The sequence below is a fragment of the Neolamprologus brichardi genome, chromosome 9 (genome assembly GCF_056152115.1).
Source record: "Neolamprologus brichardi isolate AB-2024 chromosome 9, ASM5615211v1, whole genome shotgun sequence".
Taxonomy (NCBI): Eukaryota; Metazoa; Chordata; class Actinopteri; order Cichliformes; family Cichlidae; genus Neolamprologus; species Neolamprologus brichardi.
The window spans coordinates 114,044-258,222 of NC_142112.1; the positions used below are offsets into that span (position 1 = coordinate 114,044).

Genomic DNA, 144,179 nt, shown 5'->3' on the forward strand with positions numbered 1-144,179 from the left:
AAGTAACTCAGTTACTTCAAGTTACTTGTTACACTCAAAGTAACTAGTTACTAGGGAAAGTAACTTTGGTTTTACTCAGACTTCTCTTGTTAATGTGTTGCTTCCGTAACTCGATACCCAGCAAGATTGCCAGTCTTCTAGATTGCTTACTTGCCACAAGTGCACTGTGCCACCTACCAATAGAAAGGAAAAGATAATGTGCATATTTCCACGAGGGAAATCCCACGCCTGGACCGTCGTTGACCGCCGCCATGATTCTAGCCTACGTCACAGCGTCATGTGCGCTTTTTACATCCAACACAAAAACTGCAGTCGTGATGCTTTGATTGTACTCAGAACTCTGAAATTCTGCCTTCTGAGTAGGAAGATGTAGGCAACACCAGACTGCAGATGAGCTGCATACAGGGCTGGACTGGGACAAAAAAATCGGCCCGGGCATTTTGACTAGAGACCGGCCCACCATTATAGGAAAAATCATAAAGCCTTTGAATGAAAACAAACACTGTTCTGACAGTGATGTACACTGTCTTGATGGTATATATGTATCAATCTATCAATCGTTTGTGGTAAGACTCAGATAATTATTTTTTAAAAGCTAGACATTTTAAATGAGAATAAGAAAGAAAAGTACTTCTCTGTGCCCCCCTCTCCCTGTTAATGCCCTACCTGCCCCCCTGGCAACACTTTGCTAGACCTGCCCCTGCACAGTTACCAGCTATCAGCTTCATAGAAAAGGATCCTAGTGTTATTTGTCTCTCAGAAACAGTTGATAACTTCCCTTCAACTCATTAATGTCCCCTAAAAGGTAAACCTGTTTCTCCATCACAGCTCTGATGATTCAGTAAGGACATCTCCTGGTTTCATCTTCATGTTTCCCTCTCAACAGATAACCACACCGATATCATGACCAGCAGCTTTTACAGCTGTGGCTCCAGCAATCATCAGCTGATACTAGAAAGTAATATTAAATAAATTCTAACAACAGCTGATCAAACATGCTGCTGTTGTTTAATTCAATTCAATTCCATTCAGTTTTATTTATATAGCGCCAAATCACAACAAAAGTCGCCTCAAGGCGCTTCATAGATACAGAGAAACACCCAACAATCATATGACCCCCTATGAGCAAGCACTTTGGCGACAGTGGGAAGGAAAAACTCCCTTTTTCCTTCCCACTGGGGGAGGGGGAGGGGGAGAGAATGAGAGGAGAAGAGGCAGCTGTGCAGCAAAAACACAGAATAACTCCAGCTTTGTGTCTTTTTCATTGTAGCTGAAGTCCGGGACAAACTGTGTTCCTTTTCACCTCAATAAGAAACGCGTAATATTTTCTCTGAATATGAGACGATTCCGTTCTTTAGGGGATGGTTAGGGTAATTGAAACTCCTCCCTGCACGAGGAAGGCAGGAGTAGGTGCACGCTCCGCACCATGACCCTTCCCGAGACCCGTCACGTTGTCGCCATCCCATCTACCGTATCCGGCAATCCCCAGGTCCGAATTGAGGTAAGTACCGTCCTTTTCTTTTTCAGGTTCAGTTAAGTACCAAATTATGTTTAATTTTACCGAATTTGTGTTTTATTTGTCCTGTTTTTTTAGGTTTCCAACTTTTTTAATAAAATTTGTCTTTGCTTAATGAATTTAGTCTCTGTGTCGTTTTTAATTCCAATTTTTAGGCTTTTAATCTGTTTTTATCCATAAATTATCCAATTTTTAGGTTGTAAATTTATGATATTCCAATTTTTAGGTTTGAATTTTTAGGCCAGTAAATCAATATGTAAATGAAAAAAACATCAAAAGAAATCCCCCCCGAAAATAACAAACTAAAATAACAAACTAAAACAACAAACAAAAACACTTTTTAGTGCTGACGCATGGCTGTAGCTACGTTTCGGCTGGATTGTGCCTTCTTCAGGCTGTGCACATGCGTCGCTGGTAGTGATGGGTCGTTCGTGAACGAAATGGCTCTTAGAGCTGGCTCTTTGAAGTGAACGATGCGAGCCGGCTCCTTATTGGGAGCCGTGAGGTTTTTTTTTTCCTTTCTCTCACCCTCTCTCTCACCCTTTTTTCCACTAAACTCCGCATGCGCGGCCTGTACTTTGCGCTGGGCAGAGGGGGGAGGGGCGTTAGTTACACTTGCAGTAGCACAGGAACAGAGCCAGAGAGAAAGAGAGCGAGGGACAAGTAATCATCCACTATTTTCAGTTGCAGATGATAAAGGATTCAGAAATCATGCAGGCCCATATGACAGAGAATGTGCATCTTCTTTTTGTTTTAATATTTTAATCTATATTTAATTGTGTTGTGGTTTGCAGTGTTTTGTGTTGTTTCACGTTAAATTTGTTTAAAAGGAAAAAGCTAAAAATTTAAATAGTTAAAAGTTTAAAATGTAAATAGTTGATTTTTGTATTATATGATTTATTTATTACATTTTATGTGGAGTGAATAAATAAAGTATATTTACGGTGGCCCTTAGAGACAAAGCACGTACAAACTCCAAATCACGTACAAACTCCAAAACGCGTAAAAACTCAGACGCACTTACAAACCCCGAAGCATGTGCAAACTCCAAAACACGTAAAAACTCAGAATCAAGTACAAAAGACAACAGAAGTGCTCCAGGATGCTAGGGCGCAGTGTTGAGCTTTTGTTACCTAGTGGCTACACAAGCCAGGAAGTATCAACAACCGGATTTGGTGTGTGGTAGTAACAGGTAAATGAACTTTTTTTTAAATTATTTGAATAAATATGAGTGCTTGTCTATAAATACACAAACAATACACACATGCTTTCAATTGTGTAATTTAAGTGATCTAGTAGCTCTGTTTTGGAAGTTCAGTTAACGCTAGAAATGTGTTTTGGAGTTTGTATATCCTTTAGAGTTTGTACGTGCTTTGTCTCTAGGGGCCATATATAAACATATATAAATACATTAGTAATTCCTTTTCTGCATAATTTTATATTATTGTTAATGATTAAATAATTAAAGCAACAAAACAACCTGAAGAGCCGGTTCGGAGCCAAAAGAGCCAGCTCTTTCTAGTGATCCGAGCCGAAAGATTCGGATCTCTAAAAAGAGCCGGAAATCCCATCACTAGTCGCTGGCCAAATTAAAATGAAGAGACTCTTCTCTGCCCCTCCTTTTATATGTGCTGTGGCTCCTCCCTACAGCAGCTGAAAGTACCGAATGCACGTCACTTTGCTTTTTTTCTCTTTTTTTTGTGTTTTTCTCTTTTTGTTTTTCTGGCTTTTCCTTTTTCTTTTTTTCATTTTTTCTTGCTGCTTCCTTTTACTTAATCATTTGCTTCCCTTCTTTCCTTCTCTCCTTTCCTACCTTTTCTTTGCCTTCTTCTTTTTGTCTCCTAATCCCTGCACCCCCTCCTTTTGCCTTAAAGTCCCTCCTTACTCTTCTCCCCTCCATTGACTTTCCTTTGACAGTCCCTGTTTTCTGGCCTATATTTGTCTTTACTTTGGCTTTATTTCTTTGTCTTTGTGGCCCATCTATAATTTTCCCTCTCTTGGGTTTCTATTTTCCCTCTCTTGGGGTATCATCATCCGCAACTGCGGATGGAATTGGGGTCCCTGTACAAAGGGGTCAGCATTGGGGTTGGGGTTAAGGTCAGGGCTTAGGCTGGGGATGGGACTAGAGATAGGGCATTTGTCATGTGGCTATGGTTAGGGTTGAAGAAAAAGAACCTGTCCCTCCCAAAGGAGGAACAGAGCGTGCACGGGCCATCAACCCCGATGGTCCACAGCCTCACATCCCTCTACCTCCATAAGTGTTTTTGATTTTCAAGGTAAGTATTTCTTTTACAGGTTTTTCTTTTCCGGTAAGTATGGTTTTTGTTTTAAATTTTGAAAGGTAAGTATTTGTTTTTTGCAGGTTCTCATTTTTCGTGTCCGTTACTTTGGCTTGTTTCCAATAAAGTGTTTTCAATCCCAATTTGTTTTCTGTGTGGTTTTTTCATTTAGTTTTGATGTATCTCTGATTTGAGTTTTTAAGGAAAATCAATAAAACATGAATTAAAAGATGAAATAAAATCCCCCAAAATAACAAACTAAAATAACAAACTAACATAAAGTTGAAAAAATTAAATGAGTATGCCCTTGTCGCGACGTTTCGAAGGTGTTTCTTCTTCTTCAGGCGAGGGCATACTGAAGAGCACTGAGTTTGAGGCTCCTATTTATACTCTCCCCTCTGATCCCGCCTCCTTGGCTTTCTTTGGCTTTTCTGAATTATGTCTTTTTCAAGCTTTTTGCTTTTTCTTCTCATATCCAATTCCAATTCTTCCAAACTTTTTGGCTCAAATTTTTCCTTTTCTTCTTTCTGTCTTTTTTTCTAGTCTTTTCCTCTTTTCCCTTTCTCTTTTCCCTTTTCATCATCCTTTTCTTTCCCTCTCCTGTCCTCTCAAGTTGGGTGAGTGGGTTTTTGCACGTCATTTGACGCCACCTTTCAGTCCCATTCTCAAATGATATAAGTTTATATATGCGCTATTTGGTTTGAATGAAAGCGAAAAGTTTGTTTTTGTTTTGAAATAAATACACAAACACAAGTGGGGCTCAGTTTGGCTTATTGAAGACGAGTCACAGCTCAAAACCAACTCAGCCGGCAGCAGCTTTATTTGTGGATGGAAGTCGCAATATGGCGTTATTTTTGTGCCACTATTCTGAGCGCACGTAAAAAAAAATTGAGCGTATGTAAAAAAAAATTTGCAGGTGCAAGTGTTGCATTTTGAGGAGAAATTTATTTTGAGCGAAGAAAAGCTAAATTTGAGTGAAGAAAATTCACTCAAATGCAGTCTGAAAATGTATTTCAGTGTTTGCTATTATCCACACACACACACACACACACACTCACAATAGCAGACCCTCTTGCTCAGTTTTTGCATTTGCGCTCGCTCGCAATATGTTGCTTGCGTTCTCAACATTTCTGCCCGTGTGCGCTCAACTCTTTCTCTACACCGTTATATTTGTGCCATAAAACCAGCCAATCACAGACTTGGATGCAAAAAAACCTGATTGGCTGTTCTGGTCTCCAATCAGCTCGAAATGACAAAATGCAATATCCCAGAATGCATTTCGTCCAAAGCTCAAACGAGGCAGTGGCGGAGGAACACAGAGTAGCGGAGTTTGAAATATTACTCTTTCTGGGTCACAAAATAAACTTTTAAGATATTTTCATGCGAGAATGGTGCTGTGTAAACTTCAAATATCTGCTCGATTCATCAAGACATCACATATTTGCATAAGTGCTCTAACGTTTTCGGAGATGCCTGTTATATCGCAACACAGAGGGGATCAGTAGCTCAGCGCAGACAGGACGCAGTGAGATGTTGGATGGTACAGATACGCTGTCAGGGCTAAAAGCTGACAGCTCACAGATTCTGATGTGTCAGTGGGTCTGCGCTCTGTGTTTATGTCTTTTTTTTTTTTTTTGATGCTGCAGGTTTCATCACTCTCCAACCAAAACACACTGAACCAGCAGCAAAAGAAGATCAAAACCACGCTTCACATTTGATAAACATCGTCATGAATTCACTCAGTGCTGATAAATGATCAGAATTATGATATTTTTGAGTCTCTGAGTCAAAATTGAATCGAATCGGGACTTTGTGAATCAAATGAATGGATTACAGAAATCAGTGATGATACCCAGCCCTAGTGAGCAGCCTAGGCCCGACAGAAGTGGATGTAGCTGTGGGGAATAAGAAAAGATGAAAAGAACTATTTATAACTTTTTTCTTAAGTTAAGACCTGATCCGTCTGAAATTCATGGCCAGTGCTGTGACACGGAGCCATCAATCTGTGAACGCTGAAAAAGCACAGTGTATCTAGAAAACACATTATATGCAGTGATAAATGCCCAAGTGTCCCCTCTCCCCACTGCCTTTCAGTGGCAGGCAGCAGCAAACAGGTCGTCAGAGGAGGCCAAGATGATGATTAAGTTTAACATTGTCTATAATATTACCAAAGAGTGCCAAAGCACAAAGTAAAAATATCATTACAAGTGACAATAGCCCCAAGTGTAAAATTATACCAGCGAGCTGCACAAGCGGCGAAGGGTCTGCCAGAGGTTTCTTCCTGTTAAAAGGGAGTTTTTCCTTCCCATTGCCAACTGAACTGATTTGGGTAACATTTGAATCAATAAACCAAAGTTGCAGGTCATGCATAGCACTGATTCCCAGCTGTGCTAAGATCCTAATTGTTTGCAGTGCGTGCCCACAGCTGAATTGATTGAAGTGTCTCTAAACTGGGTGTTATGGTTTGCAGTGTAGCGCTATTTGTTCACACCTTTGGTTTGTTAGGTCTCATGTGCAGCTATTAGCAAAATTTGTTCCAAGTCCTATCTTGGAATCAATGGGAAAATTTATGTTTTATTGATGGGATAAATATATTATTAATCTATTTCTTTCAAATGCTATTCTATACTCTAATGCTCAGTTACATGTACTTTGAGAATTAAAGGCACACTGCTTGCTTGATCAGCAGCTCATTCTCTAAACTCGATTTATAACTCAAACATATTCAGATAAGTTAAAAACTGAACTAGGTTGATGGACTGAATCAGTGCTTTTTCCACAAATCCTACAGATGCTAATATGAAAACATGTTCAGCAGCTCTGTTTTCTCTGATATAGAGAACACACTTCAAGATCTAACTTGTGTTAAATCTGATTTAAGCTTTCAGATAAAAACCAACAGATGTGATCTGTTTATGGATCTTGGAGATGAGACTCACATGTTTCTGGGATTTAAGCACAACAAAGCAAAACTGTGTTGGAAGATGAGGAATCACATGGAAACATTATACAGAAGGACTAAGACCATAAAGATAGCTGCTGGGAACCCAAGAAAGTAGAACAGAAAGAAGAACACAAGAAGCTCATATTTTTGAGAAACAAAGCTGCCTTAAATGATGTTTGGAGTTTTCAGCAAAGGAAGGAGTCCAAACTAGAAAAAACTAGTACCTGCACGCAGCATAGCTTTAGTTTGCAGCACCCCCCCCTGAGAGGGGCCAACGTGTGAGAGTTTGTGGATGTTCTTTGTCTGTATCTCTGTATATAAGATGTAAGGGCGGTGCCACAGAGATGGTCCTGGTGTTTCACTGGGATGCTCTCTCCACATTGCAATGTGTTTATTAAACCCACTTCAAATCAAGCTCACTGGGTGTGTTGCAGAGTATATAGTTAGTGTAGTTGTTGTTTTGTGTGTCAGTTCTAGTACTAAGTGTCACAGTTGCTGCAAAAAAGCCACCAAAAGCAGGCTGAAGTGTAAACGCTGTGAGAAAACAGGAGGAGTGATAAACCTCCTGTTTTCCCACAAAACAGCACAACCAAGGACTCAGAAGCTCAATATAAAATACAAGAAGTTAAAATGCTGGGTCACAAAGACCCGTGACAGACTCGCCTTTAACTGTTATGTGACATTAGTGATGTTTGTACTAACTTGGTTTTAAAGCTTTTTCTTTAACATATACGCTGTTCAATAGTTGTAGTTGATGATTTTATGGATAATTAAAGTCATATATGATTCATGTTAGTGACGTGTGTATCGTCCACACTGCTTTGAGGATTTTTGCTTCGGTTTTCTCATATTTTTTTCTCAGTCTCATGTTTTGTCATTTCAACTCCATGTGTGGCAAATTCCAACCTCAGCCAAGCTTTCCAAGTCCATTAGCACAAAGTGCTTGTGCACAGATGTTTTCAGTACTCCACTAAGAGATTTTGCAGCTTCCCAGTTTGTGATTACGGGGACATCTCTCCATCCATGCTTTGAATGTATTTTCCAACAGACCATTTGAATAATACATTTCTGTGTCATGTTCCTGTTCCACACAGGTGCAGACTGTGGAAATCTCTGTGGCCATGTAGTGGTGAGGTTGCTACCCAGTGTGGTTATGGGGTTTAAATAGAGCGGCTATTGGACGAATTTCACCAGTGTCACCAATTTTCTAAAGAAATATATTTCAGAAGGTGCTGTTGACATGAAAATCTCACCAGATGTGGCAACAACCCATCAAATCCACACATGCAAAGTAATCAAACCACATGTTTCCATAGATTATGTGTAATAAAGAGAAATAAGACAGGGAAAAGTCTTGAACACACTTGCTGCAGTTGGTTTAATACTTTGTACAAAAGCCTTTGTGTGTGATGACAGCATCAAGATGCCTCCTGTGTGGACAAATTAGTCGTACGCATGTATTCTGTGCTCTGTGGGCGTGGCTCTACACAAAGTGACAGTCTCCGAGGTAACCACCATGAGATGCTCAAATGCTCTTAACTTGCACATCACATGTGCTCAGATGTTTCTCCACATCAACAGGGCCCCTTCTATAAACTGTGAGGATTCAGGTCAATGGAAGAAGAAATGACATAAAAGTTTATATTAAATAAACTGAAAATAACAAACCCAAAGCAACAAATGAGTTTTGCATCAATCATTGGTTTTTAATTTGAGATCTACGTAAGAATGCTAATCACAAACTGCTAATGAACTTCTACCATGGAGATCCTTCTGCTGCACACTGCGGTTCAGCTGCTGTGGAGGACAAGAGGAAACTGCAGCGGGTGGTGAGGGCAGCAGAGCGGCCCTGGGCCCTACACTAACCTCCCTCAGAGACATTTATATACTGGCAATGTCGTCCTCAAGGACCCCCTGGACACTCACTCCACCCCCCACCCCTTCCCTCTGGTAGGTGCTACAGGTCGATCAGGTCAATGACAAACAGACTCAATAAAAGGTTTTACCCACATGAACTTACAATGGCCCACTGTGTGTGTGTAGAACAAAGATGTGAAGCAGCATAAGACTCACATGTGATGCTGTCCTACATGCATAGAACTAAGTGACAAAGTGATCATGAAATAAAGAAATGTCCCATCACAGATGTTTTGCCTGACAGCTGTGTTCACAGAATAAAGAGTTTGAGTCCCTCACTGACTCAAACTCCTTCAGTGACACTTCCAGCCTTGCACATTAGTTTGCTGATCCTGATGCTTCTCTGGAGCTGATGCTGTCCCCCAGCAGACAACAACAACATAGATGCACTCACTAGTCCACTTTACCCTCTAATCACATCTCTGACATCTGCAGGTTGCTCCAGTATTCAATTCAATTCAATTCAATTTTATTTATATAGCGCCAAATCACAACAAATGTCGCCTCAAGGCGCTTCATAGATACAGAGAAAAGCCCAACAATCATATGACCCCCTATGAGCAAGCACTTTGGCGACAGTGGGAAGGAAAAACTCCAGTAGAGACTCTTGTGCAATGCCAGGTGTTTGTGTTTGTATTTGTCTGTAGGTACACATTAGATATGACCATAGACGCACACACACAAGTGAACACAGGAGCACAGATGGTTTCCATCTCCACCTGCTTCCCTCTTTCTTCACACAACTGTGAGGATGATGAAGAGGTTTCAGGACGAGTTGGTCAGCAAGCACAGGATAAAGCAGGGCCATGAAACTCTCTCGTGCAGCAGATGTTTAATAAGACTCAGCTTTAGGGATCTTTTTCCACCTGGCAGCAAAGTAACAGCTTCACTAATGTGAACAGTCACAATGTTAAACGTTTCTATATTTTCATATATTTTTATACGTCATCTGTTGATGCTGCAGAATAAAGTCTGTTAACGGAGTCCAGGATGTGTAGAGCAGGTCCAGCTCTCCCTTTACTGTGTCCACTTTCATCAGCCCCTGTGAAGTGACACAGAGTGCATGTGTGTCTGTTAGCTGTTGTTTATTGTGCAGAAGACAGATGGAACAAATGAACACACACTTTTAGAGAAATCTGAAAAAGAAACACGTGCTTGGGCTCCTTCTGTGCTCGTCTTTATTAATGCTGATCTTTCTTTCCTGTTTGTTCTTTGGCACAAGCTTCAGTCTTTTCTCCCAGGGCTCCTTCACACTTATAAATACACCTACATTCATGTATACACAAACATCATGAAACAAAGGGGCTGGCTTTGTAAAAGAGGACATAAGATCCTCTCTGAACAGCACATTAATATCAAATACAGGACTAAACAGGATATACTAAGTCTGTGGTGTTTTCATTATTACTTGCTAAGTATTTTTCCAGTGGTTTGAAATGTGACTCAAGTCTGATTCTTCTACTGTGTGTGAACTCTAAGCAGCTGCATTAAACACCTGCTTTTCAAACGAGGCTCAATTCTATAACTCTGTGAATGTAAACTTTTGTCACCTGCATAAATAACAATACTTGATCTAGTAAGGACTGCAGTGCTCCTATGATCCCAGCTTATAGATGGAGGCTAGCATAAGAGGCTCAACAGCTAAAGCAGCACACCTGGGTCTCCCAGCCTATTAAAACCAGCCCTTTGGTTCACCTGCTTCACTAAACATCATTATTATTATTATTTAAGCAGAGTGGTGTGATTTATGTAGGCATTGCTGTGTGACAGGATGACTTTTCTTGCACACCCACCAAATGAGGGCGCACATGCTTCCACGCCCACTGGTGACTGCACACATCCTTTCAAGGAAGCATTTCATTCATCCCTAACAAATGGAACAAAACACTGTGCAGCGTGTTCAGGTTTGAACGTGGCCCTGGCCTCTCTCTGCCATCCACCTGCATCGGCACATACGACACACATCCCCTCCCTGCTGAACTGCTTATATTTGATGTGTTTTAGTAAAGTTTGAATAAATTCCACTTTATTTATAGGAACATTTCATCTGTGAACTCCTGCTTCCTACTCTCCTTGAGCCAATTTGTGACGGGAACATGACATAAGAAAACTAATTTATCCCTTTTTGATTCTGTGTATCTGGCGCTCATCCAGTGAGTTTACACTTGGCAAAAACAGACTGAATTTGTCTGGAGAACTTTGGCTTCAGCCAAGTTAGATAAACACACTGTGTCTCTTTCAAAACAGCAGTGTAGTAACTTGTTCATTTTATACTTAGTTTCCCATTTTGTGAGCTGTGGATGTGGAAAATGTCTCAGTGACACATCCACATGAAAACGGCGTTACCTTCTTTCATTTGCTCGTCAAATGAACGAGCTGTTTGGACTTTAACGTCACAGCTGATGCTTCGATTCTTGAACTCAAGAGTTCAGCTTCCACTCAAAGGTACAAGTACACACAGCAAAGATAAACGTGTACACAAGGTGGAAACCACAAGTGCACAGCTCCAACCAGAGATGGGAGTAATCCGATTACTTTTTTCAAGTAACGAGTAAAGTAAGGGATTACTATTGCAAAAAAGGTAATTAGATTACTGTTACTTTCCCGTAAGCATGCTGCGTTACTGCGTTACTAAAACCGCAGCTGTGTGCAGATGAACAATGGATAATCTATTGAGTGTGGAGAGAGTATGAGTGTGCAGCGTTTAACGCATGGAAGTACTGACCTTACTTTGAGTTTGATTGTGTAAAAAGTGACAAAAACATTAGCGTCCACTGTTCACTGCGTGGGAAGAAAACATGCTCACTCACTATGTGTTAATAAGCATGCTTATTTATAACTTTGATAAAATGTCATAAAAATAATTCCATGCCAGCTCACCATTGGTGATCAGTGTCATGGTCCTGAGACTGCCGACTCAGTGTTTTGTGTTTCCTCATGCTTTTGTTCATTCCGAGTATGTATTCTGTTGTGATTTACCATTTGTTAGGTTTCTGTTCTTTGCCTGCCTGCTCCCACTTCTCTGTGTTCCCTCCGTCTGTCCTTGGTGTCACACTGTCTGCTTGTGAATCTGTCTGTTTAGTTCTGTGTCTTGTCTGGTTCTGTGTCTGTGAGTTTCCTGTTTTATTGTGAAGGTCTCCATCTGATGTGAGTGTGTTCAGGTTACGTTTCCCCTGTCCCGTCAGCTCTGATTTCTCCCAGCTGTGTTGCCCTCCTGTCTCTCATCCCCTGATTACTGGTGTGTGTATTTAAGCCCTGTGTGTTCTCCTGCCTGTTACCAGTTCGTCTGTGTTACTCCGTGTCAGTCTGCATCACTCTGTGTTCCACGGTGTCCTTTTCCTCATCTGTGTCTCTGCCTTTCATTCCCTTTTGGTGTCTTCTCAGGTTTGTTATTTAGTTTTCCCAGTTTAGGTTTCTTTAGTTTATTGTCCTCCCTCATTGCCTGTTTTGCCCCCACTCCACTTTGTAAATAAACATCACTAGCATTATCATCCACTGCTTGCATCTTGGGTCCTCCTTCCTCCACACCACACGGCTCGCCTCCTCAGCCGTGACAATCAGGTAGATTCTGCTCCAGTTATAGTCCCATAAATCATGAAGCTTGCTCACAGAAAAGCTTCAAATCTCCTTTTAAAGCTATTTGTGGTCTTGATTGTGGGAGCTGCCACTGCAGCTGCCACACAGTGGTCACTGATATCATTTGCAAAAACCCCAGTGTGACAATATTTATCAGTGAAACAGAATCAGTAAGTGACGACTTTTCTTTTAACATTTGCTAAGGCTAAACTGTGCTTTATACCACAGTTGGGAATTTCCTGAGTTACAACAAATTATATTTTAGACTTTTCACATTTTTGTTCATATGTATCTTTTTCTCCTTTTATTCTTACTTTTGTTTAGATTTTGTTTACAAAAGTAATGTAACCGTTGTGGTGGGTGTGGTTTGTGGCACGGCTGCACGAGAGGCCGACACACTGCAGCTCCATCAGTAATCAAGCGTCCCCTGCATAAAAAGACTGAACTGGGTCCTGAGTGTTGTTGTGTGTGTGTGTCTGATTAGAGGAACATTATTGTGTAAACGAACCAACAGAGTTTGATTCTACCATGAAGCTGCTGATGAAACTTATCACAGTAGATGTGATGAAGTGACTGAAACAACCTCCACCTTAGTTAAAGTGGGTGAACGGTCACAGATAGAGACAGGGTGGGGCTGTCAGTGATGTGGGTGGAGACGGTGGAGAAAAAGTGAGCAGACCAGAGGCGTCCTCGCTGAGTCTCCTGTGAGACGAGCAGTTAAAGGACTCCAGATGTTCACCACAGCAGAGACAGTGAGGGGACGGAGGCCTCCTGTGGACTCACAGTCAGCTCCATGTGTGTCTGTGTGTTATTATCCTGTCAGGAGGGCTTAGAAGTTATTATTACATATGTGAGGAGAATATAACTGACACCTTAGTGAAGGGGGGGTCTGTCTAAAATATCTGTCAAAGTCCTGTTACTGAGACAATGTGACAGTGTACATCAAAGGCAACACAATTCTTCTAACATACACCTTTACAGACTAGTGTCTAAAACAAGTCTTTGTATGAGGCGTCTCCACAGTGTCAGGATCAAAGATAAAGTCATTGTATAAATTCACACTGAAATATCACTGTGAAATGCACTATACACAGGCACACACACGCCCAGGTCTTTGTCTTCAGATGCCAAGTTTATTTATTGTTGTTTGTTATGACCGACCACAGTCTGACAGCTGTCGGTCTCAGCTGATCTCCAGCACCTCCTCCGCTTCTCTCCCGTCTCACTATAAAGGGGAAGGAAACCACCATCAGTCCAAAACGCCATCAGCTGTTCTCACCTGCGTCTCCAGCACCGCCCCGTTGAGCTCACCGCACCACTCCTCCCCTGCAGCCGCGCCCGGGACCACACCTCCGCCACTTTATAAAACTCGCCCCACTATGAGGAGACGGGTCTGAGTGGTATGTGCACGGACGGAGGGATCAGGTCTGGAAGGGGTGGGAGGAGGGTGCCCCTGCATGCATGAAGGTGGTGTGGACGTGGAGAAGACAGGACCCACTCACAGGCTGACTGAGGATGTGGGCGGGGTTTATGGTGATGACAGGATGAAGTGATGCACAGACGGCTGACACAATCAAACAGGAAACACTCGGTCAGCAACCCAGGAACCCTGACATCATTCAGTGAAAATGACGTGCAGCCCTGAACTACTCATGTATTAACGCAGCGGTTCCCAACCCCCGGGTCACGGACTGGTCCGTGAGTTGTTTGGTACCGGGCCGTGAGAGTCGAGGCTCGGTGTGAAATTTATGGTTGATAGGTTTGTAGCATAAACCTATTCGCTGGAACGTTCAAGACAATTCAGCTACACAGCAAAGCAAGACACGGGTAGTTCTTTATGTTTCTCGTGCAACTGGACAAACACCGTTCCTTCGCTTGACCACAGTTGCTCTCGTCCATTCCCCTGTAACACTGCTCTTTATTGAGGTTACATGAATATACATAGGTTCATTAACATACACGTGAACAAAGGTACCAGTCTGTATGTTATGTAGGTGTGTGTGTGTGGAGTCAGAATGTGACCCCATAAACGACATCCCTAAACCTGCTGGTCTGGAAGTTCAGCAGTTCATCTAAACACTTAGACTAAAACAGATATCCTACCACAAAACTGGAGATCACACTGGTTTCACTTCATTTAATTACAATCACAATACTTCGATCCCCAGGGGAAATTATTTAGGTTACAGTGCTGAAGTACAAACAGCAACAAAGACACACAATACACTAAGTAAGAAATAACACAATATAGACAATATATACATGCATATATATATACATATGAGTCACTTATAAATAATATGTGAGTTCTGGGGTCTATGACAGCAGGCAGGTCTGTATTTACAGGCTGACATGAACAGCCAGTAGTTCAGGGTTCAAAGATACAGGAAAGTGTGTGACCTTCCACACTGACAGAAGATGCTAAACCTGACTTTAAACTGTTGTTTGTTAAAGCCTCACAGATCTGAGAGCAGGGCTCAGTGGGTACATGAGCCTTTATACATGAAGGGTTTCTGTTTCCAGGAGAGGAAACATGTGATCCAGCTATGTTTGGTCACATGGACCTGACTCTGTATTAAACATGTTGTTATTATTGTTCTTACAGTCTTAAATCAGTACATCAGATGAGTCACATGACACCCGAGGGTGACAGCAGCCTCTTTCTTCTTTGCAAAGCTGCTCTCTGTCCCAGGAGCTGTTGTCACAGTAACAGCAGGAACAGGAAGTCACATGCTCTCTGCTCTGTGATTGGCTGCTTCTTATCTCAGCTTCATGCAGAGGGTGGAGGTCTGCTGATAATGCACACCAACAGAAGTGTGACTTTCACTTCCTGTTTACTGTTGTTGTTCTTAAAGCTCTCAGGTGATGCTGCAGCGCCCCCTGCTGACACAAACTCCACCCTCTGTGTCAGAGGTCAGAGGTCAGCCTGCTGCTGAGTGTCTGCCTGTTCATGGACTTCCTGTCACAGAGACGGGTCTCAGCGTTAACACTGGTTTCTGATTGGACGGTGTGGAAACCCAGCTTCCTCGAGCCAAGTGATGTGTGGATCAGTGTAAGTCTGTGTGTGGGTCAGCTGCAGGACTTGTTTGACCTTTGACCCTGGCAGACAGAGCTGGTTACTGCTGTGTGACTCCTGCCGTCGCTCCACTTTAAACTTCACTTAAAATAAGTCCTGACATGGCCCCGCCCCCTCTGACCTGCTGCTCCTGGATGTGCCGAGGACACATTGGAGGCTCAGAGGGGGGCGGGGCGGTAACCAAACTGCATTAGGTTGCTGCACTGCCAGTGTTTAACCACACCTCTTCTGACTGACCTTTGACCTCTGACATGTTCATTTGATCCTTAATTAATGACGTCTTTTATCTAGTGATTTAATTCTGTGTATTTATATGTGATGGTGTTCCTGAGTTCAGCCTCAGCTGATATCCACAGACGCTCCTATTGGCTGGTTTTAAAAACACAACAAAGTCGCTCAGGTCTCAATGAGGCTCGTTCCCAACGGCTTAATGTGACATTTTTCCATTTAAGCGACTCTTTTAAAAACATGTCTGCCTGAAATTCACATTTCATTTATTTTGGGGGATTTTAACAGAGAGATAGAACTTTATTAATGCCTCATATTTATCCTCCAGGAAATCCCGTTTGTAGTAGCAGAACACAGACAAATTTTTATATAGCACAGAATTAGGATATAAAATAAAGGGGAATAAGAGAATATCAATATAAGCATAAATATATACATATATACACAGACCTTCAGTTTTCAGGAGACAGACACTATCTCTACTTTCAAGATTAGGCTTCAAACTTTCCTTTTTGCTAAAGCATATAGTTAGGGCTGGACCAGGTGACCCTGAATCCTCCCTTAGTTATGCTGCAATAGACGTAGGCTGCCGGGGATTCCCATGATGCATTGAGTTTTTCCTTTCCAGTCACCTTTCTCACTCACTATGTGGCTGTATCCCAATTCAGGGTCTGCAGCATTAAAGTACGCAGCCTCAACGACCCTCAAGGGCCGCGTACTTAAAGACCGCTAAGGCCGGAAGTGCGAGGCTTGTGAAATGGGACGGTCTAGCCTCCGTTGCGCTGCCCAGGTTGCATAGCAACCATGATACTAACAGCTGGAAACGTTTCATACAGCATTGTTTGACAGAAATGAAGGAGAAAATCTTTTGTTCATTTGTTTGTTTGTTTCTACATGAGCTTTGATCATTCTCTGATTAAGCTCAGCTATTGAACGGCGTATATTTTAAAGTAAAGGCTTTAAAACCAAGTTTGTACAAACGTCACTAATGTCACACAACTTTGCCGACATGTGGCCAACAGTAATGTTTTCATGTTCTTCATTATTAAACATTTGCACATAAATAAGTGACATAATATTCAGTACTTAAAGTTTACTCTTCGGGCGCCCCTCATCCACCGTTTTTTTCCGGCAAAATTATCCACACCCACCGCCGCGCTATGCATTCTGGGATATGTTGGGCCACGAAGTCTACACCGCCACGTCCTTAAAATTCAGGGAAATGAAGGACGCATTTGAGGGCCGCATTTCGAGCAGCCTTCGAATTGGGACAGCCTTCGTCGCGTCGCGGTGACGAAATCGGCCTTAAAATGCGGCCTTTAAGGCTGCAGACCCTGAATTGGGATACAGCCAGTGTCTTTATCCTGTCTTCCTTCTCTCACCCCAACCAATCACAGCAGATGGCCCCGCCCCTCCCTGAGCCTGGTTCTGCTGGAGGTTTCTTCCTGTTAAAAGGGAGTTTTTCCTTCCCACTGTCGCCAAAGTGCTGCTCATAGGGGGTCATATGATTGTTGGGTTTCTCTCTGTATCTACTGTACCATATAAAGTGCCTTGAGGCGACTGTTGTTGTGATTTGGTGCTGTGTAAGTAAAATTGAATTAAATTAAGGAGCTCAGAAATAAAAGTGTCAGGACTTTTTTAAGTTTCTTGAAGACATTTCATCTGAGAAGCTTCTTCAGTTTTACACTGTGTGCACAATTACTATGCCAGAACTATTTTTGAGGATTAATGTCATTATGGACCAAGGACAGTACTCTCGGGCTCCTGCAGAACAACTCGAGCTGTAATAATTCAATTCAATTCAATTCAATTTTATTTATATAGCGCCAAATCACAACAAATGTTGCCTCAAGGCGCTTCATAGATACAGAGAAAAGCCCAACAATCATATGACCCCCTATGAGCAAGCACTTTGGCGACAGTGGGAAGGAAAAACTCCCTTTTAACAGGAAGAAACCTCCGGCAGAACCAGGCTCAGGGAGGGGCGGCCATCTGCTGCGACCGGTTGGGGTGAGAGAAGGAAGACAGGATAAAAGACATGCTGTGGAAGAGAGACAGAGGTTAATAACAGATACGATTCAATACAGAGAGGTCTGTTAACACATAGTGAGTGAGAAAGGTGACTGGAAAGGAAAAACTCAATGCATCATGGGAATCCCCCGGCAGCCTACATCTATTGCAGCAAAACTAAGGGAGGATTCAGGGTCACCTGGTCCAGCCCTAACTATATGCTTTAGCAAAAAGGAAAGTTTTAAGCCTAATCTTAAAAGTAGAGATAGTGTCTGTCTCCCGAATCCAAACTGGAAGCTGGTTCCACAGAAGAGGGGCCTGAAAACTGAAGGCTCTGCCTCCCATTCTACTTTTAAATACTCTAGGAACAACAAGTAGGCCTGCAGAGCGGGAGCGAAGTGCTCTAATAGGGTGATATGGTACTACAAGGTCATTAAGATAAGATGGGGCCTGATTATTTAAGACCTTGTATGTGAGGAGCAGGATTTTGAATTCAATTCTGGATTTAACAGGAAGCCAATGAAGGGAAGCCAAAACAGGAGAAATATGCTCTCTCTTTCTAGTCCCTGTCAGTACTCTTGCTGCAGCATTTTGGATTAGCTGAAGGCTTTTCAGTGAGTTTTTTGGACATCCTGATAATAATGAATTGCAGTAGTCCAGCCTGGAAGTAATAAATGCATGAACTAGTTTTTCAGCGTCACTCTGAGACAGGATATTTCTAATTTTAGAGATGTTGCGCAAATGGAAGAACGCAGTCTTACATATTTGTTTAATATGTGCGTTGAAGGACATATCCTGGTCAAAAATGACTCCAAGGTTCCTCACAGTGTTACTGGAGGCCAAGGTAATGCCATCCAGAGTAAGAATCTGGTTAGATACCATATTTCTAAGCTTTTCAGCGCCGAGTACAATGACCTCAGTTTTATCTGAGTTAAGAAGCAGAAAGTTAGTGGCCATCCAGGTCTTTATGTCTTTAAGACATTCCTGCAGTTTAACTAATTGGTGTGTGTTATCTGGCTTCATGGACAGATAGAGCTGGGTGTCATCTGCATAGCAGTGAAAATGTATGCTATGTCTTCTAATGATGCTGCCTAGGGGAAGCATGTATAATGTAAACAGAATTGGTCCTAGCACTGAACCCTGTGGAACTCCATAATTAACCTCAGTGTGTGAAGAGGACTCTCCATTTACATGCACAAATTGGAGTCTATTAGATAGATATGATACAAACCACTGCAGTGCAATACCTGTAATACCTACAGCATGTTCTAATCGCTCTAATAGGATATTATGGTCAACAGTATCGAATGAAGGAGGAAGAAAGGAGGCCATGAACAACAATGAGGCAAAGAATGGGATCTAGGGGGTGCTGTTTGCAATATGAACAGGGGAATTTAAACCTGCAAGTATGAGGAAACAACCACTGAGGACGGAGATGGAAGGAAAAAAAAGAAAAAAAAAAAGACTGAATCTAGACTGGTGCACTTGCATTGAGCAAATGCAAAGGTTTACCATATTGTTCCTCTGGAACAAAGAAAGCTGTGTACTACAAAGGATTTATTTATTTATTTATTTTTTTAAGTTTGTTTAAAGAAACCAACATCTATATACTGTGTCACTAGTTTTGAAATCATACAGAAAAAGATATCCAGTAATTAACTATTTACGTAATGTAGTCACCAGCCTTATCTAGTGTCATTGTGGAAATATACAGTATGTTACTGTACAAACAGTAATCTTTTTTCACTTATTTTATTTTTGTAGACATGCACTGTAATTTCTGATGGTTAACTGAATGAAGACCCTCTGCTGGTTTAAAGAAGGAGGCTCGAGGCAGAGGTGAGGTGCAGACCAACCAGCTTTTATTCAGCAACATTAACAGAAAGATCAGAAAAATAAAACTATACAGCGCAGTGATGCTGACTGAAGCCACAGCATTAAACTAAACAAACATCTGATCATCTTTAACAACATCTAATAAATACTCTACAAATAATCACAACTATTTAATCCTGTATTTCCTACTCGGCCTACAGTCTACAATAAACCCTGTTCAGATATTTGTTGCCGATGGAAATGTTAAAAGGCTCCCAGGAACCAAAGGACAAAAACAGAGGCAACTGCAAAGGATCCCTTAACACATAAACTGGTTCTAAGATAATTTCTAGCAGCTGAACTCCTCTGCAGAGGAGCTTGATTGCACGGATAGTAAAAAGTGGATTCACTGTCACTTGGTGTTCGCTCGCTCTGTGGTATAGTATCACTTCCTGTTCCTGCTCAAACACAGTGGTGTTTCTGAGTAGCTTATTTGCTTAGCAGTTTAATTAAACAACTTCTAAATACATTCTTTTTTCACAGTATAATCTTCACGTGCTTCATCCGAAGCACACTTTCTGTGTACTCACTACCTAATTTATAGCCAAAGTATTCACTCACTGTCTCTGTACTGTTTCGCTAGCTTAGCTCGTAGCCGACCCGTTAGCACCATGGCTACTTCACCTGTCCCTTCTGCACTTTCTTGCTCATTGTGTCAGATGTTTAGTTACTCCTCGGCCTCCTTTAGCGGTAATGATATCTGTAACAAATGTAGCATATTTGCAGCTCTGGAGGCCAGGATTACTGATCTGGAGACTCGGCTTCGCACCTTGCACTCACCCTTAGCTAGCCAGGCCCCTGTAGCTGGTGCAGCCGAAGATAGCGTAGGCCCCGCTAGCTGTTCCCCGGCAGACCCCAAGCAGCTGGGGAAAGGCTGGGTAACGGTGAGGAGGAAGCGTAGTCCTAAACAGAAGCCCCAGGTACACCACCAACCCATTCATGTGTCTAACCGTTTTTCCCCACTCGGTGACACACCCGCTGGGGGTCAAACTCTGGTAATTGGTGATTCTGTTCTCAGACATGTGAAGCTAGAGACACCGGCAACCATAGTCAATTGTCTTCCAGGGGCCAGAGCAGGCGACATTGAAGGAAATTTAAAACTGCTGGCTAAGGGTAAACGTAAATTCAATAAAATCATAATTCACGTCGGCAGTAATGACACCCGGTTACGCCAATCGGAGGTCACTAAAATCAATATTGAATCGGTGTGCAACTTTGCCAAAACAATGTCGGACTCTGTAGTTTTCTCTGGTCCCCTCCCCAATCAGACCAGGAGTGACATGTTTAGCCGCATGTTCTCCTTAAATTGCTGGCTGTCTGAGTGGTGTCCCAGAAACGATGTGGGCTTCATAGACAAACCTTCTGGAGGAAACCTGGTCTTGTTAGGAGAGATGGCATCCATCCCACTTTGGATGGAGCAGCTCTCATTTCTAGAAATATGGACAAATTTATTAAACCCCTCAAAACATGACTATCCAGAGTTGGGACCAGGAAGCAGAGTTGCAGTCTTACACGCCTCTCTGCAGCTTCTCTCCTCCTGCTACCCCCCCAAAAACCCATCTCCATAGAGACTGTGTCTGCTTCCAAAAAGACAAAAAACAAACTAAAAACCAGCAACAAACAACTTAAACATTTACAAAGAAAGAACAATACAGTATCCACATCTGAACCAAAGAGTAAAACAGTGAAATGTGGATTATTAAATATTAGGTCTCTCTCTTCCAAGTCTCTGTTAGTACATGACTTAATAAATGATCAACAAATTGATTTACTCTGCCTTACAGAAACCTGGTTGCAGCAGGATGATTATGTTAGCTTAAATGAATCAACACCCCCGAGTCATTCTAACTACCAGAAATCTCGAAGCACAGGTCGAGGGGGCGGTGTGGCAGCAATTTTTCACACCAGTCTATTAATTAATGAAAGACCAAGACAGACTTTTAATTCATTTGAAAGCCTGATGCTTAACATTATCCACCCCAGCTGTGTAACTCAGAAACCAGTCTTACTTGTTATCATCTATCGTCCACCTGGGCCTTACACAGAGTTTCTGTCTGATTTCTCAGACTTTATATCTGATTTAGTTCTGAGCTCAGATAAAATAATTATTGTGGGTGATTTTAACATCCATGTAGATGCTAAAAATGACAGCCTTAACATGGCATTCAATCTGTTGTTAGACTCAATTGGTTTCTCTCAAAATGTAAAAGAACCCACCCACCACTTTAATCACACTCTAGATCTGGTTTTAACATATGGCATAGAAACTGAACATTTAACAGTGTTTCCTGAAAACCCTCTCCTGTCTGATCATTTCTTGATAACATTTACATTTACAATAATTGATTACGCAGCAGTGGAGAGTGGACTTTATCAAAGTAGATGTCTTTCTGAAAGCGCTGTAACTAAGTTTAAGAATATAATCCAGCCACTGTTATCATCGTCAATGCCCTGTACCAACACAGAGCAGAGCAGCTATCTGAACGCTACCCCAACAGAGGTCGATTATCTTGTTAATAATTTCACCTCCTCACTACGTACGACTCTGGATACTGTAGCTCCAGTGAAAACTAAGGTCTCTAATCAGAAGTACATGACCCCGTGGTATAATTCTCAAACACGTACCCTCAAGCAGACGACTCGTAATCTGGAGAGGAAATGGCGTGTCACAAATTTAGAGGATCATCATTTAGCCTGGAGAAATAGTTTGTTGCTTTATAAGAAAGCCCTCCGCAAAGCCAGAACAGCTTACTATTCGTCACTGATTGAAGAAAATAAGAACAACCCCAGGTTTCTCTTCAGCACTGTAGCCAGGCTGACAAAAAGCCAGAGCTCTTTTGAGCCAACCATCCCTTTAACGTTAACTAGTGATGACTTCATGAACTTCTTCACAAATAAAATTTTTATCATTAGAGAAAAAATTACCAATAATCATCCCACAGATGTAATATTATCTACAGCTACTTGTAGTTCCATTGATGTTAAGTTAGACTCTTTTTTTCCAATCGATCTTTCTGAGTTAACGTCAATAATTACTTCCTCCAAACCATCAACGTGTCTTTTAGACCCCATTCCTACAAAACTGCTCAAAGAAGTCCTGCCATTGATTAATTCTTCGATCTTATATATGATCAACCTATCTCTAATAATCGGCTATGTACCACAGGCCTTCAAGGTGGCTGCAGTTAAACCTTTACTCAAAAAGCCATCTCTAGACCCAGCAGTCTTAGCTAATTATAGGCCAATCTCCAACCTTCCTTTCATATCAAAAATCCTTGAAAGAGTAGTTGTCAAACAGCTAACAGATCATCTGCAGAGGAATGGTTTATTTGAAGAGTTTCAGTCAGGTTTCAGAGCTCATCACAGCACAGAAACAGCTTTAGTGAAGGTTACAAATGATCTTCTTATGGCCTCTGACAGTGGACTCATCTCTGTGCTTGTCCTTCTTGACCTTAGTGCAGCATTCGATACTGTTGACCATAATATTCTATTAGAGCGATTAGAACATGCTGTAGGTATTACAGGTATTGCACTGCAGTGGTTTGTATCATATCTATCTAATAGACTCCAATTTGTGCATGTAAATGGAGAGTCCTCTTCACACACTGAGGTTAATTATGGAGTTCCACAGGGTTCAGTGCTAGGACCAATTCTGTTTACATTATACATGCTTCCCCTAGGCAGCATCATTAGAAGACATAGCATACATTTTCACTGCTATGCAGATGACACCCAGCTCTATCTGTCCATGAAGCCAGATAACACACACCAATTAGTTAAACTGCAGGAATGTCTTAAAGACATAAAAACTTGGATGGCCACTAACTTTCTGCTTCTCAACTCAGATAAAACTGAGTTCATTGTACTCGGCGCTGAAAAGCTTAGAAATATGGTATCTAACCAGATTCTTACTCTGGATGGCATTACCTTGGCCTCCAGTAACACTGTGAGGAACCTTGGAGTCATTTTTGACCAGGATATGTCCTTCAACGCACATATTAAACAAATATGTAAGACTGCGTTCTTCCATTTGCGCAACATCTCTAAAATTAGAAATATCCTGTCTCAGAGTGACGCTGAAAAACTAGTTCATGCATTTATTACTTCCAGGCTGGACTACTGCAATTCATTATTATCAGGATGTCCAAAAAACTCACTGAAAAGCCTTCAGTTAATCCAAAATGCTGCAGCAAGAGTACTGACAGGGACTAGAAAGAGAGAGCATATTTCTCCTGTTTTGGCTTCCCTTCATTGGCTTCCTGTTAAATCCAGAATTGAATTCAAAATCCTGCTCCTCACATACAAGGTCTTAAATAATCAGGCCCCATCTTATCTTAATGACCTTGTAGTACCATATCACCCTATTAGAGCACTTCGCTCTCGCTCTGCAGGCCTACTTGTTGTTCCTAGAGTATTTAAAAGTAGAATGGGAGGGAGAGCCTTCAGTTTTCAGGCCCCTCTTCTGTGGAACCAGCTTCCAGTTTGGATTCGGGAGACAGACACTATCTCTACTTTTAAGATTAGGCTTAAAACTTTCCTTTTTGCTAAAGCATATAGTTAGGGCTGGACCAGGTGACCCTGAATCCTCCCTTAGTTATGCTGCAATAGATGTAGGCTGCCGGGGGATTCCCATGATGCATTGAGTTTTTCCTTTCCAGTCACCTTTCTCACTCACTATGTATTAACAGACCTCTCTGTATTGAATCGTATCTGTTATTAATCTCTGTCTCTCTTCCACAGCATGTCTTTATCCTGTCTTCCTTCTCTCACCCCAACCGGTCGCAGCAGATGGCCGCCCCTCCCTGAGCCTGGTTCTGCCGGAGGTTTCTTCCTGTTAAAAGGGAGTTTTTCCTTCCCACTGTCGCCAAAGTGCTTGCTCATAGGGGGTCATATGATTGTTGGGTTTTTCTCTGTATCTATGAAGCGCCTTGATGGAACTTTTGTTGTGATTTGGCGCTATATAAATAAAATTGAATTGAATTGAATTGAATAACTTTGTTTGCAAAACTTGGGCATATGATTTTAAAATTCACAATTCATATTTGCATTTAAAGTTATGAAATATGATTCATTAAACATGTTTGTGGTTGTTACAGTAAAAATATAGCTTTTTCTACTCTGATTTTATGTTTTTTGTCTGATTTTAGATCAATTGTGTTAAAACAGTCTGTGAAAATGAAAACATAACCGTAAATACAGACACGTGAGGTTGTGCTGAAAAGGATGAGACCAAACAAGGCAAATAAATAGTTTTTAAAGGTGAAATTTGGAGGGAAAATCAAAAGTAGTTAAAAATGTCCAATTATACCCTGGACCCCACAGGGTTAAACATTTTTTTAAAGTAACGCAATAGTTACTTTTCAAGCAATTAATGACTTTCAGAATATTGTAACTCAGTTACTTTTTTGAAGAAGTAACTAGTAACTATAATTAATTAAAAAAAAGTAACTTGCCCAACACTGCCCATAAACCAACAGACTGAAGTGCTTGATGTTGTCACACTCGTCTTTTATTTGAAGGATTCCAGTTACAAACGGCTCCTGCAAATCTCGACTCTGGTCCGAGCTCTCTGTGAATGATTCACATATTTATCCCTGTTATATGTATTAATACATGTCTCTCGCTCACATTCTGCTGTCGCTGCTGTGGAAACTGAATCTCCTGGAGGAACCCACCTGAGGGATAAATAAAGTTTCACCTAATATAATCGAAATCTAATCTCAGAGACCATGTGTTTGGTCTCTGAGCTGTAACCAGCTTCATCTGCAGCCTTCTCTTCCACTGACCCAGAGGAATTCCTTTATCCCAGTGGTTCCCCAACTTTTTTCCCCCTTTGTTTTACAAGAAAAATGTTCGCACCCCCCCCCCCCCCCCCCGGCGCACGCACACGCACGCACACATCCTCCAACCACACACACCCATATTTTGCTCCATTGCGGTTTATTTCACACCTCAAACATTTAGTAAACAATTACGCAAATACAAGTAATCTGCAATAAATTACAGGTAGTAATAAAATAAACTACTAACTCTTCTACACTACGTCCGCACCTACACGGGTGATTTTGAAAACGCAGCTGTTTCGTCCACGTAAACGGCGTTTCGAATCACTGAAAACTGAGATTTTTTAAAACTCCTTTTTTGCGTTTATGTGTGGACGAGGAATACAGAGTTCATCACGCAACGTCAAAGGTATGTGCCTTTTTTCACGTCACGCTGTGGCCACGTTATTGTTTACATGAGATGAATTGCAGAATGGCAGATAGTCAGATTAAATGCCTCTCTGTGCAAAAAACATCCCACAACACAGCTGTGGGATCCTGTTTGTCTGGATTTGAACCGGGGGAACAAATCGTGGCAGGATCAGCCTGATATTATTTGTATCCCGCTGTAACTTTACTGTATAAAGAGCTAACATCTCCAAAATGTCAGGAGTAGTTAGTCATTACAACAAGTGTTTGTGAACTAAAAATCAAGAATGTGGGATACTGTTTGTCCGTGATTTGAAGAGCCCAGCGCTGTTCTTGACAAAGGGAAAACCAAAGGGAAGATTTGCTCCACCATATTTTCTAGTCTTTGGCTCAGAATGAAGTTGGTTTGGAAACATATTCAGCGATGCTTCATCTCCTGCTTTGCGTTTGTGTGGGAGCCCGTGCTAGCAGTGTCCAAGCGTTGTTTTTTGTTTTTTTCCCTTTTCATACAGTGCCCCCCTGCAATGGCTCTGCGCCCCCGCTAGGGGGCGGGCCCCACACCTTGGGAAGGTCTGCTTTATCCTATAAAACATGTGCAACATTTAGGACCATCAATATTCCTGCACACTGTAAATGACTGGACTAGTTTGGAGTTTCCTTCTCCTCATGCTCAGCCTGCAAACCAGTTTTTCTTTGGGATGATATTTGAAATCTTCATCAGCTTCTATGGCTGCAGCAAATGAAAAGCACATTTTTCTAACAGGATCTGTGGAAGACCTGCTGGACCAGGTCTGCAGATGGTCCCATTCATTTTAAAGTCCAGCCTGTGTCTGCTGCAGAGCGCTGAGCTGTTAGTAACATGAACTCTTTAACTGCTTGATGTTGTTGGATAGAACCTGCAAACACGTTGTTCCCTCAATCCCATTTAAACTGTCTCTTTAAAACAAGCCTTTGGTTTGGAAACAGCTGAAAATCCACTTCAGCAAACAGGAAGTGAAACATGTCAAAACATTTGATTCTAACATGAATTAAAGCAGAAACCGACTGAAATCCAACAAACAAAGTAACCAACTCAGAATAGAAACAAAGTGTTGCTTTGTATAGAAACAGCAGTAAATTAAAATCATTAAATCAGGCGTGTGTCGTCCTGCAGAGGTAATGTGTGTGTAAATGTTGTTGTGTGTTTGTGAATAAACCCTCCATCATGTTTAATGTCAGCTCAGCTCTGTTTCACACACATGTTCATATGTGAAGCGCTGTGTGTGTTTTGGAGTGTTTCCACAAACACAGCAGTCAGAGTGGAAAGAGTGGATGTTGTAGGAGGTGTTTGTGTAGTGAAGAGTGTCTGTAGGACTCCAGCTGCTCCAGCAGCCTTTGTGCTTCAAACACAGGCTGCATTTGAACCTCGTGTCTTCTATCAGTAACCTCTTCATTGAATCTTCATTCAGCACATGTTGTAACCCTGCTGATCTCTGCAGGTCATTCAAAGAAGAGCAGCCTGTGAAATATCAGCTTTGAGTTTGAAAGAAACATTTAGTGTCAGATTTACTGTAGCAGCACAAAGACTTCTTTAGATAGTAAAAAGCTTCTGGATTTACTGCCGCGGCTCTTTCTCAATATTCAATTACACCAGTCGGTACTTCATAAGTTCACACAAACAAATGGTCACATGTGTAACCAGTTTGTGCTTCACCCGACTGTAACAGGCCCAAATAAACTCCTCAGCTCTGCGTTGTGTTGTATTTTTTAAAGAACACAAGGAATCTGTGCAGATGTGGGGTCAGTACAAATGGCTTCTCCACTCCGCATAGCACACTCTGGTGTAGCTTCAGCAGACTGACAGTAATTTCTGCAGCCAGCCTCGACTAACCGGCCACACCAACAGGGGGCGCTGTTTCCCTCATTGCACTGACATTTGTGGCAATAATAGCATAGAAACCCTGTTACACATGTATGCCTGAATAAAAACAAACAGGTGAGATGTTAGAAGGCTTTTATTTTTATTGGAGTGGACAATCAAACTGACAATAGACAGCAGGGGTTTGGAAGAGAACAAATATTGAACATCTAATCTGATCATTTTTAGAGCAGCATTCAGGATCTCCACGTATTAACACACTGTTTCTGCTCCCGCTGAAAAGGTTTCCTCTTAAATGCAAATATTTTGATTGTTAGATTTAATTTAGAGTGTTAAATATCAACACTTCACCGATTTCTTTTGATTCTTCATCCGATGGAAGACAAAACACTGCTCAGTCGACCATTTCACACTTTATTCTCTCACAAAATTATTTCTAGAAGGGAGATGCGTCCTGCATGACACGGTGCTGCTGATCTCAAAATGGTGACGCGCGTTTTTATTACCAGCTCTCTCATTCTAGTCTAAACAACAGTGTCTCAGTAACTTTGTACTAGAAGATGGTCCCCTGTTATCTACTTTCTCCCAGGCAAGCGTGAGTCTACAGCCTTCTACCCCCCAAGGACACGTAGTCTAATGCCTTTATTTTCAGGGCCGTGTCCACTTAATACTACAATATATGGTTATGTGGCTTTTTAGTTCATATAAAGCATAGAATTGAGGCACTTTAAATAATTTCATCTCAACAAGAGCTGTTTAAACAACAACAGATCATGAAAGGACCGGACAGGGTTCAGGATTCACGCTGAAGTCATGTGCTGACCAGCTGGTGGGGGTGTTCACCAACATCTTAAATCTGTCTCTGCAGCAGGCTGCAGTCCCAACATGCCTCACATCAACTACCATTATTCCTGTGCCCAAAAGACAGTCAGTAAAATGTCTGAATGACTATCACCCGGTCGCTCTGACACCAATGATCATGAAGTGTTTTGAGTTCTTTCACACATCAAGGCCAACATCCCTGCTGACCTGGACAGCCTACAGTTTGCTTACTACAGGAACAGCTCAACAGAGGATGCTGTCTCAATCACACTTCACACCAGCCTTACTCATCTGGAGCATCCCAATACATATGTTAGGATGCTATTTGTAGACTGCAGCTGGGCATTTAACACCATTGTGCCATACAAACTTGTAAACAAGCTGAATGACCTGGGACTAACCACCACACTTTGTTCATGGATCTTGGATTTCCTCACAAACAGGCCACAGAAGGTCAGGGTGGGCAACCTTACATCATCTGCTATCACCATTAACACAGGAGTACCGCAGGGCTGCGTTCTCAGTGTAGCTCTTTTCACTCTATTCACACACGACTGCAAACCCATCCACTCCTCTTCTAACACCATAGTGAAGTTTGCTGATGACACTACAATAGTGGGAAGGATATCAGACAACAATGAGTCTCACTACAGAGAGGACATCCAACATCTAATCAGATGGTGTGGAAACAACTAGTTACTAGGGAAAGTAACTTTGGTTTTACTCAGAATTCTCTTGTTAATGTGTTGCTTCCGTAACTGGATACCCAGCAAGTTTGCCAGTCTTCTAGATTGCTTACTTGCCACAAGTGCACTGTGCCACCTACCAATAGAAAGGAATAAATAATGTGCATATTTCCATGAGAGAAATCCCACGCTTGGACCGTCGTTGACCGCCGCCATGATTCTAGCCTACGTCACATGCGCTTTTTACATCCAACACGAAAACTGCAGTCGTGGTCCTTTGACTGTACTCAGCATGAGGGGTCTAGCCAGGACCCTTAATGGGCATTGGTTGGGAATCAAACTTGTGACTCGCGCTCCAAAGGTGTGTAGTCTTACCACTACATTATCCAGCTGTCAGCTACGTAAAAAAGGCTCCTGGTGTTATTTGTCTCTCAGAAACAGTTCATAACTTCAACTCATTCATGTCACCTAAAAGGTAAACCTGTTTCTTCATCACCTGTTCAGCTCTGATGATTCAGTAAGGACATCTCCTGGTTTCATCTTCATGTTTCCCTCTCACCACATATCCAAACCGACATCATGACCAGCAGCTTTACAGCTGTGGCTCCAGCAAACATCAGCTGATACTAGAAATTAATATTAAATAAATTCTAACAACAGCTGATCAAGCTTAAACGTGCTGCTGTTGTTTAGCGCGACATCCGCTGGTTTCCTCTTTCTGGCACAAAGTGGGCGATAAACAAACAAGAGAGAAAAGCCGATCAGCTGATCATTGATCAGTTTCATGATTGAAGTAGCAACAGGTGAGGGAGGGGGAGAATGAGAGAAGAAGAGGCAGCTGCAGCGTAATGACAGAATAACTCCAGCTTTGTGTCTTTTTCATTGTAATTGACGTACGGGACAAACTGTGTTCCTTTTCAAATATTTTCTCTGAATACGAGACAATTACGTTTTTTAGGTGACGGCTGGCAACTCTAATAATAAACCTTATGAAGAAAATAAAGTTCAACATCATTAACTTCATAGCACCCACCCAGCTGTATAGAAACTCCGTCATGCTAGCTAGTACGCAGTACGGAAAAAGTCAGCACAGCTAAAATAAACTCCACCTAAACTTGGTTTATATCTGACCCAGATAGACTGCAGATCATAACTTCTTACCTGAAGTTCAGTGTCTTCCCCAAGGACACAATGACCGAGATTGTCGGAACCGGCAACCTTCCGATTACAAGCCGAACTGCCAACTCTTGAGCCACGATCACCCGGCAGTGACCTCAGGCAGTGAGGTCAGAAAGAAACTTAACACAGATCTAACATTTATAACAAAGGCTCAGTGATGTGAAACTTCAGGAAGGTTGTTTGATGGCTGATGAGGTGTAAGGTTGGTGCTGTGATGGTTCACTGTTAAACCTGCTCATCAGCTCATTGTCTCCGTCCAGGCTGCCCTCCTCCTCCTCCTCCTCCTGCTGATGCAAATATTTTGATTGTTAGATTTAATTTAGAGTGTTAAATATCAACACTTCACGGAGTTCGTTTGATTCTTCATCCGATGGAAGACAAAACACTGCTCAGTCGACTATTTCACACTTTATTCTCTCACAAAATTACTTCTAGAAGGGAGATATGACGGGTGAAACTCAAAATATAGTGACAGCTCTCCAAGTAAGATGTCAGTACTAAATAAAACGTTTCAGTTATGAAGCTGAACAAACCGATTTACTCCTGAACAAATAAAACACTCAAATAAACCAAACAGTAACATTTTAAGTTATCTTAGTGACTTATATGTCATGTTTAACCTGAGTAGCCAAAGAACGCGGGGGTTTCAAAATGATGTGCCGGGAGTTTGCTGTTCCCACTGGCTCTAGTGAGGCTTGAACCCCGGCTAGCTATCGAACTGGTGGATAACAGACGTCTCCGAAAACAATGGAGCACTTTTGGTAATATGTGATGTCCTGATATATCGAGCTGATATTTGAAGTTTACACAGCTACATTCTCGCCTGAAAATATCTTAAAGGTTTATTTTGTGACCCAGAAAGAGTAATATTTAAAATATATTAATATATAAAAGTTTTTAGCTGCGCTTCTCCGCCATTGACCCGTTTTGGACAAAATGCATTCTGGTATATTTAGCTGTACCAAGTCCACACAAACCACTGATGCATGCTCGATAAAAAAGGAGGAGCGAGACCACATCCGGGAATTTTGAGCGTACTTGGCTTGATGGGTACTTGGAACAGTACTTGGTCTGTAACTGATGATGTATCACAAGTCCACGAGAACACAAGTACACATACTGAGAAACATCCTCAGAGTCAGTTTGTGCCAGTATTCATTTTGTTGTGGTTGTCAGTGAATTATCAACTAGTAAAAAGCTGCCGCACCAGACAAACCAGTGTTCCATGTTAACTGGTTTTTATGTGAACTGGTTACATTTGTTCATGTTTTTCATTCTCTGTGTTCCAGATGTTGGCTCTGCAGATTCCTCATTTTTATTGAACGTTCGTCTCTGTTTGTCAGTGTTTCTGATATTTGATTAAAGAGCTTGGCAAAAAAAGCTTTCCAGTTTGTGCCAATGCAAATGCATGCACACATCATTATGTTCTTCAGACAACAATCATTTTAATTAACTCAGATTAACTGGTAATGGTTGCAGACAGTTGATGGATATTGTGAAAAATAAATCATCTTAAATAATCAATCTCAGGTGTTCTGGGCAATATGAAACGTCACCACTGTGTGTTTGTAATGTTTTATTATACCTTAAAATAATAAATTAGTTCAGGGTGCTGAGAATTTAATTCTGACAATGAGTCATTAACAATTCACTACAGACACCTCAAACAATAAATATACTTCTCATCTTTACCTTCATTTTAGGACAATGATTGTGTCAAAGAAACGTACTAGTACACATCTTACACTGATAAATAAAGCACTTAGCATTAGATGAGTCAGATTGGATACAAGTTTAAGGAACCTGGATGAAGTAATGTGTTTCTTGTAGGCTGATCTGCTGCTCAGTGTCCATCACTCCTCATTTTAAATCCTGTTTATCGTCTTCCACTCGGGTCAGTCACTCGGAGGGAAAAACAAGTTCCAGCAGCTCTAAGCTCAGGAAACAAACTACATTTACTTATTGTGTGCACAATATTGTGATGATGTTATATTGAACAGCAGCTGCCCACATTAAACTATCACCAGGTAACCTGTGTGTTTCCCCAGTCAGCAGAAGGTGTTAACCAGCTGACAGGTGAGCAGAATGTATGCAGGTAAAATGAGGGTCTGTTGAGCTGATCATTGGTGTCAGGAGGAAAATGTCAGCTTGTTACCAAGTTCTGAATGATGTTACAGAAACACAGAGACACAAGACCAGGCAGAATTTCAATGAAAACAATTTCTTGAAAAGGAGCTTTAGACACAGACATACTGAAACACTGAGGACAAGACAGACCATGTAATATACTAGAACAGACTCATAACTAAGAATACAGAGAATAACGTAAACTAGACTTAAAGTCAAACTGTTAATAATACTAAAACTTAACACCCTTTAAATATACATAAGAAATCACAAATACAACAATAAACTCAAAATGCTGGGTCACATGACCCAGGACCATGACAAAACAGATGGAGCCACATGTCGTATTTGGTACAGATTTGATGTCAGATGCATAAAACTGCTGTTCCTGACACAAACACTGAGGCACTGGAACTTCTCCTTAGCATGAAAACATTTTGAAACTGACTTCTCTCTGAGTAGAGATGTCAGTGCTGATCAGTAATCAATAAGTAATTAGTGTTTTTTAATAGTAATGTGCCATCTGTTAGCAAAAACAAGCAAACATGTGGTGTACATCTGAACATGTAGTATAGAGTATCGGGGCTGCCTGATGCTTCTTTACTTGTTTGACAGCAGGGGAAGGATCTCCCAATGTTTCTGATAGCTGATGGAATTTGTTGAAGCTCGTGCCAACATGTGCTTTGGCTCCTTCATCCACTCACCTTTTCATCTCCTCCAGTTTCTTGACCTTCTCCGTGTCTCCTTTCTGCTTCATAATCTCAATCTGGAAGTTCAAATAGACAGTAGTGGACGATGAATCAGCTTTCAGAGCGATCTGCTCCAGTCTGACAACATGTTAGTAGGACTCATCCAGGAACTGTGACTTCTCTGCTGTCAGCTGTTTCATTTCATTTTCAAGATTTTCTGAAAGACTCAATATTTTCTTAATATCCATTTTATTTCCTGCCTGCTTTTGGGCTTCTTTCATGTTTCTGATTTCTCTCTGTTTCACTTCAGTCAGCTTGATTACCTCTTTCAGGTTTTGGATGGAGGCTTTCAGTCTGATTCATTTAACACTTCAACTGTTGTCATCAGTTTTTGAGGATTAGATTTTCCCAAGAAGTCTGTCAATTGATCCATGTTTGGCTGTGTAAGTTCCCATAAATTTCTAAAAACTGCATTTTTCTCTCTTCGGTCTTCATGCTGGCAGTTATCAAACAGGAAGTAAACTGGCTGATTCTGCTTATTTTTGGCACATTTAATTTTGCATCTTCAAGAGCTTGAAGAGGATTATTAGGTCTTCTTCCATCTTAGTCTGTGATCAGAGCTATAATTTTTTTCTCCAGGTTTTTCCAAACAGAGACATCACTGAATCAAAGACATACAGCAGTCGGTCACCCAGTCGATTATCACTCGCCTTCATGATCAAACCCACTGCATGAACTTCATGGACTCCATCATCTGATCCAAACAAGTCCAACAATCTGTGACTGATGATGTCATCATGTTTGATCCCTCTGGTGTCTCTATAACCAGGAGTATCGATAATGGTCAGAGAGTACGGCAGAGTTTCATCTTCAAAACCAAAGATCTCGTACACGATCACGTGATGTCTGACTTTTCTTCTTCTCCTCTACAATTGTAAACCAGACTTCATCCTCCCACTTCACTCCCATAGTGTAGTTGAGCAGAGTGTTGATCAGTGTAGATTTTCCTGCTCCTGTTTCTCCCACCAGTAAGATGGTTCTGTTTGTCTTGTTTGGATTTTTTTCTCCAACAGTGATTCTTGTCAGAGATCCAAACTTCTGTTTCTTTGGTCTCAGCTGATAGACAGCAGGAGGTCCATCAGATCTCTGATCACTCTTGGAGATGATGCGCTCAAATTTCCTGCAGAGAAATTTTACACTTATTTTACACAAGTGTTTTCTGTTCTGTCAGAATTTTTCTGCTGAAGGTTCAGACTTTATTGGCTTTGAAACTTTGTTCTGAAATATGGAGAATGATTTTTCATCCTTTTCCTCATAACATCAGTTAAAGCCTCAGCTGCTGTTCAGTTTACTCCTGCGTTAATGTGTCTATGTATGAACTCTCACTGTAGTGTACGCTACCAATAAATGAAATCAAGAATTCTCTCACTGTAAATGTTCCACCGATATGAATGCATTATTATTTCTACACTTAATACACAGTTATCATGTCTGACAGTGTCAGCAGCAGAAACAAGCAAACAGCTGGAGACATTCACAGATACTAAAGGTTATAAACCTACAGCAGTGAGTCAGAGTCTGGAGTAATCACAGTGATAGATTCTGGGGACAGGAGTAGCTGTCCAAAGGGTTTGAATAGGGTTTGGTGGGATTGAGCTGGACATGGGTGGGACCTGGTATTTGCTTCGTCCTTTTTGAACAGGAAATGGTCAATATTTAGTTTTTTTTTTCTTTGTGAATAAGCTTTCACTGATTTTGTTGTGTTTTTTTATTTAGTTAAAACCACTTGTTACTTATATGTTCAAACTAAATATTTGAATGACTGATTATTTGTGTAATAGTCCTATTATTTACTGCTGCTGAGCCCATATGTGATTATATGAAACTTCTAAAGAAATGCATGGCCGCATGCAAAAGAAAAGGAAAGAAAACAACCTTTTTTTATTCAAAAAAATAAAAAATTCCCCAAACATTTACACCTAATAATTATGTAACACATTCATCTGTGCCCCATTTTGTTTAGAGTATAGAGCTCATGATTAGTTCACTTGTTTTAATTACTTATGTTGGTGCTACTCACTGTGTTGCCATGACAATGAGGATCAAACATATGTGATGGCACCTGGAAAAAAATGCAAGAGAAAATCAATCTAAGCAAATGTTAGGTTTTGTATTGTTGATTGTCATTTATGCTTAGAAATATCTACTTATATATGCTTAGAGTTTTATAATTAGTTGTAGATTGGTAGAGGTTTGATTCTTGATAGTCTGCAAACTTTGTGTGCATTAGAGAGCACTCTGGGAGCACGGGAGAGGTCGTACCTTGTCTTATTGTTTTATGGATAAACGTATCTATATCTGTTTTAGGCTAAGTGCCTTTTGTTTAGATGAACTGCTGGACTTCCAGACCAGCAGGTTTAGGGAAGTCACCCCCCCCCCCCACACACACACACACACACACACACACTCACACAAAGGCAAGGTACTCTTTGTTTGTATGTAGACGTCGTATGTTAATGAACATATGCATATTCATGTAACCTCAATAAAAGAGCAGTGTTACGGGGGAGCGGACGAGAGCGACTGGGGTCAAGCAAAGGAACGGCGTTTGTCCGGTTCTCTCCCGTGCACGAGAAACATGAAGAACTTTGCCTACTTCGTGTCTTGCTTGCTGTGTAATTATATTGTCTTCAACGTTCCAGCGAATAGGTTTAAGCTACAAACCTATCAGCAAACATCCTAGAAAAAAAATCAATTTGGGTTTATTAATATATCACCAAATCATCTACTGTGTGTTATACTGTAAAGACCCTACAGTGTTCCGGAGAAAGTCTCGGCAATCAGACAACCCCTATGAATAAGTACTTGCTGACAGTGGGAAGGAAAAACTCCCTTTTAACAGAGAAACCTTCATCAGAATCATGCACAGGGAGGGGCGGGGCCATCTGTCACCACTTTTTAATGTTGGTGGTGGGCAGACTGATCCAAATATTGATTGTACTCGGTATCGGATCGATACTAGCCTGGTGAGTTCTGCTCTTTTTTGCAATGCTGTGGTTTCGACAAACACGAAACAGCCAAGTCACCAGACTTGCCGCTCCTGTGTCAGCAGACCAGGCACACTTTTCTCCCCCTCCCCCCTCTTGTGTTTAGATGTTGCACTGTCACATGGCGTGACTTAGAGGCTTTGGGGGTTGCTGTTTTGAATTTTATTTGTATTGTCTGTATTATAGTTTCTCAGCAGTACTTGTTTTTATTTTTTTACTGTTTGTGTGCACTTTTTATTTAAGATTTTTCCAGAAAAAATTAAAAAATAATAGATAACTAAACCACCACGGCAGACCCGATGGCGTTTTCATGCTTCGCAGCATGATTTATTCTTACAGTAGTCACACGGTTGCTGTAACAGTGCATTCAACTGCTGCAGGTCTCCCACTGCCAGCCGTACACATCACCACCACCAACAAAACAAGCAGGACACAGGTTTAGCCGACGAGGTGTGCTCTGCGATGCTGCTACAGGTGGTATCACAGAACACGCCCCGCCCCCTTTGCCCAGGGAGCCATCCGCCGAACCTACTCCACCCTCCACAAGTGAAGCAATCGGCCCAGGCCATCTGCGTCCCATGCCCCCGCCCAGCCACTGGGGAAGTGTCCACTCTGGCCTGCACATCCAGCAGCGCCGGTGACGAGGTGTTACCAGGGGCTGCCCACGCCTCCAGTGGCATCCCCGGAGCTGGGCCAGTGGCCACCCATTTTGCAAGCAGCGGGGGCGCAGCAGGCGTGGAAGTGAGCCGGGGCTCACAGGCAGGTGGGCAGGCGGCAGGCACGTAGGACCACACAGCGTGCTGGCCACTGCTGGAAGAGAGGCCAGACTGGACAGCACACCATCCTCGGGCGTGGCAGGACCCCCGCGCACCTCCATTTCCTCTGGCAAAATGGTGGACAGATGACAGATGCAAAGTGAACATGCTGCCAACAAGCCATGTATCCCAGGCTGCAGACTGAAGTGTAGTGCCCCCACCAGACAATAGATCAACTGGTTGCGGGCACTGGGAGTCTCCCCACAACCAAGAAGTGAACCTTCGGTACCTTCTCAGTCTCATCTGGACACCAGCCCTGGTTCCTCTTTTCCTTTTCTTTGGATTGATTCCCACCGGTATGTACAGTAGCATTCACTCAGGTGAGGAACACACAAATGGAGGAGAAGTTTTCCAGTAACTGTCCCAGCTCCAGTGGCGGTCCTAGCCTGTTTGGCGCCCCGGGCGAACACTCCCCCCCCCCCCCCCCCCCCCCCCCCCACACACACACACACACACACACACACACATAAAATGTATCAAGGATTATACATAAATATAAAACTGTTGTCGGAACCATACTGAATTTTGCCAGAGAAACACACACACACACACACATATGAAGAGAGAGAGAGTATGCATAGTATGCAAACAGCTACCAAACAGCCATCATAATTGCTCATACAATGAGAACAGGACAAATCAACAACTGACAATGACTAATTAATATTAAAATCTGTAACATAATGTATTGTTTGGAGTTTAGTCTTTTACTGTTACTATTTTTACCATTTCTTTTTGGAGCAACTGTAACCCACATCATTTCTTTAGGGATTAATAAAGTATTCTGATTCTGATTGTTTCAGGATGACCTGCCATTATCCAATCACACATCTGCTTACCTGTATCTGTTGCTCGTTTCTCCTCCTCTTCTTTTCTATTTTTTCTAAACTGAGCACCTGATGACTTTGAACTCTTCTTGTCCATCTTCCATTGGTTTTAATTTTGCACTCCAGTATGAACACAAATTCCCCAACTCGAGGATCGCCACAACATAACCTAATAGACTTGCACTTAGTTCACAGATTCACTTTGTCTAAGGTGTATTTCTGGGATTTCACACAACCCAGGATTCAAATCATGTTGTAAATGGGCTTGGATTTACAACATTATGAATGAAATGTGCTCTATTTGGAAGCAGCCGGCCCCCTCCCCTTTTGACGGGTTGTGTGTGAGACTCTAAATCAGCAAACTGTAAATTATAACATTTAAATTGTTATTGATCCCTTTACCCCGAGTCCTAAAGTGTATATTTATTTTCTTACTCTTCTTATATTTATTGTTTGTTTACTTGCACTGCTGTAACTGGAGCCTTGTCGTCTCGTCTCTCTATATACTGGACTGTATGTAGCGGAGATGACAATAAATATTACTTTGACTTCAGCAGTGAGCAGGCGCGCCGAGGGCTCTCGCGCTCACTTTTCGCGTATAGAATTTTGAAAAAACGTCAGTGCAAATTATAAGTCTGTATCATGATGTCTGGTGTTTTCGTGTTTGTTGGTTTGTTTTTATTTTGTTTTATTTTGCGAGTTGGTTATTAGATGCTGCTCCAGCCACCAGTGAATCCCCTGCCACCCCGCCCCCTCCTCCCTGTGCTGCAAGCAGCAGGCGCACCTCGCAAATGGAGGGTGCCCTTACTCCCAGCAAATGGGCGATAGAAAACCGATCGGTGCCTATGCCATTCCCAATATGCGCTGGCTGATGTCGGGGCAGCATGAGTACGAGCAATTTTTTTTTTTTTTTGCCCCCCACCAGCCCGTGTCGCCTGTATCAAAAACCGCTACTGCCCAGCTGTCAAAGTAGCTGTCCATTGAATCTCTAATGTGCAACTATGTGCCCCTGTCGTAAATTCTAGCAGCAGAAACAAAGTCAAGACACAAAAAAGTAAAAATATCATTACAAGTGACAATAGCCCAAAGTGTAAAATTATACCAGCGAGCTGCACAAGCGGTGAAGGTTTCTGCCAGAGGTTTCTTCCTGTTAAAAGGGAGTTTTTCCTTCCCACTGTCGCCAGAGTGCTAGCTTATAGTGGGGTCATATGATTGTTGGGTTTTTCTCTGTATGTATAATTGTAGGGTCTAACTTACCAGTCTCCTGGAGAGGGGCTGGGCTCTGTCTCAGTCTGGAGTTGCCCCTGGTGAGAGGCGACGGGCTGGGGTGGGTATTCTAATACTATACTAATACTAATAATAGGTGCTCCACCTGGAGACTCTGTTGTCCTGCTGGGAGACTTCAATGCTCACGTGGGTAACGACAGCGAGACCTGGAGGGGCGTGATTTGGAGGAACGGCGTCTCTGATCTGAACCCAAGCAGTGTTTTGTTATTGGACTTCTGTGCAAATCACAGTTTGGCCATAACGAACACCTTTTTCGAACATAAGAGTGTCCATAAGTGCACGTGGCACCAGGACACTCTAGGCCGCAGGTCGATGATCGATTTTGTAATCGTATCACCAGACCTGCAACCATATGTTCTGGACACTCGGGTAAAGAGAGGGGCTGAGCTGTCAACTGATCACCACCTGGTGGTGAGTTGGATCAGGTGGCAGGGGAGGACGCTGGACAGACCCGGTGCACCTAAACGTGTAGTGAGGGTGTGCTGGGAACGTCTAGCAGAGGCCCCAGTCCGCGAGATCTTCAATGCACACCTCCGACAGAGCTTCAACAGCATACCGAGGGAGACTGGGGACATTGAGTCCGAATGGACCATATTCAGCCTCTCCATTGCCGAAGCTGCTGCATTGAGCTGCGGCCGCAAGGTGGTTGGTGCCTGCCGTGGTGTTAATCCCCAAACCAAATGGTGGACACCAGAGGTGAAGGGAGCCACCAGGCTGAAGAAGGAGTCCTATCGGGCTTGGTTAGCCTGTGGGACTCCGGAGGCAGCTGACAGGTATCGACAGGCCAAGCGGACGTCGGGCAGTGGCTGAAGCAAAAACTCGGGTGTGGGAGGAGTTTGGAGAGGCCATGGAAAAAGACTTTCGGACTGCCTCGAAGAGATTCTGGCAAACCGTCAGGCATCTCAGGAGGGGAAAGCGGTGCTCTACCTGCACTGTGTATAGTGCTGGCGGAGCGCTGCTGACTTCGACTGAGGAAATTGTCGGGCGGTGAAAGGAATACTTCAAGGACCTCCTTAATCCCACTAACACGTCTTCCGAGGAGGAAGCAGAGTCTGGGGATGAGGGGAACGACTCGCCAATTTCCGGAGGCGAGGTCACTGAGGCAGTTAAACAACTCCTTGGTGGCAGAGCCCCTGGTGTTGATGAGGTCCGCCCTGAGTTCCTGAAGGCTCTGGACGTTGTAGGGCTGTCCTGGTTGACACGCCTCCACAATGTTGCGTGGAGATCAGGGGCAGTACCCGTGGACTGGCAGACCGGGGTGGTGGTCCCCATTTTTAAGAAGGGGGACTGGAGGGTGTGTTCCAACTACAGGGGGATCACACTCCTCAGCCTCCCTGGGAAAGTCTATGCCAGGGTGCTGGAAAGGAGAGTTCGTCCGCTATTCGAACCTCGGATACAGGAGGAACAATGCGGTTTTCGTCCTGGTCGTGGAACACTGGACCAGCTCTTTATGCTCTCAAGGATACTTGAGGGTGCATGGGAGTTTGCCCAACCAGTCTACATGTGTTTTGTGAACTTGGAGAAGGCATTCGACCGTGTCCCTCGGGGTGTCCTGTGGGAGGTGCTGCGGGAGTATGGGGTGTCTGGCCCATTGCTACGGGCCATTCGATCCCTATACAACCCTTGCAAGAGATTGGTTCGCAGGGGTGGCTGTATCTCAGGAGGTAGAGCAGGTCACCTACTGATCGGAAGGTTGGTGGTTCGATCCTTGGCTCCTCCAGTCTGCATGTCAAGTATCCTTGGGCAAGATACTAACCCCAAGTTGCTCTCCGATGCATCCATCGGAGTGTGAATGTAGTTAAATAGCACTAAGTATAGATAAAGTGCTTGTGAGAATGGGTGTGACTGGGTGAATGTGGCATGTTGTATAGAGCGCTTTGAGTGCTCCGAGAGAGTAAATGGTAAATGGTAAATGGACTGATTCTTATATAGCGCTTTTCTACTGTAGAAAAGTAGAAAAGCGCTATATAAGAATCAGTCCATTTACCATTTACCATTGCCGGCAATAAGTCGGACTCTTACCCGGTGGGTGATGGGCTCCGCCAGGGCTGCCCTTTGTCACCGATTCTGTTCATAATTTTTATGGATGGGATTTCTAGGCGCAGCCAAGTGGCGGAGGGCTTTCACTTCGGTGGCCTCAGAATCTCATCTCTGCTTTTCGCGGATGATGTGCTTCTGTTGGCTTCATCGGGTGATGGCTTCCAGCTTGCACTGGAACGGTTTGCAGCCAAGTGTGAAGCAGCAGGAATGAGGATCAGCACGTCCAAATCTGAGGCCATGGTTCTCAGCTGGAAAAGGGTGGAGTGCCCACTCCGGGTCGGGGATGAGTCCCTGCCCCAAGTGGAGGAGTTCAAGTATCTCGGGATTTAAGCACAACAAAGCAAAACTGTGTTGGAAGATGAGGAATCACATGCAAATATTAGATACAGAAGGACTGAGACCATAAAGATAGCTGCTGGGAACCCAAGAAAGTAGAACACAAAGAAGAACACAAGAAGCTCATATTTTTGAGAAACAAAGCTGCCTTAAATGATGTTTGGTGTTTTCAGCAAAGGAAGGATTCTTTAAGGAAGTTCAAACTAGAAAAACTAGTACTTGCACGCAGCATAGCTTTAGTTTGCCACACACATGATCTTTGTGAAGCATCAACAGTAACAACTTGTCACGGTTCTGGGTCAGTTTCGACCCAGTTTTTTGAGTTCCTCATGTTTTGGTTTATTTTGCATGTTGGAGTGTTTTGGGTTTGTCTGGTGTTTTGATTATTTGTGATATATTATATTACTGTGATTCTGGTTTAGGGTTTTTGTTCGCAGGTTTTCTGTTCTCATTTTTGTGTGAGTTTAGTTCTGTGTCCTGTCTGCGTCCTCGTGTAGTGATCTCTTGTTTCCTGTTTTATTGTGAAGGTCTGCGTCTCATGTGAGTGTGTTCAGTTTTACCTCTGTCTCGTCTTGTTGATTACTCCCAGCTGTATCCCCACCTGTGTGTAATCTCCCTGTGTTTCTCTGTGTGTATTTAAGTCGCGTCTTCTGTCTTAGTAGTTGCTGGTCCGTCTGTGTATCCACCCTGCTTCATCTGTGTGTTTCCCTGCTGTCAACCGTCATCTGCTTCTGCTCGCTCTCATTCATGTTCGTGTTCGTGTTCAGTAGTTTAGTTGTCCCAGTATAGTTAGTTTATCTTCGTTTGCCTTTTTCTCCCCGTGCTTGGTTTTCAATAAATCACATTCACACCTTTATGACTGCCAGCTATTGGATCTTCCTTCATCACTCCACTCGCCGTGACACAACTTGTTATTTAATACAGCTGTAAAACAATATAACATGTTGGGAGTTTGTTTCATTACACTCAAATTCAGATCATACATCTGATTTGTTTAATGTTACGTAAATAAAAATGTCTCACTTCACATTCTGGTGCTAAAGTTCCTAAAGACAAACTGTTAAAGGAGGAAACAAAGCAAACTTACAGTTTCTCCACACAGAGACACCAACAACAAGCTCCACTCCACACCTGGACACTAAACACGGACACACAGGTGAGCTGCTTCCTGGAAGGAGGCGGGACTCCACCTGAAAGTCAGCACAGGTGGGAGGGGGGAGGAAGCAGATTTTCACATTACGAGCACTTTGTTTTTGAATGAATGTGATTTCACACTGTTGATTTCTGTGTAATTTTGTCAGAAACCATCAGAAACTTAACATTTCACCATTTCTCTTTCTGAGCAGATTCAGGTATCATTAAAACAATAAAGTGATCCTTTTTTTTTATCAGCGATAATTATCAACAGAATTATTAAGGTGTTTATCATTTGTACTGTGATGGAGTAGAAATAAAGTTTTTACAGCTGAAAGAAACATTTAGAGGATTTTAAAAGAATCAAATTCAGTTCAGTTCATATATTTTTAGACAGTGAAGACTTTTTTAGCTGTTTTCTCCTCCCACCTATCACAGCTGTTTCACTGATACATGTAGGACACTCTTCTTTATATAAAGGAAGTTCATAAAGAGGTGTGGAGATGATTTAAAGCAGTGGTCCTCAACCTTTTTTGCGGTTTATGTTCGATAATATTTTCACATACCGGCATTTAAGGTGTTTGAAGCTTTTACTGTCCTTCCTTTATTGTTCATTGGTCAGACTGTGGTCTCTTGTGTTTCTCCATTGAAGTCTTTTGGGTTTTTTGTTAAACACTGAACTTTGTTACTTTTGAACTGTTTTCAGTCTGAATGAAGGCTCACTTCATCTTATTATTGTTTGTCCTGGATTTGGCTCCAAATCTCTGCCAGCTAATCCCATTTAATCTTGTATTAAATACATATATATAGTGCATAAAGATAAATTAGGCACTCTACATGGTTTTTATAATTCTGTTTGTTGTAATGAAGTATTCTTAGTGAGTACTTGACTGTAATGTCAGAGTAAAGTCTCATAGCCTTAAACACATTTCTACCTCTCCCTCCATGACTAAACCGTGCTCTAATCGCTCTAATTTTCTACTCTGTAGGTATTACAGGTCCAGCACTGCAGTGTTTGCATCATATCTATCTAATAGACTCCAATTTGTTCATGTAAATGGAGAGTCCTCTTCATACACTGAGCTTAATTATGGAGTTCCACAGGGTTCAGTGCTAGGATTATTTCTGTTTACATTATACATGCTTCCCTTAGCAGGGCTCTAGAGTGTCACATTTGTGACCAAATTTCTCAATGGTGCAACTAAAAAAAAATCCTTGGTCGCACCGGTGCAACCAGCCCGTGTGGTCAACAATAGGCTCACATTATGCCCATATCGTGGTCTAAACCAATCGGAGATAGTCAGGGGAGGCACCTCTCTGATTGGCCGTGGTCCAGATATTCCTAGTCCTTTGCGTATGTATGTTTGAAAATGCAGGCAGAAAGAGATGAGTAGCTTAAATAAAGCAATATCGATTCATTAAATCCTGAATCGACTTTTAAATACTAATGTATTTTAGCAGAAACGAATCTCAGGTTAAAGCTGGTTAAATCAAACAGCTAAAACTGTCACGGACCCAGTTCCGGGGACTCGGGGTCCGTGAGCAGTGTCGACTATGATTATTATTATAGGGTGATCATGGCTCAAGAGTTGGGAGTTTGTCTTGTAATCGGAAGGTTGCTGGTTCGAGCCCCGGCTCCGACAGTCTCGGTCGTTGTGTCCTTGGGCAAGACACTTCACCCGTTGCCTACTGGTGGTGGTCAGAGGGCCCGGTGGCGCCAGTGTCCAGCAGCCTCGCCTCTGTCAGTGTGCCCCAGGGTGGCTGTGGCTACAATGTAGCTGCCATCACCAGTGTGTGAATGGGTGGATGATTGTGTATAGTGTAAAGCACTTTGGGGTCCTTAGGATCAAGTAAAGCGCTATACAAATACAGACCATTTATTATTATTATTTGATGTGCGTTTCTTCTGCACTATGCTGTCATGTCTGTGTTCCACATTTTGTATGTACAGGCAGGGTGTGTGTGTATATGTGTGTGTCTGCGGGTGTGGCTGTAGGATGGATGACAGGCACCTGCAGGTCTGATGTGTGTGGCCCTGCTGGAGGACTGGCCACACCTGAGGCCCATGCCACGCACCTGTTGCTGATTCGGCTCATCGGGGAAGCTATTTAGGAGAGTGATGGAGCTCCCACCGGCGTGGGATCGTTGAGTGTAGTGTCAGGTATGCCTGTGGGAGTTGTGCTTGATGGCTGCCTCTGTTGTTTCCCTGTAGGAGGAGTGTGGAGCAGAAAAGGACAGCATGCACGGGTTGTGCAGAAACGCGGGAGCGGAGAGCACGAGCACGAGCACGGATGTTTGAGTGAGACACGACACGGGAGTCAAGGGAGCTGCGGGGATTTATTGTGTACTGGTTCTTTACTTCACTGTAAATAAACGCACTTCACATCTTCATTAAAGAGTCCAGCATTTGGATCCTCCTCCCTCACATCCCCACGGTTGGCCAGCGTCAACCGTGACAAAAAAAGTAAATGAGAGGAGGTAAAGACGTAAACACAGAGCGCCGACAGGACGCAGTGAGATGTCAGCTTTCTCACCCAATGGTACGGATACACTGTCAGGGCTAAAAGCTGACAGCTCACAGATTCTGATGTGTCAGTGGGTCTGCGCTCTGTGTTTGTCTTTTTGTTTTTGCGCTAGATCCTGATGCTGCAGGTTTCATCTCTCTCCAACCAAAACGCACTGAACCAGCAGCAAAAGAAGATCAAAACTACGCTTCACATTGGATAAACATCGTCATGAATTCAATCTTACTTTTGCTGTTTTGCTTCCTCCACGACGTACTTCAAGAACACTTTTCCATCTTAAATTTCTGTTTTCTGCATTATTTGTTCGTTTATTACGCACAAGTCATGTACAGAGCTATCGGCCGCTGCTGCTGTGATGCTCACACCTCTGATGAAGTCTCACAGTGTCAGTACTGATAAATGATCAGAATTATAATATTTTTGAGTCTCTGAGTCAAAATTGAATCAAATCAAATGGATTACAGAAATCAGTGATGATACCCAGACCTAGTGAGCAGCCTAGGCCCGACAGAAGTGGATGTAGCTGTGGGTAATAAGAAAAGATGAAAAGAACTATTGATAACTCGTTAAGTTATGGCCTGATCCGTCTGAAATTCACAGCCAGTGCTCTGACACAGAGCCATCAACCTCTGAAAAAGCACAGTGTATCCAGAAACACATTGTATGCTGCGATAAATGCCCAAGTGTCCCCTCTCCCCACTGCCTTTCAGCAGCAAGCAGCAGCAAACAGGTCGTCAGAGGAGCCGAGATGATGATTAAGTTTAACATTGTCTACAATATTACCAAAAAGTGCCAACGCACTTTAAGCACAAGCACTTTTTCAGTAACTAGTAGCCTTATTGTTGGGTTTTTCTCTGTATGGTTTATTGTAGGGTCTACTGTACAATATAAAGCCCCTTGAGTCGACTGTTGTTGTGATTTGGTGCTGTGTAAATAAAACTGAATTGAAAGCTGTGCTTGTGTCTTTGGGTTAACCTTAACCTCCACTCTGTTCTCAGCGCTTCTGTATCTACTGTCTGTGTTTGCTTCATCATCTTGAAACACTTCTCACAAGATTATCAAACAACATCAAAGACACAAAAATCCCAAATCTGCTGCAGATGTTGAAGTGTGTTCTCCATATTAGAGACATCTGCTGAACATTTTGTCATGTTAGAGGCTGTAACAAACACGGAAGAAGCACTGATTCAGTTCACTAACCAGGCTCAGCAAGGTCGGCTTCAGGGGAGAGGACTTTCTTCAACCAGTAATTGATGAAGATAATGCATTACTTTTAAGAACAGTATGAAAGTAACTGTGTGATACATTACTTTGTTTGAGTGACAACCCTGACATTGTATGTCAGCACGTGAACTTTACTCTGACTCAGATTCAGTCTGAGAGTCAGACAACTTTTCTGTTTTTGGAGTCAATGCAAGAAGGTGTGACCTGAAGAAGCTGAATTTAAATCCAGTCTGAAGTGAGACAGACATCAGTTTGTACACAGACAGAAAGAAATCTGCAATTAGATGAAGGAAAAGTTTTTGGTTGAGCTTTTCATTCATGTGCTTTCAGAGTTGTGTCAGTGTGACACGTGTCAGCTCCATGGCAGTAAACACAGGACTGATCTGTTCATCATTTGAATCCAGAGGGATCAAAACAACAGAACAACATGGTAAAGATCAGCACATCACTATATTGAACTAAACATGACTGGATTCATGAACAGACTTCAGACACACACATGCTTCTACACACAGTCCACACACCTCCTGCCTTTGTCTCATTTCTAACATCAGGAGACCTTTATGATCTCTGTCATGGTGTCTGTTTAACAACAACAGTCACTACATGAGTGAGACACAAACTCCATCTGCCTCTTCATACATACAGTCTACATATTTACAGAAGTCAGAGCTCATCAAACACAAACAAACAGAAACCTTCAGCTTCTGCAGGGCACTGTCCAGAGCACCAACGCATGGAAATCACATGAAATCTCCTTTTTTCACCTTCTTCCTCTAACAAGATCCTCAGTCTGCTGCTGTTTGTTTTGTGGAGGAAAATCCATTCTGTGTTTCCTTCAAAGCATCATTTCCACTTCCAAGCTGTGAAAATGTGTCAGATGAAGTTCCCTCTTTACAAAGTGATGATGAAACTGTGGCACTTGGCCACAACAAGAATTTCTCAGACTAGTGACTGAACTGTGATCCAAACTGAGCTTTAGTTTGAGAAGAATGCCACATTTCTCTGTGATGTGTTTATCTGATGCACCCCCATCCCTTGGAAATGAAAGAAATAGCTCCATGGGGTGAAATCCCGATGAGGTATTTTATAGTGTGTGTACCCTTATAATGAGAGTATGTTTGTGCACGTGCCTTTAAATTAGATGGTCTTTCTGTTCGAATCTCAAAACAGTCAACAATGATGGCTACTCATTTTCCAAAAGTTTCACTATACTGAGGAGGCACTGTGGCTTGCAGACAGTGCCTCTCAGGCCAGTGCACCAGTGCTCCCATACCAAACATCAATGGTATCGGCGAAGATAGAAGACAGTGTTTCGTGGGACACATCGAATAGATGACAAAGATGCTGGACTGGAAGATCAAGTCTCAGACGCATTAGTGTGAGTAAGAGCATTTGGAAACCTGACAGTTTCTTCGAGACTTGCAGGAAATCTTTTACAGTGTTGAAGAGGGACATTAAGACAGCATAACAATGTAGTCCAATGTAATATCTTACTTTTTCGGTATCATCCTTTAAGAAATGTTCATTCAGCTCTGTCTTTTGCAACTGTGATCGAAGCAGTCTGTTCTCCTCCAGCAGCCGGTTTATTTCTGCTCTGCCCTGTTCATTGCACACACAATGCCCTTTAGCTTTTGTGACGCTGTCTGTCCGATCACCACTGTCCACATTTGCAGCTGGTACCTCAACCTCCACTTGTCCAAAACAACTGCTGTCCACTGCCTCCATGACATGGTGATTTTGTTGTTGGTCTTCTGTCAGATCTTCATCGATCACTTCTGTACGGGGCACACCTTCAGACTCTGCAGCTGCATAACGAAAGCCTGTAAGATAAAATTAGTATATACACATAAGGCAAATGAACACCACTATTCCAATTACAGGTACGTGATTTATCTGAAAGTTATGTGCAGATTAGCGTACAATGAGAGCAACTTTGGATGTTGGGGGGGGTTGGTGTTTACCTCCGATGGGTGCTCTTTTTCGCTTTTGCGTTCGTTGGTTTGATCCTTAGTAGTCTGTAAAGACTTTGTGTGCATTCCAGAGTGTTCTGGCATACACACTCACAACCTAGGGTCATGAGAGAGGTCGTGTCTTCTCTTGCTGATATATAGTATGGCAAACACGCGTATATCTGTTTTTAGTATAAGTGCCTTTTGTTTTTGTTTCACACACACACACACACACACATACCTACACACACACACAGACGGTACTCTTTGTTCACATGTGTACCTGTGTTAATGAACCTATGCATATTCATGTAACCTCAATAAAAGAGCAGTGTTACGAGGGAGCAGACGAGAGCATGCTACTGTTTTTAGAGAGCATGGTGTCGCTGTGATCAGCTCTGCTGTCTCACAGCAAGAAGGTCCTTGCTGTGAGGCAGCAGTCCTGAGCAAGAACTTTGTGCTGAACATTGGGGGGGTCGACATCTCTGTCTAAATAAATAAATACATTTGTTTTAAACAGCAGAGGACCACGGGCACTTTTACTGTCAGCTCTCCACTGCTATACTGCCAGATGGCAACAACACCACATGGTGACTCTGCTTATTTATGGATATATTCAGTCATTTACATCACTGTACTGACACCAGCAACAATATATTACATGATTGTGTTGCACATATTAACAACATTATTGACATTGTTAAATAAACATGGATGAATATATCGTTGCATTCTCAGCTGCTCATTAGTCTGACTGTTGTGAACCAAACACAGATCAGTTCAGTGTTCTGACAGTGTGTGTTTGCACGCACAATTATTGTGTTGTTTTTACCTGCTCATCCATGTGCAGCCTTTCTCTCTGTGCTCATCTGACCCACTGTCACCTCCTCCGTTCTCCTGCCCAAGCTCTACACCTCCTCTGTCACCTTCACTCTCCTCTGCACCTCCTCTGTCACCACCTTCACTCTCCTCTGCACCTCCTCTGTCACCACCTTCACACACATCTACACCTCCTCTGTCACCACCTTCACTCTCCTCTACACCTCCTCTGTCACCAGCTTCACTCTCCTCTACACCTCCTCTGTCACCACCTTCACTCTCCTCTGCACCTCCTCTGTCACCACCTTCACTCTCCTCTACACCTCCTCTGTCACCTCCTTCACTCTCCTCTACACCTCCTCTTTCACCTCCTTCACTCTCCTCTGCACCTCCTCTGTCACCACCTTCACTCTCCTCTACACCTCCTCTGTCACCTCCTTCACTCTCCTCTGCACCTCCTCCTTCACTCTCCTCTGCACCTCTTCTGTCTCCTCCTTCACTCTCCTCTACACCTCCTCCTTCACTCTCCTCTGCACCTCTTCTGTCACCACCTTCACTCTCCTCTACACCTCCTCTGTCACCAGCTTCACTCTCCTCTACACCTCCTCTGTCACCACCTTCACTCTCCTCTGCACCTCCTCTGTCACCACCTTCACTCTCCTCTACACCTCCTCTGTCACCTCCTTCACTCTCCTCTACACCTCTTCTGTCACCTCCTTCACTCTCCTCTGCACCTCCTCTGTCACCTCCTTCACTCTCCTCTGCACCTCCTCCTTCACTCTCCTCTGCACCTCCTCTGTCACCACCTTCACTCTCCTCTACACCTCCTCTGTCACCTCCTTCACTCTCCTCTGCACCTGCTCCTTCACTCTCCTCTGCACCTCCTCTGTCACCACCTTCACTCTCCTCTACACCTCCTCTGTCACCTCCTTCACTCTCCTCTACACCTCCTCTGTCACCACCTTCAATCTCCTCTACACCTCCTCTGTCACCTCCTTCACTCTCCTCTACACCTCCTCCTTCACTCTCCTCTACACCTCCTCTGTCACCTCCTCTGTCACCTCCTTCACTCTCCTCTGCACCTCCTCCTTCACTCTCCTCTGCACCTCCTCCTTCACTCTCCTCTGCACCTCTTCTGTCACCACCTTCACTCTCCTCTGCACATCCTCTGTCACCAGCTTCACTCTCGTCTGCACCTCTTCTGTCACCTCCTTCACTCTCCTCTGCACCTCTTCTGTCACCTCCTTCACTCTCCTCTGCACATCCTCTGTCACCAGCTTCACTCTCCTTTGCACCTCTTCTGTCACCTCCTTCACCCTCCTCTGCACCTCCTCTGTCACACCACCTTCACCCTCCTATGCCCCTCCTCTCTCACTCTCCTCTGCACCTCTTCTGTCACCACCTTCACTCTCCTCTGAACCTCCTCTTTTGCCTCCTCTCTCCTCCTTTCTCTGCTTCCTTTTGTCCCTCTTCGATCACCTGCTCTGCAAACCTCTTGTACCTGATATAAAAGCTCAGTTAATGTTTAAATGGTTTGACAGAGGTGGGATATTCACATGGTTTTGGAGAATGCATGTTTCCTCACCAAGAAGCTGGAGAGCATTTGAAACACCTTTTGCCTTTCCCGGGTATAATCACCAGTTTCCTTGTTATAACACCTTGAAATGTTTCTACCTTTGTGTCAAGACAGGAGTTTTCTCAGTGGCCACTATCATGCTGTGATTGTAGCTAATCAACAAGCTAAATGTAGGACATGCTAGTTAACATCAAAGTTTGCAGTGATTTATGGTGGCAGACGTCAACAAACAGGGCAAATATTTCCTTTTTTCCTTACATTGTAATTATTTTACATTCAGTATTTCAGATTTTTTGCAGGTAAGGTAAAGAAAAGCTAACCCGATGTGTCTGTTATTCCTCAACTCAGCATTTCGGTCATAGACTCCATCTTTGTGTAACTAACAAGCCTACAAATATGCACCGTCATTCACCGTAGGTCTGTATTGAACCCAGTTCTTTTATTCTTTTACTGGACAGAGAAGACTCAGAGTGGTCAAAGTTTTTATAATCATTTTATTCAATCATCTTCCGGAAGAGAGATGTGCACAGCACTAAGCCACTTGCAGATCTGAAGCATTCAAAGCCAATAACCTATATGATAATCAGGTTCCTCCTTTTTTATTTTGGTACTCACACGTCACACACAGTTTTGGTCAAAACAACTTCTTTACCTCTGCCCTTACTTGAACGGTGTGTGTGTTGCTTAGTTCCGCTTTTCTGTCTGCATCTGTTTCCTGTTCTTAATATACTGCCTCTGCATCTCTACACAAGACTTCCGACTGAGGTCCTTTAACATCTGCCAGAAAATGCTCAGGATTTTCTATGAGTCTGTTGTGGCCAGTGCGATCCTCTATGCTGTTGTATGCTGGGGGAGCAGGCTGAGGGTAGCAGATGCCAACAGACTTGATAAACTGATTCGTAAGGCCAGTAATATTGTGGGGATGGAGCTGGACTCCCTCAAGGTGGTTGGATGTTGAATGTTGGATAACACCTCCCACTCACTCCATGACATGCTGGTCAGTCACAGGAGCACGTTCAGTGAGAGACTGAGATTACCGAAAAGCACCACTGAACGACACAGGAAATCTTTCCTGCCTGTGGCCATCTCCCTGTACAGCTCATCCACTTAACACACTGTTTACTGCAACAGCTACACCCTTCTTGCACATGTTCTTTTTCAGCTATTTATTAATAAGTGACTTTATGTATATATACAGTGGGGCAAAAAAGTATTTAGTCAGCCACCGATTGTGCAAGTTCCCCCACTTAAAATGATGACAGAGGTCAGTAATTTGCACCAGAGGTACACTTCAACTGTGAGAGACAGAATGTGAAAAAAAAATCCATGAATTCACATGGTAGGATTTGTAAAGAATTTATTCGTAAATCAGGGTGGAAAATAAGTATTTGGTCACCTCAAACAAGGAAAATCCCTGGCTCTCACAGACCTGTAACGTCTTCTGTAAGAAGCTTTTCTGTCCCCCACTCGTTACCTGTATGAATGGCACCTGTTTGACCTCATCATCTGTATAAAAGACACCTGTCCACAGCCTCAACCAGTCAGACTCCAAACTCCGCCATGGCCAAGACCAAAGAGCTTTCGAAGGACACCAGGAAAAGAATTGTAGACCTGCACCAGACTGGGAAGAGTGAATCTACAATAGGCAAGCAGCTTGGTGTGAAAAAATCAACTGTGGGAGCAATCATCAGAAAATGGAAGACATACAAGACCACTGATAATCTCCCTCGATCTGGGGCTCCACGCAAGATCTCATCCCGTGGGGTCAAAATGATCATGAGAACGGTGAGCAAAGATCCCAGAACCACACGGGGGGACCTGGTGAATGACCTGCAGAGAGCTGGGACCAAAGTAACAAAGGTCACCATCAGTAACACACTACAACGGCAGGGAATCAAATCCCGCAGTGCCAGACGTGTTCCGCTGCTGAAGCCAGTGCATGTCCAGGCCCGTCTGAAGTTTGCCAGAGAGCACATGGATGATACAGCAGAGGATTGGGAGAATGTCATGTGGTCAGATGAAACCAAAGTAGAACTTTTTGGTATAAACTCAACTCGTCGTGTTTGGAGGAAGAAGAATACTGAGTTGCATCCCAAGAACACCATACCTACTGTGAAGCATGGGGGTGGAAACATCATGCTATGGGGCTGTTTTTCTGCCAAGGGGACAGGACGACTGATCCGTGTTAAGGACAGAATGAATGGGGCCAAGTATCGTGAGATTTTGAGCCAAAACCTCCTTCCATCAGTGAGAACTTTGAAGATGAAACGAGGCTGGGTCTTCCAACATGACAATGATCCAAAACACACCGCCCGGGCAACAAAGGAGTGGCTCCGTAAGAAGCATTTGAAAGTCCTGGAGTGGCCTAGCCAGTCTCCAGACCTCAACCCCATAGAAAATCTGTGGCGGGAGTTGAAAGTCCGTGTTGCTCGGTGACAGCCCCAAAACATCACTGCTCTTGAGAAGATCTGCATGGAGGAATGGGCCAAAATACCAGCTACTGTGTGTGCAAACCTGGTAAAGACCTATAGTAAACGTTTGACCTCTGTTATTGCCAACAAAGGTTATGTTACAAAGTATTGAGTTGTGTTTTTGTTATTGACCAAATACTTATTTTCCACCCTGATTTACGAATAAATTCTTTACAAATCCTACCATGTGAATTCATGGATTTTTTTTTCACATTCTGTCTCTCACAGTTGAAGTGTACCTCTGGTGCAAATTACTGACCTCTGTCATCATTTTAAGTGGGGGAACTTGCACAATCGGTGGCTGACTAAATACTTTTTTGCCCCACTGTATGCCTGTATATATTGTGCTATTCTTAGTGTATTGTCTGTCTTTGTTAATGTTTGTTTAAAATGGAGTACTGTAATGAAAAATAATTTCCCCCAGGGATCAATAAAGTATTCTGATTCTGATTATGTATAAAAGCATGAAGAAGTCCACCTGTCAGCACATTCAGCATGTGCTGAATAATTTTTACCTGATCGATTACTCTATAGAAATGAAAAAGGTGGGATGAGTATTAATCTTCTGTAAATACATGAAAAACCAAGTGAAGAGTGAAAACGTAGTGTTTCTAGGAAGATATTCAATTTAATTCAATTCAATTTTATTTATATAGAGCCAAGGCGCTTCATATTGTACAGGAGATCCTACAATAATAGATACAGAGAAAAACCCAACAATCATATGACCCCCTATGAGCAAGCACTTTGGCGACAGTGGGAAGGAAAAACTCCCTTTTAACAGAAGAAACCTCCGGCAGAACCAGGCTCAGGGAGGGGCAGCCATCTGCTGTGATTGGTTGGGGTGAGAGAAGGAAGACAGGATAAAGACATGCTGTGGAAGAGAGACAGAGATTAATAACAGATACGATTCAATGCAGAGAGGTCTGTTAACACATAGTGAGTGAGAAAGGTGACTGGAAACGAAAAACTCAATGCATCATGGCAGCCTACGTCTATTGCAGCATAACTAAGGGAGGATTCAGGGTCACCTGATTCAGCCCTAAGTATATGCTTTAGCAAAAAGGAAAGTTTTAAGCCTAATCTTGAAAATAGAGATAGTGTCTGTCTCCCGAATCCAAACTGGAAGCTGGTTCCACAGAAGAGGGGCCTGAAAACTGAAGGCTCTCCCTCCCATTCTACTTTTAAATACTCAAGGAACAACAAGTAGGCCTGCAGAGCGAGAGCAAAGTGCTCTAATAGGGTGATATGGTACTACAAGGTCATTAAGATAAGATGGGGCCTGATTATTTAAGACCTTGTATGTGAGGAGCAGGATTTTGAATTCAATTCTGGATTTAACAGGAAGCCAATGAAGGGAAGCCAAAACAGGAGAAATATGCTCTCTCTTTCTAGTCCCTGTCAGTACTCTTGCTGCAGCATTTTGGATTAACAGAAGGCTTTTCAGCGAGTTTTTAGGACATCCTGATAATAATGAAATTAACCTCATAGCTGCTCACAGACTGTATTTACAAGAGACAAACTGCAATATCTAACTCTACAGTACATCTACAGTATATATCAAATATATTCTGTATTCAAATCTATTCAGAAGTGTTTCTGTTCCAGGTGAGTTTGATCCAGGAGGGTCTGAAGCCAGTGTCAGACAGAGACTGTGCAGAAACTGTAGAAGGACAGAGCAGCAGCAGAGCAGTCCAGATACACTGATGATCCTCTGTCAGATCCAGAGGGACACACAGGGATGATGCTGGACTCTACATTGTGTCTGACAGTGGAGCTGTTCTCAGAGCAGTTCACTCTGCAGCACTGACAGTCATCTGCACTTCTTCTCATTCCTCTGTCAGTCACTGCTGGATGAAGCTCTCCTCTCCACCTCCTAGTAACATGGCCCAGTCAGAGCGTCTCTACACACAAGCTGCTGCTGCTTCAACCTCTCTGGATCATCAGGACACAGCTGCTCCTCTCTCAGCACACACACCGTCCTGTTTACCATCATCACCTCCACCTGCAGAGAGAAGAAGGAAGAGCAGAGGAGATAAACGAGTGTTTCCAGAGACTCTTCATCAGCTGTCAGTCAGTGATGCAGCACATCCAGTATAAAGAGCAGCAGGGACTGCACTGCTGGGACTGTACTAGGACTCATTATTGGTTCACTTTTTCTAATCTTTGGATTTTTATTGAAGCTGATGAAAATGTTTTTCCCTCCTAGTTTGAGTTTGGACTTTCATTCATTAGAAGAACCTTGGTGTGTCCACTCTGAGCTCTGTAGGAACCCCAACAACAAGCCCAACAATCCAGATGGACGGTTCCAGCTGTTAACTGGAGGAATTCCATCCAAACATCTGCTCTCACTAAATTCTTCCTCACCTACAGACTGTGTTCTTCACTGCTTTAAACTTGGAAATGAATGCAGTCATTGGTCTGCGTGCTGCTTTGTTCAGAGAGCTGATTGGCTGTTGACAGTGTTTGTTTCCAATCCTGAAGCCTGTCACCATTCTCCTCTCACAGCTTCACTGAGAAGCTGCAGCTTTACAGGAAACACTGGATCTTTGTTTCATACTGACTGTGTTTAGTACAATACTGCTGACAGCACCACCCACTCACTCCATCACTCTACTTACAGCAGAGTCTCCAGTCTCCAGTCTGGACTCTCCTTAAGATCAGACAGCTGCGTCACATGTGGATCTTGCAGGTTGTTCCACTTCAGGTCCACCTCTCTCAGATGGGAGGGGTTGGACTTCAGTGCTGCTGCCAGATAATCACAGCTGATATCTGACAAACCACAGAGCCTCAATCTGTATAAAGAATGAAAGATGTATATTAATTAGACAAAGTGTGAGCTTGAAATCATTTAGATCTGTTCAGAGCTGAAGAAGGTTCAGAATGTAGAAGTTTAGAAAATGGAAACCCCAAACAGCTGAAGCCAACAGGAAGCAGCTTCAAACCGGATACTGTGCAGAGTTTCAGACTATATGCCCCGATGCAGCCAGTTGGATTTTGGAGATTTGAATCTCTGTTCTGTGACTAAGTCCTTGAATCATTTCTTCCAGTTTGTCCAACAAGACAGACTAAGTATTGGACATGTGTTGTGGCTCCACTAGGGAAGCTTCTAAATGTGATGTGATGGCCCCTCTGGGTCTGTCAGATCACAGGTCAGATCACTGGTTTGAGCGGGTAGTCAAGGGGCCATTTACATGAAAAGGGAAAGACCATCTCTGAATTGAGGAGGGGGCCAAAGGGTACATCTGTCACCATCTTACAATGCTGTGATTGCAGCCATTCCCCAACTCTGTGTGAATGGTACTCATGGTTTTTGATCAGTGGTCTTTGATCAATGGTCATGAGAATTTGCATATTAATGATCAAAGAACTCACCTTCCAGTCCATTGTTTCCTTAGTGTTGCTGGTTTCAGTCATTATGCAAAAGTACTATTTATAAGGTTGGGGAAACCTGCAGTCAGCTGAGACTCAAGAAGTCACTTGGATGAACTTTTTTCCCCACTGAAAACATTACATCCAGGTGAACAGAATCAACTTTTGGGGGCAACAAATGTATACAAATGTTAAGTGTCCTATGGCACTCAGTGATGATGGTGCTGTGGCCCCACCACCTCCACCTCGTTTTAAAGGAACAAACTGTAATCTGAAGGTTCAAATGGAATTAAGACTTCCTCCACTAAATGGCAGTGTCTCACAAGAAAGTGTTAGTGTAGTTGGCCTGTAGTCAGAAACAGGAAAACGCAGGATTTGGGCTGGAACTGGGAAAAATGGTTAGCACTAGTGCCTTAAAGGAAGAAGGTTGTAGGTTGAGGCTTGTTGGTCAGCTGGGCCTTTCTGTGGAGGTTGGATGTTCTCCCACAGTCCAATGAAATGCTGCTTAGGTTCATTGGTGCTTCTAAATTGGCTGTAGGTGTTAATGTGAGAGAGTACTTCTCTGTCTCGCTCTGTTGGCCCTGTGATGGACTGCTCACCTGTGCAGGTGGACCCCGCCTCTTGCCCTATGACAGCTATTGGTCAGCATCTTGTTAGCCTTCTGTTAGTTTCATTACACAGAAAACTGATAGAAACTAACCGAGTTCATAAAGAATAATTTGATCGATTTAAAGCCTTTGAAGTGCTTCAGATGATCTCTGTCCACTTCTGTCCACTCATTCATTCATGTAAGCTTTCTAATGCAGCTTTGATCTTCACAGTCTGCTTTATGAAACTCATTCTAACCCTGAATGTCAGAGTGTTCCTCCTTCTCTTTCCCATCATTCCTGCTGGCAGTGGAGGAGATTTGGATGTTGGACTGTGTTTTGGATGATGTGTGTACGTTTGTGTTGGACTGCTGTCTGTAAAGCAAACGGACATTTTGCTTTGGATTTCAGTGTCAGACAGACTTTAAGGTGGAATGAAGAGTTTGAGAGTTTCACAGTGAATTATCCAGTGGAGGATTTTTCTTCTTCTTTGAAGGTTTGAAATGTGAACATTGTTCTGCTACAGTCTATGGGCTAAACCAGAGTAAAAGAAAACAGACTTTACCATGAAGATCCTCAGTGTGGATCAGTATAATATCAGCCTGATGTCTGCAGTTTAGTGTCAGCACAACTTTCACATCATATTCATCTCAGCACAACTAAAACATGCTGACTGACCCCAGAGTTTCAAGTCCACATCCTGGACTCTCCAGGAAACCACACAGATGCTTCACTCCTGAATCCTGCAGGTTGTTCTTAGTCGAGAACCAGGAGTCATTACTCAGGTCCAGCTCTCTCAGATGGGAGGGGTTGGACTTCAGCGCTGCTGCCAGATAATCACAGCTGATCTCTGACAAACCACAGTCCTTCAATCTGTATAAAGAATGAAAGATGTAAGTTTATTAGACAAAGTGTGTGCTTGAAATCATTCAGTGTTTCATCATCTGTTCAGAGCTTAAAAAGGTTCAGAATGTAGAAGTTTAGAAAATGGAAACTCCAAACAGCTGAAGCCAACAGGAAGCAGCTTCAAACAGGAAACTGTGCAGAGTTTCAGACTATATGCCCTGATGTAGCCAGTTGGATTTTGGAGATTTGAATCCCTGTTCCGTGACTAAGTCCTTGAATCATTTCTTCCAGTTTGTCCAACAAGACAGACTAAGTATTGGACATGTGTTGTGGCTCCATTAGGGGAGCTTCTGAATGTGATGTGATGGGCCCTCTGGGTCTGTCAGGTCACAGGACTGAAGAAAGCTCAAACTGGGCACACAGTTGTTCCAGTCTGGACCAAAAACTATATTGGAACTGAGGGACTGCTTTGTCTGCACCCACTGGGACCTTTTAACGGCTCATGTTGTCACTTAGATCATCGATTTCTACTTACATTTCTTTCTGGGAAAATGGGGATTACTTTGACAACAGGAACTGTTTTCCCCAATAAGCAGCCCTGGATTAGTAAATCACTCCAACATGTTCTCAGTCAGAAGAAGCTATCTTGTTATGAGGGAGAGAAGAAAAAGATCGAGGCACAGAAACTTGTTCAAAGAGAAATAAAGCAGCTAAAATCAGATCAGGTCTAAAAGTAAAGCAGAGGATGAGCTGAATAAAGAACACTCAAGGCTGGCTTGGAAAGATATGAAGTCCATGGTGGGGATGCAGAACAAGGAGCAAAGATGAATGTGATGCTGAATCAGCAGAAGACTTGGACTCATTTGATTCCAGCTTTGATATCATTGATTTCAATGAAGAGTATGCTGTGCTAGCCCTGAGTTTCTTAGTTTTACCAGCTAGACAGCGAGATAACGATGCTCCAATAACCAGACTTATTTTCCTTTTTGCGCTGATTTATTGAAGAATGGCCTCTGACCATTGCCTTCTCTTTGACCATCATAAAACTGAAAGTACAAAATACTGTATTAGCTAACTAACATTGTAAACTAGCTTGTTACACTGTTGCTGCAAGCTAACAAGATGAAACTTTGTACAAATTATCGTACCATTTGTACACAAAACAAAAGATAATAATTATTTTATCATCACTCATACTTACAGACATATCTTGTCCAAGGCAAGAACATTTTAAGGTCCGTATCAGCTTACAACGATAACATTTCGGCATCACTTTCCGCCATCTTTGATTTCTTCTTCACGTTCTCATTTTTTCCCTTCCCAAAGTAACCGAACCCATATTACAAAGCAGCCACTAGAGGGAGCTCTAGGGCAGTTTACAACTATAATATCCAGTTTAAGTTATAAAAGGCAGAACACTCCCCGCCTGGTACAATATAATTGTGCCACTATAACAAACTTTTTTGATAAACATTTAGAACAGTTTACGGCTATTGCAAACACACTTATTTAACACTTGATAAAAGCAAAACCATATCAGCGATGGGTCTCAAAAACACTTTTTCATTTCCATCCTTCACAGTCTTTACTTCTGCTTTTCGAACCTTATTGTCCTTGCTCTCAAATGTTCTTACAACTTTTCCCATGGACCAGTCATTTCTGTGTGCGAGAGCATCTTTCAATAACACAACACCACCAACTCTTATGTTTGTTTTATCATCAGTCCATTTTCTCCTTTGCTGCAGTGTTGAAAGATATTCACTTTTCCACTGTTTCCAAAAAGAGTCTGCCAAACACACACCATCTAGGATGCGCCTTGCAACTCCAATAAGCCTCTCCCACGATCCACCCATGTGTGGCGAGTGTGGGGGATTAAACAGCCGTGTGTATCCTTTCTCTTGCAGGTAGGAGTTTAGTTCTGTGTCCTGGTGATCAATTTGCAACTCATTGCATGCTCCACCAAAATTTGTTCCTCTATCTGACCGGAGTATTTGAGTAGGTCCATGAATGCAGAAAAATCTCCTTAGCGCATTGATGAAGCTGGATGTTGACATTGTTTCAATGAGCTCAATGTGCACAGCTCTCATGGACATGCAGGTGAAAAGCACAGCCCAGCGTTTACTGTCTGCACTCCCTCCTCTGGTGCGACGTGTGGTGACCGTCCAGGGTCCAAAGACATCCAGTCCTACACTAGTGAATGGTGGCAATGGTGTCAGCCTGTCCACGGGTAAATCTGCCATCTTTTGGGTCTGAAGTCATCCTCAAAGCTATCGACAGAGAACACATTTGTAAATAACAGAAGAGACAAGCCATTTACTGCCAATAATCCAAAATCCAGCACCCATGAGCGCTCCTTCAGTTAGGTGATGCCCCTGATGTGCTACCTTCTCATGATAGTATCTAATAAGAAGGATGGCTATACGATGAGCATTTGGGATAATGAGTGGATGTTTCTCATCGTTTGTTAGGTTAGCAGGTGCCAATTGACCTCCTAGTCTGAGGAGCCCATCTTCATCAATAACTGGATTTAACCTTTGAAGACAGCTTTGTTTTGGAAGTGGCTGATTTTCTTTTATGCATCTGTACTCTTCCTTGAACGTTTCACTTTGAACTGTGTGAATGATGAACTTTGCTGCTTTAGACACTTCATCTGCGGTGTTAGTTTCCCTGCAACACTTCCAGCCTTTACCTTCTGTGTTTGTTTTCTTGAATGACGCTGCCACATGTTTTAGTGATGCAATAGCGCGACACAATCTCATCCAATGAGAGAATCTTTCAAAACGGCATGGCTCTAGCTGTGTTACTGAGGCTTTGGTAACAAAACTCGTTATATCAGGTCTGATCTCTGCATCTGTGTCAGGATCGATCAGTGTGAAACTATCACAGTGAGACTTCTCTATGTCATATCGTGTCAAAAAGGAAGGACCACTAAACCAGTTCCTGGAAGCCAATGCAGAAGCTGCAATCGGTCTAGTGGCTGTGTCTGCTGGATTGTCACTAGTGGCTATGTAAAACCACTGTGCTGGATGTGTAGTCTTTCTGATTCTAATCACTCGGTTAGCCACGTAAGTGTAGAACCTCTTTGTGTTGTTGTGTATGCAACCAAGAACTAATTTACTGTCTGTGAAAAATCTGACAGTGTCTACTTCAATGTCAATCTCATCTCTAATGAGTTCGTACATCTCTATAGCTAACACTGCTGCACATAACTCCAATCTAGGAACAGTGTGGGCGGGTCTTGGGGCTACTTTGGACTTGCCCATGATGAAACCTGTGTGCCACTGACCTTCACCATCAAGAGCTCTCAGATATGCCACTGCTCCTATAGCCATGGTGGAGGCATCTGAAAATATGCACAGTTCTTTTTTCACAGCAATGGCCTAGGAGAACGGGAGGTAGCACCTCAGTATCTGTAGCCGCTCAAGATCCTTCAATGAGCTTCTCCATTTGCTCCATTCATCTTCTCTTTCTGCAGGAAGTGATTCATCCCAGTCCTTTTGCTCTGAGGTCAATTCACAGAGAAGAGCTTTTCCCTGCATTGTGATGGGTGACATGAAACCCAGCGGGTCATACAGACTGTTAACAGTGGCCAAGACACCTCTCCTGGTGAACGGCTTTTGTTCAGTGGTGACATGAAAGGTAAAACAGTCATTTTTAAGATTCCGCAGTACCCCCAAGCTCCTTTGCAGGGGTATGTCGTCCAGCTCTAAATCCAAGTCTGTTAGATCCTTGGCTCTCTTGGCAGCAGGAAACGCTTACACTACTTTGTGGTCATTAGAGGCTATTTTATGTAGCCTTAAGTTTGACTGTGCCAGCATCTTTTGAGCGCTCATGAGTGTCTCAACAGCTTCTTCCACTGTTGCTGTGGATGCGAGACCATCATCAGCATAAAAATGTCTCATTACAAACTGCTTTGCATCATGTCCGTGCTCTTCTCCTCCCTCGACTGCAGCACGCGTCATACAATAAATAGCCACAGCTGGGGAAGGGCTATTCCCAAATACATGAACCCTCATTCTATAGTCACAAATACCTTGGTCGGGATCATTGTCTTCATACCAAAGGAATCTCAGATAATCCCTATGATCCTCTTTCATTTCAAAACAATAAAACATTTGTTGCACATCAGCTGAAAATGCTACAGGCTCTTTCCTAAAACGCATAAGGACACCCAGTAGTGTGTTATTTAGGTTGGGTCCACTTAATAAGACTTTGTTAAGGGACTGTCCTTCAAATTCTGCACTTGAGTCAAAGACTACTCTCAGCTGATTAGGTTTTTGTGGGTGATACACACCAAAGGATGGCAAGTACCAGTGTTCTTGGTTTGAGTCTAAAGGTGGAGCGACTTCTGCATGGTCATTGTCCAGCATGTTTTGAATGAATTCGATATATTGTCTTTTCATTTCAGGGTTCCGGTCCAGTGTCTTTCTGAGAGATTGGAGGCGCTTGAATGCTTGCTCTCTGTTACTCGGAAGCTCTGGTCTTGGAGAGGCGCCAGCCAGCTGTTACATTTGTTTTGATACACCTCCTTCTCCATGATGTCAATGAAGTCTTTGTCCTCTACTGACAGTGCTGGTTTGTCATCATCTTTTGTCCTGTCAAAAACAGTTCCTCCCAGTTGATTGGTGTTTGTGTTTCCCCTGTCCTTTTTGGGGTTAGGTGTGGTGTTTAACTGGTCTTTGATTTGAAACGTGTTAGGACATGGGCAGAGGTAAGAAGCACGGCCATTCTGAAGAATATGTGTTTTGAGAACACTCACATTAGGGGGCTTATGCGTCTTCCCCATGCAGGCTTCCCCAACTATAACTCAGCCTAAATCCAAACACTGCGCATAAGGTGTATTGTGTGGCCCATTGATTCTCTCTCTGACTTTGTGTACCTGTATAATGTCTCTTCCCAAAAGCAACAGAATAGGTACTTCTTCTTCTATAGGAGGTACTTTTTCAGCTATCTTCTGTAAGCGTGGGAACTTCATGGCAACTTGTGGAGAGGGAATCTCTCTCCTGTCCTCCGGAATCATGTCACATTCAATCAGGTTTGGGAGTGGGAGCTTTACTTTACCATCCATTGACTCGATCAAGAAGTTTATTGCTGTTCTGCCGACATTATCTGACAGTCTGCTGTGGATGCGAGACCATCATCAACATAAAAAAAAAAACGGTATGACCAGATCCTTTTACTTGGTGATTTTAATATGCACGTCTGCTCCCGGGAAAGCCCCTGGCTAAGGACTTTCTGGACTTAGTGAACTCTTTTAACTTTGTTCAGTCTGTTAAAGGTGCCACTCAAGAACGTGGTCACACACTGGACTTTTATTACATGGTTTATCTGTCCATAACGTACTCGTCGAGGATGCGGTGTTCTCTGACCATATGCCTATTTTATGTGATATTGTTCTTTTTAATCCTGTTCTTAAGCGTGCTGTACCTGCTCGATGTTATCGTGCTTTTGGCTCAGATACCGCCGAGCGGTTTTCCATATTGTTTGACCAATTTTTTCCTTATCCTCCTGAGTTGTCCACCTCAGATGGATTAGTTTCTTGTTTGGATTCTGCTTGTAAATCTGTCCTCGACGCTTTCGCTCCTTTTATATTAAGACAATGCAAGCCAAAGGCTAGTCCTTGGCTAACTGATTTTACCAGAGCCGCTAGAAAAGAATGTAGAAGATGTGAAAGACGGTGGAAAAAAGATAGGCTGTGTGTCTCTATGGAAGCTCTTAAGACTAGCTGGAAAGTCTATCAGAGAGCAGTAAAGGCTGCCAAGCACTCCTATTTTTTTCAACTTATTGCTGCCAGCTCGCATAACCCTCGTGCTCTATATAACTCTATAAATTCTGTACTTAATCCAGAAGGCTATATTCTTTTACACTCTTCTGCGGTTATGTGCAATAAGTTTCTGAATTATTTTGTGGACAAGGTTGCTAGTTTGAGACCTCCGACTCTACCTATTGCTGACCCTGCCATGCATGGTGCTTGCTCAAGTTTGTTCTCTGCTTTTCTACCAATTGTTTTATCTGATTTAGAGAAACCTGTGTTGAATGCTAAACCGTGTGGCTCTCCAAATGACGTTGTTCCTCCCCATTTTCTTAAAAAGGTATTTCCTATCATTGGACCACACATTCTGGACATTATTAATACTAGTCTTTTGTCTGGTCAAGTACCTAGGGAATTTAAGCATGCAGTCATACATCCTTTACTTAAGAAACCGGGCTTAGACAGTTCCCTTTCTTAGTAAGATTCTGGAAAGGATTGTTTATACTCAGTTGATGGACTACTTGAATGACTCTAAATTGTCAGAAATCTTTCAGCTTTAAGCCATTCCACAGTACGGAGACCGCACTCGTAAAAGTTATGAATGACATCCTGATAGCGACAGACCATGGTAAATATGCAGTGCTGGTCTTGTTGGACATGACCGCTGCATTTGACACAGTGGATCACGATTTGCTGATCTCCCGCTTACAGCACTGTGTGGGAATTTCTGGTTCGGCACTTTTGTGGTTAAAGTCCTGTCTCTTAAATAGGACCTTTTGTGTTAAGTTGGGGTCGGCCTCATCCTCTGTGGCCCCTCTGCTTTGGGGTGTGCAACAGGGATCTATTCTTGGGCCGTTATTGTTTTCACTGTACCTTTTGCCTCTTGGCGGGATTTTCCGGAAACATAAAGTGCCATTCCATCTATACGCAGATGACTGCCAGCTCTACTTACCTTTTAGTCATTCTGATAGTCTCCCAACTCGACCTCTGCTTGACTGCCTTACTGATGTCAAAGCATGGATGGCAAAAAACTTTTTAAATTTTAATGATCGGAAGACAGAAGCGATTTTATTTGGCCCAAATTGTTTTTCTCACAATCCAGATGTTGATTTTACAGCTTTGACTTCCCAGCTAAAGAGTTCAATCACAAATCTCGGAGTTAAAATTTATTCTGCACTTACCTTTGATGACCATGTAAACGGGATGGTAAAATCAGCATTTTATCACCTCAGATGTTTATCAAAGGTTAAGCCCTTTCTTTCCAAGCATAACTGGGAAAGTGTTATTCATGCCTTTATTACCTCACGTTTAGATTATTGCAATTATCTTTTAATAGGCGTTGGGCAGGGCACTTTGTCACGCTTGCAATTAGTGCAAAATGCTGCGGCACGATTTTTAACTGGCAGAAGAAAATTTGATCACATCACTCCGATTTTGGCCTCTTTACACTGGCTTCCAATTGAATTCAGGATCCGTTTTAAAGTCCTTTTATTGGTTTTTAAATCTCTAAATGGTCTGGCACCTGTTTATTTGTCTGACTTGTTGAAGCCCCACGTCCCCACTTGTTCCCTTCTGTCCTCTAAGTTGCTGCTTTCGGTCCCAAAGTCACGGCTGAAACTTAGAGGAGACCGAGCGTTCTCTGTTGCTGCACCGATGCTTTGGAATAACCTTCCTCTCCATATTAGACAGGCTACATCAGTGCCAGTTTTTAAGTCTTTATTAAAAACCTATTTTTATTCCCTGGCTTTTAACTCTGTGGGTAACTGATTTTTTTATTTTTTATTTTATTGCTATGCCTGGTTTTATTACTATGTGCATATTAGCATTGTACAACACTTTGGTCTACCAGGTGTGTTTTTAAAGTGCTATATAAATTGTATCAATTGTCTTCCAGGGGCCAGAGCAGGCGACATTGAAGGAAATTTAAAACTGCTGGCTAAGGGTAAACGTAAATTCAATAAAATCATAATTCACGTCGGCAGTAATGACACCCGGTTACGCCAATCGGAGGTCACTAAAATCAATATTGAATCGGTGTGCAACTTTGCCAAAACAATGTCGGACTCTGTAGTTTTCTCTGGTCCTCTCCCCAATCAGACCAGGAGTGACATGTTTAGCCGCATGTTCTCCTTAAATTGCTGGCTGTCTGAGTGGTGTCCCAGAAACGATGTGGGCTTCATAGATAATTGGCAAACCTTCTGGAGGAAACCTGGTCTTGTTAGGAGAGATGGCATCCATCCCACTTTGGATGGAGCAGCTCTCATTTCTAGAAATATGGACAAATTTATTAAACCCCTCAAAACATGACTATCCAGAGTAGGGACCAGGAAGCAGAGTTGCAGTCTTACACGCCTCTCTGCAGCTTCTCTCCTCCTGCTACCCCCCCAAAAACCCATCTCCATAGAGACTGTGTCTGCTTCCAAAAAGACAAAAAACAAACTAAAAACCAGCAACAAACAACTTAAACATTTACAAAGAAAGAACAATACAGTATCCACATCTGAACCAAAGAGTAAAACAGTGAAATGTGGATTATTAAATATTAGGTCTCTCTCTTCCAAGTCTCTGTTAGTACATGACTTAATAAATGATCAACAAATTGATTTACTCTGCCTTACAGAAACCTGGTTGCAGCAGGATGATTATGTTAGCTTAAATGAATCAACACCCCCGAGTCATTCTAACTACCAGAAATCTCGAAGCACAGGTCGAGGGGGCGGTGTGGCAGCAATTTTTCACACCAGTCTATTAATTAACGAAAGACCAAGACAGACTTTTAATTCATTTGAAAGCCTGATGCTTAACATTATCCACCCCAGCTGTGTAACTCAGAAACCAGTCTTACTTGTTATCATCTATCGTCCACCTGGGCCTTACACAGAGTTTCTGTCTGATTTCTCAGACTTTATATCTGATTTAGTTCTGAGCTCAGATAAAATAATTATTGTGGGTGATTTTAACATCCATGTAGATGCTAAAAATGACAGCCTCAACATGGCATTCAATCTGTTGTTAGACTCAATTGGTTTCTCTCAAAATGTAAAAGAACCCACCCACCACTTTAATCACACTCTAGATCTGGTTTTAACATATGGCATAGAAACTGAACATTTAACAGTGTTTCCTGAAAACCCTCTCCTGTCTGATCATTTCTTGATAACATTTACATTTACAATAATTGATTACGCAGCAGTGGAGAGTGGACTTTATCAAAGTAGATGTCTTTCTGAAAGCGCTGTAACTAAGTTTAAGAATATAATCCAGCCACTGTTATCATCGTCAATGCCCTGTACCAACACAGAGCAGAGCAGCTATCTGAACGCTACCCCAACAGAGGTCGATTATCTTGTTAATAATTTCACCTCCTCACTACGTACGACTCTGGATACTGTAGCTCCAGTGAAAACTAAGGTCTCTAATCAGAAGTACATGACCCCGTGGTATAATTCTCAAACACGTACCCTCAAGCAGACGACTCGTAATCTGGAGAGGAAATGGCGTGTCACAAATTTAGAGGATCATCATTTAGCCTGGAGAAATAGTTTGTTGCTTTATAAGAAAGCCCTCCGCAAAGCCAGAACAGCTTACTATTCGTCACTGATTGAAGAAAATAAGAACAACCCCAGGTTTCTCTTCAGCACTGTAGCCAGGCTGACAAAAAGCCAGAGCTCTTTTGAGCCAACCATCCCTTTAACGTTAACTAGTGATGACTTCATGAACTTCTTCACAAATAAAATTTTTATCATTAGAGAAAAAATTACCAATAATCATCCCACAGATGTAATACTATCTACAGCTACTTGTAGTTCCATTGATGTTAAGTTAGACTCTTTTTTTCCAATCGATCTTTCTGAGTTAACGTCAATAATTACTTCCTCCAAACCATCAACGTGTCTCTTAGACCCCATTCCTACAAAACTGCTCAAAGAAGTTCTGCCATTGATTAATTCTTCGATCTTATATATGATTAACCTATCTCTAATAATCGGCTATGTACCACAGGCCTTCAAGGTGGCTGCAGTTAAACCTTTACTCAAAAAGCCATCTCTAGACCCAGCAGTCTTAGCTAATTATAGGCCAATCTCCAACCTTCCTTTCATATCAAAAATCCTTGAAAGAGTAGTTGTCAAACAGCTAACAGATCATCTGCAGAGGAATGGTTTATTTGAAGAGTTTCAGTCAGGTTTCAGAGCTCATCACAGCACAGAAACAGCTTTAGTGAAGGTTACAAATGATCTTCTTATGGCCTCTGACAGTGGACTCATCTCTGTGCTTGTCCTTCTTGACCTTAGTGCAGCATTCGATACTGTTGACCATAATATTCTATTAGAGCGATTAGAACATGCTGTAGGTATTACAGGTATTGCACTGCAGTGGTTTGTATCATATCTATCTAATAGACTCCAATTTGTGCATGTAAATGGAGAGTCCTCTTCACACACTGAGGTTAATTATGGAGTTCCACAGGGTTCAGTGCTAGGACCAATTCTGTTTACATTATACATGCTTCCCCTAGGCAGCATCATTAGAAGACATAGCATACATTTTCACTGCTATGCAGATGACACCCAGCTCTATCTGTCCATGAAGCCAGATAACACACACCAATTAGTTAAACTGCAGGAATGTCTTAAAGACATAAAAACTTGGATGGCCACTAACTTTCTGCTTCTCAACTCAGATAAAACTGAGGTCATTGTACTCGGCGCTGAAAAGCTTAGAAATTTGGTATCTAACCAGATTCTTACTCTGGATGGCATTACCTTGGCCTCCAGTAACACTGTGAGGAACCTTGGAGTCATTTTTGACCAGGATATGTCCTTCAACGCACATATTAAACAAATATGTAAGACTGCGTTCTTCCATTTGCGCAACATCTCTAAAATTAGAAATATCCTGTCTCAGAGTGACGCTGAAAAACTAGTTCATGCATTTATTACTTCCAGGCTGGACTACTGCAATTCATTATTATCAGGATGTCCAAAAAACTCACTGAAAAGCCTTCAGTTAATCCAAAATGCTGCAGCAAGAGTACTGACAGGGACTAGAAAGAGAGAGCATATTTCTCCTGTTTTGGCTTCCCTTCATTGGCTTCCTGTTAAATCCAGAATTGAGTATTTAAAAGTAGAATGGGAGGGAGAGCCTTCAGTTTTCAGGCCCCTCTTCTGTGGAACCAGCTTCCAGTTTGGATTCGGGAGACAGACACTATCTCTACTTTTAAGATTAGGCTTAAAACTTTCCTTTTTGCTAAAGCATATAGTTAGGGCTGGACCAGGTGACCCTGAATCCTCCCTTAGTTATGCTGCAATAGATGTAGGCTGCCGGGGGATTCCCATGATGCATTGAGTTTTTCCTTTCCAGTCACCTTTCTCACTCACTATGTATTAACAGACCTCTCTGTATTGAATCGTATCTGTTATTAATCTCTGTCTCTCTTCCACAGCATGTCTTTATCCTGTCTTCCTTCTCTCACCCCAACCGGTCGCAGCAGATGGCCGCCCCTCCCTGAGCCTGGTTCTGCCGGAGGTTTCGTCCTGTTAAAAGGGAGTTTTTCCTTCCCACTGTCGCCAAAGTGCTTGCTCTTAGGGGGTCATATGATTGTTGGGCTTTTCTCTGTATCTATGAAGCGCCTTGAGGCGACATTTGTTGTGATTTGGCGCTATATAAATAAAATTGAATTGAATTGAATTGAATTAAATAAATAAATTATGATGATGATGATGATAAAAATGTCTCATTACAAACTGCTTTGCATCATGTCCGTGCTCTTCTTCTCCCTCGACTGCAGCATGTTCTGAGCTTGTGAGTCTCTGAGCATGTCTTAATATTAAAGAGCTCAAAAAACTGACACTTAGCTAGTGACTTGTTACTTTGTTCATCAAGCACTGCATACATCTAGCCCATTCTTTTTCGCCTTCTGGATAAACTAACACAGGACTTATTTTTGAGCATGAATGTGGGCTATCTTCATCACCACAGACTTCTGTGCATTTGGAAACAACTGAGGCATTTGCACTATCCTGTGTCTCCCCGCCATCATCTTTATCAGCTTCAGAGCTCTCAGCTGGAGCAGGGGGTGGACCTGGATGTAGAACTGCTAAATGCCTGTCACTACCACAGTCCATGCATTTTATTTGAGCCCTGTAGTCCCTTGCTAGATTTTGAGTAGAGCCACAGCATTTAAAACAGATTCTGTTCGCTTTTAAAAATGACTTGCGCTCATCTATGGGCTTTGCTCTAAAACTCTTACACTTTTTAAGAGGGTGAGGCTTCTTATATATTGGGCATACCTTGTCAGGGCTTTCTATTGGCTTGCTGTAACTATTTTGAGGTGAACTAGTGTCTGTAGGAATGTCCGTTTTGTGTACACTAATCACTTGCCTGTTACTGCCTCTGAAGCTTTTCTCCTTCTTGAAGCTTGTGTCGGCAGGAGGTGTGATGTGAAAGCTTGGGTCATTTCTTATTTTGGCTTGTTGTCTTACAAACTTTGAAAAGACACTGAAAGGGGGGAAAGCAACTTTATGTTCTTCTTTGTACTTTGCTCCTGTTGCAATCCATTTTTCCTGCAGTCCATAGGGTAACTTTTCCACAATGGGGTTGACTCCACGAGCTGTGTCCAAATATGAGAGGCCTGGTAGGTATCCTCAGTCTTTTGCACATTCAATTTCCTGCAGAACATCACCCAGCTCTCTTAACTTTGTGTTGTCCCTGTTGTTTAGTTTAGGACACTGTTCAATCTTTTTTAACAGTGCATTTTCTACCACTTCTGGAGATCCATAACATTCCTCGAGTCTTTACCACACAAGGTTGAGAGCTGCAGCTGGATTAAAGACATGGACTGATCGGATTCTTTTGGCCTTCTGACCAGACTCAACTCCAAGCCATTTGACCAATAAATCTAACTCCTCTTGAGCTGTAACATGCAAGTCTTTAATAGCACTTTGAAATGATACCTTCCACACCCAGTAGTTTTCTGGGTGGTCATCAAACTGCAAAAGTCCAGTACTTAACATTTCCCTCCGTGTCAGGTACCTTGTAATATCCTGGACACCCTGGGTCTCTTTTGATGTTTGAAGAGTGTTATACGGATAAGGTTTGGGGGAATCCAGTCTCTCTCTCTGTTGTGTTTGGAGTTCCAATTTAACATTAGCCTTTTGAGCACTGTGTGAGCCGTCATTGTCTATATCTATAGCCATTTCGCATTGTTCACGTGCAGCTTTGTGACAGGCAAGTGGATCTACTTTTAATTTGAATCCTTCAAGGCAAATATCTGACTGTTTTTGTACATACTCTGCTGTGCGTTGTTTTGGACTGGCGGGTGGTCCCACCAATGGATAGGGCAGTTCACTTTTTGAGAGTCCCTCCTCCTCTTCTTCATTAACTGCAACCTCTGCTTCTGCAACTGCAACAGCCTTTTGACAACTCAAAACATGTAAATTAGCCTCAAGTTCAGTTTTTTGTTTCATTATAGCTGCTTCTCTTTCTGAATACGCCAGCTGTGCACGTGCAATCTGTGCTTTTGCTCGTGCTTTAAGAGCTGCAGAACTTGTGGATGAACGCTTGGATGTCAGGAAACTGACAGACCTGGGCATCAGTTCCCTCATCTGCAAATGGTTACTGGACTTCCTGACCAACCACCCCCAACATGTCCGGCTGGATAACCGCTGCTCATCTACAATCACGATGAACACCGGTGTACCACAAGGCTGTGTGATGAGTCCTTTCGTCTACTCCCTCTTCACCCACGACTGCAGACCTGCTGATGGTTCCAACACCATCATTAAGTTTGCAGATGACACCACGGTGATTGGCCTCATCAGTGACAACAATGAGGCCGCCTACAGGGAGGAGGTGGATCGTCTGGCTGAGTGGTGCGACAGAAACAACCTGCTGCTTAACACCAAGAAGACTAAGGAGCTCATCGTGGACTACAGGAGGAATGCTGACCCACATCCACCCATCCACATTAAGGGGACGGCTGTGGAGCGTGTGAGCAGCTTCAAGTTCCTGGGAGTCCACATCTCCGAGGATCTCATCTGGACGACCAACTGCTCCAAGCTGGTCAAGAAGGCTCACCAGCGCCTCTTCTTCTTGAGGACTCTGAGGAAGAACCACCTGTCCTCAGACATCCCGGTGAACTTCTATTGCTGCACCATCGAGAGCATCCTGACCAACTGTATAACAGTCTGGTACGGGAACTGCTCTGCCATCTTTGATTTCTTCTTCACGTTCTCATTTTTTCCCTTTCCAAAGTAACCAAACCCATATTACAAAGCAGCCACTAGAGGGAGCTCTAGGGCAGTTAACAACTATAATATCCCGTTTAAGTTATAAAAGGCAGAACAAAGAGCTTTGTGATTTTGTGTGGAAATCTCTTAGTGGGATCAAAGAGAGAAAAAGGCCTAGTCCTGATGCTTTGGAAGGGAAATAATTGAAGTGTGCTGTGAGGAACTGACTGGGAGATTTTGACACATTTTCCAGTCCTCCTTGGAACAACAGGAAGTTCCCAGCATATGACACAAACAGAGTAACATAGTGTACGTTCTTAAGTGCCAGGAGGATTACCAGGATTTATACACTGGGGAAACCAAACAACCTCTGGCGAAGCGGATGGCACAACACAGAAGAGCGACCTCGTCAGGCCAGGACTCAGCAGTCTATTTACACCTACAAGCCAGTGGACACTCTTTCAGTGATGAGGATGTACACATCCTGGACAGGGAGGAGCGCTGGTTTGAGTGGGGAGTCAAGGAGGCTATTTACATGAAAAGGGAAAGACCATCTCTGAATTGAGGAGGGGGCCAAAGGGTACATCTGTTACCATCTTACAATGCTGTGATTGCAGCCATTCCCCAACTCTGTGTGAATGGTACTCATGGTTTTTGATCAGTGGTCTTTGATCAATGGTCATGAGAATTTGCATATTAATGATCAAAGAACTCACCTTCCAGTCCATTGTTCCCTTAGTGTTGCTGGTTTCAGTCATTATGCAAAAGTACTATTTGTAAGGTTGGGGAAACCTGCAGTCAGCTGAGACTCAAGAAGTCACTTGGATGAGTGATGAAACTTTTTTCCCACTGAAAACGTTACATCCAGGTGAACAGAATCAACTTTTGGGGACAACAAATGTAAACAAATGTCCTATGGCACTCAGTGATGATGGTGCTGTGGCCCCACCACCTCCACCTCGTTTTAAAGGAACAAACTGTAATCTGAAGGTTCAAATGGAATTAAGACTTCCTCCACTAAATGGCAGTGTCTCACGAGAAAGTGTTAGTGTAGTTGGCCTGTAGTCAGAAACAGGAAAATGCAGGATTTGGGCTGGAACTGGGAAAAATGGTTAGCACTAGAGCCTTAAAGGAAGAAGGTTGTAGGTTGAAGCTTGTTGGTCAGCTGGGCCTTTCTGTGGAGGTTGGATGTTCTCCCACAGTCCAATGAAATGCTGCTTAGGTTCATTGGTGCTTCTAAATTGGCTGTAGGTGTTAATGTGAGAGAGTCTTGCTCTGTTGGCCCTGTGATGGACTGCTCACCTGTGCAGGTGGACCCCGCCTCTTGCCCTATGACAGCTAGGGCACAGGCTCCAGCCCTGTGAGCCTAAGCTGAATAAACAGTGTTGGAGTCAAATTGTTAAATGTTGGCATTATTTTACTTAAATTTGTAAGTCTGCGAATCGCAGACCCAACAAACAGTTTTCAAAAATGATTGATAGATGGCGTGAAATTTCCCAGTTAGCAGTTTGGTAGATAGCTATGATATGCTAATCACATCCAGCAGCTGTATTCTACCTGTAAGCTGATCCCTTCTGAGCCAAAGGACTTTTTCATGTCAGCTATCTAATGCAGCTTTGATCTTCACAGTCTGCTTTATGAAACTCATTCTAACCCTGAATGTCAGAGTGTTCCTCCTTCTCTTTCGCCATCATTCATGCTGGCAGTGGCAGTGGAGGAGATTTGGATGTTGGACTTTGTGTTGTATGATGTATGACGGCCATTTTGGTTTGGATTTCATTGTCAGACAGACTTTAAGGTGGAATGAAGAGTTTTAGAGTTTCAGTGAATTATCCAGTGGAGACTTTTTTTTCTTCTTTGAAGGTTTGAAATGTGAACATTGTTCTGCTACAGTCTATGGACTAAACCAGAGAAGAAGAAAACAGACTTTACCATGAAAATCCTCAGTGTGGATCAGTATAATATCAGCCTGATGTCTGCAGTTTAGTGTCAGCACAACTTTCACATCATATTCATCTCAGCACAACTAAAACATGGTGACTGACCTCAGAGTTTCAAGTCCACATCTTGGACTCTCCAGGAAACCACACAGATGCTTCACTCCTGAATCCTGCAGGTTGTTCTTACTCAGGTCTAGCACTCTCAGATGGGAGGGGTTGGACTTCAGCGCAACTGCCAGATAATAACAGCTGATTTCTGATAAACCACAGCCAAACAATCTGTATGAAGAATGAAATTTTATTAGACAAAGTGTGAGCTTGAAATCATTCAGAGTTTCATAATCTGTTCAGGGCAGAAGAAGGTTCAGAAAATGAGTTTAGAAAATGGAAACTCCAAACAGCTGAAGCCAACAGGAAGCAGCTTCAAAGAAACACAACAAGAAAAAAAAACTCTGAATTCTTCACATTAAAGTCAAAACATTTCTAACAAGAGTATTTTAAAGACAGCGTCTCTGATGATCATCTTCATCTCCGTAAAACTTTCGTTTTCTACTTGTGAGTTTTAATGATGCGCATCACGAGCCAGAGCAGACATCTCTTATTGTCCAACACTGTCTCCCAAAAGAGAGCGCATGTCACAGATTTTACACTGGATTCAATATCCCAGCGTTTCCGGTCTTGTTGGAGTTGTACTACAGCAGCCTGCCAGCAGATGTTTCATCCTCATCAGTGATTGGATGTGTTTTTAATGTAGCATGCGATGAACCACAGCCCTGACAGGAAGTCTGCTGACTCAAACAAGACTGTTCATTGCATCACATTTATTTTTAGTCAAAGGGATTTTTAGCAGGTGCTGAGATCAGAGGCTCCTAAACCAGCGACCATGTGACTTTTCTGCATTAAAGATCTTTGTGTTGGCTCCCTGTTTGTCCCACAGATCAGTTTGGACCTCAGTTTATTGAGTCATGATGGATTTTTGTGGAGGTGCAAACATCTGATAAGAAAATAATCTGGACACAGTGTGGCTTTCAACAATGTTCACACCAGCTTCATGATCAGGGTTTTTGTTTTCCATTTCCAGACTTCTTCTTTCCCTTCACCTTCTATCTTGGACCATTTTGACTCACAACAGTCTTTCCTGCTGATCCAGAGACCCAAAACTTTCATATCAATATCATCTTTACTGAGATCAGAGCAGATCCACACTCCCTCTGTGCTGCTTTCATTTGGCCCTGATGGAATATGTCTGATGTGTTACTGCTGTCAGTGATCTCTCTTTGCACAGTCTGTCTCACATCTAGATACTCCTCATTGCACATGTTGCTCCATAATTCAGTCTAGTAGAATATAATCATTGAAATCACAGTTATCTCCATATTAATATCAGAAGCACACAAGTCCACGGTGACAGGAGTGGCACAGAACAGCGTCCTTCAAATCTTGATTACAAACTGAGGTTAAAGGTTGATGTTGTCATCCAGGCACAGTTTTTAACAGTCAGCTGGCAGCCGTCAGGGCTTGAAGATTCATCACTGTTTAGCTAATGATGCTGTGATGACCTCATCTCTCCTGGTTGGAGCTCAAAGTGATCAATGATTTGTAAAAGGAGCTGATGGCATCACCATCTCAGGGCAGACTGCTGAACATGAGCGAGCAGCTCTCTGATGGGACCTTTAATGTACCGCACTGAATTACTGCCACGCCTCGTCTGATTGCTGGAGCCAACATTCCCACTGACATCACTTCCTGTGAGTTTCATTCAGTAAGTGCCTGTATCCCAATTCAGGGTCTGCAGCCTTAAAGGCCGCATTTTATGGCCGATTACGTCACAGCAACGCGATGAAGGCTGTCCCAATTCAAAGGCTGCTCTAAATGCGGCCCTCAAATGCATCCTTCATTTCCCTGAATTTTAAGGATGTGGCGGTGTAGACTTCGTGGCCCAACATATCCCAGAATACATTGCGCGGTGGGTGTGGATAATTTTGCCGAAAAAAAACGGCGGAAGAGGGGCGCCCGAAGAGTAAACTTTTAAAAGTAAGTACGGAATATTATGTCTCTTATTTATGTGCAAATGTTTAATAATGACGATCATTAAAACATTACTGTTGGCCACATGTCGGCAAAGTTATGTGACATTAGTGATGTTTGTACTAACTTGGTTTTAAAGTCTTTAAAATATATGCCGTTTAATAGTTGACCTTAACCTTACAGAGAATGTGATGATTTCATGGATATTCGAAGTAAGCACTGAGAGAAATTTAGTAATGCCAACATATTAAAAGAACAATATTTGTCTCTTATATATAATACATTTATATATACAGTGTCAAAGATACTTGTCTTTGAGTGAAGATTTAAGGTGACAGGAAATATAAATAAATGCAGCTTGAATCTTTACTGAAGCTCAGTATTTGAAACAGAGTTCATTCATTGCTGTAATAACTAATAATGATTGAAATTATAACTTTAATATTGGCCAGATTATATTTACATTACCACAGTGAGATGACTTTAGTCTCATGAACAACATGAGCTAATTGTTATTTACTAGCTAATCTTAAAATGACTGTTCAGTACAGAAATGAAGCCCAACAATCATGATTTCACAGTCCTGTGGTCTCAGCCTCAGATACTTATCAAATCAAAGCTCATGTAGAAACAAACAAACAAATGAACAAAATATTTTTCCTTCATTTCTGTCAAATAAAGCTGTATGAAACATTTCCAGCTGTTAGTATCATGGTTGCTAGGCAACCTGGGCAGCGCAACGGAGGCTAGACCGTCCCATTTCACAAGCCTTGCACTTCCGGCCTTAGCGGTCTTCGAGTACGCAGCCCTTGTGGACCGTTAAGACTGCGTACACATGGGATACAGCCCATATGTTTTACTTTGTAGGTTTCCTTCTTCCTGTGTTCTTCAGCTCTTTCTATCTGTTAACGTCCTCATTAGACTTTATTTTTATTGATTTCATTCACCAGTTTTGAATTGACTCTTCTGGTCGCTTTTAACTGATTCCCACACTTCACCTTCGGATTTCAGCCAAAGTTTTAACCGTAGCATGTTTTTAATGTCACTGTTGAATCCATTCAGCAGATCCAGATCACTGAGACATGTGATCTTTCATGTCCAATCAGCTTTGAGGTGGCTGGAGCCACACAAGACAGAGGCTTTCAGCAGCATGTGATTAAAGTAATCAGTGGTTCCATGGTTACTGTGCTCCAATGACAAGGACTTCCTGTTCACTGTGATCGTGGCTTTGTCAGTTGTACCAACCCTGAGTGAAGATGCAGAATTCTTCTGCTCTGCTCAGGGTTTTACTTCCTGTTTGATACGATGCTGCACACTGAAAACTGCTTCATGAACAAACACACAGTTACTCGCACAGCTTCAGATTTTAGATTCCAGCTGAGCCTAATGTGTAAGTTCAATAACAAACATCTGTAATCACTTATCTGTCGGCTTCCTGGGTGTTTGGTGGATAATCTAAGCTTACATCACTTCTTCTTTGTCATATTGCTGACATCACTGGTGTAGTCCAACCATCCAAGTCTCAATCTTCATCTCCATAACCAGCATTTAGACTTTGTGGGTCCTGCCCAAACCCTCTCACCGCTTGGAATCCATTCAGCCATCATTGACCATCAGAGTCCAATCACCAAACAGCTCGACTGAATTCTGTTCATCAATGAATCCTGTTCAGTTCATCAAAATGATCTATCCTTATTTGTTAGGCTGGATGGGATGGTTTGATAGCCCCTTTAAGCACAGGGACTCCGCTCAGAGAGTTAGTTCCAGATCTACTTTAATGAGTCTTAATCGAGTGAACCAGAGGTAAGTATCATGGCAAATAACACACCAACTGAAGGTAGTCGACAGTGATCACACAATTACCCCGAGACACACTGAACGATCTGCTGAAGTTTGATCTGCGGATGTAAAACAAACTGGGATCCAATGATAACTTTATTTATTTCACAGAGCAGTGGTGGCTGCTGCCTCAACACACTGAGGAGGACAGAAGAAAAATCCACTCAGACACAGATTTCACATTATTTGGCTCCTTTTCTCCACTTTCTAATGATCAACACAAACTTCAGCAGAGACATAAACACTGACTGTGGCACAGTGATGCAGTGGTTAGCACTGTGGCCTCACAGCAGAGGGTCCTGGGGTTGAATCAGGCTGACTGACGCTCTGAGTCATTTCCTCATTCATAAAGTCAAAGTTCAGAGCAGAGACTTCATCTGCAGACGTTTACATTTATACAAAAACCCGCGTGTGGGCCGCGGGCCATACGTTGAGTATCACTGTTTGAAATGTGAACATTGTTCTGCTACAGTCAATGGACTACAGAAACAGACTTTACCATGAAGATCCTCAGTGTGGATTAGTATAATATCAGCCTAATGTCTGCAGTTTAGTGTCAGCACAACTTTCACATCATATTCATCTCAGCACAACTAAAACATGGTGACTGACCTCAGAGTTTCAAATCGACATCCTGGACTCTCCAGAAAACCACACAGCTGCTTCAGTCCTGGATCCTGCAGGTTCTTGTTGTAGCTCAGGTCCAGCTCTCTCAGATGGGAGGGGTTGGACTTCAGTGCTGCTGCCAGATAATCACAGCTGATCTCTGACAAACCACAGTTAAACAATCTGTATAAAGAAAGAAAGATGTAAGTTTATTAGACAAAGTGTGTGCTTGAACTCATTCAGTGTTTCATCATCTGTTCAGAGCTGAAGAAGATTGTCATGGTCCCCGTGCCTGCCCAGCCGGCCTCACAAGGCTACGCTTGTGTTTTTGCTTTCTCTCTCTCTCTCCCCTACCTCTCTGCCTGGGTGGAGCTCACTGCTGGCTCCCACCATTGGCTCACACACCTGTTGGCGATCAGCTGATTTCCCGACTACTATTTGAGGCTGGGCCACAGATCTTCTCATCGCTGGATGATTGTGCTACTAACGTTAGTCTCTCTCCCCAGCTCCTGTGGTCTTGTACCTTTACACCCTACCTTTGTGACTTGTGAGTGATTTTTCCCTTTCTTGTCCCAGTTTACCTTCCTGGATCTGTGACCTCCCAGCTGTACGAACGTGTGTGAGTTGGATGTGAGGACGTGAGTGAGCGTGAGAGAGAGAGCCTTCCCCTAATCCCTTGGAACCCTGGATTTTTCCCCGTCACAGTATATATTATCGCACTGGTGTGTAAATAAACGGTGCTCTGAGACGTCAACCTGTTCTGCGCTTGAGTCCCTGCTTTCAGATTGTGACAAAGGTTCAGAATGTAGAAGTTTAGAAAATGGAAACTCCAAACAGCTGAAGCCAACAGGAAGCAGCTTCAAACAAACACAACAAGAGAAAAAACTCTGAATGTTTCACATTAAAGTTGTACATTTATCATAAAAACAGGAAAAAGTCTTGAAAAAGTCATGTTTTTCCTTCCAGGAACCACATGGCTTCACTTTTAAAGGTGAAGTGTGAAAGAAATGGACATATTTGAAGTCCAACATCTTTCTCCAGTCACATTATTAAAGCAGACAAACTACAAGCTCATTTTCATTCCAACAAGTCATCTTCTGACCTGGACTAACAACACTGGTCTCTATGTGCAGCTGGCTGTGAGACCAGTGCTCAGGGAGCATTTACAAAGTGCAACACTGAAAGAACATCACACACTCATTTGCTTCCAGCACTTTCACAAAAACATCTACTCTCATTATTATCACCAAACTCTGTGGATCCTTTATTGCAAATTCAAATGGGATTCAAATGGTCAGACAAAAGAGGGTTATGAGGAAATATGATGAAATGTTGTGTATTAGCAGGAAGTTATTGAATCATTTTCCTCAGAAACCAAACAATTGACAAACATGTTTTTACAAACTCAGTGTTGGACTTGGATCAGCAGGATAACCCTGATGTTTAAAGGCATTTTAGTCTCGCTGTATGAGAGTCAAGTTATTACTCAATATTTATGGATGATGTTCAACATCTGTGTGCCTGTTATCACATATGTAAATATATTTGTAAGTGTGCAGAGATACTATTGCTTGAAAAGTCAAAGTTTTGTTCGAAGCACTGAAAATATACACAGTTATCAGTTACAAGTTAATCAGCCTTTTCGTTAGTTGCCTTTTTACGCATGGCCTTTACTACACTTCTGTTTAAATCCACACATGCACTGAAAATACAGACACTGATTTCAAACAGATTAAATACACACATGTGAATAGAGACACACCCACACTACAATAACAGCCCATAGTTGTTCACTAGCTGATAAACAGCCTAAAGAAGAAACAGAACCAGAGTGACGGTGGAGTCAGAAAAACCTCACAGATCAAAGGGCACAGAGAAGAAGCTCAGACGGTGACTGCTCTGGATATTTGTCACAGTTTTTAACATTAGATTTCTCTTCACTACAAAGAAGCTCTTCATAGATTCTTATTTCTGTTTTCTCTCTAACAGGAGCGTCTGAATAACCAACAACAGCAGCAGCAGATTTTAAAATACTGCCCCCTAATGACACAACACAGGTACTACATGTAGATGTTAGTCTACAACACACAGCGTATGACTACCAATGCAGGATCATGCTAACTGCACACGCACATTTCATGATGTTGTGGATTTTATTATGGCATATATACTTGTTTACACTAGACATGCAATCATAGTTTCTCTCAAAAATTGTGTGTAATCATATATACTCATAAATATACTATGCATACTCACAATGAAGTGTTTATATATTGTAGTCACTGTGTTAAGCAAGTTGATTAATACTGGTTAAAAATGTAAGAATAAGGATCAGTAAGAAACCTTTGATAGCTTTATGGCCTACTGTGAGTAGTCCAACAAAGAGTTAATTCAGCTTGGCACTGCTAAAGTATAAGCATAGGAGACCGGTATGCAGCTGCCTTTAACTGTGCAACAGAAGCATGCAACAGTTCGGATGGCTGTAAAACAAATGCCTGCTGTCCTTTAAGTGGCTGTAAAACAAAAGCATATACCTCTGTGAATTACTGTAAAGCAAAAGCAGGCAGCCCTTTGAATGACTGTAAAGCAAAGGCGGGTGGCTCTTTAAAGGGCAGTAATGCAGAAGTGTACAACCCTTTCAATGTCTCTATAAGCAAATAAATCTGGCCTTTGCAGGGCAACAAAATTGTTGAATAGATTAACTAATTAACTGCCTTTCTGTAGACTTTCAGACTCACTTTGACCACAAAACTGACAAAAGAACCCAATGCAATGATGGATAAGAGACAGGTTTGCAAGAAGTTATGGTGGAGGGTATATCATATCATAAGTGGAAGATGAAAGGAAAAAAATGAATGAAAGGATAGCCAACGACGGGAGGGGGGGATCACTGTCCCTATGTAAGATGAATCCGATATGCATTAGATAGCTTTGTCTGCCGTTTTGTGTTGGTTTCTGATGTGCATGTGCTTACGGCGAACACCCCGGGGGAGCTTTTTGCTTTTTCCTATGTTTTGCTGAACTTAATTGTTCAATAAAACAACTGGCATAGAACTCATAGAATCAGTTTGTGTTTTTAATTTTAATTGGCATCGGAAAGCAGAAGCCTACTCCCTTATAACCAGAGTGGCGGTAGAACCATCTCTTAAATTTGCAAGTCAACACTGATCAACAGAAAATATCACTTCATTTGAAAATCTCAAATGAATGAGAGTCGTTTAGTACTGTGTATATCTGAAGAACTAAACTACTAATCTACACTAATTAATGATGTTAATGATCACATCTGGACTCACCGAGCCTTTCTGCAGTTCCTCACAGCTGGAATCAGTCTCTGTCGTCCCCACTCTGTTGTGTTGTACTCCTGCAGGTCCAACTCATCCAGAACCTCCTCTGACATCTGCAGCATGAAGGCCAGAGCTGAGCACTGAATCTCAGAGAGTTTCCTCTCGGATCTGTTGTCTGACTTCAGGAACTCTTGGATCTCCTGATATACTGAGAGGTCGTTCATCTCCATCAGACAGTGGAAGATGTTGATGCTTTTGTCAGGAGAAGTTTCATCCCTGTTCATCTCCTTCAGATTGTTGATGATTCTCTGGATGGTTTCTGGACTGATCTCTGTCTGACCCAGCAGACCTCCTAAGAGTCTCTGGTTGGACTCCAGACAGAGGCCATGAAGGAAGCGAACAAACAGGTCCAGGTGGCCATTTTCACTCTGGAGGGATTTCTCCATGACTTTGTTCAAGAAATCACACAGAGATAATTTCCAATAAGTTTGTTCCAGGATGTTATTCAGCCCCTTTCTCTTCCTGTTGGTGAAACAGTGGAACATGTAGACTGCAGCCAGAAACTCCTGAATGCTCAGATGAACAAAGCAGTAGACTGGTTTCTGGAAGATCACACACTCTCTTTTGAAGATCTCTGTACAAACTCCTGAGTACACTGAGGCCTCTGTCACATCCAGACCACACTGCTCCAGGTCTTCTTGGTAGAACATGATGTTTCCTTTCTCCAGATGTTCAAACGCCAGCCTCCCCAGCTTCAGAAGAACTTCCCTGTCAGCCTCCGCCAGCTCCTGTGGACTCATCTCATGTCCCTCGTGGTACTTGTTCTTCTTCCTCTTTGTCTGAACCAGCAGGAAGTGTGAGTACATGTCAGTCAGGGTCTTGGGCAGCTCTCCTCTCTGCTCTGTGGTCAACATGTGCTCCAGAACTGTAGCAGTGATCCAGCAGAAGACTGGGATTCTACACATGATTTGGAGGCTCCTGGATGTCTTCATGTGGGAGATGATTCTGCTGGACAGCTCTTCATCACTGAATCTCCTCCTGAAGTACTCCTCCTTCTGGGCGTCAGTGAAGCCTCGTACTTCTGTTAGCCTGTCAACACATGTAGGAGGGATCTGATTGGCTGCTGCAGGTCGGGAAGTTATCCAGACGAGAGCCGAGGGGAGCAGATTCCCCTGGATGAGGTTTGTCAGCAGCTGGCTGACTGATGACTTCTGTGTGACATCAGACAGCAGCTTCCTGTTGGTGAAATCCAATGAAAGTCTGCTTTCATCCAGGCCGTCAAAGATGAACAAAAGCTGAGAGACAGCCAGCTTCTCTGCTGTGACCTTCTGTAATGTTGGATGGAAAACATGGAGCAGCTCCAGAAGACTGTACTGCTCATCTCTGATCAGGTTCAGCTCCCTGAATGAAAGCAGAACCACCACACTGACATGTTGGTTCTCCAAGCCCTCTGCCCAGTCCAGAGTGAACTTCTGCACTGAGAAGGTTTTTCCAACACCAGCCACGCCGTTGGTCAGAACCACTCTGATGGGTGTCTGTTGGTCAGGTAAGGCTTTAAAGATGTTCTGGCACCTGATTGGAGCGTCATGGAGGGCGTCCATCTTGGAAGCTGTCTCCAGCTGCCTCACCTCATGTTGGGTATGAACCTCTTCACTCTGTCCCTCTGTGATGTAGAGCTCAGTGTAGATGGTGTTGAGGAGGATTCTACTTCCTGTTTCATCACTTCCTTCAGTCACACGTTCACATCTCCTCCTCAGACTGATCTTATGTTCATCTAAAACCTCCTGCAGACCAACATCTACTGAAAGAAAGAAAAACAGAAAGAAAACTCTTCAATGTCTGAACAACACAAGAAGTCCAGTTTTCAGAAATGAGTCCATCAGCAGACAGATGTTCAGTCTTACTTTGTACACAGCTGCTCTGACTGACTGTCTGCAGTCCAGCTCTGGTTCGGGATCTTTCTCCACACTGGGGACAGGAGGAGTCTCCTGATGAAGCAGACTGGTCCCAGCATGAGGAAATGCACTGTCTGCAGAACCAGTGTCCACAGCTGGTAGAGCCTGGATCCTTCAGAATGTCCTGGCACAAAGCACAGCAGCACAGCTGCTCCTCCTCACAAACACCACTCCTCTTCCTCTCTCTGTGAACACATTTCTTCATCACTAAAATCATTTACTGTTAGTGAAAAACATCCAGATTTGACCAAACTGCAGTTCCACAGAGCTCCTTTGATTTCATCAACACTAATGAGCTGCTTTTCCTGTCTGCCTGTCTACCTTAAACACTGAGTGATGAATACAAACTCAACACTTCCTACAGAGAATTGACAATAAAAGCTTTCCATCAGAGAGAGACGGTTATGTCCTTAACTTTTTTACATCCACTGCGTGCAGCTTATCTTGGTTAGTTCACTTTGAAGCAGCTTAGAAGTGCTGTGTAGAGCCGCGGTCTCACACGCAGAGACTTCTGATTTTCTCTACTTAAACAAACATAATGAAAATGAGCAGGTTTCTCTTCTCGTACAAAACTCAGAGTGGCTGACATGAATGAACAGGAAAAGCTGACAGATACACACCAACAAAAAATGTCAGCTGCTAGTTCACGAGAGACACCCATTATGGCTAACCGAAGGCTGGACAGTCCTGATCCTCAAGGACCCCCAGAAGGGGCCGGTCCCCTCGAACTACTGACCAATAACCTGCCTCAGCACCACGTGAAAGCTCTTGTCAGGCATCATAGTGGCTAAGATGAACAGGCACATGGGTCAATACATGAGCGGGGCACAGAAAGGGATTGCCAAGAATACCAGAGGTGCAAAACACCAGCTACTGGTAGACTGAGCAGTCAGCCGAGACTGCAAAACTAGGCTGACCAACCTGTGCACTGCCTGGATTGATTACAAGAAGGCCTTTGACTCAATGCCCAACACCTGGATCCTGGAATGCCTAGAACTATACAAGATCAACAGGACCTTAAGAGCCTTCATCAGGAACTCAATGGGGATGTGGCGGACAACACTGGAGGCCAACCTCAAGTCCATAGCACAAGTCACCATCAAGTGCAGGATCTACCAAGGAGATGCTCCGTCCCCACTGCTGTTGTGCATAGGCCTTAACCCCCTCAGTGAGATCATTAACACAACACAGAGGCACTGATCATGGCAGCACAGGAACAAGCTCTGAGCACAAGATCCATAGATGCTGGGGTCTATCACACCAGGCTGTGTAAAGATGCTCCTGAGAAAATCCAGCACATAACAGCAGGGTGCAAGATGCTAGCAGGCAAGGCATACATGGAACGCCATAACCAAGTGGCCGGCATAGTATACAGAAACATCTATGCTGAATACAGACTAGAAGTCCCGAGATCAAAATGGGAGATGCACCCTAGGGTGGTGGAGAATGACCGAGCTAAGATCCTGTGGGACTTCCAGATACAGACGGACAAAATGGTGGTGGCTAACCAACCGGACATAGTGGTGCTAGACAAACAGAAGAAGACGGCCGTAGTGATCGATGTTCCGAATGACAGCAACATCAGGAAGAAGAAACACGAGTAGCTTGAGAAATACCAAGGGCTCAGAGAAGATGTGGAGGGTGAAGATAACGGTGGTCCCAGTGGTAATCGGAGCACTAGGTACAGTGACTCCCAAGCTAGACGAGTGGCTCCAGCAGATCCCAGGAACAACATCGGAGATCTCTGTCCAGAAGAGCACAGACCTAGGCTAAGATACTGCGCAGGACCCTCAAGCTCCCAGACCTGTGGTAGAGGACCCGAGCTTGAAGGACTGATCGCCCGTAGGGGCGAGCGGGGAATGCTTTATCACCATTGCTTCAGGAAGAAAAATATATGAATTTAAATGACACATTTAAAAGCAGGGCAAGTGTGAGTGTGATATACACTGTGGGTTTTTTTTCAGTTGCGTTATTAAGCTCCTGCTCAAACTATACGATTGACTCGCAGGGGTTAGAAGTTCGTAGGTCATGATGCAGGACCTCACAGTTATAACACAAAATCTGTCTCTCGCTCTCCCTCTCTCTCCTTCTCCGTCTTTTGCTCACATAGACACGCACACCACCACAATCAACTTTGCTAAATTGTTAATGAAAAACCAGCCAGCTGTGATTCAGCAGCAATTTCCATCCGATTATTTTCATGGTTGTTGTGGTCGTGATAATTTTGTGAGGCCACATCGAAAAGGCTCAGATGAGCTTGCCAAAGTTCTACAAGAGTTGCCCCTATCGCTTGTGTCCAGATCACAAGCTGCACCGCCGTGCTGCTCCGTCTTTTCACTTTCATTTCTGTGTTTGCGTGTGCGCAGTGTGAGAGGCTGCAGTGACACCCTCACCAGGGGCGACAGGATTTCAAACAGGTTTGATTTTCTTGCGACCAAACGATTGATGATCGGGAGCTGGTTGTGAGGTGTTAATCACTTCTCGTTAGAGTTTCACACGGATTTTTTGGCTAAGTCCACACACAAATCTTTTTTACACACACACAAATTCTTTTTACACATACAAATCTTTTTTTACACATACAAATCCTGATTTACAAGAACAAAACTGATTTACAAGTACAAAATATTTATGACCACAATGTAAGCCCATACTACCGCCCCTCCCCCCTCTTCCCAGCGTAAAGCACAAGGCTCGCATGCGGCGTGAAGGGGAAAAAAAAAGAAAAGAAGAAACACGGCTCCCAATAAAAAGCCGGCTCGCGTCGTTCACTTCAAAGAGCCATTTCGTTCGCGACCGACACATCACTAGTTACAATAAAGTTTCACACCCAGGTGTGTTTTCTCTGTGTTCCTTGGTTCCTAGGTTATTTCAGAGTCTGTTCCTAATTTTTCACTTCTTTGTTTCTATGTCTGTGAAGGTTCTCAGTAATCCAGGTTATCGTAGTCTAAGGAGCTTGGAAAGAAAAGCGTCTGGACTTCTTTAAGTTGCTTGAAGACGTTTCACCTCTCATCATGAAGAAAAGAAGACCAGACACCAGCGAGGGAGGATAAGAAAGACAGACGCTGTCATCCCCTATGTAGCCGGTGTATCAGAGAAACTCAGGAGAGTTTTCTCCAAGCACGACATCCCGGTGTACTTCAGACCCAGTAACACACTCAGACAGAAACTGGTTTATCCCAAAGACAAAACGCCAAAACACAGACTTAACAATGTGGTGTTTGCTGTACAGTGCAGCGAGGAATGCCCAGACCTCTACATCGGAGAGACCAAACAGCCACTTCACAAGCGCATGGCACAACACAGAAGAGCCACCTCCACAGGACAAGACTCAGCTGTCCATCTGCATCTAAAGGTCAAAGGTCACTCTTTGAGGATGCCAATGTTCACATTTTGGACAGAGAGGACAAATGGTTTGAAAGAGGAGTGAAAGAAGCCATCTATGTCCACTGTGAGCGACCATCTTTGAACAGAGGCGGTGGTTTACGACACCAACTGTCTGCCATCTATAATCCAGTTTTGAGTTCCCTCTCCAGACGCCTTAACGCCCACTCACATCCTGGGCCATCTGACCTCAGGAAATCACATGATAGGGTGCGGCCAGCTTTCACAATGAGCTCACCCAAAACCCTGGCTGATTGTGACCCACACCCGCTTTCACACCTTGGCTCAGGCGAATAGAGGATCATCAGGGGTTCCTTTGTCCCTCTGTGGGGGGAAACTCCCACTGGGTTTAAATCTGGGACTCTCCACCATTTGACCTTAGAACTGAAGAAGATTCTCGGATGAGAGGTGAAACATCTTCAAGCAACTTAAAGAAGTCCAGACGCTTTTCTTTCCAAGCTCCTTAGACTTCTTTGTTTCTAGTTTCCAGTTGTAGCTTTTTGTAGGAGACTATAATAAGCTAAATATTATATTAAAACTATAAAGTTATGACTCACTAGCTTAGAGTTGTATTATGTTGGAAGGAATATTTACATACTGACATAATAAGAATAATAGAATAAGTTCATAGTTTGATTTCTTCTACTTAAAATGTATGCTTTTATTTTGATAGTCTGGCAGAGACCGGAAGTGAGGAGAGAATGGAGCCACACAGTTTTGTATCTTCTTCATCTCTTTGCATCCGTTTGAACTTTAAGTCTTTGATAACTGTGGATTCAGGTATCCTGTAGCCATCTTTGGACATTTGTAAGTAAATATTTCAAAACTCTATCAAAGACTCCTGATGTGGATGTTTGGAGAAGGAAAAGAGGGACAAAGAGGAGCGTCCAGCTAAGGCTCCATTCACTGCTGTCACTACCCGATCCGTGCCACGCACATGCGAGCAATGCTTACGCTCGAAGCATTTTACGGTAGTTACGAGTCAGATTATCTGTTAAGATGTTAACAATAATAAGTATCTCTTAAATTCTTTGCCATAATGAAACATTTCAATATAATGTAGACAAAAACAAAAAAAAAGACAGTTAGGGCAGGTCTAGCCAATCTGTACCGCGCACGTACAGATGTTTTCTTCTTCTTCTATTTCATTTAATGGCAGTATACTCCCCAGTGTATGAAGATACCGCCACTTGTTGACCGAGCAAATGACCCCTATTGTAAACTGAAGTAGCATCATTACAAACGTGTTTGTGTATGCGTTAAATTTGATTTAGTGATAGTCGAGTGTGTTTATGCTTGTCTGTGTTAAGAGGATTGATTGGAATAGTGATGATGTCTGCTATCACTGTCAGTTGTCATTAAATACATATTCTGGCTGATGAATCTTAATGTGACACATTACTAAGTCTGTATTATGAAGTCTTTAATTATGTGCCATTCTTCTTATTTTACAGCGCTGTTATTCAATTGGGGTAAACTCTCCATTGAGGAGAAAAGCATGAATTTGTTTGTATACAAGGTGTCCATTGTTTAAATGTCCCGGGCAGTCGAAAAGGAGGCAGAGCTGTCGAGAAATGCTAGGAGCTAACTGGGCACTAACTGTGTCATTCAAATATATTAACTATCGCAATGTTGGCAATGAGAGGAAGTGACGTAAGATTTGCACATACATGGTACGGATTGGGTGTCTGGTACAGATTGGGTAGTGACAACTGCAAACCTACTGTTATGTTCTCTTATTTCTAGTGTTTGCATGTTCACAGCTGAAATAAAGTTGCCTCTTTGACTTCATCCTGTTGTGTTTGGGTCCAATCATGCCTGCCACACAGCGCTACAAGACAAAGTCTAATATTTTCTTTTTGTTTTCCTTTTAATGAATCTTTGGTCATATTTATCCAGAAAAAATAAAAATATCTAAAGGAGCTCATCACAGTTCTCTGACCTCGTTGGTCCAGGTTCATTAGTGATATCTGGAGGATAATCTTTGAACTGGTTACTCCTCACAGACTGAGAGATGCATTTTAGAAACCATGAAACATAAAAATCATTTAAATCAGACACCAAACTGACATCAGTTCATGTTACTAACAGCTCACCTCTCTGCAGCAGATGCTTGCTGGGCTTTAAAAGTAATGAAGCGCTCATTGGACCGGTCACTCTGTAAGGACACAGAGCTGGGTGGAGGTCCAGGTGGGTTCCTGTGAATAATGATGGAGCAGTGATGTGAGTGCTGAGCTGTGACATGGAGAAGAGTCATGGACAGTTAGAGATGGTCATCTCACCTCTGAGCTTTGGTCTGGCTCTCATGTTCCCCACACAGAGTGGTTTTAGAGGGAGGGACTCCCTCCTCTCTGTCCTCACACTGATCCATGCTGCTCAATTCACATCAGCTCACACACACTTTCTACCTTCACCTGCAGAGGAAACACAAATCATTCATGTGCACATCAACTGAAATCCTCCTTTCCATCATGTGTGCTGTCCAAATATCAGCTGCTTCTTTCCTGCTTCATCTCAGTGTCAGCTGAATGCAGTCAGACAGCAGTGTGAGGCAGAGGAAGCTGCCATCAGCTGCTCTACTATCAGTCCACTAGATGGAGCCGTGAAGCACACACGATGCATTCACTGACACAAACTGGAGTTTGGGAGTCGGAGTGTTCCTTGAGGTTTTTTCCGAACTATTCCGGTGAGTTAGCTGAATTCAATTAATGCGGTTCAGTGTGTTGGGAGGGAAAAAATAATAATAACCAGTCGGAATAGTCTGTGAGTGTTGGTTAATGATGTCGAGATATTTTCTTTAGTACCGCAATGATATGACAGTTATTTTGGTAATTGTGAGTGTTAGCATTTTTTCTTTTCCCTTGAGCCTAGTTCAGTCACGGGCCGCTACGTGGATGAGCAGTCCACCTTTAATAGCCGTGCTGTAGCTACAACTCCGAATAATGCATCTAGTGGATTTATCCTCAATGTTTTATTAAAATGCTGTGTATTTTTTCATGTTAAAGCTAGGGTATGCAAATGTTATTTCAATTTATTATATATTTTCATTTCATCTGTTACATTAGTTATGATGCGAATCTACTTCTTATTTAAAAGAAACAAAGGCATTAAGGAAAGAGATATTAATGTGGATGTCTAAGCGTTCTGCATACTTGTGTGCTGGTTTTTTGGGTTTTTTTGAGGGACAATTCCATCTGTGCCGTGTGAGGAGCTGCCTCACACTGATCTAAGATGCCATTTTTGCTTTGGAAGCCTTCTGTGTGTCAGGACGCCAACACGTTGATGCCTGCCGTACCAGGAGGGCGGTAGGGGAAAAAAACTAAAGGGTTTCCACCAGAGAGCAACTTTTGTTACTTTCCTTTGCTACCTTTTCCTCCGCCTGAGACTCAAGTTGTTTTTTGTTCTCGAACCCAGATAACTGATGACTGAATCATCTCACTCCATGAGGCGTTACAGCCCGATGTTTTGTCACGTCCCGCGGCGTTCCTGAGGAACGCGAAAGGCGACCATCCGCGTTCTTATGGTACGTGCCGGGTTATGGGTGAAATCCAGTGGAATGACAGTCCCGCGGTATTAGACGTTCCAGCCCTGTATTTCAGCCCTAAACCTAACCCTATCCCTAAACCAAACCATAACCTTATTCCTAACGTCAACCAGCACTTTAATGGCGTTAAATAGTGTTTTCCCAAGCGATTTTAAGAAAAAGAGCAAACATGTGTAGATTGAGTCCAAACAGTTCTCATATTTCCTCACGTTTCCGATGTCATCATTTAGGAACGTGTTGGGTGCCCGAAAACGTAATATGTTGACGATTTGTCACCTAGCGTAAAATGTTACGCTTTGGGAGTGAGAACGTGTTGTCTGACACCATAAGGAACTGGAGGCTCACACCCAGTGGACAGTCAAGCAGTTCCGCATTTCCCTGTTTTGTTGGAGTTGTTGTAGTATTTTTCTTTGTTTTCTTTGTTCTAATCCATTTAAGTTGTTAAGATTGTTAGGATGCCTGGGTCGTTGACCCAGGGTTTTTGAGTTTAGTATATTATTCATAATCTTTGGGTTTTCGTTAGAGTCATGTCTTATGGTTTTCTCTGTGTAATCCTTAGTTGCTGTCTCCCCTGTCCGCTATATCCCCGTGTCCAGTCAGTGTCTGTGTCTGCCCTGGTCCCACGTCTCTGTTCCCTCTGTTGTAGTGCCTGCATGTGAGTCTGTGTCTTTTGTTCAGTCTGTGTTATGTGTTTCCTGTTTTACTTTGAAGGTCTCTGTCTTATCTCAGTGTGTTCAGTTTACGCTTCCTTGTCTCGTCAGTTCTGATTTGCCCCAGCTGTGTTTCCCTCCTGTTGTCCATTCCCTGATTGCTCCCTCTATGTATTTAAGCCCTGTGTTTCAGTTTGTCATTGTTGTGATCTACCCTTGTTTTGCTGTGTGTTCTGTCTGTGTAAAGTTTACCTTGGTGTTTCCTATTCAGAGTGTTGAGTTTATAATGGGAAATGATATTGCTGGGGACAAGGTACTCCCTGTTCCTGAAGTGGTGGATAAACCCAGCTGTATCCCAGAAGAGGATGAGCTGTTGAAATCCCACCCTGATGTGTTTTCTGTCAGTGTTCTTACCAGGTCGCAAGCTCGTAAGCTGGAGGAAGTGAACCTGATGGAGACTGTTCTTGGCTCTGTTCTAGAGAGCCAGCTGCTAGCCCTTCTAAACCAGCACTCGATGAACAGGGTCTGACTACTCTGTCTGAGGTTCTTCCTTTGCCAGTCTCACGTGAGTGTTTGAGCCATGCTCAGGAAAAGGATGAGTCACTCGCTAAGTGTTTCAAAGAGGTAAGCGAGTTAACCAACTATAATAAGGCACACAGGTTTTATCTTGAGGATAGGTTACTGCTAAGGAAATGGGTCTCAAGACCTGCATTACAGCAGGAAGGAGGTGATGAGGGTTGGGGGGTGGTACGCCAAATAGTCATTCCTAGGGATTACCGGGGTGGCATATTGCAGCTTGCGCATGAACACCCATGGTCAGGTCATTTAGGAATCACTAAAACCTATGACCGTGTTCTTCAGCACTTTTTCTGGCCAGGTCTGAAGAAAGATGTTGCTAAGTTCTGCAAAACATGCCAGGTTTGCCAAATTGTGGGTAAACCTAATCAGACGGTGCCACCTGCTCCTCTTAAACCCATCGCGGTAGTTGGGGAGCCTTTTGAGTTTGTTTTAGTGGACTGTGTGGGTCCTCTACCCAGAACAAAAACGGGTAATCAGTTCCTCTTGACAATCATGTGTGCCACAACCCGTTTTCCTGAAGGCATACCACTTCGAGACTCAACAAAACTGGAGTCTATTAATTAATGAAAGACCAAGACAGACTTTTAATTCATTTGAAAGCCTGATGCTTAACATTATCCACCCCAGCTGTGAAACTCAGAAACCAGTCTTACTTGTTATCATCTATCGTCCACCTGGGCCTTACACAGAGTTTCTGTCTGATTTCTCAGACTTTATATCTGATTTAGTTCTGAGCTCAGATAAAATAATTATTGTGGGTGATTTTAACATCCATGTAGATGCTAAAAATGACAGCCTCAACATGGCATTTAATCTGTTGTTAGACTCAATTGGTTTCTCTCAAAATGTAAAAGAACCCACCCACCACTTTAATCACACTCTAGATCTGGTTTTAACATATGGCATAGAAACTGAACATTTAACAGTGTTTCCTGAAAACCCTCTCCTGTCTGATCATTTCTTGATAAAATTTACATTTACAATAATTGATTACGCAGCAGTGGAGAGTGGACTTTATCAAAGTAGATGTCTTTCTGAAAGCGCTGTAACTAAGTTTAAGAATATAATCCAGCCACTGTTATCATCGTCAATGCCCTGTACCAACACAGAGCAGAGCAGCTATCTGAACGCTACCCCAACAGAGGTCGATTATCTTGTTAATAATTTCACCTCCTCACTACGTACGACTCTGGATACTGTAGCTCCAGTGAAAACTAAGGTCTCTAATCAGAAGTACATGACCCCGTGGTATAATTCTCAAACACGTACCCTCAAGCAGACGACTCGTAATCTGGAGAGGAAATGGCGTGTCACAAATTTAGAGGATCATCATTTAGCCTGGAGAAATAGTTTGTTGCTTTATAAGAAAGCCCTCCGCAAAGCCAGAACAGCTTACTACTCATCACTGAAGAAAATAAGAACAACCCCAGGTTTCTCTTCAGCACTGTAGCCAGGCTGACAAAAAGCCAGAGCTCTTTTGAGCCAACCATCCCTTTAACGTTAACTAGTGATGACTTCATGAACTTCTTCACAAATAAAATTTTTATCATTAGAGAAAAAATTACCAATAATCATCCCACAGATGTAATATTATCTACAGCTACTTGTAGTTCCATTGATGTTAAGTTAGACTCTTTTTTTCCAATCGATCTTTCTGAGTTAACGTCAATAATTACTTCCTCCAAACCATCAACGTGTCTTTTAGACCCCATTCCTACAAAACTGCTCAAAGAAGTTCTGCCATTGATTAATTCTTCGATCTTATATATGATCAACCTATCTCTAATAATTGGCTATGTACCACAGGCCTTCAAGGTGGCTGCAGTTAAACCTTTACTCAAAAAGCCATCTCTAGACCCAGCAGTCTTAGCTAATTATAGGCCAATCTCCAACCTTCCTTTCATATCAAAAATCCTTGAAAGAGTAGTTGTCAAACAGCTAACAGATCATCTGCAGAGGAATGGTTTATTTGAAGAGTTTCAGTCAGGTTTCAGAGCTCATCACAGCACAGAAACAGCTTTAGTGAAGGTTACAAATGATCTTCTTATGGCCTCTGACAGTGGACTCATCTCTGTGCTTGTCCTTCTTGACCTTAGTGCAGCATTCGATACTGTTGACCATAATATTCTATTAGAGCGATTAGAACATGCTGTAGGTATTACAGGTATTGCACTGCAGTGGTTTGTATCATATCTATCTAATAGACTCCAATTTGTGCATGTAAATGGAGAGTCCTCTTCACACACTGAGGTTAATTATGGAGTTCCACAGGGTTCAGTGCTAGGACCGATTCTGTTTACATTATACATGCTTCCCCTTGGCAGCATCATTAGAAGACATAGCATACATTTTCACTGCTATGCAGATGACACCCAGCTCTATCTGTCCATGAAGCCAGATAACACACACCAATTAGTTAAACTGCAGGAATGTCTTAAAGACATAAAGACTTGGATGGCCACTAACTTTCTGCTTCTCAACTCAGATAAAACTGAGGTCATTGTACTCGGCGCTGAAAAGCTTAGAAATTTGGTATCTAACCAGATTCTTACTCTGGATGGCATTACCTTGGCCTCCAGTAACACTGTGAGGAACCTTGGAGTCATTTTTGACCAGGATATGTCCTTCAACGCACATATTAAACAAATATGTAAGACTGCGTTCTTCCATTTGCGCAACATCTCTAAAATTAGAAATATCCTGTCTCAGAGTGACGCTGAAAAACTAGTTCATGCATTTATTACTTCCAGGCTGGACTACTGCAATTCATTATTATCAGGATGTCCAAAAAACTCACTGAAAAGCCTTCAGTTAATCCAAAATGCTGCAGCAAGAGTACTGACAGGGACTAGAAAGAGAGAGCATATTTCTCCTGTTTTGGCTTCCCTTCATTGGCTTCCTGTTAAATCCAGAATTGAATTCAAAATCCTGCTCCTCACATACAAGGTCTTAAATAATCAGGCCCCATCTTATCTTAATGACCTTGTAGTACCATATCACCCTATTAGAGCACTTCGCTCTCGCTCTGCAGGCCTACTTGTTGTTCCTAGAGTATTTAAAAGTAGAATGGGAGGGAGAGCCTTCAGTTTTCAGGCCCCTCTTCTGTGGAACCAGCTTCCAGTTTGGATTCGGGAGACAGACACTATCTCTACTTTTAAGATTAGGCTTAAAACTTTCCTTTTTGCTAAAGCATATAGTTAGGGCTGGACCAGGTGACCCTGAATCCTCCCTTAGTTATGCTGCAATAGATGTAGGCTGCCGGGGGATTCCCATGATGCATTGAGTTTTTCCTTTCCAGTCACCTTTCTCACTCACTATGTATTAACAGACCTCTCTGTATTGAATCGTATCTGTTATTAATCTCTGTCTCTCTTCCACAGCATGTCTTTATCCTGTCTTCCTTCTCTCACCCCAACCGGTCGCAGCAGATGGCCGCCCCTCCCTGAGCCTGGTTCTGCCGGAGGTTTCTTCCTGTTAAAAGGGAGTTTTTCCTTCCCACTGTCGCCAAAGTGCTTGCTCATAGGGGGTCATATGATTGTTGGGCTTTTCTCTGTATCTATGAAGCGCCTTGAGGCGACATTTGTTGTGATTTGGCGCTATATAAATAAAATTGAATTGAATTGAGTCTCAGTTTTGTTACTTTTTTGGAGTTCAGCATTAAAGCTGTATTTAAGTTCACCTTTGATTTCCGTGAGTCTGCATTTTGGGTCCTTCATATCACCACCCCTGCGTGCACACAGCCTTCACATAACAAAGATTACTTTTTGGTATATTTGAGTTATTTAATTTTACTTTAGGGGTATCCCTACTTTAACAAAAGCTAAGTGAAATTGAATGAGTTATTGACATAAAGCAATTTCCTGTTCATCAGCATGTGGTCCTGTGTGTTGTATGGGCTGGAGGTCTTATTTGCTTCCATTGAGTCTGCTACTGCCAATCTCCTTTCCAAACCTAGTGGGTTATTGAGTGCGAATCTGAGTAGCCTCTTTTTACGAGTTGGCGCTCTATATTTTCAGGGTCAAAAGGCTCATCCAGCAGTATGGCTTGACTGAAATATTGAGAATTGATATAGAAGTGCTGAGTGTCTTTTTTTTTTTTTTTTTTTTTTTTTTTTTGCTGCATGTACATACATACATACATACACTAGATGCTCACTCTAGTTTGGAGGATATTTTCTAGGCCAAAGGGAGTCCGAAGAGAATGTCTCAAACTATATAAATAAAATCAGTAGTAAGATAAAAATAAATATCAAGGCTTGGCAGAGAGAAGTTTTCCTCTCTTTCATTCCAGGAAAAGGAGCTGATAATGAAGTCAGATGTGGGCGGGGAAGGAGGCTTGAGGCGGGGGGGCGATCGTGGCTCAAGATTTGGGAGTTCGCCTTGTAATCGGAAGGTTGCTGGTTCGAGCCCCGGCTCGGACAGTCTCGGTCGTTGTGTCCGTTGCCTACTGGTGGTGGTCACAGGGCCCGGTGGTGCCAGTGTCCAGCAGCCTCGCCTCTGTCAGTGCGCCCCAGGGTGGCTGTGGCTACAATGTAGCTGCCATCACCTGTGTGTGTGTGTGTGTGTGTGTGAGTGTGAGAATGGGTGGATGACTAGAAAAGCGCTATACAAATACAGGCCATTTACCATCATGACTGACACATTGTTTCCGGAAGAAGATGGTCGTAATAATAATAATATTGTTGGGGTATAAAACTATATGGCCCGATTCAGGGTCATCCTTTCTTTGAATTCAGATGGCCAGCGCTGTAAACTTGTCATGGAAAAATAAATCTTTTTAAACGACAGATACTTCTCCTGTACTTCCTTTGAAGAAATTGAACATGACAATGCCTCCATAAATCCACCCTACAGGATCATTGGAGACTGTTGAATATTCTCCATGAATTCTGGAGAATATGTAATGGACAAACGTGAACTCTGATGATTTATAAAACATGAAATGTTCCTCACACATCTGCCACTGTTTGATCCTGGGAGAATGTGAATGTGCTGTGATGTTTAGTCACACTCAGTGTTCATGTGGACTCTGAACAGGCTCGCAGTCAAGTTGCAGTGCAGCACAAAGAAACCTGAACACTCTGAAAGGCTCTGAGCTGGATGTTGGAGACTTTGTTGTTGCTTTGGAGACTTTATCCAACACCAGACGTCAAAGATGAAACAAGACTCCATGTTTTCGCCGCAGAAACACGCTTACAAACAAAGAGCAGCTGCTCTGTGATGAAGGGGAAACCTCAGAGACTGGAATGAATCAAAGTTGCACTTACTCAGCTTCTTCCCATGAACGTCTTCACTCTGCAGCTCTCTGCTGTCTGGACCAGGTCTGTGTAGAAACAGAGAAAATCCTCTGCTTCTTCTCCGTCATCAGTCCTCTGTGCCTGCAGGCTGCCCTCACATTAAACACTGTCAGTTTCAAAGAAACTGGAAATTGGAAGGTCGAAGATCAGATGCAACACTGATATAATGCGCACATTGTACATAGCATTTCACTAATCATTTTCTAGAGCAGATGTGCCTCTGCAAGCTTAAGCAGTTTAAACATTACACACTAAATCATAAAAGAGTCTTAAGCTGCATCTCTCAGGTCAAAGCTCAGCTGCTCCACCCTGATATCAGTTTATAGGTTTAAATAAATCATTACCCTGAAAGAAAAGTTAATCATAATCTTTTCCCTCTCAGTGAACATTTCACTTAGTCTTGAGGTGTTGTGACTGAACTGTATGTTTTAATTGTTGCAAATAACAGAGAATGGTCTGGTGAATTTAGATCGTTTTGGTTGTATCATTGGTTTGGTTTTTGTTTTTATATTTCTATATAGATGAATAAAAACAGGGTGTGTCCCAAAAGTGCCTCCTATCCTAGCACCTTTCCTAATGACCTTTCCTTAATGAAAACATCATGGAGGTCGAGGAAAGGTGGGCAGGAGAAGTGATAATAAGACTTTGTAAAACAGGAAAGTGTTGGACTGAGAATCCAAACAGCCTCACACTAACGACGTGATGCAGAATGTCCTCCATGTCGGAACTACAATGTGCAGCAGATGGTCTAAAACATGTGCAGCACTTGTTCAACACCTGCTGATTTCTGCAGGTCATTTAAAAGAGAACAGCCTATCAAGCATCAGGTTTGAGTTTAAAGAAATAGGAACATTTCGGGTCAGATTTACTGACGTCTGCAGAAGCACAAAGACTTCTGTAGATGGTAAAAAGCTGCTGGATTTACTGATGAGGCTCAGAGTCAGTTTGTGACTGAAAGCTGTGGACAGGAGGATTTTTGCCGCCTTATGTATTTGTAAAAGTTTCACTTTCAGGAGGATTTCAATGAGTCACATAAATGTGAACCACAAACTCTGTGACACACAATTTACGGTGAACTGCATGAAATCTGACCTGAAGAAATCCAGTCTTCTGCCTGTTGTGGTTGTGACAGCTGCTCGTAGGAGAGTTTGTTTTTAGGAGGTGGAGATGTTCTCAGAACGAGTGCGTAATCGTCTCTTTGTGTACACGCTAAAAGCTGTGAGCCAAAACTCTCTGCTCTGAAACTCTTCACTCAGTCCTCACGCTGAGAGTTTAGAGGCTGAACTTCTTGTTCCTCCATAACACTGTTTTCATGAAACAGAGCAGAAATGAGCTTCTGTTACTCAGCAGTGCGCACACAGAGAGCCACTCCTCACTGTGTGCGCACTGAATAAGAAAATGAGTACAAAGTAAGAAAATGAGTGTGAATGAAATCAGTCCAAAGTAACAGAGTGAAGAGCAGCAGATGGACATGATGGACAGATGGGCACAGAGGACACAAAAAGGAAGGAAAGAAGGTCCATCTGTATCCTTCCAAACAAACAACATCAACATCCAGGACTGAAACATGAATCCAATGAGAAACTGAGCAGATATCAGATTTCATGTGATTTCCATGCGTTGATAGTCTCTTTGTTCAAACACCTGTACTCATACTGCAGCTTTAAACAGGGCATTAGCCCCTCCCTCCAACTGTGTGCTCCAGCCAATAACAGAACAGACTGTGCTCTGAATAAAGCTGTCCCAGTTTGTACATATGTACACAGGATGAATCCAGAATCCAGCACACAAACAATCCTGGATCTTCAAACAGAAAAAAGCCATTAACACTTAGAAAAAGCCAAACAAATGGAAGTTGAAAGTTTTCAAATCTTCTGGGCTTCTCAGGCTGGGAATTCCAGTATTGATGTGTGGAGCGCAAAGTCACCTTTAGTGACTAAATGAGTCTTTGGGAGCACTAACGAGCTTTGCCCTCAGTGTTAGTGACGTGTCACTTTAACCTGCTGCTAAATGAAAACAACACATTTATGTCTGTGATTCAAAGGCAGCTTTGCTTCCTGTGCTGCTTCTGCTGCTGCTGGATGATGCACATGTGGATTTGAATGCTTCTCAAACTAAAGCTCAGTTTGGATCACTGTTCAGTCACTAGTCCGAGAAATTCTTATTGTGGCCAAGTGCCACAGTTTCATCATCACATTGTAAAGAGGGAACTTCATCTGACACATTTTCACAGCTTTGAAGTGGAAATGATGCTTTGAAGGAAACACAGGATGGATTTGCCTCCACAAAACAAACAGCAGCAGACTGAGGATCTTGTTAGAGGAAGAAAAAGGTGAAAAAAAGGAGATTTCATGTGAATTCCATGCGTTGCTGCTCTGGACGGTGAAGCCCTGCAGAAGCTACATCTACTGTGGGCTACATATACTGGGCTGGTAGATCCATAGTGTTGGAAAGAAACTATTAAATGTGCAAATCCATAGTTTAAAATCGGAGGCTCTTCTAGCAAAAGTAAGAGGCTCTAAAATCCACAAAAAGGGGGCTTGTTAGATCAGGATGTTGGATGTGATCCATAGAAAACATGGATAATACACCACTTTGTTTGAAGACATCTGTAGCACTGCCTCAGTTCTGGATGTTTCCACAGACTCCTCTGTGCGCCTAAAGAAAAGGTCAAAGGTCAGCAGCACATGTAGTTGGGACAATTCTTCATTTACAAACAACAGTCGCACAAACTATACAATGATTTTCCTCCAATGACGACTTCTAACTTGCAGAAATGGTCCTGTGTGATTTCTAGGCTGTGATATAAAAACTAGTTCCTAATGGCAGCGATTCACTCAGTAAATATGTGTTTCCTTCACCAACCTCACACACAGATCCAATAAGATCAGGAAGTGGGCAGTATAGTACAATATGTGTTATTTTGTACTGTACTGCCCAAACTAAAGATCTGCTGAAGTGTTGGAAATGATTCAGATGTTTACTTTGGACGATACAGCAGAAGATCAGACATGAAAGTGGAGATAACACAGAAGACCTGCAGCAAAGGGTCAGAGGTCAGACTGGGCCACTGGATTCAACAATGATCATCAAGTAGTGACTAAAGCAGAGCCCTGACGTTCTGACATTTATCACACAGTTAGAACAAATGTCTGCTGATGACTTCATCTCATGAAATGACTGATAGATGTCAATTCATTGATCAGCTGAGCTGCTGCTGCTGATCTTCATCGTGCACAGAAACATTCAGCTTGTTTCAATCAGTAAATAACTCCCACTACTCTCAGTTTGAACTGTTCCCACTCAAAATGCTGTGAGAACAATGATCATTGTAGAACTTCACAAACATCACGTGTTGTTTTCCACATGTAAGATCAGCAAACATACAGAAACTTCCTGTTGCCACACACGGCCTCTAAAATCTCTTCCACGGTTTCTGTCTGAAGTCCACTCTCTGTGTCGGATCCACAGGAAACAACAAGATCTTATTAACATGGTTTTCAATGTGTCTCCTTACAAAAAGTCCAACCAATGAACAAATGTGTATATTTGTGGAGGCCGAACAAAAGCATTACACATTTCTGTGTTTCTATGAACTGGTATCAAACACAAATATGAAGAGTTTCATTGACAGACTCCAAAATGCCCCCGCAGTGAATCAAAGGGAAATCCTACAGTGTGGCCAGAGAATCTTAATGGCTCCAACATCAACACATCCACAATGTTGGATCCAGTTCTACCTCACAGAGTTACTAAGACACACCCTCTGCCAGCATTACAACAGCTCCACCTGCTTCACCTGCCTCCTCAGCATCTGTACACCTGAAGAGAAAAGAAAGGCTCCAAAAGCTCAAATCTACAAAGGATTCATGAAGTTTCATCCAACAATAACATGTTTGCCTTTCACAGTGTGCTGTTAGACACCATTGTACCTCTGCCATTTCAAAAAGAGCAGCTTGCTAACATTTTGGCTCCAAACACTTTGTGTTTAAGTTCCTAATCTTTGTTTTCTTTGTGAAGCCGACAACATCTGGAGCTTTTTGACTCATAGAAACATCATTTTGTTCTTTAGATGACAGCAGATTGGGACTGAATAATCAATCACTATCAAACCAATAAAGACAAAAATGCTGATTTTACAGGACCTTTGTTGGAGAAGCTGTAAAGACATGAAACTGGTGGAGATCCCAAACCAGTTGATACTGCTGATTATTCCAAATAAAGCTGTTTTCATTTGAGATGAAATGACTTTCTGTCCTGATATATAATAAAGATGTTAGTTGTTTTTGAGCCCCTGTATTAAAAGTAGATCCAGTTTAAAGTCAGCTTGAGTTTGATGTCTTTATGTCAAAGCTGCTCATGATGTTGAGCTGCTGATGGAATAAAAACAGTGAAAAATCTCCTCAATATAAAAGCATGTAGTCCAGAGTTAAATGTAGCCTATTGTTAGCTGAGGTCCACACACAGTGTTTGACAGTGTAAACTGTGTGAAAGGGCTGCTGGTGGAGCTCACTAGGATAAGCAGGTGACCATGTGCCACGAGGTGGAGAGCAGCTGGCCTGGGTTTGATTCTGAGCACGCCCCCTTTCTCTCTCCCTCTGCTTTGCTGTCACTTATCTTCACTGCTCTGTCCAATAAAGCTGAAAAAGGCCCCAAATCAAAGAAATCTGCCTGCAGCCTCTGAAATGTCTTCTGTTTCCTTCCCGACGGCTTTTTCACCGTCAGCCCATCAGACAGTCCAGCAGCATTTATGATGATGTCATGATTTTGAAGAGACTGCTATGGTGGCCTCCCATGACCCCCAGCCTCATCTACACTGAGATGCAGACATTTGAAAACATTCAGCAGACAACTGAATAATAGTCCAACACAACAGTCTGTGTACAGACACACACTGACCTTTCATATAGTCAAAGGAGTCAATCAAACACAGCTAGTTGAGTCATTTCTTGTGTGAGTCTAAAGTGAATCTAGTATTTGAAAGTCCACTTCCTGTATTTGTTGTTGAAGACTTCTTCAGCTTCTTCTCAAGGACATCAGCTGCTTGTTTGGCAGCAGAGGCAGTTAAGAAGCTTCCTGAAAAACACTGAACAGTGAGTTCACTGTGGCATATGACAAATTCAGCTTTCTATGTGCAAATGTGTCTGTGTCAACCTTTCAAATGCTGTTAAATCCAAAACATCAGTGGCTCCTTGGCTGCTCACTTCATGCACTTCTGTCTTTGTGACAGTCCAATGACATCACAGCTGTTTCCACCCCCAGTGTCTCAGGACTGGACACCTTTAAACATGTCGAGGATCAAACAGCCGTCCAGCTAAACACACATGAAACTATCAAAGCTGACAATCATTCCAATAACATCTAATGGTACATATATATAGACACAGGACTACAAGGAAATGGCTCTCAGCATCTGGCTGTGGGAACAAATGAGTCCCTGTTTTGTGTTCAGATTGTGTGCATGTTTTAGACGTGTGTCACATGTAGAAACACAACAATCCCACAATGACACAAAGATGTGTTTGACACAACTGTGCAGCTGTAAGTTGTTTCTAATGATTCATTGAAGCTCTTCTAACATTCTGGAGACGATCAGTACATGAATCTGTTCAACACGACAACAATTTGATTCAATGTGAACGTTTGCCATTAAATAACCTTCTTCATCCAGCTGACAAGCATCCTTCATCCTATGATATTAACAGTTCCTCCTGTTGATGACAAACCTCTGACCTGATCTGCTTGAGGAGCTTTTTCATGTGAAGCTCTCTGAGCTCAGGGCTAAGTTGCTGTGTTTCATCTTTCAGAGCTGCTGCCTCCTCGCCGGACTTGTTCTTCTCTTCTTCTCCTAATGACACCATTTCTGCTTCATATCTTTCACTGGGCCTAAAACAGATGAAGAGTAGATCTACTGCTGTTCACTGTTTGTGTCAAATGGAGAAATATGCAAAGACAAACACAGCACATGCAGAGAAATGTAGACAGGATGTGCAGCCAGTGCAGTAAATGGTCTAAATATCAGCTCTTTAGAAAATGATCCTGATGAACATGAAACTAACATCAAATGAGAATCACAGCTTCCTTGTTTCATGTCCAATAACAGTAAATGAAGAGCTAATAAAGAGCTATTCTATTGTAAAATGCTGAGATGATTATTAGACAGAACCCAGCGGCTCACCAAAAGCCTGCATTGAAAATCTATATGAAAGTAATCTATGCTCATATATGGCAAAATCCTTTAACTGTCACTGTGTTTTTCATCTGTGCTCTTGTTGGTTGGACAAGTTTCTAAATGACAAAGAGCTCAGTGGACTTTGCATCCATCAAATCCTGTTAGATGTTTGGATTGTTTTTCCTTCACAGCTTTGTGATCAAGGCTAAAGAACAGAGATATGAACTATTGCCAATATGAATCCTGATGCATGACGTGGGCATAGACCCACCAAAGCAACACTCAGCTCACCTCATTCCAGGCGCTTGTCTGCTGGAGACCATGAGCCTTGTTAGTCACACATTAGCACCGTGGTAGGAAACAGCCTCCATCATTTCAGTAGATCTGAATTTGGACTGTTTCCCTCTGGATGAACCAAGTCTGTCAAATCTATTGATCCAACACAAACTATCAAACACATTGGCTCACAGTCAGATTGGCTTTGTATGGATGGTGTAACAGGGGGCTGGGAAAGGATGCTGAAAGCTGAATATAATACAGAACAATAACAGGACATATAATCATGTAGCAAACATGATCTTCAACAGGCACACTTCTATTATTCATGATCACAAACACAAAGAACTTGTGCAGCCCTGATATCAGCCCTAATATATGAGTGTGTTTGCCCAAAGACTGAAACAGCATCAACATGACAGCTGTAAGAAATCTTCTCTCAGCCTTGTTTGGCAGAAGATCCCTGCAACAAAGATTGTAGCTGAAAGATGACGTGTGTAAAGTTTGCTCTTTGGGAGGGTTGAGGCTGTTTTTAGACCTTTGATAGTTTCCACTCCAGTTCTGAAAGACAGAAATAAAAACAACATCATTAAGATCAGATCATGGAGCTGTTTTCTGCCTTGTTTCTATCTGCAGATTACAAGACTTTACTACAATAAAGATGCTAACATGTATCTGTAGGAACAACATCATTGAATCTATAACAACTGGAGCCAAACCAGTGGCCTCTGCTGGGATCACTGGTGAGCCAACACTTCCTTGTTGGATGCAGATTTCAGGGCTTCCTTTTGCTCCTCCGTTATAACTGTTCTCTCTTCTCAACAAATGATGACACAAAGGAATCAGCAGTGACAAAGATGATGCTGAAGAGAAGCACACATTTCACACATATAACAGACCAGTCCAGTTACACACACCTCTGCTTGACATTAGGCCTCAAACAAAGACACAAAACACTAACTTGACTCTAAATAGAAGAAACGAGCAGCTTTTTCTGTTCTGTGCTTATTTATATTTGACACACATGCTTCTCTTTGTGCAAACACACATTGCACTATAAGGGTAACCTAGCACACAATGATTGGACAGCACAGTGATGATGCTGGGAGATCCTATACGAAGCAACACAGAAACACTGAGAACAAAACTTTAAACATTGATTATATTGAGATAAGCAGCCGACCCAGTCTAGATAAAGGCGAGCAGCTGGGACCGCTGCTGCACCAAAAACAGGTTTCAGTGTTTCCATGTGTGTGTGTGTGATGTCTTTACTTATACTGGTCAATAGACTTTAGTCAACACATTATTGAAAGGTGTTACACATGAAATAAAAACAGTGTTTCATCTTTATTCCTCTGAAGCAGCTGCATTATAACCAATCTGCTCCTTTGTGGCCATTTAAAACAGCCTTAAATAACTGTTGTTATATTTGTTGCAGTTTCTGCTCCTCTTGGACAGACGACTCTTGAAAAGACATTTTTGAATTTCAACTTTTAACTGGATAAATATCGGATATATAAACGTCTGCAACAAACTGATTCCAGCTTCTACCTCATGATAGGAATGTTTTTGTGGCTCAAGATGACCTGATATCTTTCATGATGGAGACATTTGACACATGTTTCACATATTATAGACCAACAAGTTATTCATAGCAGTTTAAATACGGGGAGTCACTTTTGGGCCCAGCAGATAAAACAGAGCCAATATTTCCTTCTTTGTTTAAGTGACGTGTGTCACAGATGTGACCTAGTAAAGTGTAACTGAACATTAGTAACGTTATTAACACTCTCAGCTCGTCCTTGTTCCAGACCTGAAGATCCTCTTCTTTCATTCAGCAGCAGCTTCAGGTCTCTGATGGTCCAGGGCTTGTTGTTGGGAAACAGCCCTGCTGGGATGATGGTGTCCTCACAGAAACAGTCAGTGATGCTGTTGATCTCCATCACAGAGCACGTCCCAGTCTGCAGTCTCAGTCCTGCAGGGCCTCGCTGGCTTCCTGACTCCACCCAGTCAACAACAGGAAGTGTTTGAACTGCAGGAACAAACTGAGGCTGTGGTCAAACAGGAGTTTTTATCTCCTCGCTTTGACTCTCACTGCGGCCCCGCTGCTGTGTCAACATGTGTTTGTGCTAAACAATGATGGAAAGTGTTATAAATGACTTGTTGGCCTCTGATCTGTCACAAACAGCTGAAACATGACTCTCATGAGTCACATGAAGGTTTTTGACAGAAAGGACAAAAAGCAGCTGCAGTCAGTTTGTGTCATTTTTATATTTATTCATCTGGGAGAAAAATCTGAGGGACATTAAAATGTGTTTTTCAACAGAGACAAGAACATAAATATAACAGAACAGGTAAATGAACATATTTCAAGTAAACAGCTGGACTGATCAGGTCCAAACACAGAGTGATAAACTTGTCAAACAGCTGTCATATCTTTATATATAAGCTCTTTATAAATCCTGTTCACTGCAGTCTGTTTACTAATAATGTCAAACTGTTAGAAACACAGAAACATCAGAATCGTCTTTGTTCACATAAACCTGTCTGGGATCCTTTGTTGTTCTTTTGATGCAGAGTTACATTATAAATATAAAGAGTTATTTCAGAGTCTCATCAGTTTTCCTACATGTCTTTATTGAACACATCAGCAGGGCTGAAGCTCTCATGTTAAACACACACTGATCTATGGACACGTTCATGTGTTTCTAACAGAACCAGGCTGTTATCAGCCCTGCACTAACATTATGTCACACACACTGAATGTAACAGTGACAGTTTACATCATCACACAATCAGCTGTGATTGTTTCACTGTCATCAAACTAGTCAACAGGAAGTAGAATCAATAGAAACCAATCATTTACTGACAGCATGTCTGATGGAAATAAGTGCAGATTATGTATGAAGTATAACTGCACACAGTAACTGTATTACAATAAGGACTTAACAGCGCCCTCTGCTGGAGTGTTTTCACACTGAGAGCAGCTTTCCTCTGAATTCAGTGAGGTTATGACTGAAATTATTGGTGTAGTCGGTTTTATAAAGACCAGACCACTAAAAACAAGAGTGTCTCTGCTGTCTGTGAGGAGATGGGAGCCGAACATCAAGCTGTGCTGTTTCACAGTGAAGCCAGGCGGGAAAAGTCTTGTCCCGAGTTTTTGAGCTCAGAGAGCAGATAAGATGTTTTTGGAGCAGGAGCACAAGTATGAAGTCACAAAGTTAGTGATGAGCTTCCTGGCAAAACTGGCCTACCTGAGTGACATATTTGGAAATGAAGTAAATCTACTTTGGTGGGCATGTGCTCCTTGTGTAGTGTCTTAAATGTTACTTCCTTTGTCTCTTAATCAGTTCAGCTGTGTTCCCGTGTGTCTCCACTTCCCTAATCACCCTTCAGTATACTGGCTGTGTTTTTCTCTGTTCCTCGTCAGAGCATTGGTCCAGCTGTCCTTGTGTCCCAGTGTTTTTTCTTCAGTGTATCATTCAGTATTTTGTGTTTTTGCACTTTTGCATCCATCTAAATAAATCACTCGTTTTCTGTTAAGGTCTTTTCCTGCAACTTGTTAACTTACTGGAGTCTGTCTGGTTGTTGTTGTTGCCATTGTTATTCATCGTCTTCTCTCTCACTATGATGATGGTCCCATTTAGTCAAACATTTCTCTATGAAGAAAAGTTTCAGACGATCTCACTGGAAGCATAATCTATATTTTTCAGTAGTAAAAGTTGTAGTCGTCACTAAAAAACCCCAAACCTCAGGGACAGGGTTATCCTCTGAGGAGCATGAATATAAAATCCCATCGTTGGTACTTCAGTCTGGACCAAAGCGACGCGCCAACAAACACCAACTCACACCGACAAACTACAAGAACCACAAAACACATGAAGTGTAACAGAGTCTGGTTCAGATGTGTTGTAGTGCACCTGTGACGCTGTGATGTGGTCCAGTTGTTTTTAAAGCAGCAGAAGATCAGAACAAGAAGAATGAAGGGCAGACTCCTCAGGATGAAGATGACCATCGATGATGAAGGAGCTGAAATTCACACAAAACCAAGTTCAGCTCTTCATTCATTCTTTATCATCACCGTAGTTTCACTACAACAAAAGCTTTTTTTAGTAGATTCACAGGCTCACATTTTTCTAAGCCAGTCGTCACAGACATCTGTAAGTTTGAAGGTTTTCAGCTGACAGACATTCAGGTAGTTTCATCGCTCTGGTTTGGATGATTCAATTTTTATTAATCGTCCCTTCAGACGACCAAAGGCTGCCACATGTACGGTAACAGCACAGACACGTGACAGACTAAACTTTTATGTGACAGCGTTTAAGCTGTAAAAGGTGACATTCACATATTTTGGAGGCGTGTTGGTCACCAAACTGAACTTGTTCACTTACTAGAGTCTGTGTGGTTGTTGTTGTTGTTATTCATCATCTTCTCCTACAAGAATACTTGTAGGAAACTTTGGGAAGCAGCATTTTTCCTCATATCGTCTGAATTGAAGTTAGCTCAGGTGCTTCTTCCATACTTGCTCTACAGAAAGCCAAAGAGTTTGGAGCTCTGCAAACAAATCCAGCACAGCTGGATGTGTTTGTAACTTTGGTCACCTCTGTATCATCCCTCAGATTCTTTCTGCACAGCTCTGAAACCATGACACCACCAGTGATGCTGAGGAGATGTCCAGTTTAAATAGACCTTTATTCCTGGAACACAAACACATGAAGTGATGCTGTTAAAGAAGAACATTTTATCGCACTAATGAATCAAGCATCTGTATGTTTGTCTGTCTGTCTGTCTGCTCAACAGTTCCTCTGATCTACTTCAGACTTGGTGGGTATTTTGTTTTTGCAGCGGTCAAAGTCTATCACCGTGTTGCTTTGTCTGCTGTAAACCTGCCTGTACAAAGGGAAACATGCATGTTTTTAGATGCAAACTCACAACATGGCTGCATTTTTTGGTCATCTTGTATTTTATATTTATTTAATTCTATTATGTTTTGTCTATGAATATTTACAGTGTGTAGATACAAAGGCTTGATTAAAACAAAGGTCTCAGCTGTGCTGTTAGGGATGTACTCATATTTGTATCAAAGTTTAATAAATCAAAGAATTTTAGGCATTTTATCCTGTTTATTTGGTTATGACAGCAGGTGGATAACAGCGTGCAAGTGATGAATATAATTTTGTGATATTATGAGCATTGTTAATAAAGAAAGAGCAGAGATACTAAAGAGTATAGTAAAGGAAAAAGGAAACAGGTGATGGACGTGAGATTTTCAGAACAAAAGCTCCTCAGTGAGACGATCACCTGGACACAAGGTCAGGCAGCTGGGACTCATCTAGAGAGCAAAATGGAAAAGTGATCTGTGCAGAACATCACTGTTGATTGCAGTTATTTACATCAAACTTCTTCTCTGAGATAAGAGCACCATTTCTGGGAAAGATGACAGTATTTTCAGGCTGGATGCTGGTTTGCAGGGAGAACTGAATGAAACTCTCCTGCACCTCAGCGCTGAGGTCCACACCTGTGAACACAGATGAGGTCAATCTGCTGCAGCACGTAGAGCTTTACTGATCAGCAGAACAGGTTCAAAGGATTCAGCAGCGCGTAGAATCAGAGCTAAATGCCACATCACCATAGAGTTTGTTAACAACAGCTTTCTTTCCCCTTTGTCTCGATGGACTGAATCAGGGATACTCGTCATACTTCACCTCAACCACGTCACTGAGATACCCCCAGCCTGACAAAGCAGCAGAAATGATGAAAGCAGAAACAGCAAACACACCAGATGGTTCAGTTGTGTTTTTCTCTCTGTGTGTGCGCTCACGCTGACTTGTGTATGTGAACTTTCCACGTACCTCAGTTTGTTTCTCCAACATGAGCCATTAGGGCTGCAAAAAAATCACTAACACATGAATTCTTTCTCTTTTTTGTTATCACCTGTGATCATGTGTTTTATGTTTCTTTCATTTACGAGTTCTTGTATAGTTACGTGTAACTAGACTTCTGTGGGACGTAAATGATTGTTTTGTATACAGATCTGTACCAAGGATGTAAACACTTGATTAAAAAGGAGATCTCAGCTGTGTTGTTATGGATGGACTTCAACGTATTTGTTAAAAAAGAGAATAAAGCAAAGTATTTTAGCTGTTTGGGAGTTTTTGTTTGATTCAATTCAGTTTTATTTATATGGAGTCAAATAATAACAAAGGCCCTAGAATAGCCCTGAGTTTGTCCAGGTGACACTCCTCTGAAGAACAAAGAAAAAGAGGAATAGGGGGATTAGTTTTCAAGTCTTGTTTCTTTCAAAATAAAAGCTGAAAGTACCATGTTTTGGAAGCATGATAATATTTTCAGCCAGGATGCCGGTCTCCAAGGAGAACTGCACCTCAGCGCTGAGGTCCACATCACGCCCTGTGAAACCACAGATATAAATCTGCTGCAGTGAGAATAACTTTACCCAACACAAGTGTAGAATTAGACATTTGACTTTACCATCCAACCTGTTAACAAAAAAGATTTCACTGCCTCTGTTGTTGATGGTGTGAGTCATGTAGTACTAATCATACTTCACATCAGCCATGCACAAGTCAGAGTATCTCCAGGCTTTCAATAATAAAGCCAAGGAGATGATGTGAACATAGCAATAGTAAAATATGCATCATAATCAGTTGTATGTGTCAACTATGTGGCACCTCAGTCTTGTTGGCATGAAGAAAAGTTGTGTAACATGTAGCATAAGGGCTGCAAAGACATCATTCAAACAGCAGTCGTCTATTAGTCGTAACGTATCTCCTGTTAAATAGTTAAATGTCCGTTCTCCATCTCTGTCCTCTCACAGCTCGGCGTATACCAACTCCAGGTCCCCACCAGCAGCTGTGGTAACAATGGCTGTGCCCATCAACACACTGAAGCTGAGACTCCACCCATCACTATGGCGACTCCAATAGGGTTACCTGTCAGCTGTGGACACATGAAAGGAAAACAGCAGAAACACAAGACATGTTTACTGGAACATTTCCTATTGACAGCTCAATGGAAAAGTGTGTTTAAACACTTTTCTATTTATTATTTTGTTTATGATTGGATTTATTGTGAAAGGAATTTCAAAGTTTTAATTTGACCTTTCCCCTGTTTTTCATACAGACTGGAGACGAATGGATGGTGCTTTCTTTGTTTGTTTAAAGATAATGAATAAAACTCTACAGACATCTTAAACCACCCTCGTTTCTATATATTTTCTTATATAAATGGAAAGTATATAAGACAAAACCTGAGCTATGATACTAAGGACCCTGGAAGTCAGTCCACCTTTATTATTCAGCACAGCCTGAAGTCTCTTAGTCAAGCTTGTTTGTATTTTCTGTGAGGAAGTATTCAGCAGCAGCTCTTTTCTTGGATGTTGGTTCCCTTTGTTTCCATCCTCTGTTAAGATGTTTCAGTAATGTTGAGGTCTGGGGAGGCCAATCCATGACTGAAGTCCTGTGATGCTGCATACTGCATTAGCAGTTTGTTCATAGTGAAAAATGAAGCCACTGCCAATCAGACATTTGCACAGTGGATCAACTTCTGATGGTACTTTCCTGAATTCCATACCTATAATATGTTTGCACATACTGATGAATATGTGCAGCTGATTTTCAGTCCAGTTCCTGTGTGACAGACGCCAGTCTTTCTGCCTGTGTCCTTCCTTATGAGTAGAGCCATCCTTCCACTGAGACTGTTTCTGATGAGGCTTCATTGAGCAGTAGATGGATCCCTCAGCTCATCTAATCCTCCTATTTCTTAACACATGACTGTCAGAAACTGTTAATCTGCTGCAGCTCTTTAACTCTTCCACCTCTTTTTTGTAATCTCTTAGTTTCCTCATTTTTTTAAGGTGGATCTGCACACCAAATCCAAAGTCAACATGCTGTTATATAATGGAGTTGAACCTGTAATGGAGTTTGATTTAAACCAATCTAAGCATTTAAGTGAATTATGATGAGCAAAGAAATGATGGCGGAGGTCGTGGATGAGCTGTGGTTGGCTCCTCGTATATAGCAGAGTGAGGTTGTGTTTGCACATTATTATAAAACCATGTTCGCTTTATATTTTAGCTGCAGACAATAATATTATTTGTTTTGCTGTGGTGATGTTATTCCACTTTGGTAAAATGGGAAAACGATCATTTCCTGCTGTTATTCACACATTATTCACTGTAAAAAAAATCCGTAAAAATACAGTACAATCTACTGTATAAACGTGAAGGAATTTTCCCTATTAATAATTTACAGGTATTTTTCTGTATTTCTCAACTACTGCAATGCATTGTGGGAAAAAGAACCCGAAAAGGAGGGAAAAGTAAGCGCAAGAGCAGCCATTAGGCTTCTTTCAGGCTTCATCTGGATTTTGGACTCTGAAGTTGGAGAAACTGCCTTCAAATTTCTGTGGTAAGTATTAAAACTCATGTTTCCTTATATTAAAATAATGTTTTTTAAAAGACTCCACGTTTTTATTTAGAAAGAAATGTTAATTTATTTGTTAACTGGTTTCGGCTGTCTCCAGACAAGTCAGGAATATTTTGCTGACTCATTTTTTTAAATAATTGTTATTTAGGTTTAACATGACTTAAGCTTTCCATTTTAGTTAATGTTAAAATTATTTTTACTGTGATACCGCCAGTTTTGCCCTTCAGTGGCTGAACAAGTTTTCATATTATAGTTAGCTGTCTGTGTCTCTCTGGGTATTACACAGCTGTGACTGCTAACTAGCTAATTAGCGAAAGTCAGCGATGTGGATAACTGGGAAAAGTGAGAAATTTATGGTTCTAGAAATTATTTTAGGACTCTAATAAGTACTGTATCAATACCTGTGTTTTACAGTTGGCTCTACTGTACACTTTAAAGGGTTTCAGGCAAAGTTACATTAACACTAGTTTAAGCCTCAGACCTTCCTGGCTGACGCTAGAAAATGCTAATGTTAGCCTCTGATTTGGGCTGCTAAAGTAAATACTTTTAGCTAGCTGACCAGCATAGATTATTTCGGTGGTTAACAGACTGTAGTGGTAATATTATTGAAAGTATAATTTCACCTCAGCACATTTACAATTATGTCTATTTTGTAGCACATAGAAATGTTTAGTTAATATTTACAGACACATTTTCCCTGTAACTGTGTTTTTACTCCAACATTTGTTGAAAATGTCATTTATGAAATGCTGAGCAGCATTTCTAGTATGTGGAATATTTTTGTCACCCACTGTGCTAATGTGATTAAATACTAATAATTATTACTAAAAAAAATTCAATAATAAATCAATAATAACTATTTCTTGATTGAACTATAATGTAAGCGCAGTGCTGGTGTGCAGGGTATTTATATGCCTTGTGGGGGATGCTGACATATCATAAACTGTTGTGTCTATATCAAGCTTTTAGCCAAATATAAGCAGAGATATTTGTATCTTTCTTAAAAATCCAGATCCTTACAGATTATTTGAGAAATGGATCAACAGCTATCACTGCTTGAAGCACTCTAAGTCCTGCAGTGGAAAAATATCCCTTATTTCACCTTTGATCACACACTTTGGTTTTCCAGTGCAGAGCAATGGCCAAGAAAAGGAAAGACTTCCCCGAGTGGAAAAAAAAGATGAAGATACAAGCTGGTGATGATCGAGAGCAGCTGGTCTCAGGAAATGAAGAAAAACCCTGATCACCTTCTCTACAGAAACAAGGTGAGTTTAATGTTGTGGTTGATTTAGTTTTTCAAGGTATGTATGTTACTTTAATTATAAACTGCTTTTGTTGCAACCGAATGGTGTTATATGTATGCAACTCTACGTGAATTATAATCCTTTGTAGGGCTGTGTGATATGACCAAAATCTCATATCCCAATATAAGACATTTCTCTCCTGATAACGATATATATCACAAAATAGTGCATTTTCTGTAAATTCTGTGATTCTCGGGCAACTCGACTTATGTGAAGTGTTTTCAGTTGGGCGTCGTGTACCTGGAGTTCAGTGTTTTGACCGATGCGTGAAACGATACATATTTAGACATAAGTTTAAACGGCCGCCATTTTCTTTCCGAGTATTTATTACACGGCGTGCTGCGAGGAAAAGCCTGTTCTAACGTTTGAGTCTAAGGATTATTTTGAGCACCTGACAGCTCTTTTTTGCTTTTCATTCGTAAACTCTCTCAAAACTCTTTCATGTGATTCTTGTGTAGGTGGTTAAAGAGGTTTGTTGTGTTTGAGTGGTGGTGGGGACCAGTTTGTGGCATAATTTGCATAGTACAGTTTTCTGGGGCGTGTCAGACTTTTCATAACCAAACCATTTCCATTGCCCCTCGTTTAACAATAAGGTCCTTGATTTCTTTTGACTGGTCCTTCTGTTTGGAGCTAGCTGGTTCTGCCTCATCCTTGCTGGCCATGCTGGTATTCTCTGTGCCTTCATCTGCGTGGTGACTGTAAGCGCCATTTATAGTCACTTCATGTTTTTATTTAAGGTCATTTGTTTGATGCATATTCTGAAAATTTGTTTGAGAATAATGTATATCATTTCAGTTTATTTTGAAAAGTCTCAACAGAAACTTGAGCTTTATTGTGAAAGGTTTATGTGGAAAATAAACAAGCGGACAGTGGAGCCACACAATGGCTTTACCGTCATTGTTGGTAACGAAAGTACGCGTAAAAACAGTCACTTGTCCATCCATAGTGTGGTTATTGTAAGTATAAGAGAAAGAGAGAACTTTAAGAAATAATATAGCAACTACAGTGACCATCAAAATCATGAAAAAAATATTGCCGTAAAGAGTTTATTTTGCAACACCACAAAACAAACAATAGTGTATAATATGAAACAATAGACATTTTTATATCGTCATCTGATATATATCGTCATATCGCACAGCCCTAATCCTTTTTTGTTTATGTTGTTTATGTTCTAGGTAAAAAAAAATATAAAAATACAAACTTTTTAAAAATGTCTTGTTGTTTCTCTTTTTTTCCTCAGAATAAATTGCGACTAGTCTCAATGGCTGACATGGAGGAGCAACACAGCGACACGTTCCTGTATGAACTGAGCAACTCTGAAAATCCAAGGAAAAGCTGAGTGTATTTTATTTAAAGGTCAGATGGACCTTGATGTACTAACATGCAGGCTGCATTCAGGACTTTGTCACACTGGTATATGAAGAGTGGTAACAAGACTTTGTAGTAATTTGTCTTATTTGTTGTGATTTAGGGTCTGTGCGCACAAGCAGAGGTTTTTGTTTGTAACCGTAACCTCGTTTTCAGAGCCTTGTCTAACATTTAATGGTCATGAAATATGTCAGACTTTTTCCTCTACTTAAACAGCTAAGAGCATTTGAACACTGTGGAGAAAAAGATGTGCATTAAGGATTTTGAACTATGATGTTTAAGTGTTGTCATTGCTGAGGATTCGTGGACACAGATCCTTATTCACTACACTGCTGTTTACAGTTTAACTTTTCATCAGAACAAGCACTACTAATTGTACTTTGCTCCTCACTGACAAAACAAGTCCAGTAAATACACTTTTCTCTTCAAGTTTGGGACAGTAATCTGTCTTAATTTATTTTGTGTTGTAGTTTTCATATGGGGAAAAGTCCTGTGGTTATCCATCCGTCCTGTTCGAATAAACCCAAAGTTCAGGAACATCTTCTTTAGATCTGTTCAGTTTTGGCACCACTTAAACAGTCAACAAATTTTGACTCAAGTATGTTATATTGTAAGGTAAAGACCCCAAAGAGTTAATCTCAGACAAATGTTCACACAAATGTGAATTACATTCACTTCATTAATGAAGAAGTGCTTGGAAATAGTAATATAAACAGAAATTTCAATTTTTCTATTAACGAAAAATATCAGTTAATGATACAGAAAATATACTGTGAATAAACGGAATTTTCCATTTTATAGCTGAAGGAAATGTCCGTAAATAGTACAGAGAGTATACTGTAAATGTACAGAATCTTCCGTTTTATCATTTACAGAAAACTCCGTCAAACGTCCGTAAAAAAACAGAAAATGTACTGGCAGAAAATTACCAGGACATTTTCCGTTTTTCTACGGAATTTTTTTTTACAGTGTTCCAAGACCCTCAACACATGCCTTGTAGTCCAACCATATAAAGACAAATAAATAGTTGTGTTTGTAACAGCTCGTGAACATGAATCATTCCACATTACTTTAAAAATCATTGTAAACTAAACTGGAATAAATTAGTGTTTATATATAGTTTTGTCTCAGCTGTTTATACACAGTGTTTCAGTTCTTATCAGAGTCTCACATGTGATGAACCTTTAGCTCTGTTGTAAGCGTGTTGTTAGACCAGGTTTCCCTCATTTAAAAATAATCTCTCATTAGAAATGGATATGATGTCTAAGACATAGAAATGCTTATTATGGGTTCACTTGATGTCATTGAAAAGATGCACATAGGTAACGTGCAGACCATCCAGCTCCGAGGTTTATCTTCTCACCTCGAGTCTGCGACACTCTCTCCATGTCCTCTCAGATAAGGGCGCGCACATTTCTGCATGACCTTCTAAATTACAAAGAGCAATTCACAAAACAGAAGCTGACCATCACAAAACACTCATCACAAACCAAAAATAGCTCCACTGAGCATCAAACTGTCACCAGAGTTTACTGATAATCTAAAGACTCACATAACTCATTTTGTCTCATTTTCTCTTAGTTTGAGACATACAGTGGGGCAAAAAAGTATTTAGTCAGCCACCGATTGTGCAAGTTCCCCCAGTTAAAATGATGACAGAGGTCAGTAATTTGCACCAGAGGTACACTTCAACTGTGAGAGACAGAATGTGAAAAAAAAATCCATGAATTCACATGGTAGGATTTGTAAAGAATTTATTCGTAAATCAGGGTGGAAAATAAGTATTTGGTCACCTCAAACAAGGAAAATCCCTGGCTCTCACAGACCTGTAACGTCTTCTGTAAGAAGCTTTTCTGTCCCCCACTCGTTACCTGTATGAATGGCACCTGTTTGACCTCATCATCTGTATAAAAGACACCTGTCCACAGCCTCAACCAGTCAGACTCCAAACTCCGCCATGGCCAAGATCAAAGAGCTTTCGAAGGACACCAGGAAAAGAATTGTAGACCTGCACCAGACTGGGAAGAGTGAATCTACAATAGGCAAGCAGCTTGGTGTGAAAAAATCAACTGTGGGAGCAATCATCAGAAAATGGAAGACATACAAGACCACTGATAATCTCCCTTGATCTGGGGCTCCACGCAAGATCTCATCCCGTGGGGTCAAAATGATCATGAGAACGGTGAGCAAAGATCCCAGAACCACACGGGGGGACCTGGTGAATGACCTGCAGAGAGCTGGGACCAAAGTAACAAAGGTCACCATCAGTACCACACTACAACGGCAGGGAATCAAATCCCGCAGTGCCAGACGTGTTCCGCTGCTGAAGCCAGTGCACGTCCAGGCCCGACTGAAGTTTGCCAGAGAGCACATGGATGATACAGCAGAGGATTGGGAGAATGTCATGTGGTCAGATGAAACCAAAGTAGAACTTTTTGGTATAAACTCAACTCGTCGTGTTTGGAGGAAGAAGAATACTGAGTTGCATCCCAAGAACACCATACCTACTGTGAAGCATGGGGGTGGAAACATCATGCTATGGGCCTGTTTTTCTGCCAAGGGGACAGGACGACTGATCCGTGTTAAGGACAGAATGAATGGGGCCAAGTATCGTGAGATTTTGAGCCAAAACCTCCTTCCATCAGTGAGAACTTTGAAGATGAAACGAGGCTGGGTCTTCCAACATGACAATGATCCAAAACACACCGCCCGGGCAACAAAGGAGTGGCTCCGTAAGAAGCATTTGAAAGTCCTGGAGTGGCCTAGCCAGTCTCCAGACCTCAACCCCATAGAAAATCTGTGGCGGGAGTTGAAAGTCCGTGTTGCTCGGCGACAGCCTCAAAACATCACTGCTCTTGAGAAGATCTACATGGAGGAATGGGCCAAAATACCAGCTACTGTGTGTGCAAACCTGGTAAAGACCTATAGTAAACGTTTGACCTCTGTTATTGCCAACAAAGGTTATGTTACAAAGTATTGAGTTGTGTTTTTGTTATTGACCAAATACTTATTTTCCACCCTGATTTACGAATAAATTCTTTACAAATCCTACCATGTGAATTCATGGATTTTTTTTTCACATTCTGTCTCTCACAGTTGAAGTGTACCTCTGGTGCAAATTACTGACCTCTGTCATCATTTTAAGTGGGGGAACTTGCACAATCGGTGGCTGACTAAATACTTTTTTGCCCCACTGTAAGTGCATGATTATAATACTGTGTAGTTAGATGAGACGGAGCTGATGCTTCCTCTTAATTATCCTCTTCATTGTTCCCGAGCCTCAGTAGTGGAAGCTACCATGGATAGAAAAACAATGACTCATCTTAAATCTCAAATGATGTCTTTGTCTCCAAAGAGCTGCTGATGTGTCCGATATGATCCACAAGCTTAAACTAGGATTATAAATGTGTGCAGTGATGTGTGTGAAATCTCTGAGGACTCACACGTGTGTGCTTCAGCCCACACACACATATGAAGCACTGCGACCTCACACACAACTATTTTATACACCCAACCTGAATCCTGATCATTTCTACAGTTTATTAAGTTGAGCTTCACCTGAACATCAGTGATGAAGCTGCTCTGACTCATCACAGCTCACAGCTGTTGGAACGAGTCAAACAATGAAGAAGGTTCAGAAACAGCTGATGATTTTACAGAAACATGATGCAAACATGAGAATGGACAAATGATTTTTTATTAACACACGCTGTTTATGTTTCACTTTGCATGACGTCATCAACACTGTGACACCAGGGGGCGCTCATCACCAGCCCGAGGAAGTGTGCAGTGATAATGGGGGGAGACGCAGTATTGCGTGTACTACAGTTGGACAGAAGGAAAAACTTCCTCCTGAAAATATTTTTATCCTTCCCTAAAGTGTTTAGGTAAAATGTTAAAAATATATAAATACAATAAAACACAGGGTCTTACATAAAGTTTGTAATGCAGTTGTGCACTGAGCACCTGTCCAATGTTCCTTCCTCAGATGAGTGTCCAGCTGCTGAACACATTAACATCTGTTATGTAAATGTAGCCGAGAACCAACCTGAGTACTGCTGGGAAAATAAAAAGGCAACATCAAAAGTGCTGTATTATCTTATTTATTTTGAATGTTGACTTAGATCCACACCACGATTTATGAAATTATAGAAATAAAATAACAGAACTTGTCTGCTTCTTTAAAATGTCTTTTATTACATCAAATCAGTGAAAACTGAAAAAACAAAGAGCTGTTAGCATGTTTAGACCAACTTTGAGACAGAGACTGTAAAGCTCTGCACTTTAAATCCTGCCTGTGTTCCTGCAAAAGATTCACACTGAAAGTATCTTAGTTTAGTATTAAGTGAGCCACAAAGCAGCCTAATAGCTTTAAAACAGTAAAAGTAAATGAAATTGCCAGTTTCAGTGTAGCTGGATCTGATTATTGGGGGGGGGTCGTGACCCCCATAACCCCGCCTGGTCCTGAGGTCAAATCCACCATCTTTGTTTCAGTGCTGAGCTTCATGTTCTCCCGTGTTTGTGTGCGTCCTCTCCGGTACTCCGGCTTCCTCCCACAGTCCAAACACATGCAGTTAGTGGGGTCAGGTTAACTGTGAGTGGTTGTGTCTCTGTGTTATTCCACCTTAATCAATGACTTCCTGTTAGCATTAAGTGCTTCTGTAGGACTGATGTCATTTTCATGGGTTGGATCATTTAAATGAAGCTGGACTCAGATGCAGTAAATAAGTTGATTGATCATTGATTAATAAAGCTGGTCAAATACATCACATGGACACATGTGATTGTGTATTGTAGTATTGATCCCAATGCTGGTATTAGTACTGGATCAATAACACTGGATGGATGCGTTCAGCATGAAGCCCCTGAGCTGTGTTACAGACAAACATGGAAAACTGACAGGTCTGTGTCATTCACAGTCTGTAACACTTCTAAACAACAGAGGCTGACCCAAGTGCCTCAGAGCCAGGCACGCTCACATCACAGCTCTCTAAATAAGCCAGTTTCAAAATAAGAGCTGAAAGCTGTGTTTGGTTGTGTTAGCTTATTATTGTGGACACTAACATTCAGTGATCATGTGTTCAGACTCATAATGATTACTCTCATAAATCCTGATCTTTGTATTTACTGTGTGTTGGATCAATAACTGAGATTCATCGTATCACACAGCTGTGCTGCTGCTGCTGGTGATGTCAGCACATCTGGAACAATACGAGGTATCTGCTACCAGACTGAGCAGGACGTGAGACCTGTGGACTGTTTAAAGCTGTCCCTCCACAGGTCACTCAGACCTGATCCACACCTCAGTGATATCCTCTGACTTCCTCAGTAGAGACAGAAACCATTCAGATCTGGGACGATCAGCTGACTGATGATGTCACACAGACTGTGTTTTTCAGGAACAGTGATTCTGATGTGAGCCTGCTAGCTGACAGCAGACCCTGATGAAACCACATGTTCACATCTGTGAGGACAGACTGGACTCTTTGACTGCACCTTGGTTCTCCTCAGAGGTCTGTACAGGAGCATGTCCACCCCCACTGAAGATCTCAGTCACTGTGAAACATAGAAAGCTGCTTGTGTAGCCTCTGCCTCACATGTAGATACAGCTACAGGTTTCTCTGTCAGTCAGACTGAAACAGTGTCCTGATGCTGCATCATTCAGCTCTGTGCCCCAGTCAGCATCACTGTGAGCTACCAGTGTCAGTGTTTCTGCCCTTTTCCTGTAACACTACACTCAGCACAGGCTCAGCTGGTATCCAGTGTTGGACTTTGGCTTCAGCTGCTGTGATAGATCCTCTAACATAGATCAGCTCTGCTACATGTTGTTAGATAAGTGCAGCTGCCTGTCATGTCCTGATGTTTCTCTGGGTCAGCAGCTTCTCCATCAGAGGTTCACATGGAGCTGATCCAGTATCTCCAGTAACTGTGTTCTGTGCCTCACTGGTTCATCCTTCTGTCTGTGTGACGTCAGTCAGATGTTGAAGTTAAACTCTGTAATCTTCACTGTGTCACAGAGTTCAGTGAGTCCCGTTATTCACAGTATCAATCAGATCATCAGAGAACAGCTGATCAGCAATCAGTGGTGCCAACAGCACCTCCTGTGGTGAGAGGATGCAATAATGCAATGTAGCATTTTTACACTCAACACTTCCAGTCATGGAAACTGTCTGTTGAATCTGTTTGACGTTGCTTTCTTGTGTTGCTTTCTTGGTTAGAGTTCCTCACAAATGTCCAGATTATTCTTCTAATGAGGCGTCCACCATGTTTTCAGTTCTTTGGAAGAAAACATCGCCCTTTGCCATCCTTACTTTTCTTTGACTTCTTCAAATGCAGCTGAACTCCAGCTGGTATTTTATTGGACTTTGCAGCTGTTTCTGGTCATCAGTTCATTCCTGCAAACCTCTGAACCTGAACAACAATGATGCTGCATTGCTGGCTGATCCCAAAAGGTTGATTCTGTTCATCTGGACGTTTTCAGAAACGTTTGCTCACTGATCAGGTGACTTCTTCAGTCTCAGCTGACTGCAGCTTTACAACCTTACAAACAGCACATTTGCGCAATGACTGAAACCAGCAGCAGCAGCGCCTGATATATATGATACTAATATAATACATATACATATATAATCCATACTAATGATGAAGGAACTGAGCTCACAGTCCATTGTTCATTCAGTGAACTACTCAGTTTATTTTGGGCCTCAGAAATGCTCACTCTGTTTGTACATCACTGTCAGCAATAGACTCATTCTGCTGTGTGGACAGGAACACATGTGACATCACTTCCTGTTTGTTTGTGACTGAAGAGGAAGAAGTTTACAAGGAATCATTTAGAAGAGTTTCAAACATCAACTGATTGAATCCATGAATCTGAAAACGTGTTTGTGAGTGAAAGAGACAGACATGTACAGACTGAACTATCTGTTCAACAGTCAGAGTGTTTCTGTAACAGGAGACACTCTTTACACCCCACTCAGCACAGGGACACTGAGTCACCACGAGACAAGACCCTAAACCCAGGATAAAGAGTTTCAGTGAATGTGGTGTTGAAGGTGTGGAGGTGGATCAGAGTGTCAGAGGAGACTCTGTAGAAGGACAGAGTGCCAGCAGGACAGTCCACATACACTGCTGCTCTGTTAGAGACAGAGGAGGAGGAGGAGGAGGAGATGGATGTTTGTCTCCTATTGTGCCTGACATGACGAGGACCATCATCAGAGCAGCTCAGACTCCAGGACTGATCACTCCATCCAAACACACAGTCATAACTGACTCCTTTCCTTCTGATGCTTCTGTAACTCACTGATATAGAAACGTCTCCTCTCCACTCGACCTCCCAGTAACAGCGACCAGTCAGACCATCTCTACACAGCAGCTGAGGATAAAAATCAAATCTGTCTGGATGATCAGGATATGACTGAACCTCCTCCACATGTGTCACCTTCCTGTTGTTGTCAGATAGTTGGAGGTTTGTGTTCACTGTGTTTGTGTCGATTGTGAGTTGACAGGAATCTGATGGAGAGAACAAACACAATCCAGCTGCAGTTATTGATCCATCATCTGTTCATTGATTTACACTTTGATGATGACTCCTGACATGATGAAGATGGTTGAATGTGTGCTGCTTTGTTTTCATGAATCCCATTAAAAACACACTTACACTTCCTCAGACCTGGTCTCAACCATCGGACTCCAGCAGGCTCCACCCTGAAAGGAGGAGGGGGGTCAGAGCAGCACAGTCAGCATGCACACATGGACATTACATGGCTCTCATACACACACTGTTACACACTGAGCTCAAAGCTCGGCTCCACTGTTTTATTCAAAGAAATCTACATTTATTTATCAGCACATTTAAAAACAGGTTGAGCCAAAGTGCTGCACAGAGTAGAGATAAAATAGGAAACATACACAGTAATTACTATAAAGACTCGTCAGAATTGAAAGCTACAGAGTACAAATGTGTTTCCAACCGGGTTTTAAAAATGTCGAGTGTTGGTGACGACCTGATGTGAAGGGCGACTGTTCCAGAGTTTGGCTGCAGCCATCGATAAAGCTCACCTCTGTTTTTACGTCTAGTTCTGGTCAGAAGCTACTTATCTGCAGACCTGAGGGCTCCACTTGGATTATTTTGTTAAAGAGAGATAAGATGGAGCCAATCCATTCAGAGATTTAAAGACAACAAGTTCTGGAAGTGGATTCTACGACGTACTGGTAACCAGTGGAAAAAGCTGGAGATGGGTCGCCTAGCACAGACCCACCGCTGGAACCAGACAATTCATGAGGGAGAGAACTGTGACAGCGCCGTTCCTTCACTTGACCTCAGTCGCTCTCGTCTGCTCCCTCGTAACACTGCTCTTTATTGAGGTTACATGAATATGCATAAGTTCATTAACATATGACGTCTTACACAGGTATGAACAAAGAGTACCAGTCTGTGCATAGTGTAGGTATGTGTGTGTACCTACGTACCTAAGTACCTAAGTAGACTGCCATTAGTGGCTAATGCTAATTTTAGGTGAATAGGAATTGGCATCTAATGCTAATACCATATTTTCTTGCTTCATAACAATGTGACCAGCTAATGCTAAGTAGGTTGCCGTTATTAGCTAATACTAATTTGAGGTGAATTTCCATTTTCCGCTTATGCTAACAATGTTTTTTATTACTTTTTAACAATATGAGTAGCTAATGTGAACACTATTTTTCATTCAATTTTAACTTTTCCCCTGCGATGTGAAGAGTTAATGCTAAATAAGACGCCATTAGTGGCTAATTCTACACCTGTGAGCATGGACGCGCTTGTTTTTAAAAGGTTCCTTCATGTAATGATCTGCTAGAGGGTGTGGGGGGGCCACAGCCCCGTCCTCCAGGGCATGAAGCAGGTATGGAGGAGATCAAGACTCCAGACATCCAGAGGCCCCCAGAACACAAGAGACCAAGGAAGACCAACAGAGGGGCAGCTGCACCACTATCCCAGAAAGAGCTGAGGAGAGTCCCAGATGACGGGTCACTCAGCAGCCACGAAGCAGAAGCCAGGGGGGGTTGCAGTGACGTGCCCGTGAGCTCCGCCGGCAGCCAGCTGCGCCAGAGTGACCGAGGCCCAGGCCGACAGGCCGAGGGCACCCCACCCCCGAAGTGGCCCGAGCAAGCCCCAGGCTCCAGGCCCCGATAAGCAGCCACCAAGGAGTGAGCAGGTGTGTACCTAGGCGCCCATCCCCGGACACAAAGAACCACCAACGCACCGATGTCTGAGGGAGTCTGCCACTGGCAGGGGAAGTGGTGGGGGGAGATAGGCCTCCATACCTTGGAGGGCCTGAGATGTCCCTAGAGAGGTGGCGTCAGATACCCAACCTGACATATAGACACAGACATACAGGCACACACAGAAACAAACATCCATTCCCACCCTCATGCTCTCATATGCAATTACTCAACACTCAACCAACGTGGAGACAGACATAGAGAGACACTGTACGCACAATCACACTCCCCAAGCGTACTCTAAGAACCAGGTCTAGGTACCCTTGCCCCTGGAGGGGAAAACTGCACCCAGACCCAAGTGGTGTTACCCTTTTCCCTGCGGTGGGGAGAAGCAGACCGCCCCGACTCAGCAGGGAGGCCCCACACTCCAGACCCCAGTCGGACAGCCAACTCCTCCTCCTGGCCCCCCGCTCCTGCAGCGTCGCAGAGAACGGGGGTGTGAGAAGACTCACTCCAAACCTCCCTCCGCCCGCTCATATGTAGTGTTGATGCATGTGTGTTCTAAGGTGCATTTAAAACCCAGGAGGGCATGGAGCTACCTGCCAGAGAGCAGCAGGTAAGCGCATAGCCCCTCCTGATAGCCCTCAATGTCTACGTGTATTTAAAATTGAGAGGTGGGCAACGACGCCAGGGGTGAGATGTACACCCTGATGGTCTTGTTTTCCTTTGCTTTGTAAGAATGAAAGCATCTAATGATACGAAGTCTACCGTTATTAACTAATGCTAATTTGAAGTGAATAAGCATTAGTAGCTAATGCTGATACCATATTTTCTTGCTTTATAACAATATCAGTAGCTAATGCTAACACTACTTTAATTTCCGTTAAGCCTATTCAGCATTAATTAACTTCATTTAGCAATAAGAAGTTTATGCTAAATAGGCTACCATTAGTGGCTTATGCTAATTTTAGGTGAATAAGCATTGGCAACTAATGCTAATACCATATTCTCTTGATTTATAACAATAGCTGTGTCCCAAAAATGTCGGCTGCATTCTTCGGAGGACCCGGCCTTCGCGGTCTACGTGGGCCGGGTCCTTCAAAGACCGAGAAGGCCGGAAGTGCGAGGCTGTGAAATGGGACGGTCTAGCCTTCAGATTTGCATCACCGCTGCGTCGGTGGAGTTTAATAAACTTGGCCGTCTGCTCCTTGCTATCTAAAATATAACAGGACACTGGCGTAAATTCTCGACCGTCTCACACTTCTGTTTAATCAGTTTTCTGTTTAACGTTTATTCAGCAGTGCGAAAATCCCGGAGGAACCCACCCAATGGATTAATAAAGTTTTATTTAATATAATAATCTGATAACTTTGATCTCAGCCTCCCCAATTTACTCTGGAACAAATAAAACACAGAAAAAAGGCAAACAATTACATTTTAAGTTATCGAGTGTCATCATGTTTAACCTGAGTAGCGAAAGAGCGGGAGTCTGATAACGATGAAGCCGGGAGTCCGCTGCTCTCGCTGGCTGGAGTGACCATTGAACCCCCCGGCTTGCTATCGAGCTGGTGGGTAACAGACGTCTCCGAAAACGTCGGCACACTTTTGCAAATATGCGATGTCTTGAAAAACCAAGCAGATATTTGTAATTTACACAGCTACTTTATCACCTTAAAATATGTTAAAAGTTTATTTTGTGGCCCAGAAATATTAATAAGAGTAATTTTAAAACTTAGTAGCGGCCGCCATTGTTGGCAGCTGAAATTTGGCTTGGCAGCGCTATGAATTCTGTGATATAGTGGGCCACGAAGGACACACCCGACCCATCCTTCAAATTCGGGGAAATGAAGGACGCATTTGTCGGCCGCATTTGAAGGAGTCGACGAATTGGGACAGCCTTTGTCGCCTGGCTGTGACGTAATCAGCCTTCAAATGCGGCCTCCGGAGGATGCAGCCGACGTTTTGGGACACAGCGAACGTGAGCAGCTAATGCTAAGTACGTTGCCGTTTCTAGCTAATGCTAATTTATCCGCTAATGCTAACAATGTTTTTTCTTACTTTTTAACAATATGAGTAGCTAATGCTTATACTATTTTTCCTTCAATTTTAACAACGTGAGCAGCTAATACTGAGTAGGTTACCGTTATTAACTATTGCTAATTTGATGTGACTTAGCATCATCCGTTAATGCTAAATCTTTTCCCTTCCATTATAACAATGTGATTAGCTAATGCTAAGAAGGCTGCTGTTATTAGCTAATGCTAATGTGATGCGAGTTGGCATTATCCGATAATGCTGTCACTTTTCACTTGCTTTAAGCTCTAAGTAGGCTGCCATTAGCGGCTAATTCTAATTAGGGGTGAATAATTATTACGGGCTAATGCTAATATCGTTTTCCCTTTCCCTATATCAATGTGAGCAGCTAGTGCTAGGTAAGCTGATGCTAGCAGCTAATGCTAATTCGATATGAATTAGCATTATCAAATAATGCTAACTATTTTCCTTTGCATTATAACGATGTGAGGACTTATGCTAAGTAGGCTTCCATTACCAGCTAATGCTAATTTGACGTGACTTAGCATCATCAGTTAATGTTAACTCTTTTCCCTTGCATTATAACCATATGAGCAGCTAATGCTGATTTGATGTAAATTAGCATTATATTAGTGAGGAGTTAATGCTAAGTAGGCTGCCATTAGCAGCTAAAGGTAATTTGAGGTGAATAAGCACTACTAGCTAATGCTAATACCCTTTTCTCTTGTGTTATAATGATGTGACGTTAATGCTAAATAGGCTGCCATGAGTGACCCTTGCATAATAATGTGAGATGTTAATATTGTTCTCAAACAACAGAATGAGAATGAAATATTGATTCTAACAGGGCCCATAAACAGCATTAGTTTATCAGAGTTTCCATCATGGTCACACAAATCCTTAGAAGAGCAAAGTGGCCTACTTAGCAATAGTGGGCCATTGACTCCTTGCAGAAAGCATTTTTTGCTGTCCAGCACTCATTACTTCACCTTAAACTTGTTCTCAATGCAGACAAAGCTCATGTTGTTTTCCAAATCAAGGAGACGAGCCCAAACAATCCCATCAGTAACCACTCTTAAAGGTAATAAAATAGAGTTGGTTCACACCTATAAATATCTGGGAATCTTAATTGATGACTCGCTCACCTTCAAACCACATGTAGAGAATCTTGTGAAAAAACTGAAGTTAAAACTGAGATTTTATTTTCAAAATAAGTTGTGTTTCTCGTTTAATACAAAGAAGCGTCTTGTTGCTGCAACATTCTTGCCTGTGCTGGATTATGGAGATATTCTATATATGAATGCTTCTGCTCAATGTCTTCGAATGGTTGATTCTGTGTATCATGCTTCTCTGAGGTTCATCACTAACCGTAAATCTCAGACTCACCACTGTGAGTTATACTCTCAGGTAGGACGGCCTGCTTTGGTAAGTTGGAGGAACTCTCATTTATACAGTTTTATATATAAGGCGATACTTGGGTTGCTGCCTTCTTATATATGTTCCCTGCTTGTAATGAAACATGCTGGTCGGTATTCTCTTCGTCCGCATGGTTACTTGTTGCTTTCTGTTCCATTTGCCCAAACTGAACTTGGTAAAAGAGCTTTTGTCCATTTAGCACCCTCGGCTTGGAACAAACTGCAGAAGGAATGGAAAATTACTGAATTCATTTCATTAAGTGCTTTTAAATCTAAACTACGAATCCTTGAGGCCAAGTCCATAACATGCAACTGTTTCAATTAGATTTCATTCATTTCATTTATTTATTCATTTCAGGCACAACAAAATACATATATTGAACATAAAGTGCACAAAACAAAAAACAAAAATTACCTGAAAAGGAGTGGGACGAAGAAAACTTATTAAATCCCACCCCTATACTCACTCATCAACAAAAAAGCAAGCAAGCATCTCCACGGCAGCTCGCAACAACAATTAGAACCATCATAAATAAATACAGAATATATAATAATTATAAATTGCGTTACCACAGGTAACAGGCAATAATAATTACATAGTGACAAACACACATACATACATATACAGTGGGGCAAAAAAGTATTTAGTCAGCCACCGATTGTGCAAGTTCCCCCACTTAAAATGATGACAGAGGTCAGTAATTTGCACCAGAGGTACACTTCAACTGTGAGAGACAGAATGTGAAAAAAAAATCCATGAATTCACATGGTAGGATTTGTAAAGAATTTATTCGTAAATCAGGGTGGAAAATAAGTATTTGGTCAATAACAAAAATACAACTCAATACTTTGTAACATAACCTTTGTTGGCAATAACAGAGGTCAAACGTTTACTATAGGTCTTTACCAGGTTTGCACACACAGTAGCTGGTATTTTGGCCCATTCCTCCATGCAGATCTTCTCAAGAGCAGTGATGTTTTGGGGCTGTCGCCGAGCAACACGGACTTTCAACTCCCGCCACAGATTTTCTATGGGGTTGAGGTCTGGAGACTGGCTAGGCCACTCCAGGACTTTCAAATGCTTCTTACGGAGCCACTCCTTTGTTGCCCGGGCGGTGTGTTTTGGATCATTGTCATGTTGGAAGACCCAGCCTCGTTTCATCTTCAAAGTTCTCACTGATGGAAGGAGGTTTTGGCTCAAAATCTCACGATACTTGGCCCCATTCATTCTGTCCTTAACACGGATCAGTCGTCCTGTCCCCTTGGCAGAAAAACAGCCCCACAGCATGATGTTTCCACCCCCATGCTTCACAGTAGGTATGGTGTTCTTGGGATGCAACTCAGTATTCTTCTTCCTCCAAACACGACGAGTTGAGTTTATACCAAAAAGTTCTACTTTGGTTTCATCTGACCACATGACATTCTCCCAATCCTCTGCTGTATCATCCATGTGCTCTCTGGCAAACTTCAGACGGGCCTGGACATGCACTGGCTTCAGCAGCGGAACACGTCTGGCACTGCGGGATTTGATTCCCTGCCGTTGTAGTGTGTTACTGATGGTGACCTTTGTTACTTTGGTCCCAGCTCTCTGCAGGTCATTCACCAGGTCCCCCCGTGTGGTTCTGGGATCTTTGCTCACCGTTCTCATGATCATTTTGACCCCACGGGATGAGATCTTGCGTGGAGCCCCAGATCGAGGGAGATTATCAGTGGTCTTGTATGTCTTCCATTTTCTGATGATTGCTCCCACAGTTGATTTTTTCACACCAAGCTGCTTGCCTATTGTAGATTCACTCTTCCCAGTCTGGTGCAGGTCTACAATTCTTTTCCTGGTGTCCTTCGAAAGCTCTTTGGTCTTGGCCATGGCGGAGTTTGGAGTCTGACTGGTTGAGGCTGTGGACAGGTGTCTTTTATACAGATGATGAGGTCAAACAGGTGCCATTCATACAGGTAACGAGTGGGGGACAGAAAAGCTTCTTACAGAAGACGTTACAGGTCTGTGAGAGCCAGGGATTTTCCTTGTTTGAGGTGACCAAATACTTATTTTCCACCCTGATTTACGAATAAATTCTTTACAAATCCTACCATGTGAATTCATGGATTTTTTTTTCACATTCTGTCTCTCACAGTTGAAGTGTACCTCTGGTGCAAATTACTGACCTCTGTCATCATTTTAAGTGGGGGAACTTGCACAATCGGTGGCTGACTAAATACTTTTTTGCCCCACTGTATATCTACACACACATATACATACATACACACTTTTTTTTTTTTTTTTTTGGAATCCATACCAGCAATGGTAAGAGAACAGACATTACAGAGCACACTAAAACCATCATTGAGTATACTGTGACCAGACCAACTGTTTGTAGAGGAATTTAAATCTGTGAATATTTTTGCATTGTTTCAGTTGTAAACTCAGACTGTTCCAGATTTTCACACCACATACAGACACACAAAAACCTTTACGGGTTGTTCGAGTTCTGGGTAATTTGAATTCCCCGAAGCCTCTCACATTATAAACCCTTTCTCGAATTTCAAATATAATTTGTAAATTTGTAGGTAGAAGTTTATTAAAGGCTTTGTATAAGATTATAGATGTATTGTAATTAACCAGATCCTGGAATTTAAGTAACTTTGCCTGAAGAAAGAGTTTGTGAGTATGATCTAGATAACCAGCCTTGTGAATAATACGCAGTGCTCGTTTCTGTACTGTGACTAATGGATTTGTTGTATTTTTATATGTGTTTCCCCACACTTCCACACAATATGTAAGATATGGAAGAACCAGGGTACAGTACAGAGTACGAAGTGAATCTTTATCAAGGTATGGTTTCACTTTGTTCAAAACTGCGAGGCTTCTGGAAATTTTGGTTTTTATGTGTCTGACGTGTGGTTTCCATGAAATTTTGTTATCAATTATGACTCCCAAAAATTTGTGTTCACTCACATTATCAATTGGTACACCTTCAATGATAATTGGTAATTCTATATTATATTTTAAATTACCGAAAAAACATTGCTTTAGTTTTATTTATATTTAATGATAATTTATTTATATCCATCCATTTTTTTATTAATTTTAGCTCCCTGTTTACGGTCATTACAAGATCAGTATAATCATCGCTACTGAAAAATATGTTGGTGTCATCTGCGAACAGTATGAGTTTAAGTACTTGAGAAACATCAAAAATATCATTTATGTATATATTGAAAAGTTTTGGTCCCAACACTGACCCTTGGGGAACACCACATGTAATACCAAGTTTCTCTGAATGGTAATGCCCTATGCTAACATATTGTTCCCGACCCGTTAGGTAACTTTTTAACCAGTTACCAGCTTTCCCTCGAATACCATATCTTTCCAATTTATCCAATAAAATTGAGTGATTGATTGTGTCGAAGGCCTTTTTGAGATCAACAAAAACACCAACTGCATATTTATTTTTATCCAGTGCATTGGTAATTTCTTCTACTGCCTCAATTATCGCCAGTGAAGTGGTTCTTTGCGTTCTGAAACCATACTGACCAACATTTATTATTTGATGTTTTTCAAGGAATTTTTCTAATCTTGAATTAAAAAGTTTTTCTAAAATTTTTGAGAATTGAGGCAGTAGAGAAATAGGCCTATAATTGGTAAAACTGTGTTTATCATTACTTTTGTATAGTGGTATTACCTTCGCAATTTTCATTTTTTTTGGAAAACAACCGGACTGAAATGATAAATTACAGATATATGTTAAGGGACTAGCAATATTCAGAATAACCTGTATAACTACAGACATATTTATGTCATGATAATCCATTGAAGACTTACTTTTACATTTTAATGTGATATTTATTACTTCTTGCTCATTTGTAGCTGAGAGGAACAGTGAAAAGGGATTTGATTTTATATTACTGATATTTTCATTTTTTTTGACACGGGATGTCCGCTGCTAGTTCAGGGCCAACATTTATAAAAAATTTATTGAACCCATCTACAATGTTACTCATATTATGATTTTCACCATTTGCATCAATGAAACATTCAGCATATGATGTTCCAGAAGATCCTTGTTTGATTAAGTTATTTAACACATCCCAAGTTCCTTTTATATTGTTTTTATTTTCATATAATCTTCTTCTATAATAAAGTTGTTTACTTGTTCTTATAATATCAGTCAATTTATTTCTATATGCTTTATATCTTTGTTCCACTTCTTTTGTTTTTACTTTGATGAACTGTTTATACAGATTGTTTTTCTTTTTGCAAGCATTGATAATTCCTTTTGTGAACCAAGGACTTATTATCTTTTTTTTCTTTGTCTTGTGTTCATTTACAGGACAATGTTTATTGTACAGCATAGTGAATATATCTAGGAAATTATCATAAGCCTTGTCCACATCTGACTCTTCATACACCGAACTCCAATCTTGTTGTGCTAAATCGAAATTAAAGGCATGAATTGCTTCTTCATTTATTGTTCGCTTTGCTGTCGTAATCTTGGTATCTATTTTTTTTAAATCACAGTCACACAAAGTAAAAACTGGTAAGTGGTCAGTTATGTCACAGACAAGCAGGCCACTATTAATTTGGAAATCCATGACATTAGTAAAAATGTTGTCAATAATAGTGGCGCTATGTGATGTTATTCTGCTTGGCTTTGTTATTGTTGGATATAGTGATAAGCTGTACATCGTGTCAGTAAAGTCATCAATGGCTTTTAACCTTGTTGGGTTTAGCAAGTCAATATTAAAATCACCACAGATGAATAGTAATTTTTGGTTCACCGAAGCAAACATTTTTTCTATCCATTCATCAAAAGTGTCAATACTTGAACTGGGTGTCTGATATATGCAACTTATTATAACATTTCTCTTTTTTTCATTCATGATCTCAATAGTCAAACATTCCAAAATTCCATCAATAGCCATAGACATAGTTGTTACAACATTATATTTTATAGAGTTATGAACATATATAGCAACCCCGCCGCCCGCCTTATTTAATCTATTCATGTATTTTAAATCATATCCATTCAAACAGAAATCTATTCCTTTATCGACATTGAACCAAGTTTCAGTGATGGCTATAACACTGAAGGGGCGAGAAAATTGTTGCAAGTAGTCCTTAATGAAATCAAAATTAGAGTACATACTTCTGCTGTTAAAGTGAATTAATGAGAGCTTCCCGTCTAGGTTGATTTTTTTTTCATATTGTTCCTGTGTGAAATAATTACAATTTTTAACAAAAGAAGAAAGAAAATTACTTTCAGAATCTATTTCTGGGTCTATTATATTATGCTCCTTATATTCACAATCTAGATCAATTACTTTCTGTTAGAGAATTGATTTCAACGTGTCCATGTCATTTCCTGGTGTAATTAGAGATGTTGGTGTATTTATCATTTGATTGTCATTAGAGTTATATATTGCCTCGATACATTAGTGTCTGTTGTACTTGTCCAGATCCTCCATGTTCCTCACTATCAGTACTTTTGCCTCTTCTGGTGTCCCGTTTAGCTTAATGAAAATCTTGCAATTTGTTACCCATGTATGATGTATTTTACCGTTCTTCTTCAGTTGCCTTGCCTTCCTCGCGATGTCTGCGTTTTTTCGTGTCAGATGCTCATTAATGAAAACGTCCGTGCCTTTCAGTTTGCGTCCTTGTTTCAGCAGTGCGACCTTGTTCTTCCGATTGACGAATCTCATAATGACGGCCGGCGGTCTGTCACTCCTCCTGGGCAGTGGGTGACATGCGTCTACGTGCTCCAGGTCCATCTCTATCCCCTTGCTTTGGAGGAAGGAGGCCACCTGTTGCTCCACCGAGCGGGTCTCCTCGTCGCTGGGCTCCCCGACGCTCCCGGCCACCGCGCGCGCGTACGAGCGCGGCTTGATTTTTATACCGCTAATGACCACGTCGTTCGTACGGGTGTACTGCTCCAGCTCATCCACCCGCCGCTCGAGATCCACAATTCGTCTGTCCTTCTCGGCATTTTGGAGGCGTAGCTGTTTTACCTCCTCCAAAAGCCCCAGAAGCAGCTCCTGCTGCGCCCTGACTGTGGCCACGTCTCCGCACAGTGCTCCGAGGGAGGTTTTTATATCCTCGACCTCCTCTGGTGTTGGGCCTTTCTTGGGTGGCATACTGTCTTTAGTTTGTGTTACTCGTGAGTCTCCAATAAATATTTATCTTAACCAGCCATTCCAGTCCAGGAGTCCTTTCTTCTTTTATTTTAACTGGCGAGCTAGCAGCTGCTGGTAGCTAATGCTAATTTTTGCTAAAGCTAATTTCTTGAATATGAAGATTAACTGTCTGTTGTTTCTTAAAGCTGTAAAGGCAGAGTATAATAGTCTGTGGGTTTACTCAAAAGAGCTTCCAGAAAGTAGCAAACTCAGGCCTGCTGGGCGAGGTCTGTTTCTCGGAGAAAGTTTGAAAAGTTTGAATATTACCGGCTGAACGGCTCCGAGCTGTGAGCGACCGTCTTGCTTGGTTCACGTGACTGTTAGATTGACTGTCATTTTAACTGATTTATTTATTTATTTTTATTTGAATTTAATTTTATTTTATTTTATTTGTATTCTTTCACTTATTGTTGCATGTGTGTTGTTGCTGCCTGTGTTTGAGTAATTTCTGTAACTGTGAGACACCTGCTGCTGCCTATCTTGGCCAGGTCTCCCTTGAAAAAGAGGTTTTTAATCTCAATGGGATTTTCCTAGTTAAATAAAGGTTAATAAATAAATAATAAAATAATAGCTGCTCAAGTTGTAGAAAGCAAGGGAAAACAGTATTAGCATTAGTTGCTAAATGTGCACTTGAGAACAAATCTATTGTGAATTCAGCTGTGAATGTTTCCAGTATTTAAGCTTCCATTTCCAAATGTTAGCTTCTCCTGTCTGCCTCTTTGTCACACACACAGACTGAAATGATTCACAGCCTTGTTTCATCCTTCTGTCAGTGTCACTGTGACTGTGGACTTACAGCATGGGAAACATACACATGGCTGACACTTTATTAGGTACACAGTGACCACTATCTCAGGTACAATGCACATGTGACCTAATAGACCCTGTGCACGAGAAAATGCTAACTTCCTGGTTTGAGACCGGATGTGGGGTTGTACATTTCCGGTAGCTTTACTTTGCGGTCAATCGCTACTGCGAAGATATTCTCCAAAATCATGTCCAAAATTCGAAAACGGAAAGATCGCGTTAAGTTACAAAGAGCAGAAGGTGGGAACACTCACCACTGTTGTGTCATAAAAAAATCTAATGATCAACTTTGACGTTTAAAGACTTTCGATCAATCAGTTGTTTACATCACTCAACACAAGCAGAACTGCATCACTGCAGCAGAAGACACATCGTCCACATTCAGAAGCACATCTCTGTATAGTGACTGGTCTTATGATTTAAACAGGCAAATGTTCAGCATTCAAACTACAGGTGAACAATAGTCAAACCAGATGTTTCCCCATTATGTCGAGATCAGCTAGTCAAGTACACACCTACACAGCATGTTAACAAACCGTGAAAAAAGCCACACAAAAAATGAATGATTGCTGGTAAGGGTTTCTATACATTAGTATGTACGAAGGGTATGTTGTGACGTACCTTCAAAATTACAGTGGTCCCTCGCTATAACGCAGTTCACCTTTCACCTCGCTGTTTCGCAGATTTTTTAGTGCAAGTTTGCATGCTTTTTTTTTTTTTTACATCACATTGTATCCTGCAGGGCGCAGGAAACAATGTGATGTGTCACAAGGAGACACAAGGAGATCGTCTGCAGCGATCAGGGCGATCGCTGCAGACGATCTCCTCCGTGACGTCTCTCCTGTGCACTACAGAATCGCTGCATCGATCGCTAGCAGTGTGATTCTGAAGTGCAGTGCTGTATGTCCACGAAACGTTTTGCACCGTCAAAAAATAAAATTGGCTACTTGATTTCACCTATCGCTGGTTATTTTTAGAAGATAACACCCGCGATAAACGAGGGACAGCTGAGAAATATAACATTTGAATCCCTTTTCTCTTTTACTCAGGCGCGGGGGAAAAATATCGACAAGTCGATGAACATCATTTACAGATATATTTGGTAAATGCCCACGACATCTATATGCATGATGTAAATGTAAATCGCCGCTTGATTCATTCATTTGCTTAACTTGTTTTGGACCGTAAACAAGGCGCGAATAGGACACCGGAAACAAGTCTATAAAGTGTATCTAAAGTTACAAAATGTTGTCTCTGTCCAAATATTTATGGACCTAACTGTAGGTCTACTTTTAATGAAACTCTCAACATGACTTATCAGTTATCATTAATGTTCCTGCAAACAGACTCCTTGGAGACCCCCTACATAAATATACATGTACTATCCAGCTAGACTAGTGTGTCTGTCCCTGAAAATATTCCTGCATGTGTGATTGTTCATGTCTCATCTGCAGGAAACAAACAGGAAGTGAGTGAAAGACACAGGAAATGTTTCCAGCTCTTCCTCCTCTATCAGACATTCTCTTCATACCTGAGAGTGTCCAGTCTCCAGCCTGGACCCTTCAGTCCAGCCAACAGCAGCTTCATTCCTGAGTCACCTGGATGATTGTAGCTCAGGTCCAGCTCTCTCAAATGGGAGGGGTTGGAGCTCATAGCTGAGGCCAGAGAAGTACAGCCTTCTTCTGTAATCAGACAGCCTGACAGGCTGCAGACACACAAAACAACAATCTGTCTGTTATCCATCTCTATAGCAGCATAACTAAGGGATGGTTCAGGGTCACCTGATCCAGATTTAACTATAAGCTTTATCAAAAAGGAAAGTTTGAAGCTGATCTTCGAAGTAGACAGGGTGTCTGTCTCCTGAACTCAAACTGGGAGCTGCTTCCACACCCACTCCAACATAGCCAGGCTTTCTTTGTGTTTGCTGCTTTGATAAAACCTCAAATCCCAGTCAGAGATGATGAGCATCATCACAGCAATGATCATTTCTCTGTTAAGCCAGGCTTCCGCTTCAGGATCTGTGCACGCTCACATAACAAGGAGACCTTTAAACATCATTTCACTAGGACTGCACAATTTTGCATAAAATGAGAATCACGATTTTTTGGCTTAGAATTGAGATCACGATTCTCTCACGATATTCTTTTCCAATATAAATATTTATTGCGCTTATAAACTGCACATCAACTTCGTAACAGTTGAGACCGAACATAAAAACAATAAATAAACATAAAAACAACAAATGTCTCACATTTTGTTGTACTGCTTGAAATTCCGTCTCCACCGTTGCTCGACCCTGCGTGTATAGAGCAGGTAGTGCAACAATAGAAAAATAGTTGCGGGACGGCACTGTGTAGCGTTTGTCTAGGGTGTTGATCATTTTCCTAAATCCCTCGTTTTGCACAGTGTTGATGGAAGCCATATCTTTGGTCAGGTGATAAGTAATAGCTTCCCTAATTTCTTTGTGCCTGCGGAAGTTTGACGGGTATAGGGAAGCGCTGTATAAGGTTCCCATTATTGATGTTTGGGTGGTTGACCGGGACGGATTTTCTCCTGTCACTTTCTTGTCATAAATAAAGATTTGACCTCAGTGTGCTCAGTGTGACTGTCTATTCCTAACATATTTCTAACATGATAGCTGCACTTTAGAGCTCTAAAACTGGAACTGACACATATTTAAACTCTACATGTTACTCAGTACATTCAGTTCTGACACTCGCCCACAGTCCAACAAAGGAAACATTGAGATCACATCAGTTTGTCATCAAAGTCTAATTATTCCAGAGGGCAGTGTTGATACAACTAAAGTTATTTGTAAGCAAAGTTGAGGTTTTTTTTTATCACCGGAGTACTTCATGTCTGAAGTATCACTTAAATGCATCACACACTGTTGATGGCAGCAAACAAACCACCCAAACAAACAGAGGTGGGAGACTTGGGCAGACTACGTAGGATCAGCTTATGGGAGGAGTCTAGATAAACCAAAGAAAGACAAGCTAACAAACGCCACAGTGACGTGGATAGCTACAAACTGCAGGCTGATTAGTGTTGTTGAAGAAGTCGGTCTGAGGAACGTTCTTAGGATCAACAAATGAAGGCATGTATGTGTCATAAAACGCTGTGTGGCAGGCAGGAGATGAGGACTCAAAATGCAGGACTCACAGACTCGAGGGATGAACTCAAAACCACAGCTTTATTTGCTGGTCGCAGAAAAACGAGCATACAAAGTAAACTAAATTAAACTGGGGAATAACACACTAAACTCACAGGGAGACACAGGGAGATCCACACGGCATGAGGGACGACGCAATACTGACTCAGAGAAACACAGGGTTTAAATACACTGGGAAGTAAGGAGGGGAATGAGACACAGAAGGAGGGTACAGCTGGGAGAAATCAGGACTGACGAGACAAGGAAGCAAAGCCGGACACATTCACATAAGACACGGACCTTCAAAGTAAAACAGGAAGTATGACACAGAGACACGAACTTGGCACAGTGGAGACAGCAACTAAGAAACACAGAGACAAACCATAAGGCAGAGGTCTAAGAACCAAAATACACAGAGGGAAATACTAAGCTTGGAACACAAGAAACTAGACTTGAGGGGGTAACAAAAGACCAACCATGAGAACATAATGCACAATACAGAGTGACAGAAAACAAGAAACTCAAACATGCAAAGACACAGACTTACACAGAACAGAGGGGGCACAGAGAAACATGAAGGGCAAGGGATCAAAACTAGAAACCATAGAATAACTCACAAGTACAATAATACAAAAACAATGAAGAACTAAACACAACCCCTGACAGTATGAGCCTCCCTCAAGACGCAGCATCACAAGAAGAACACATGAGCTGTAGAAAAAGGAGAGACTACGAAAGCCACAGCGTTACAATGTGCACCAACTGTTGGTCTCTCTGGAGACTACTGGGCGTGGCTGGGTAACCATGGTTACTTGGGAGTTACAGTACATGATATTAATGAAGAGTGGGAGCTGCGTTCTATAGCAAACAATTTGTTATGAGGTAATCAGCTGATCTTACTTTAGCCAGAAGCCCTTCACAATAATTGCAAAGCCTTTATTTTGTACAACTACCATCAGTTCGTCTGTACTGATGGTAACTTAAAGTCACACTAATACCGTTTAGTTTGTATAGTGCAAGTAGTAGAAGAATACTACAGTACTCTGATCACTGAAAGGATAGATTTATGTAGATATACACCTTTGTGTTTAACATTACTGCATTATAGTACTGTGATCTTTGTCCTTATATATGGCTATGTTTGCTCTACTGACGTATGCATATAACTGGATATGTATCTTATCTATTCATCTTATTTGTCATGTATTTGTATTGTGTACTTCCTTTTTGTAAGAAACCACACACGTGATCACAGCCACAAGATTTAATTAGTGAAAGAATAAAGTGCCTCAATCCTAACCTTAAGCTCCTTATTCCACACGCTGGGATCATTTGGCCTTCAGTGGTGTTCTGGCTGACACACCGGAATGACCGGTGTGCTAAAGAGTGAATTGGACACACCGGTGTCCATCCATCCATCCACTTCCTCTTATCCTTTTCAGGGTCGCGGGGTGTGCTGGAGCCTATCCCAGCTGTAATAGGGTGAGAGGCGGGGTACATCCTGGACAGGTCGTCAGTCTGTCGCAGGGCCAACACACAGGGACAGACAACCATTTGCACTCACATTCACTCGCACATTCACAGCTAGTGCCAATTTGGATTATCCAATTAACCTATCCCCACAAACTGTATGTCTTTGGACGGTGGGAGGAAGCCAGAGTACCCGGAGGGAACCCACGCAAACACGGGGAGAACATGCAAACTCCACACAGAAAGACCCCGGCCTGATGTTGGAATTGAACTCAGGACCTTCTTGCTGTGCGGGCAACAGTGCTAACCACCGTGCCACCGTGCTGCCTGGCACCAGTGTCATCCCTGATATCTCCACTACATTTAATCGTCCTTCAGCTTGTGGCTGCCGTTAACTGGTCTGCTAGTTAGCTGGTGTGCTAGTTAGCCAGTGTGCTAGTTAGCTGGTTCGCTAGTCAGCTGGTGTGCTGACCAGCGAACCAGTAGGTTACAAGATGAGCTTGTCTGTCTTCAACCACCACTTACTGGTGATGACCAGAGGTGCCGATGGCGCAATATGGCAGCCTCGCTTCTGTCAGTCTGTCCCAGGGCAGCTGTGGCTACAACTGTAGCTGCCTCCACCAGTGTGTGAATGTGAGAGTGAATGAATAGTGGAATTGTAAAGGGTCTTTGAGGGTCTTGAAAAGCACTATATAAATGCAATCCATTATTATTATTAAGAGCATCTTTAGGCCTGACTGTGCTCATTCTTCCTCCAACCTCTCCTTACCAAAGATAACAACTACATCAGTATTAGCTCAATAACAATTTCTGCAATTCAATTGTGGACATTTACTTTTAAACCTTGTGTAAAATGATAAAACCTAAAAGTCTGAGAATTATTCTTTGTGCAAACAGCTCTTGCAGGTTACCTCGGACTTAATTAAATAATAATAATAAAAATAACCTTTCCTTTAAGCAGCTGTTCAGGCTACTAAACTCATCCCAGAAATAACAAGTGACACCATTAATAGTGGAGCTACCTTTAACAGGTGAAACTGGTTTGACCTATAAGGCAACTGTGGTTACTTCTTATCAGGGTTAGTAAGGAAGACATCTGGATGAGGTAGTTAGTAGTATGTAGTTAGTACCGGGCGAGTCCCCTCCCCCACATCGGCACCACAACCCTGTATTATGTACAGGGTAAGACTGCCTGTTTTATCAAACTATGGCTATTACTACTGTGATCATTTGCAGCCCAGTGTGCCGCTCTCTCTGCTGGGATGAACCACTGAAACTCACCCAGTCATCCCTTTCTTTCTCTCAAGAAGAAGTGAAATAAATATATTTATTATGTTACGAGTCTAATATTCTTTAAATCAAACTGTAATGAATAAATCAAGCAAGAAGATTTGGTGGCTCTATGTGTTGTAGAAGAAAAGATAAACATCTCATTTTGAGAAATCAGCCTTTAAAATTAAGTACTGTGAATAAAAAACAAACAGCGAACCAATCAGTAGTCGCCAATATCCTCCTAATTTCATTTACAAAGACATCAAATATATATATTATGGGCCCAAAGGAGCCTAAATCTTTAAATTAGGCAGTACATGAAGTATTTTTTTAAATAAACAAAGACATGACTATAACAACTTTTAAAAGTAATTCAGAGTCCAATAATCCACTCAAATGTAAGTTCACTTGACAGCTGTATAAAAGTTACCTGTTTATATAATAATATAAATCACATTTCAAATCATCATCTGTGGAAAAGTTTGAATACTGACCTGAGAGTTTCCACTGCACACTGTGAGCTCTTTAGTCCAGCAGACAGAAGCTTCACTCCTGAATCCTGCAGGTCAGAGTTACTCAGGTCCAGCTCACTCAGGCTGGAGGACTGGGAGCTGACGACTGAGGACAGAGCTTCACAGCTTCTCTCTGACAGGTTAAAGCCACTCAGTCTGAAAAATAAAAGACAATCTATCAAACAAGTACTTATGTAGAGTTTGTTAATACATTTCTCAACATTAAATCTTGACTTTCTATTTTTAAAGGTAACATAAACATACTAAGATACAACATCATATGGATGAACTTTAACTAATAATTCTAAAAACAAAATGTTTTGACCTCAGAGTATTCAGTTTACACTTTAAACGTTGTAGTCCAGTAGACAGAAGCTTCACTCCTGAATTCTGCAGCTTTCTGATACTCAGGTCCAGCTCTGACAGACTAGAGGACTGTGAGCTTAGAACTGAGGACAGAGCTTCACAGTTTTCCTCTGAGAGTTCACAGATGTTAAGTCTGAAGATAAAAACATGAATAAAGATTGTTGTTAAAGTGTAACCAGGGTGCAATAGCTTATTGTCTTGTGTTGAGCAGGTTAGTAAAACTTCACTTTAACTTGGAAATGAATAAAACTTCTATGAAAAAAGGATAACAGGATAAAGGTATAAACCAAAACACACATGAAACACATAAACAAACAGAACTAAACTGAATACAAATTGATCTGACCTCAGAACATTCAGTTTGGCGTGTGGACTCTCGACTGCAGCAGACAGAAGCTTTACTGCTGAAGCCTTCAGGCTGTTGGTACTCAGGTCCAGATCTCTCAGACTACAGGTCTGGGAGCTGACCACTGACAACAAATTTTCACAGCCTTCCTCTGAGACGTTACAGCTGCTCAGTCTGAGAGAGAAGGGGAAAAAAAACAAAAAAAACAAAAAAACAAACCAATATATGTGATCAAATTAAATTTGTTTATATGTTGAACCTTTTTTTTAAGTTTTATTTTAAACCTATGTGACTATGAGTGCTACCATACCAGTGCACACGATTGGTACCTTGATGGGACCTTGCTCAGGGGTACCACAAGGTAGCTATTCGGTGGATTCGACCCCTGACCTTATGATCATGGGGCGACCACTTTACCTACTGAGCTAATAATTCTGTGTACACTATCATACAATATTAACTAAAACAATTATTTTAGAAAATTCAGTAATCATTATGCTCATTACCTGTGTATTGTGAGGAACACTGGATTTTAAACACTAGCTGTATAAAACTCTTCCTGTTAAAGGTGCGTATAAAGGAGATGAGCTGAAACAGACTTCATGGAGAATGTTTGCTGTCAGGATATATCAAAGACAAAGCAGAGATCCATCCAGTCTCTTCCACTAAGCCCACGGAGGGACAGACAACCACTCTCACTCACACCTACATGAAGTTTAGATCACCAGGTAACCTAACTGCATGTCTGTGGACAGTGGGAGGAAACTGTAGAGGACCCAGAGTGAACCCACTGTAATTCTGTGGGAACACTGGTTATGTAAGCCTTACAGTTACACAAATGGTTACTGACAAGAAACACGACCTTAGAGGCAATTTCAGTAATGAAGACCGAAGTTCTCCCTCCATACGGGATGAAAACATGACAGCACAGCAGAGATTTATATTTAAAAAGGGAGAGTGTGCACTGAAAGTAAGATACAAACTTGAACTTAAATTACGAACATCAGAAAAAGATGTAGATGAAGTCTGGCAGCTGAAGTTTGTGCTTTAGAATAAAACAACCAAACTAGTGGAGTTGGAGACAAGTCAACAAGCTGAGGATAATAAACCTGTCAGAGGGGCTGAAGCATCAGAGCTCATGTTCTTATAGGCTGGGTCTGGATTGTCCTTTGATAAGAGTTACAGAACAAAGTGTGTTTTAGAAATGCTGGAGTGAAACTTTAAAACTACCATATATTTACTGAGTGACTGATGATCATTTAATTCACTATTTAAAAAAACATGTTACAGTGCTCTTTGAACTCAGCATTTCTGATTTATTTCCCATGATTTTAACAATGAAGTGATGATCACATATTTACTTACAGAGCTTTGTTGGAGGCTTTGACCACTGGCAGCATTCTCAGAAGAGCCTCCTCTGAAGTAGAGTATTTCTTGAAGTCAAACTCATCCAGATCTTCTTCTGATGACAGTAAGATGAAGGTCAGAGCTGAGCACTGAGCAGGAGACAGTTTACCTGTGGAGAGACTTCCTGAAGTCCTGTGCTGTTGGATCTCCTTCACTAGAGAACGATCATTCAGTTCATTCAGACAATGGATCAGATTGATGCTTTTCTCTGCAGACAGATTCTTACTGAGCCTCGCCTTGATGTACTGGACTGTTGCTAGAGTGATTCCTGAGATACTTCCTTTCTGTGACATCAGGGCTCGTAAGAGAGTCTGATTGGTCTGCAGTGAAAGACCCAGGAGGAAGCGGAGGAACATGTCCAGGTGTCCATTTGGACTCTGTAAGGCCTTGTCCACAGCACTCTGGTAGAAGTGTTTCTCTGCATATTCTCCTGTTTCAGACTTCTTGGAGGTTGTTTGTTGTTCTTCCAGCAGATTGACTCCAGAGGTGATGAAGGTCAGATGGACATGAAGAGCAGCCAGAAACTCCTGAACACTCAGATGGATGAAGCAGAACACCTTGTCCTGGTACAGTCCTCTCTCCTCTTTAAAGATCTGTGTGAACACTCCTGAGTACACTGAGGCTGCTCTGATATCGATGCCACACTCTGACAGGTCTGATTCATAGAAGATCAGGTTTCCTTTCCGCAGCTGATCAAAAGCCAGTTTTCCCAGAGACTCCATCATCTTCCTGCTCTCTGGACTCCAGTGTGGATCTGTCTCAGCTCCTCCATCATACTTGACCTTCTTCACTTTGGCCTGAACCACCAGGAAGTGGATGTACATCTCAGTCAGGGTCTTGGGCAGCTGTCCTCCCTCTCTGGTTTCCAGCACATCCTCCAGAACTGTAGCAGTGATCCAGCAGAAGACTGGGATGTGGCACATGATGTGGAGGCTTCGAGCTTTCTTGATGTGGGAAATAATCCTGCTGGCATGCTCCTCATCTCTGAATCTCTTCCTGAAGTACTCCTCCTTCTGTGAGTCAGTGAACCCTCTAACCTCTGTCACCATGTCAACACAGTCAGGAGGGATCTGATTGGCTGCTGCAGGTCGTGTGGTTATCCAGAGGCGAGCAGAGGGAAGCAGTTTCCCCCTGATGAGGTTTATCAGCAGCACATCCACTGAGGTGGACTTTCTAGGGTCAGTTAGGATTGCAGTTTTGTGGAAGTCCAGAGGAAGTCGACACTCATCCAGGCCATCAAAGATGAACACAACCTGAAAGTCTTCAAAGCTGCAGATTCCTGCTTCTTTGGTTTCAGTAAAGAAGTGATGAACAAGTTCCACCAAGCTGAACTTTTCCTCTTTCAGCACATTCAGCTCTCTGAAAGTGAATGGAAATATGAACTGGATGTCCTGGTTGGCTTTGTCTTCAGCCTAGTCCACGTGTATTTTTGTGTATTTTTGTGTTAAGACTGTTTTCCCAATGCCAGCCACTCCCTTTGTCAGCACTATTCTGGTTGGTTCATCTCTTCCAGGTGAGGCTTTAAAGATGTCTTCTTGTCTGAT

General features: G+C 42.2%; 3 protein-coding genes, 1 long non-coding RNA gene and 2 pseudogenes across 4 annotated transcripts; 1 reads left to right on the top strand and 5 right to left on the bottom strand.

The window, feature by feature from the left end:
* Nucleotides 1-30,324: 30,324 nt before the first annotated feature.
* Nucleotides 30,325-36,943, bottom strand: LOC118456047 (uncharacterized; annotated as a pseudogene).
* Nucleotides 36,944-44,567: 7,624 nt separating this feature from the next.
* On the bottom strand, nt 44,568-48,539 carry LOC148101055 (uncharacterized; annotated as a pseudogene).
* A 9,061-nt stretch (nt 48,540-57,600) lies between these two features.
* On the bottom strand, nt 57,601-83,683 carry LOC148101056 (NLR family CARD domain-containing protein 3-like). The gene is made up of 5 exons (XM_087845769.1): nt 83,416-83,683; nt 81,521-83,312; nt 78,231-78,407; nt 73,857-74,030; nt 57,601-57,858 (listed from the first exon to the last, which is right to left on the bottom strand). Exons 1-5 carry the CDS (start codon nt 83,681-83,683, stop codon nt 57,645-57,647), a joined length of 2,625 nt encoding a protein of 874 aa, XP_087701895.1. The 3' UTR covers nt 57,601-57,644.
* A 28,010-nt stretch (nt 83,684-111,693) lies between these two features.
* On the top strand, nt 111,694-114,410 carry LOC148101057 (uncharacterized). The gene is made up of 3 exons (XR_015719590.1): nt 111,694-111,793; nt 112,941-113,076; nt 114,359-114,410. It is a non-coding gene; the product is annotated as an uncharacterized LOC148101057 (long non-coding RNA).
* A 5,751-nt stretch (nt 114,411-120,161) lies between these two features.
* LOC148101058 (uncharacterized) lies at nt 120,162-143,561 on the bottom strand. The gene is made up of 7 exons (XM_087845771.1): nt 142,594-143,561; nt 141,229-141,402; nt 140,842-141,015; nt 140,499-140,672; nt 135,643-135,816; nt 122,147-122,193; nt 120,162-121,998 (listed from the first exon to the last, which is right to left on the bottom strand). The coding sequence occupies exons 1-7, from the start codon at nt 143,556-143,558 to the stop codon at nt 121,463-121,465; spliced, it is 2,244 nt and encodes a 747-aa protein (XP_087701897.1). The 5' UTR covers nt 143,559-143,561; the 3' UTR covers nt 120,162-121,462.
* On the bottom strand, nt 132,567-133,265 carry LOC148101059 (uncharacterized). Its single transcript, XM_087845690.1, has one exon. The coding sequence runs from the start codon at nt 133,263-133,265 to the stop codon at nt 132,567-132,569; it is 699 nt and encodes a 232-aa protein (XP_087701816.1).
* Nucleotides 143,562-144,179: the final 618 nt, after the last annotated feature.

Coding starts and splice junctions, on each gene's coding strand:
- LOC148101056 (XM_087845769.1), bottom strand. CDS start 83,683: ATGATTTTAGTGATGAAGAAATGTGTTCACAGAGAGAGGAAGAGGAGT. Junction 83,313..83,415: donor TCAGAGCAGCTGTGTACAAA/GTAAGACTGAAC, acceptor TCTTTCTTTCAG/TAGATGTTGGTCTGCAGGAG. Junction 57,859..73,856: donor TGTGGACTTGAAACTCTGAG/GTCAGTCACCAT, acceptor TTCTTTATACAG/ATTGAAGGACTGTGGTTTGT.
- LOC148101059 (XM_087845690.1), bottom strand. CDS start 133,265: ATGCCACCCAAGAAAGGCCCAACACCAGAGGAGGTCGAGGATATAAAA.
- LOC148101058 (XM_087845771.1), bottom strand. CDS start 143,558: ATGTGCCACATCCCAGTCTTCTGCTGGATCACTGCTACAGTTCTGGAG. Junction 141,403..142,593: donor AAAGCCTCCAACAAAGCTCT/GTAAGTAAATAT, acceptor CTTCTCTCTCAG/ACTGAGCAGCTGTAACGTCT. Junction 121,999..122,146: donor GAGACCAGGTCTGAGGAAGT/GTAAGTGTGTTT, acceptor TCTCTCCATCAG/ATTCCTGTCAACTCACAATC.